This window comes from Anolis carolinensis, chromosome 5, assembly GCF_035594765.1.
Source record: "Anolis carolinensis isolate JA03-04 chromosome 5, rAnoCar3.1.pri, whole genome shotgun sequence".
Classification (NCBI taxonomy): domain Eukaryota; kingdom Metazoa; phylum Chordata; class Lepidosauria; order Squamata; family Dactyloidae; genus Anolis; species Anolis carolinensis.
In genome coordinates, this window is record NC_085845.1 from 70,506,509 (window position 1) to 70,629,398 (window position 122,890).

The 122,890-nt window shown below is 39.8% G+C and overlaps 2 protein-coding genes across 11 annotated transcripts; one reads left to right on the forward strand and one right to left on the reverse strand.

Annotated features, from left to right (window-relative positions):
* The first annotated feature begins 3,993 nt into the window (after positions 1 to 3,993).
* Positions 3,994 to 46,987, forward strand: asah1 (N-acylsphingosine amidohydrolase 1). The gene is made up of 14 exons (XM_003221639.4): positions 3,994 to 4,296; positions 22,174 to 22,220; positions 22,777 to 22,867; positions 24,053 to 24,139; positions 26,804 to 26,882; positions 27,895 to 27,969; positions 28,071 to 28,116; positions 36,725 to 36,869; positions 38,362 to 38,416; positions 38,778 to 38,859; positions 40,074 to 40,205; positions 40,581 to 40,704; positions 44,469 to 44,525; positions 45,559 to 46,987. The coding sequence occupies exons 1-14, from the start codon at positions 4,219 to 4,221 to the stop codon at positions 45,646 to 45,648; spliced, it is 1,188 nt and encodes a 395-aa protein (XP_003221687.1). The 5' UTR covers positions 3,994 to 4,218; the 3' UTR covers positions 45,649 to 46,987.
* A 1,888-nt stretch (positions 46,988 to 48,875) lies between these two features.
* On the reverse strand, positions 48,876 to 109,810 carry pcm1 (pericentriolar material 1). 10 transcript variants are annotated; one of them, XM_062981501.1, is made up of 42 exons: positions 109,657 to 109,810; positions 103,053 to 103,178; positions 102,387 to 102,632; positions 100,371 to 100,643; positions 98,757 to 98,927; positions 98,488 to 98,604; positions 95,241 to 95,423; positions 93,840 to 94,017; positions 93,102 to 93,173; positions 92,045 to 92,154; positions 90,742 to 90,958; positions 88,948 to 89,149; positions 87,010 to 87,186; positions 84,996 to 85,150; positions 84,376 to 84,599; positions 82,853 to 83,001; positions 82,212 to 82,341; positions 81,682 to 81,798; positions 81,244 to 81,434; positions 80,541 to 80,738; positions 79,838 to 80,060; positions 78,593 to 78,738; positions 78,000 to 78,190; positions 77,557 to 77,728; positions 74,659 to 75,014; positions 73,605 to 73,772; positions 71,712 to 71,768; positions 69,326 to 69,498; positions 69,095 to 69,223; positions 68,097 to 68,217; positions 67,606 to 67,743; positions 67,039 to 67,166; positions 59,794 to 59,928; positions 59,073 to 59,270; positions 56,959 to 57,018; positions 56,405 to 56,540; positions 53,739 to 53,896; positions 53,189 to 53,261; positions 52,238 to 52,491; positions 50,370 to 50,462; positions 50,147 to 50,267; positions 48,876 to 49,181 (listed from the first exon to the last, which is right to left on the reverse strand). In XM_062981501.1, exons 2-42 carry the CDS (start codon positions 103,146 to 103,148, stop codon positions 49,156 to 49,158), a joined length of 6,462 nt encoding a protein of 2,153 aa, XP_062837571.1. In that variant the 5' UTR covers positions 103,149 to 103,178; positions 109,657 to 109,810; the 3' UTR covers positions 48,876 to 49,155. The 10 variants fall into 10 exon arrangements, with proteins under 10 accessions (XP_062837571.1, XP_062837568.1, XP_062837570.1 ...); XM_062981498.1 differs by having other exon boundaries at positions 93,102 to 93,176; XM_062981500.1 differs by lacking the exon at positions 109,657 to 109,810 and adding an exon at positions 109,208 to 109,340 and having other exon boundaries at positions 93,102 to 93,176.
* Positions 109,811 to 122,890: the final 13,080 nt, after the last annotated feature.

Sequence of the window (122,890 nt, forward strand, 5' to 3'; positions counted from 1 at the left end):
AATGGGAATTGGATTGTAATCAATAATCTTATAATCAGCAGCCACACCCAGTGTCTAATATATTATTTTATTATGACACAGCAAACAAGATAGATATGCCGGATTTCATATCACAAAATCACAAGCCGAACACTTCCCAAGTGTCTAGGACTGTGTGATGTATTTTCGGATGATGCGCGCAGATCCCAGCAGGGTGGCCTTTTGCAGTTGGCAGATTGTAATTTTGTCAATGTCTATTGTTTCCAAATGCCGGCTGAGATCTTTTGGCATGGCACCCAGTATGTCGATCACCAGGACCACCTGCACTGGTTTCTGCCAGAGTCTTTGAAGTTCTATCTTGAGGTCCTGATAGCGGCTGAGTTTTCCCTGTTGTTTTTCGTAAATGTGACTGTCACCCGGGATGGCAACATCAATGATCCAAACCTTTTTCTTTTCCACAACAGTGATGTCTGTTGTGTTGTGTTCCAGAACTTTGTCAGTCTGGATTCGGAAGTCCCACAGTATCTTTGCATGTTCATTTTCCAATACTTTTGCAGGTTTGTGATCCCACCAGTTCTTTGCTGCTGGGAAGTGGTACTTGAGGCATAAGTTCCAATGAATCATTTGGGCCACATAGTTGTGTCTCTGTTTGTAGTCTGTCTGTGCGATTTTCTTACAGCAGCTGAGGAGATGATCAATGGTTTCGTCGGTTTCCTTGCACAGTCTGCATTTTGGGTCATCAGCTGATTTTTCGATCTTGGCCTTAATTGCATTTGTCCTGATGGCTTGCTCCTGGGCTGCAAGGATCAGGCCTTCTGTCTCCTTCTTCAGTGACCCATTTGTGAGCCATAGCCAGGTCTTCTCCTTATCAGCTTTTCCTTCAATTTTGTCAAGGAACTTTCCATGCAATGTTTTATTATTTATTGTGTCATAAGCAAACTGAAGGTACAGTTGTAATGTATTTTAAAACACAAAGTTAAACACTTGGCATTATATTAGATGTCGTTTGACCAGTAGCTGGCTCTGGTGTTGCTATTGTGCCATCGTGCATATGGCAGGGCTCAGACTGCATTGTAATAGGTGGTCTGTGGTTTGCTCTTCTCCACACTGGCATGTCGTGGACTTCACTTTGTGGCCTCATTTCTTAAAGTTGGCTCTACATCTCGTGGTGCCAGAGCGCAGTCTGTTCAGCGCCTTCCAAGTCACCCAGTCTTCCATGGGGGACATGAGAGAAGCCTCCCCGCAGGATCGTAACACATCCAGGAGTCCCCTGGGCGATGTCTTTGTAGATGCCTGATTATCTCACAACCAGAAGCAACATGTATCCAGTGTCTAATGCCAGAACAAAATAACAGATTGCTTATCGGTAATTGTGGTTTTTCAAGTCAGTGACTTAACAGTGTGATGGAACTGTTAAGAAAATCAGTTCAATCATAGGTTGCAACAAAAGGAGTATTGTATCGAATGTGACTTGGATGATGGAATAGAGGGTGTGTTTATCAAATTAGCAGATGACAACAAATTAGGAGGAGTGGCTAATACCACGGGAAAAAAGTTCAGAATTCAAAATAGCCTTGATAGATTGGAAAGATGGGCGAAATCTAACAAAATGAATTTCAGCAGTAAGAAATGTATGGTACTATATTCAGGCAGAAAAAATGAAATCACAGATATAGGATGGTGACACCTGACTTGGAAACAGTCTATGTGAAATGGGTCTATTAGTCTTACTAGAACACAAACTGAACATAAGTCAACAGTGTGGTGAAGCAGATAAAAAACCAATGTGAATGTAGACTGCATCAATAAAAGTACAATATCTAGGCTCAGGGAAGTAACCATTTTATTCTTCTTCTTTGGTCAGACTTCACCTGGAATACTGTGTCTGTCTATTTCTGGAAACCACAATTTAGGGAGACATAGACAAGCTGGACAACTGTCCAGTGGAATGCAACCGCAATGGTAAAAGTTCTTTGAAGATTTGTTTAGAGAACTTAATATGTATAACCTGCAGAAAAAATGGTCAAGAGGTGACATAATAAGATATTCTTTGTTATGGTGGGTCTTAAGAAAGGGATTCACCTCATATCTGCAGAGGTTGTCAACATGGCTTGTTGCAACTGTACATTTTGTCAGTGAACTAGCACACTGCTCAATGTCTGGAATCATCCCAGCTGCCTTTCTGCATGGTCTGCCATTACATCATGTCTGAAGGATAGCATCCAGATATATTAGGTACTTCAAGGATCCTGAAGCCAGGTGTAATGCTTCCAGCAAATTTTCAAAGCCACTTCACAGCTGTATTGCTTGAATTCTGTGTGTGAGTCACAGAGACCACAGAGTAGAAAAACAGGTTGCTCACCTGTAACTGTGATTCTTTGAATGGTCACCTGTGAACTCATACAGTCTTCCCTATGTATGGGTTTTGTCATTTCCCTTTCAAGCGTACTGGTCCTTTCACTGCACTAGATTCATAACTAAGGGAATTGGTATACACATTCACAATGGAGATAGTCAGGGCTCAAATTATCAAATGTCAGTCTTCAGCAAAGATAATTTCACCAGCTCTTGCCGTCAGAAAGTTTTTACTAATGTTTAGGTGGAATTGTCTCCATTTTCTGGTAGTAGAAACCAAGCTTCAATATGTCATTCTTTCATATGTGTAAACATGATTACGACTTAGGGGAAATATCTGAATCCTTTGTATATTACAAATATAACATCAATTTATGATCAATCAACGTGTTAATTTAAACCCAGTTCAGACCTGAAATGGTTTAAAACAACAATTACTTACCTATACAGTTTTAAACATATAAATTGATGTTACATTCGTAATATACAAAGGATTATATTACAATAGAAGTGTATTACGTGAACACAACTTACCTTGGACTATATTTTATACCATACTTTTCCTTTCTGCTGTTATTATAGACATCTGTACATATAGTTAGAGATACAGTAGAGTCTCACTTATCCAACGTTCTGGATTATCCAATGCATTTTTGTAGTCAATGTTTTCAATACATTGTGATATTTTGGTGCTAAATTCGTAAATACAGTAATTACTACATAGCATTACTACGTATTGAACTACTTTTTCTGTCAAATTTGTTGTATAACATGATGTTTTGGTGCTTAATTTGTAAAATCATAATCTAATTTGATGTTTAATAGGGTTTTCCTTAATCCCTCCTTATTATCCAACATATTCACTTATCCAACATTCTGCCGGCCCATTTATGTTGGATAAGTGAGATTCTACTGTATCTGAATCCCCTAAGGCAAGCAGGATGGGAAGTGTGTCAACTTGACCCAGTAGCACTAATAGGATCAGTCTATCTGTGCGAATTGTGGTCTAAAATGTGATCTTGTAGTCGTGGTTACATGTTAGTCACTGAACATGATGTTGCCCTTCAATCCCAATATCTTCATAATCAGTAACAACCTGTAGGGAATATGCCAGAGTCCTTCGTAGCTCTCTCCCACTTTCTTATTTTGATTGAGGATGCATCTACACAATAGAATGAATCCATGGCCATGTTCCAGAAGCATTATCTCCTGACTTTTCACCCACATCTATGGCAGGCATCCTTAGAGGTTGTGAGGTCCGTTGGAAACTAGGCAAGGGAGGTTTATATATCTGTGGAAGGTCCAGGGTGGGACCTCTGAGGATGCCTGCCATAAATGCCAGAGAAGCGTCAGGAGAAAATGCTACTTTGAGCATGGCCATACAGCCTGAAAAACTCACAGCAACCCAGTGATTCCAGCCATGGAAGCCTTCGACAACACATTTTTTGCACTGTTAACAAACAACATTGCATGTTGTGCAAAATCTAAAACAGCCACTAGGTGGTGATTTAGAAACCTTTAACTGTTTCTCATTTTGTTCCGGACCTCAGCACTGAGGCAAGGGGACGTCATTTAGGGGTGTTTAAAAACAAGGCTCAGTCTATATACTATAGCAGGGAGGCGGCGACAACAACAACACCACATTCCTCTCTCAGCTAATCCAAGCGGAAGAAGAGTGAAAGAAACCATACAGCAGCCTCAGACCTAGCCACCTCCCCCCCCCGCCAAACCGGGAATGGTATCTCCCAGCCTGGGCTTTAGTTCCATGGGAAGGGCCTGGGAGCGGGTCAGGTGACAGAGTCCCGTGCTTCCCTTCGCCTCCTTATCTGCCGGCCTTGGCGGGGGATTGTGTTCAGGGAGAGAGCGCGAAGACGAGGAGGAAGGATGCGCGCGCAGGGGCTTGTCGCCGCAGCCACAGTGTTAGTGGTCGCTGTCGTGGGCGCAGTTTCGGCCAAGGACCCGGTGAGTCCCGCGGATGGTGGAGGGCAGGGAGAAAGCTGTGGGAATAGTCCCGACTTCCGCGAAAGGAGGCTCCGCCGTCTCCGCTGCCACTCCCTTCGCCTCAGTGTGAAAGTTTGTGAATACGAGAGGAAAGTGAAGAAAGTTCCTGTTCCCCTGAAGGGGTTCTTCCTTAAACCAAGCAAATGTTTTGATTCAATATGACTTTTTAAAAAATGTTGGAAAGACACTTTTTTTAGCGTCTGGGAGTCGTTTCCCACCTGAGGTGAACCTGTCACGGGTTTTTTCTGGCCAAGATTTCTTCAGAGGGAGGGTTTTGCCTTCGCTTTCTTGAGGCAGAGGCTGGGTTTACACAGTCATCCAATGGCAGTGTAGGCCCAGCCTGAGGTCCTTTCCACACAGCTGTATAAAATCCACATCGAACTGAATTCTGTAGCTGTGTGGACTCAGATAATCCAGGCCAAAGCACATATTGTGGATCATCTGCCTTGATATTCTGAGTTATATGGCTGTGTGGAAGGGCTCTGAGGCCCCTTCCACACAGCTGAATAATATCCCAGATTATCTGCTTTGAACTGGAATATATGGCAGTGTGGACTCAGATAACCCAGTTCAAAGCACATATTGTGGATCATCTGCCTTGATATTCTGGGTTATATGGCTGTGTGAAAGGGCTCTGAGGCCCCTTCCACACAACTGAATAAAATCCCACATTCTCTGCTTTGAACTGGAATATATGGCAGTGTGGACTCAGATAACCCAGTTCAAAGCACATATTGTGGAGCATCTGCCTTGATATTCTGGGTTATATGGCTGTGTGGAAGGGCTCTGAGGCCCCTTCCACACAACTGAATAAAATCCCACATTCTCTGCTTTGAACTGGAATATATGGCAGTGTGGACTCAGATAACCCAGTTCAAAGCACATATTGTGGATCATCTGCCTTGATATTCTGGGTGATAGGGCTGTGTGCAAGGCCTTCGAGAGAGAGTGACTTGCCAAAGGGTGCATCCATACTGTAGAATGGTGGTTGCCAACCTTCTTTGATCAGGGACCATTTTGACCAGGGATCCCTCTCCAACTTTAGTACAAGAAGGGTTACAAATCAGTTTTTGGACAACTTTATATTCAGTTTGGTTATTTCGTACTGATTCAAAAAAAAATGCATTGGTTAGACCACTGGCTCTTCCACACAGCCATATAATCCAGAATATCAAGGCAAAAAATCCCTCAATATCTACTTTGAACTGGGTTATCTGAGTCCACACTGCCAGATATTCCAGTTCAAAGCAGAAAATGTGGGATTTTATTCAGCTGTGTGGAAGGGGCCCACATCAGTTCTAGTTTCTGATACAGAACATATGCCATCCAGTAGTCGCCATCTGCCCAACTGATGTGTGGCAGTGGGAGCTAACAATAATAATAACAACTAGTACTTTGGGAGACTACGGTTTGGGAACTACTGCTATAGAATTAAGGCAGTTTAGACACCTCTTGAGCTGCATTAGGCCAGTGCTGTGGGATCATGAGAGTTGTAGTTTGGTGAGGCACCCAGCACTCTTTGGCAGAGAAGTCTAAAGGTTTTGTAAAGCTACCTAGGGGCCTTCCATACAGCCCTATATCCCAGGATATCAAGGCAGAAAATCCCACATTATCTGAGTGTGGACTCAAATAACCCAATTCAAAGCAGATATTGTGGTATTTTTTGATTTGATATTCTGGGATATAGGGCTGTGTGGAGGGGCACCCAGAGTTACATAACCCTGAGCCGTGGCAGTCAAAGTGGTGTCAGACTACATTAATTCTACGGTGTAGATGTACCCGAGTGGGGATTTGTAGCCTGGGCCCCTTCCAAACAGCTGAGTAATCTCACAATATCTGCTTTGAACTGGGTTATCTGAGAACCCCTCCACACAGCCCTATATTTCAGAATATCAAGGCAAAAAATCCTACAACATCTGCTTTGAACTGGGTTATCTGAGGGCCCTTCCACACTGACATAGTCCAGTTCAAAGCAGATAATATGGGATTTTCTGCCTTGATATTCTGGGATATAGGGCTGTGTGGAAGGGTCCTGGTCTTCAAAGTCATTTGGCAACCTTAAGGTGAACCTATCACAAGTGTTTCTTGTCAAGATCTGTTTAAAGTTTGCCTTTGCTAAGGCTCAGAGAGTGTGACTTGTCCAGTAGTTTTCCATTTGAACCCGGGTCTTTGATATCACGATCCAACACTAAACCACTACACTATGCTCCTCTTTTCATATTAGGGCCGTTCTACACTGCCATATGATCCAGTTCAAAGTTACAATAAAAACATTAATAAAAAAATCCAGTTCAAAGCAGATAATCTGGATTTTATTCATCTGTGCAGATGGGGCCTTTGGCTCTTTCTAAACTGCCATATAATCCAGATTATCAATACAGATAACCTACATTCTCTGTTTTGAACTGGATTATACGAGTCTATACTGTCATATAATCCAATTCAAAGCAGATAATCTGGATTTTATATGGCAGTGTAAAAAGGGCCTTAGTGCTGTTTTTTTGTTTTTGTTTTTTTTTTTTTTGCAATATCACTGATTGTGTTCCTGATCTAGTGCAGAGCATATTTCCCTCATTGCTGACAGTTCATTTCTACCTGTGCTGGAAAAGGGATCTGAGGGCCCTTCCAGACAGTCCCAATATCCCAGGATCCGATCCCAGGTTTGAGGTCCAGATGCTGATAACACACAGCACTGATGGTGCATTAAGGGCTTTCTTTATTTTGCTTGCTTTTGTGGGAGTTTGTTGCCTAGCTGCAGAAGTTTGACACTGGCTAACTTCAAACTTCATTAAGTGGTCAGTGAAAATGGGGCCTTAAAGGAGTAGATCAAACAATTATTCTCATGTCCCATTGTAACTTTCTCTTGAAATGAAGCTTCATTTGATAAAGCAAATGTATTCTGCATATACAGTCAGCCTTCCAGATCCATGGATTCTGTGTCCACAAGTTCAATCATCCAGGGCATTCCAAAATTAAACCCTGATTTTGTCATTCTGTATAAAGGACAGCATTTTACTGTGCCATTGTACATAATGTGATTTGCACATCAATAGATCCACGAAGGGTCCTGGAATGAAATATCATATATTGTACCCAGAACCCACTGTATTTCATTGCATGCTTCAGTGTGGTAATGAAGATACAGAGAAGACTAGATCTTGCAAAGGCTGAGGTTTAGGGCTGGCATATGACTTATTGCATACACTCCCCCTCCCCCCCATTTTTCTTCTTCTTAGAACCTTGTTGACTGATGATTGCCAAGCAGATGACTGGGAAAGAGGAATTGCTGTGTTGTTCCGGGGTTCATGTGGAGATTGGGTGGGTCAGTAGCAAACAATCTTGAATTCATCTTGGACACATGACTGAGAACATGAATAGTTGCAAGAAGGCAAGCATGTGTATTTTTCCCTCGTTCAGGGCACATCTTAACTCCAGAATTAATGCAGTTTGATCCCACTTTAGCTTCATGGCTTCGTGCTATGGAATCCTAATATTTGTAGTTTGGTGAAGCATAAGCATTCTTTGGCAGAGGAGGCTAAAGACTTTGAAAAACTAGTCCCCATGATTCTATAGCATTCAGCCATGGTAGTTAGTGGTGCCAAACTGCCTTAATTCCACACTGTAAAGGCGCCCTAAGTTGACTTTCTCTTACTTAAACTGGAGACTCTCTCAGCTACACTGCCAGCCCTGCCTCAAGTATCCTACACGATTTCCTTGGAAAGTTCTATCAAAACTATACAACATGCCAAATAGGATGAGATGGAAATTTTCCTTATACCAGTTCGGCTCATTGGGTTGTTCAGCTTACTCTTGTCTACCCAGACTGATAGTGGGTTTCATGGCATATTTATATTTTTATTCAGCTACTATTTTTTTCCAGAACAGAATTGGATATGCTTCTAAGTGCAGAATCACTTAGAATTAGTGGACAAAGCTTAACTTGAGATACATATTGCATCCAAAATTAAACATATACATTGCTTCTTCCTTATAAGAGCCACACCTGTTAGATATGAGAATACTGAATATGTAGACAGTCAATTAACTTTGAGAGATTTCAGTGAGGAGTTTCCACATGCTATTTCAAAGCATTTGTATGTCTGCTTTGACAACTTGACCAAAAGCTCTACATTGATGCAAATGTATGCCTGATTTTTAATATTTCATTTACATTTACTACTTTTTTTTACACAACATAACAAAGAGGCAGGTCTTCTTAACATCATGTGTGAAAACATATTTGGTCTGATTTTTGTTATATCCTTTTTCCTGAGCACCAGATCCCCTAATAACTCTTTCCTTATTTTCTTCACCTACTTGGATTATCTTGGCTTCTGGGTGTATCTTTGTGAGCAGTGATTGCTTAGATGACTAAATGCTATTAAAGCATCTAATTTTAGCTTTCACATTGTAAACATTTGTTTAGCTTATAGTGGAGATCTTTTGTTCTTTTTGGGAAAAATATGAAAACTGAAATTATTAGGAATTAGCCTTTGGTTGGGAGCTCCCGGTGGCGCAGCAGATTAAACCACTGAGCTGTTGAACTTGCTGACCAAAACATCAGCAGTTCGAATTTGGAAAGCAGGGTGAGCTCCCACTGTTAGCCCCAGCTTCCTACCTAGCAGTTCGAAAACATGCAAATGTAAGTCAATAGGTACCATTCTGGTGGGAAGATAATGGCGCTCCATGCAGTCATGCTGCCCACATGAACTAGGAGGCATCTATTGACAATGCTGGCTCTTCGGTTTAGAAATGGAGATGAGCACCAACCCCCAGAGTTGGACACAACTAGTCTTAACGTCAGGGGAAACGTTTACCTAGCCTTTGGTTAACAAAGTAGCAAACCAAGCCCGCCTCAAAGCCCGCCTCGTATGTGTGTTGCTTTCTTGAGTTCCCTTGCTGACTCCAAAAACCAATAAGGTAAGTAGTTGTAGGCTGCTAACTTAAAAATTTACTAATGGCTTTGCATTTACATACGCATGAGGAAGCTACTTCCTAACCAACTAATGAAAAGATTAGGTAAAGTCTTCATTCTTAAGTCATCAACTTTCTATGGAGGGAAGAGACATGTCTGGAGATTAGAGGAGGAGCACAGGGTGAAATCAGAAAAAGTCTGAGAAGAGAAAGGAGTTAATATAACCAAAGGTGCCAAGGAAGAGGTCAGGGTCACATTGACTATTTGCAAAATATTTATAACCATGCACTTTAAAGGATAATAAAAGTAAATGTGTGGTTTTAGATGAGAGTAATAAACAGTAGGATTTGATTTACAAGAAATCCTATTCTATCTATAACCCCTGTTACCTATCTCTGAATATAGCATCCTTTTTTCCCTATGACTAATCACCCTCTTCTTAGAGTTTGCCGTTTCTCAAGGCCAGCTTGGGAGGAACTTAGCACTGTTTTTGCTCCATCATGTGACTTTGCGGAATAGGTAACTTCTTGTCTTTATTAAACAAAAAATGTGCTGATACTGAGCATTGCAGTCCTGTTTACCACCCTATCTCAAAATGTTCCTCTACTCAAATGCAGAATGGTTGACCTTGAGATTTTAAAAAAATGCTGTTTCAAGAAATCATCCTTCTATTTTTCTTCTCTCCCTTAGTTATTTCCCCTGTAAGGGATGTTTTTATAGGTTCACTAAGATGCTAACCCCATATTTGTCAAGCATTTTAGTAATTTATTACAGTTTTTCCATTTTTTCATAGTGAGAAATGTAAATTTGCATCAGTTTTCTAATTTACAGCAGTCCTGCTGGTTCTACACACTAGACTGGTTCAGAAGATAATATCTTGTCTTCGTAAGCAAAGGTAGAAATACATCTTGTGGGTGTGCAGACCGCCCTTTTGTTCCTCCCTCTCCTTAAGATGACAAACTAAATCCAGGAGGTCTTTGGTTCACTGTAATGAACTTCGAACCTTTGCTTAATATTCTGGCTTTTTATAAATCCATCAGCCATAGTTTCCTATTTTGGATGTGCTAGAAAACTGGGTTGGGAACTGTGTTTTGGCTGTCTTGTTCTCACATGCAAAAAATGGAACGAGAGCCCCACATATATTGAATGGGGTTCTTATTTAATTAGATTTTAAATCTGAAATGCAGCTGTCCAGACGCAAGTGCTGGATGATTGTGTTGTTCAAACATTGAAATGGGCATGTGTCATAAGTGAGCAAATTAAAGGTCCAAAATCTGTAGCTATTTGCAGAAAAATGAATTAAGAGAAAGATTAAGAAGGATCACACATTTTTGCTTGGGCTATCCAGATTTTTTTTTCCTAAGGATTCCAAAACCTTTACAGCCCTAATCACATGATGGACCATTACATTTTTCTGTTTTGCTCCATTCTCTTGACATAGGATGTGGTGCCCCTAATACAGGAGTGTGCAGTGTGTGGCCTTCCTAATGTGAGATTATAACCTCCATCATCCCTCACCTTTGGCAATGCTAGCTAGGGATGATGATAACTGCAGCCCAGCAATATCTAGAGTGCTGTCAGCTGCCAACCTCTGCTTTGCTTAAATATTTTGATATAATCTTGTTTAATTTGCATTTCCCATAGATGTGCATCAGTTGACTTTTGGCATCATTAAAATGTTCTTTCTTCCTATCACTTCCTAGTTTTTCTTCCTGATTTTATAATCACTTGATGATTCATTCCCATCATGCTAAATAACTTCTTTACATAACCATCATCCTGAAAAAAGTCTACACTGGGGACACGGAAGATTCAAATCAGTTAAGTCTGCCATCCAAAGAGCTTACTTTTTCCCCAAGCCAACATTTATAGGATTGCACTTTCAGAGAATGCATGTACAGTAGAGTCTCACTTATCCAAGCTAAACGGGCCGGTAGAAGCTTGGATAAGTGATTATCTTGGATAATAAGGAGGGATTTAGGAAAAGCCTTTTAAACATCAAATTAGGTTACGATTTTACAAATTAAGCGCCAAAACATCATGTTATACAACAAATTTGACAGAAAAAGTAGTTCAATACTCAGGAATGTTATGTTGTTATTACTGTATTTACGAATTTAGCACCAAAATATCATGATATAGTGAAAACATTGACTACAAAAATGGCTTGGATTATCCAGAAGCTTGGATAAGCGAGGCTTGGATAAGTGAGACTCTACTGTATGTGGAGAATTCTATACTACAGTAACAGTATTCACTAAAATAATTTTAAAGCTGTCTTTGTTAAAGATCACTATATTTTGGAATTGCAGATTCAAGGAATAACTTTGAAATCCTTTGGCAATAAGCTGTGTTTATGGATTTTATTTCTACAGAGGTGGGGTAGGAAATTACATAGCTGATTGCAAATGGGAATTGTAGTTCCACAGTTGAATTGTTTTATATGGAACAAGAATTATTACAGTAATAATCATTTTAAGTCATATTCTATGGTTTAAAGAGAGAGAAACTCTCTGCTCAAAAATGTTTCAACAGAAACTAAAAACATTTATTCCATTATTACCATTATTTTATTAGTCCATTTGCTGTTCTTGTTATAATTATTTTGTACTCAGATTAAAAGACAGGACAGGCATGATAATAGAGTGAAGCGAAAAAGCTCTGTATTGCTCATAAAATAAAAAGGAAAGAAACCGAGTGGTTCATCAAGAGGATAAGTGTCGCTTGCTATTCACCTATTTATAGCAAAAATAGAGACTACAGATATTATAATTCTGCAATAAAAAGAATAGTCTCCACATGCTTGTAGACATTAAAATAATAAAATTAAATACATACCATATTTAACTGCGTAGTTTGTACTGCCTTGCACTACAGTGGTTTCCTCCCTGCCTTCCCCCAATATTTGCCACCTTAATGACACTGTTGTATCCTGTAGCTAGTTTATCAGTCCAATTAATGGAGAGAGTATATATGCAATTTCTGCTGGTGATCTAGTTAATACTGTGTATTTAATTTTAATACATTCATATTTATGGTTAAATAGTTTTATTTATATGTTTTACCTTGATATAGCCCCTGAAGAAGGCCAGCTGATTTGTGTTCAGGCCAGTATGTGTTATACTTTTAAAAGATTAAACTCAATCTATCTACAAGCATGTAGGGTGCATCTACACTGTAGAAAGAATGCAATTTGACACCACTTTAACTGCACAGTGTTATGTAATCTGGAAATTTGTAGTTTGGGAAAGCATCCGCACTGGCAAAGAAACTAAAGACCTTGTAAAACTACAACTCCCTGAATTCTATAGCATTGAGCCCTGGCAGTTAAAGTGGTGTCAAGCTGCATTTATCCTACAGTGCAGATGCATCTCATTGAGCCCATTGCCCCCCCCCCCTTTTTTTTTTTTTTGCATTTTCACATACTCAGTCAGAGTGGGTGGCCCATTTACCAAAATGGCAAATTCCAAGACTGCTATTTATTTATTTGCGTGTTTGTGTCATGAACTGTTAGCTCAGCGTACAACTGAAATCATTCTAATCAAGTTGAAACAATTCTCATTTTAAAATATTAAAAATAAGTGAAGACTAAAACATTTCTAACAACTTAAAATAGTTTGAAAGGTTTTTTTTTCTTTAAAAAAACTGATTACATGTACAGTGTGGGAAAAGCAGTTACAACTGAAGGATTTAGTAATGGGGTGTGGTAATTAAGTTCCAGAATGAAGCCAACATCAGCACTAAATATACCTTTAATGGATTAAAATCTGCTAATGTAGTCCTACAGCAACAAAGGCTTTTGGGTTTATTTTTTGGGTTTATTTGGGCCATATAATTCAGACTGACATTCTCAAGCAATGATATTGAAATCCTGTGATTTCATCCTTCCAGCTGCATTAGAGGCATACATGTTGCTCAACTGTAGAATAGTTTTGTAAATGCTTTCATCTTATTTACACACTCACTGTGTTTTAAGAAGCACTATGGCAACTTTTAGTTTATTACTCATAAAGATCATGAGGCCTCCCAGATTTCATAAGGTCAGGATTGAGGAACCTGCAATCTTACAAGATGCCTCCTATTTTCCATCAGCATGAACAGTAGTAAGGCATGACTGTAGCATTTTTTATTATATGGAAGGACACTACTTTCCCTTCTCTGTTGTAAGTTTTACTTCCACAATTTCATCTTGTTTTCACTCGGGTAAAAAAAAGTCTTGGTTAGACAGAGTCAAGTTAAAATTAACTTCCTGACCAATTACATTGATCTGTGGATAGGTTGATCCAGTTTTGGTGGGTCAATTTTTTGACTAATTTTTTAAGATTTATACATGAAAGAAAATACACAGTCCCCAGAAACAAACAATAGAAGGCAAGAACCTGTTCTGGTTATTCTGAAGGTTTGGGTCAATACATACAACTTTTTAAACTACTGCTTCTTAAATTGTGGGTACTGACCCCAAATGGGGTACTACTTACCTCAGGGGTGGGGAACGTCCAGCCTGTGAGCCATATAAGACCTGTAGAATCATCTGGTCTTGATTGATGGAGTCCCCCTCCCCTCCTCTCAACTGCTAATTTTTAAGTTGAATATTTTGTATGGCCCACAAATGTTACAAATATCCAAATGACCCTTATCAGAAAAAAAGGTTCCCCACCCCTGCTTTAGCTCAATGTAGAGGTCTGGAAACATTTGACAATAGAAGTTTTCCAAATGTCACCTAGTGGCTATTTTAGACATTTACACAAATCTATTATGCAGTGTTTACAGTGGACTCTGCAGAAGATTGCTTCATAAAAAGGAAAATCAGCCTGTTTAGCAAGCCTTGTAAATGTGGATTTATTATCAGTGAATGTATTTGTTTTAATACATAATTTATGTACCTGATATCATGCAAAACTTTATCAGGCCAAAAGGGATCCCAGGTGGAAAAGTTTAAGAAGCCTTGTTCTAAGTCATGGCCAGGGGAGTTTTGCCATTACTTAGTATGCTGTTCAAACCCTATATATTCAGAGGTGGTTGTACCTTGAGGCTGCCTGCTAAGAACACAAGAGCCAAAGAGAAGGAGTTCTGAATTGACATGTCTATTGCATGCTATGGAAACTTAGGCCATGGCTTGGTGTGGTTGTTAATTGATTTTCACATGCATGAGATGGTTGTGAAACTAATCAGTCAGCCTTAATCAAGACTGTTTCTTCATTGAGAGAAGGCTTCTGAAGAACTACAAGGATGCCAGAATTCCTCTTGGCGAAAATGATTTCCCAGTGAGACTGAGAAGTGTCTGCTAACTGGTTTGATGAACTCCAAGGCTCTTTGGTCTGTGTAGTGATGCATTCAGAGACAAAAAAGATACAAAAGGGCATATCTAGTTTAATGCAGTATGAATACCTTCATATGCACACATTCATATCTATTTTAAGATTTGCCTAGGTTTTCCATTTACCATGAAAACGAATTATACTGTGTTTTCACAGAATAATTTGAAAAAAGTGCAATTTATGTATAAAGATGTTAAACCCTTCTTTGGAATTCAAAGAGGTTTTTCAAAATTTCTTTGAAAAAGATGTTAACACTTTCTTGAATTCAAGTGTGTGACACAAACGTAATTGTGTTCTTGTGAAAACTGAGTCCCTAGATCAGATTCTGAAAATACTTTTTATTAAGTTTATGGTGAGCCTCGTGGCGCAGTAGGTTAAACCGCTGAGCTGTTGAACTTGCTGACCGAAAGGTCGGTGATTCAAATCCAGGGAGCTGGGTGAGCTCCCACTGTTAGCCCCAGCTTCTGCCAACCTAGCAGTTCGAAAACATGCAAATGTGAGTAGATCAATAGGTACTGATCCAACAGGAAGGTAATGGTGCTCTATGCAGTCATGCTGGCCACATTATCTTGGAGGTGTCTACAGATAGTGCCAGCTCTTCAGCTTAGAAATGGAGATGAGCACCACACCCTAGAGTCGGACACAACTAGACTTAACATCAAGGGGAAACCATTACCTTTATGATGAGCCTCTGGCCTCTTCAGTTATCTTTGTGAGGAATAGAAGAGAAAGACTAAGATACCTGCTTCTAACTAGAAAGAAGTTAGGTCTGGAGTGAGGGAACTCTGGCTAGTAAAAGCCAGGAGTGAGCAGATGTCTCCAAACTACAATAATTATGCTTTCATCAATAGAGTTCCCTGCTTTTGCTCCTTGCACTGCCATTCACTGAATCATAAAGTTGGAAGAGATCACAAGAGTCATCCATGCCAACCCCAACCCCCTACCATGCAGGAACATACGTACAATCAAAGAACCTCCAGCGCAATATGTAATGTTTCTTCAAGCTCCTTAGTTCGTTGCTACTTGTTTTGACCTCCTCAGGATATAATTTATTAGAGAAAACTTAGACTGACTCACTAAGTGAAAAACTATAAGAAATCTATAGTGCCTTGCCTTCCCCTTGTTTCTGGCTATTGAGAAATTACTATTGGGTAGTTTCCCTCTAGATAAAGTGACAGGTTTGCAAAATTAAGAGTTGAAGAGTTCCAGTAATTAATGGCTGAGTGTGTGAATTATTTATCTTCTGAACCTTTGACTCTAAAAAGAACCTTTTAAACTGGAGTTGAATTATCCTAAACTTATAACTGTAGCCAGAGTAGATGAAAACTGCTCAATCAGATGTAATGCAATATTATTTTCTCATAATGATCATATACAGCCGGCACTCCACATTTGCTATTTTCACTTTTGTGGTTTTGATTATTCATGGATTTGATTAATATGCTCTCTCAAGGTCCTCCTGTTTGACTCTGGTCAGCTTCCATGATAGAGTTGTCCTGGAGGATCTGAAGATTCCTAGAGATAATAATCCTCAAGAAACCTTGATTCTTCCATGTAATTCTGTATTCAACTTCTGTCAGCAGTTGACCATACATTGGAGGATCTTGAGATTTCCTGAGTGGTGTTCTCTCAGGTAAAAAAAAAGTGTTTATATGTGGATTTTCCACTTTTGTGGGGTCCTGTGCCCCTAACCCCAGTAAATATTGAGGGCTGATTGTGTACTCATGTATAAGTCAAGGGCAGGTTTTAGGGACCCAAAATTTTGGTATGACTAATGGATAGGTCACCAGTCATTCCATGGAGAGGGGGAAGCACCAATACCACTTCAGGGGGCTAGCCACCCCTGGCTCCTGGCACTGTTTAGTCACCCAAGCATTCAGAAAGAGCAAAAACAGCACCAGGGCATAGAGAGTAGTGAGTAGTGTTTTTTTTAGGTTCTCTACTCATGTACTCTGCACTTTTCTTTTGCCACTCTACTCAGAGAAGGAAATTGTTCCTTTTTGGAGAAGAGTCAATGTATAATACTCACATTGACCTATGGACAAGTTAACTTGGGCTTTGACTTGAATTTTTGAACTAAATCTTCTAATATAATTAAGGATTTTGATTCAGTTGAGACTTTCCTCTCTGTGTATAATGGTTTATTAACTATGATGATAGAATTTGTGACAAATATGGAGTCTATGCATGAAATTAAAAAGCTAACCCAAATCACATTTCTAGTATAAGAAAAAGAAACACCTAATGACAGACAGGAGCTCCATCAAAAGAAAACTAATAGATCAAAGAAAAGTTAAAAAAAATTAGGAGATCAGGGAAAGGGTAAAATTAACACTGAATATTCAGAAATGTTTAAATTGATGAGAAAGGAACCAAAAACAAACAAAAAAAATGCCGAATGTGAATAAAGAAAGAATACATTCTGAACTACAGAAGCTGTCAGTTGATAATTCTAAAAAAAAAAAGCCCAATGGCAATGCATTGCCAGTATAAAAGAAATGACTAGAACTTGGCCTTTAAAGACACTACAAAGCTTTGATTGTCTAGAAGAAGAAAGAGGCCATGCATAGTGTGCTGTCCTACTTGGCTTTCCCTCTCTTGCTTATTTCCTGGTTGCTGTTCTTGGGAGGACTGTTCCATTGGCTCCCATTTTGGGGGTGGAGCTTGGGACTCCCCTGTAGGTTTGGATGGGATGGTTCAGCCTGGGAGCTAATCTCTAGAGGCCTTTTTTTCCCTCCATTTGGCATTCCTGAGAAAAACCTCTTAGAGATAATTTATTATTTATTTATTTACAGTATTTATATTCCGCCCTTCTCACCCCGAAGGGGACTCAGGGCGGATCACATTATAACACACATAGGGCAAACATTCAATGCCCATAAACACATCAAACAGAGACAGAGAGAGACACGCAGAGGCAAGTTAACCTTCTTCTGAGGGGATGTTCGATTCTGGCCACAGGGGGGAGCAGCTGCTTCATCATCCACACTGACGGCACTTCCTCATTCCAGGTCGTAAATTAGTTAATCTTGCCTCCCCACTTTTTATAAGTGGTACCTTATCTCCTACTTGATAGATGCAACTATCTTTCGGGTTGCTAGGTTAGCAACGAGCAGGGGCTATTTTTTATTTTTAATTGACGGGTGCTCACCCCGCCACGGGCTGGCCTCGAACTCATGACCTCATGGTCAGAGTGATTTAAGGCAGCTGCTCAACAGCTGCGCCACAGCTTAGAATTTGGTCTAGGTTCTTTGACCTGGCAAATTCAAACAGGCAACATAAATCACATACTTACCTCATAGCCTAGTACTTACCTTATGTACTTACCATATAGTTATTATACCTCATAGCTTATGTACGTACCTTATAGTTCACCTCATAGTCATTATAGATAGTTCACCATAGCTGGTACTTACCACATAGGTCATAGTTTAGGTCAGGGGTCCTCAAACCTTTTAAGTGGAGAGCCGGTTCATGGTCCTCAGACTGTTGAGGGGCCAAATTATTATTTGAAAAAAATGCGAACAAATTCCTATGCACACTACACATATCTTATTTGTAGCACAAAAACAACAACAAAAGAACAATACAATTTTTTAAAAAATTAACCAACATAAACCTATCAGGATTTCAATGGGAAGTATGGGCCTGCTTCTGGCCAAGTCAAGTTAATTAGGATTGTTGTTGTTGTGTGCTTTCAAGTCATTTCAGACTTTGGGTAAGCCCAAATCTAAAACTGAGGGCGGGGGCCAGGTCAATGACCTTGGAGGGCCGCATCCGACCCCCAGGCCTTAGTTTGGGGACCCCTGGTTTAGGTACTTACCTCAAAGATAGCAAAGCTGATAGTTTACCTCATAGCTTATGTACTTACCATTATAGATAGTGCTTATAGTTGCTTCATAGTTAGAACTTATAGTCTCCTCATAGCTTTAGGTACTTAACACCATAGCTGGTACTTACCTCACTTCACAGCCTAGTACCTACCTTTCCTCATAGCTTGTGTGCTTATCTTTTATAGTCTTTATAACCTTAATTCTCTATCAATATAGTTTTATTTCTGTATAATTTCAGCGATTTTACCTCATATTATTTCTAATACAGTAAAAGGACTATTTCCTGTGTTCAATAAACATATTTTTAGGTATCCTTAACAATCTTCAAGAGTGTTTACTTTGGGGTTTGAGGTATAATTAAAGGGTAAACCGAACGCCGCTTGGGTAGCCAGACCTAGAGATAGCCATTTCCCCCAGCATGCCTTCACACATAGACAAGGGAGTATTTTGGCAAATTTTTCCTTGCAAAAAAAATGCTAAGCAGTTTTGGTCAACAGTTATAGCTGTGTTAAGACAACCTTGTAGATTCAATTTAATATAATAGTATACTTGCCCATCTTTAGGAGAAGTCCCAGAAGATTGGAGGAGGGCAAATGTGGTCCCTATCTTCAAGAAGGGGAAAAAGAACGACCCAAACAATTACCGTTCAGTCAGCCTCACGTCGATACCAGGCAAGATTCTGGAAAAGATCATTAAGGAAGTGGTCTGCAAACACTTAGAAACAAATGCAGTAATTGCTAATAGTCAACACGGATTTACCAAAAACAAGTCATGCCAGACTAATCTGATCTCTCTTTTTTGATAGAGTTACGAGTTGGGTCGATACAGGGAATGCCGTGGATGTAGCGTACCTAGATTTCAGTCAGGCTTTCGATAAAGTCCCTCACGACCTTCTGGCAAACAAACTAGTAAAAGGTGGGCTAGACAAAACTACGGTTAGGTGGATCTGTAATTGGCTAAGCGAACGAACCCAAAAGGTGCTCACCAATGCGTCGTCTTCATCTTGGAAAGAAGTCACGAGTGGAGTGCCGCAGGGTTCCGTCCTGGGCCCAGTTCTATTTAACATCTTTATTAATGACTTAGACGAAGGGTTAGAAGGCACAATCATCAAGTTTGCAGATGACACCAAACTGGGAGGGATAGCCAACACTCCAGAAGACAGGAGCAGAATTCAAAACGATCTTGACAGACTAGAGAGATGGGCCGAAACTAACAAAATGAAGTTCAACAGGGATAAATGCAAGATACTTCATTTTGGCAGAAAAAATGAAATGCAAAGATACAGAATGGGGGACGCCTGGCTAGACAGCAGTACATGTGAAAAAGATCTTGGAGTCCTTGTGGACAACAAGTTAAAAATGAGCCAGCAATGTGATGTGGCTGCTAAGAAAACCAATGGGATTCTGGCCTGCATCAATAGGGGTATAGCGTCTAGATCCAGTGAAGTCATGCTCCCCCTCTATTCTGCCTTGGTCAGACCACACCTGGAATACTGCGTCCAATTCTGGGCACCGCAGTTGAAGGGAGATGTTGACAAGCTGGAATGTGTCCAGAGGAGGGCAACTAAAATGATCAAAGGTCTGGAGAACAAGCCCTATGAGGAGAGGCTTAAAGAACTGGGCATGTTTAGCCTGCAGAAGAGAAGGCTAAGAGGAGATATGATAGCCATGTACAAATATGTGAGAGGAAGTCATAGGGAGGAGGGAGCAAGCTTGTCTGCAGACTAGGACGCAGAACAATGGCTTCAAACTACAGGAAAGGAGATTCCACCTGAACATCAGGAAGAACTTCCTCACTGTGAGGGCTGTTCAGCAGTGGAACTCTCTCCCCCGGACTCTGGTGGAGGCTCCTTCTTTGGAGGCTTTTAAGCAGAGGCTGGATGGCCATCTGTCGGGGGTGCTTTGAATGTGATTTCCTGCTTCTTGGCAGGGGGTTGGACTGGATGGCCCATGAGGTCTCTTCCAACTCTACTATTCTATGATTCTATGTTCTCTATTTAGGGACTGTAAAGCAGGCATGTGCAAACTTCAGCCCTCCAGGTGTTTTGGACTTCAACTCCCACAATTCCTGACAGCTGGCTGGGATTTCTGAGAGTTGAAATTCAAAACACCTGGAGGGCCAAAGTTTGCCCATGCTTTCTGTAAAGAGTAGGTTTCTATGTGGGGAATTGTTTTCCCGTGAATCTCTGAAACTCTCCCCATTGGTCTCCTGTGACTCAAGATTAAATAAAGAGATTAATTTTTCAAACTACATCTGCAAAGTCTCCAGGTCCAGATTCAATTATGCCTGGAGTCTTGAAAACTAACATCACATGGTGGACGCCTTAACTAGCAGCCCTGTTCACCCTGATTAACAGGACTGCTCAATTACTTAACAGCTGGTCCCAGGTTATCATAATCCCTACCTATAAAAAGGAGATAGAAACAATCCTTCTAATTACCAGTCCATTAATCTGCTTTCATTATTGGGTAACCTCTATACCCAGCACCTTAACATCAGACTCATTAGCTGGATTGAGGATATAGACATCCTAGGAGATGAGCAGGTTGACTTCAGAAAGACCAAGTCAACTTTTGACCTTTGCTTAGTTCTAACTTCTAAGCCAACTATCTGGCAAATGTACAAGATCACTCAGTAACCGTCTATATATTGCCTTCATAGATTTGAAACCAAATTTTGATTCAATACCCAGAACTAGATTGTCAGCCTAAGACAAAATGATAAGTACATGTATGGATTATTGTAAAGAAAACTCACAAACATTTAATTTCGGGAAAACCAGTATTGTGGTTTTTACCAAGAGCATCTTCCTGACTAAATGGGCTACTGTAGCTGGACAAAACATAGAACAAATTAGATGATTTAAGTATTTGGTGTTATTTTCCAATCTTCTGGCATATGAGTATCTTATCAGACTTCTGTTGTCCTTTATACTTTCATTCCTTGGCTTTCCATGTCAAAATTTGCCATAGTTGCTGTTTGGTCTTCTGATCAGGATTCGGGGCATCCATCCAGCACTGAAATAAATACTTTCAGTCTTTTGCAGCAATATCTTTGTGTACCAAATTTTGTGCCATCAGCAATTTTACTAAAGATGGGTATTTATCGTGGGATGTACTGCTTAGTGTTCGGTAGGTACTTTTTAAAGGAAGACTTGGATCAGGTTATAGACATTTTCTTCAGGAAGACAACTACATTACTCAGTGGTCTAAAGTTATCAGAGACAACGTACAAAGAACAGGTTTTCTCTGACAACATCATTTTTAACTGAGTCTTTTCTAAGACAAAATTGATTCTTGCTCACAGAGTTAAAGATACAAATATGCAATATTCTATGTCTGCTGCTTTAATACTAATCACTCAGGATAATTTTGTTCCAGATTCATATATTCTCAATGCTATGGTCCTGATGTCCATCATAAATCAGTAGTCTGGTTGATTCCAAAGGAATGCAGCGTCAATTTATTTTTTTAAGAGCTTCCGATTTGATTATAATTCTTAAGACATTTAGTATGTTTAACAACCACATGCCCTATATTTGAACCCTGTTCTTAATCATTCCTGCAAATTGTGGTCCATACATGCTGTAAAGTCCTACAACCAAATTGACTGTAATATCGACTGACTGCTGTAATGGTTGGTCCCAGGTAAAGACTGGTTGTAACTTCCATCCTGCTATTTTTTCTATTTAAGCAACAAAAGGCCTGACAATTTTATTGCATGCAGTTAGTACAAAATATATGTTATTAAAAGTTTATGTCTTACTTTGCAGTTTTCCGAAGAGTGCAAAATACATGAATATCCTCCATCAGGACCAACGTAAGTAATTTGAGAAATGACATATCAGTAGATGATACTTTCAGATTTAAGAAAAATGTGTTCTCTGTCTCCACAGCAACCTTTTACTGTCTCTGAAGATTTTCCAAACTTTTCTAGTTACCTTAAATTAGGCAGCACTCTATTTCCAAGGCCCAATATGTTTAAAGAAAACAAGGTTAATCAATTCATAAACAATATTCTACCAGAAATGTAATTAGTGCTAGTGAAATGTATGGTTACAGATGAGATGTTCCTGATATTTGAATAGTGGGCAGTTTATTAGTAACCATATCCAGACTCTTATGTAATTAGTTTAGAATTGATATTTATGTAGACTTGTTAGAAAGCAGAACTCTATAATCATCAGTAGAGAAACCTGTATTAAATGTAAATACAATGGGTGCACTTGTGTATGCATGGAAGCTGAATGTAACTACTGACAATTGAAGCAATATGACAGATTGGCTAAAAAAAATCTTAAATTGACTAAGTAAAATAGTAGCTTATGTTTATCCAGTAACTTTTGTGAATATCATGAGAATGATCCCTTTTTCAGGTACAAAGGAAATGTTCCAAAATACATCATAAACCTTGACTTGCCACCTAGTGAGAGATGGGTTAAATTAGTAACTGACAAAAAGGCAGAGGTAAGAAACTTAACCAAAATGGGAATCTTGAGCTCTTCTTCTAGACATAACTTGCCTAATTTATCCATTATGTATTAGGATGGAGCATAATAGTCTCCAAGGCCATGTGTTACAGAATGCACACTAGACCTGCCATATAAAGATTGCATGGTATTGCCACCTGCACAAGTGTAACAGTGTATTTTAGTATGGAGCATAAGATGTCCAGACCTGATAAACAGCTGTCTCAAACCTCTGGATCTGTTGACCAATACTTTGGAATGTGAACATCTTGTGTTTTCAGTTGTATTGTATTTCTTGGAATCTTTCCTTCATTGTCTACCTGATCTTCTTTTGTATTGGTTTGCATAGTATTTTTTTTTCTGAACAGAAATTCAGAAAAATGTAAACACTTTTCTTAATTGGTATGTTTATTCCACCATTGAGTAAAACATATTTTGGCATATTTTTGAGTTATAAATATATCAGCTGTTAACATTTTAAAATACACTCATTGGTTTGTATGCACTTTATTCTTTCAACATATTCTGTAAGGCTCACAAATGTAGAAATGCTCAAGAACTGTGCATTTTTGCATGGCAAGTTTTTGGAGCCATGGCCAAAAGGTTACTTTATTAATGCTGAATAGAACACATTTTATTTTCAACCCTACCAACAGTCCCTATTCTCCTTAGTTTATAGGTTGGTGGGAAGTGTGATCCAACTTATTTGGGACCAGTCTGGTTGTGCAATATTGAATTAGAAAAAACATGTCTCTTTTACACATCAGATTTTCTGTGTCTATTTTAACCAAATGTAGATTCAAGTAAGTGTCAGCTATTAGGACTGCCAGCAAGCATTTGTGTGCATGTGTGTATATGTATACACACACGCACGTGCCATGTATATACATGTATTAATCTGATGTGTGCAAAATTTCCCCCATTGAGTAAGATGTGTTTTTGCATAGAATGGGGCAGAATGGGGCTACTCCCAACAAAAGTATGTTGAAATATATGAATGGATATTGCTTCGGTGGTGTGTTTTCCACTTTTGTAAAAAAAAAAAAAACTTCTTGTTTTGTACATCCTCACAAGTAAACATTTTCGGACAACGGTGAAGAATTTGTGTTTTTTTCTAAGTGGTTCTTTGACTATGTTGTGTGACAAGTATATTAATCTAAGCTTTTTTATTACACATATTTAGCTGAAGATTATGATTTTTAGTCTGAAGGGTATGTTAAAAGCATTGATCCACAATAAAAAATACATGGCTGCACTAGAAAATAAATTGGTGAGTATCTTTACTGTTTCAAAAATTCTAAGTCTAATTGAGCCTGCTGAATCTTTTGTCTGAGTATAGCAGCAATGCACTAACAAATAACTATCTTAATGTAAGTAAACAAAAGTCAGGGACATAGACACAGTTATTAGGCATGTTATTGCTGATTAGAATATAAATTGATGAAGTCATGGACACCTTTATAGCTGTCTTTAAAAAGACCCCACTTTGGTGTATTTCCAAAACATGTCTAGATTTTATACAAGATAGGTTGAAATTTTATAAATATCTAGACAGAGTGGGGAATCTCACATGAAATACATGGGTCCCCACTCCTCCAGTTTGTCAGAAAATTGCTTGACGTGAATAAGAACCCTACAACTGAAATCCACTATTGGATCATCTAGCAACTAGATAGAATATTATTATCTGTACACACCTCAACAATCTGTTGGTTGTGGTAAGCCAACGGATATCAGTCCCAGCCTTCATTTAAAATGTCTAGACCTGATTGAGAAATGGTTGATCTACAATGTTTGGTAGATATCTCTCTAGGATTTTAGCCAGGCGTATTTTGAAGACTTGTGTGGTGATAGCAGACATCTGTACATAGCCACATTCAGATCATTTGCAGTGTCTGTTTACTATTTATTTCAGGCATCCAGCCTGAAAAGGATTCGGCTGGATGCATCAACAATGGTCATGGGCATATTCTATGATAAGCTGTTGATTGGCAACTCCTGAATATAGTTGCCAGAGTAAAAACACAAGACAACTCCTATATTTTGATGTTTGTGTAGTACAGGAAGTTTCAGCAGGTTTTGCATGTTATCTGGTTGTGTGACGTGCAGTCGTTGAAAATCTCTCTTCAGCAAAACTATTCAAAGTAAAGGAGCTGCCTCAGTTTTTTTTCTGTTCTAGGGCCAGCTCTCTTCAACATCTTTATTAATGACTTAGATGAAGGTTTAGAGACCATGCATATCAAGTTTGTAGAAAATGCCATATTGGGAGGGATAACTAATACTCCAAAAGACAAGATCAGAATTGACCTCAATAGATTAGAGCAGGGGTCCCCAAACTAAGGCCCGGGGGCCGGATGCGGCCCATCGAAGCTATTTATCCGGCCCCCACGGCACAAGGGCTGAAGGGGGTTGGGCTAAATGACCTAAGGGGTCTCTTCTTCTCTTACAACCCTTATTATTATTATTATTATTATTATTATTATTATTATTATTATTATTATTATTAACATTAAGGCTGTGTGGCCATCTGTCAGAGGTGCTTTGCTTGTGCTTTTGGTGCACAAAGGCAGAAGGGGATTGGACCCAATGGCCCAAAGGGTCTCTTCCAACCCTCTTTATTATTATTATTATTATTATTATTATTATTATTATTATTATTATTATTATTATTAACATTAAGGCTGGGTGGCCATCTGTCAGGGGTGCTTTGCTTGTGTTTTCGGTGCACAAAGGCAGAAGGGGATTGGACTCAATGGCCCAAAGGGTCTCTTCCAACCCTCTTTTTTATTATTATTGCTGCTATTATTATTATTATTATTATTATTATTATTATTATTATTATTTATTGCTCGGTGGCCAACGATAGTCCGGCCCTCTAACGGTCCGAAGGATCGTGAACTGGCCCCCTGTTTAAAAAGTTTGGGGACCCCTGGATTAGAGAGTGGGGCCAGATTTCAACAAGGGGAAATGTAGGATACTTCACTTAGGCAAAAAAAAAAACCCAAAACATACAGATATAAGATGGATAATGCCTGGCTCAACAAATGTCTTATGTGAAAAAGATTGTGGAGTCTTTGTGGACAACAAGTTGAACATGAACCAACAGTGTGATGCAGCATCTAAAAAAGCCAGTGGAATTTTGGGCTGCATCAAAAGGAGTATAGTGTCTAGATCAGGCATGGGCAAACTTTGGCCCTCCATGTGTTTTGGACTTCAACTACTAGCTATTAGGAATTGTGGGAGCTAAAGTCCAAAACACTTAGAAGGCCAAAGTTTGCCCATGCCTGGTCTAGATCAAGCAGAGCAATGGTGCCTTTCTATTCCGCTTTGGTCATACCTCACCTCGAATAATGTGTCCAATTCTGGGCACCACAATTTAAGAGAGATATTGACAAGATGGAAAGTGTCCAGAGAAGGGTGACTAAAAAGAGACTATGCCCTATCAAGAACGTCTTAAAGAGCTGGGTATATTTAGCCTTCAGAAGAGAAGTTTGAGAGGAGACCTGATAGCCATGTATAAATATGTGAAAGAATGTCACAAGGAAGAGGGAGCAGGCCTGTTTTCTGCTGTCCTGGAGATGGACTCAGAGCAGTGAGTTCAAATTACAGGAAAGGAAATTCCACCTGGACATTAGGAGAACTTCCTGACCATAAACTGCCTTGGAGTGTGGTGGAGGCTTTTAAACAGAGGCCGAATGGCCATCTATCTGTGATACTTTGTGCTTTTCCTGTATGGCAGGGGATTGGGCTAGATGGTCCATGTGGTCTCTCCCAATTCTGTGATTCCATAAATAGCATGATTTGTCTTTACGTAATATTTGAAATGATCTTAAATGTCTGAAAATTAGCACAGACTGTAATTATCTATATTCCAGGGAAACATTCAGAATACATTGTTACAACATTTTCGTATTACAATTGTGTTTCCTCCTAGGCTTGGCTAGGGACTACCCTCCCTTATCCTTTCGATGAAGAGATCAAAGGCATTGCCTCTGCTGCTGACATACCTTTAGGTAATTCTGGTTTAATTATTACAGCATCTTGTTTTCCCAGTACTGCAAGATGAATATGAAGGCATCATTCGCTGCAACTGCTTAATTTAACTACTCTAAAATACCTTTTGAGATTCCATTACATATTTATAACTAGAGTGCATAAGACTCTTCACAACACTTGGTTGAAATTGTACAGACATAAGATCTGATTAGTTATTAATTTCATACAGTTATGTTCAGAGTAGCAAAAGTGAGATCAAGTTTTGCCTTCACAGTGATCTTCTCTCTTGTTCTGGAGGGCAGACAGGATCACCTCGGTGTACGAATAGGATCTTCTGATCCTACTATCTTATTCATGGATTTAAAATGTTCAAGTCCATGTCCTGCATTGCAGACTTTTTCCAGATGTGTTGGACTTCTAATTCCTATCACAGGAACCCGGTGATGGAGTTGTAGTCTGACACATTTAGACAGCCTGGCTGTTGTTTTGCAGAAATCCAGAAGACATTCATATAATCAGAAGCTGAAGTGTAGCATGCTGGGTAACTGAAGTGAAATTGTAGCTTCAGTGTTTCCCCAAAGGAAAGGAAAGTTGATGAACCAGGTAGCTTTTGCATCTTTTCAGCATCTGGGTGGCATCAGAAAGTACAATTCAGCACCTCTTATCCTGGGACCTGCCATCTCAGTCTGACTACAGTTGGCTGTCTGTATCCATAGATTCAGCCATCCATGACTTGAAAATATTCCCTATCTATTTATCTCACCAAAAAGAAAATCTTGATTTTGGCATTTTATATAAGATACACCATTTTACTACATCATTGTCTATAATGGGATTTTGGTATCCAAAGTGGGTCCTGGAACCGAACCCCAGCGGATGGACACCAAGGGCTCACTGTATGTCAAACATTGTGACTGAAATGTGATCTTCTAAAGAAATGTAGCATCCTGCAGTCTTCCATTCCAATTCTTTTTCTGCTTATTTTACTTTCAGTTTCTCATTTTCTCATTTCTCTTTCTTTCTCAACAGGTGATATTGTTGTATTCAATATTTTCTATGAAATCTTCACAGTGTGTACCTCAATAGTAGCAGAGGACACAACAGGTAAATAGCACTGTGTCTTTTGGTGATGATGATAATACTCAGGTTATTCTGCTCATGGATAAACTTCATTCCTTTTATTATTATTTTTCTTTTCAAACCAGGAAAGCTATACCATGCCAGAAATCTTGATTTTGGGTTGTTTCTTGGGTATGTATGGATTTTTCTCTCTTTTTACTTGAATGATTAAGCAGCAGCTTGAGCCTCTGATATAAGAGATAAAAGTCAATCGTCTTACTTTATTTAAAACATTGTTGGATGAAAAATGCAAGTCCTGTCATACTATTGTGTTTATTTATGTCCCAACCTTTTCCAAGTCTGGGACTTTTTCTAAGGCAGTATAAGAATGCTCAAATAGATACAGTTAAATTTTGCATTGTAGACAAGTTAAAATATAATTCCACTTTCAGTTAAATTAAAAGCTGTTTAGACCATTAAAAAGAACAGCGACAAATGAAATCAATGCACACTTGAAGACCCTTTCCTCATAAGCAGTCAGTCCTCAGAAGTCTGCCAAAATTAAAATGTCTTTACCTGCCTATGAAAGCATAGTAGAAGTGCAGTGCATCAGAATGTGGGAGTAGCCACCGAGTAGGCCTCCTCTTGTTTCCAAAAGATGTTTATGTGAGAATGGTGGGGCAGATATGTGCAGGCTCCTATAGGGGGATAAGGGCCATCTGATAACCTGGACCGAAGTTGTGTAAAATTCTGCCCAGAAACAGACCAGTGGCCAATAGAGCTTCTGCAACAAGGGGCCTATGTGTTCTTGTATTCAGCTGTTTGCACCACCAGAAGTTTCCAAACATTCTTCAAGGGCAGCTCCACATGGAGCGTCTTGAATTTCAAACTGGATATAACTAAGACATGTTTCCACATTGCCAGATGTGTCATCTCAAGGAATAGGTGCAGCTGATGTACAAGCCTTAATGGCCCTCATTGACACTGGCCTTCTAGGATCAATATTGAATCCAAGAGTACACCCAAGCTGCAAGCCTGCATTTTCAGGGGGAGTATAACTCCATTCAGCACAGGCTGAATCACATTCCCTGATCTTTCTTTCGACTAAACCAGGAGCATCTTTATCTTATCAGGATTAAAGTTCAACTTGTTTGCCCTCATCCTGTCCTTTACTGATGACAGGCACCGGTTTAGAATCAAGACGGCTTCCTTGGATTGAGATAGAAGGGAGTAGCAAAGCTGTGTGTCTTCAACATGCTGACCAGAACCCAAAACTCCAGACAACCTCTCCCGATAGTGTCATTTATACGAATAGCATAGGAGCCAAAGACAGCCAGTATGATGTAGTGGTTTGAGCATTGAATTACAGCTTTGGAAGCTCAGCCATGCAAACTCACTGGATGTGATGAACCATGGGCCTTGTAGTCCTGCTCAGGACATTGTAATCCCTGATGAAGATGAAAACTTGGGTTTTTTACCTTCCCAGTCTGAACTGGATTCCTCTCAGCCAGATCCTTCCCAGGCAGATCTGGAAACCTTGCACCTGCAAGAAAGTTGTGCCCCAGAAGTATGTCAAACAACCCCAGAGCCTACTTCTCCCGTGTTCTTGCGCCGGGAGTTTTGTAAACAACAGAGAAGTTTGGATTCAGCTTCGCGCAGGAGTGCGAGGATAGCAGCTAAGAATGTTGCCAATTAACATTGGTTCTCGTGAGAATCTTTAAGGAGTTTAACATCTGGTCTCAGAGTTTAGCTTTCGTTTCTGATTCCCAGAGAACCGCTTTGGTGAGAAAGTTGGACTCTATATAGGTGTTTTGCCCGCGTAGCAACTTCGCGGAGTCAATTCGTCAGCCTACGGAGCGAGTTGTGTCTGGACAGCGCGCTCCGATTCAAGCCTCGCTTCAGCTCAAGCCTTGCCTTGCTATCCAGCCTTCGCCTTGCTTCCCAGCCTTTGTTTACCTACGGACTTTGCCTTGTTTCCCAGGACTAATCCTTGCCTTGTTTCACGGATTTTACCAAGTTATTCCACGGACCTTGTTCTTGTTCTTAGTTACCTTGTTCCACGTTCAAGCCTTGTTTCAAGTATCAAGTTATTTCCTAGCCACGCTCAAGTTTTATGGACTAAGGACCTTGTCATCTCCCCTCACTTTGCTTGGCAAAGTGAGTGTTTCGGTTATTGGATTACAACTTTGGACCTTAATATTTCTTATTGGACATTGCTTTTTTGGACTAATTCTGACCTTTCCTGAAGGGTCTAATTCTGGACTATTTTCTATACTTGTTTTTATTAACTTTATATATTCCTTCAATAAAGATATTAGTTAGATTCTGGCCTCTGTGTATGGTTATTGGTGCCTCTGCCGCCTGGGTCGTGACAGTTTGACTCCGCCACCCATAAGCACCAACTAACCGAGGCCAGGATGTCTACCGGAGCCGCGCCGGCTGGACAGCCGCTCAGCTACACCATCAGCAAGGACGAAGTGGACCGCATCCGTGACAGACTCAACGCGCAGGATGGAGAAATAAAAGGGTTGAGGGAGCGCGGAGTTCGCCTCCCGGCCATGGCGTTGCCTACCAAGTTTTCTGGAGAAGCTGCTAAGGTTCATGTTTTCCGCCGCCAATGTCAAGCTTATCTAGAGGCCCGTGATGCCGAGTTTCCCCAAGAAGACATCAAGGTGGCGTGGGTCTACAGTCTTCTAGACGGACCAGCGGCTAGCTGGGCGACGGCCCTGTTTGATCAAGCCTCCCCCCACCTAAGTTCAGCACAACGCTTCTTGGATCACCTTAAGGAGACCTGGGGAATCGAGGACAATTTGGAGGCAGCCGGTCACAAACTCCGGCGCCTCCTTCAAGGAGACAGACCCATGTCTCAGTACATAGCCGAGTTCCGCGTGCTGGCCCACAACACCGGCTGGAACGATGTAGCCCTCAGAGGACAATTTCGGGAGGGTCTCAACATTGAAATGCTGGAAGAAATCTCCAAGGTGGATCCTCCCCAGACCCTCGAGGCACTCATTGATCAATGTTTACGGGCTGAAGTCATGATTGCCAACAGGAAACAATGGGTTCGAGGCCAGGGCGGTAGAGCCGGGGCAAAACCCCCCGCTCCCGCCAGTGTTCAGCCACGTCCGGTGTGGAGACCCCCGCCGCCAACCCCATACCCCAGAGGAGGCGAGGAGGTGCCGATGCAGTTGGGCAATGTGCGTCCCAGACTAGATGCCGCCGAGAAGGCCCGTCGTCAACGCTTGAACCTCTGCTGGTACTGCGGGAACGGGGGCCACTTCGCCAGAGAGTGCCCAGCCAAAGGGAAGCCTGCCGCCCGTCTTGCGGCGGCGTCCTCCACGGAGTCGAAGGCGTCTGAGCCGACTGGCACACAGCCGGCGGGGGAAGCCAACGACCGGGTGTAGAGAGGCTCGCCAACCCGGTCAAAAAATCCATCCAAGAGCCGCCAACCGGGGTCCTGTTCCTTCTCGTGGTCACATTATGGTCAGCAAAAAGGGGACCCGTCATGATCCACGCCATGATAGACTCTGGAGCTACCAACAATTTCATCGATAGAGAGTATGCCGACTCTCTGGGATTACAATATCATGATTTCAAGAATGCCCGTGTGGTGCAAGCCATAGACGGCCGTCCCCTCAAGACGGGCCCCGTAAGCCAGTGGTCGGAACCCACCAGGATGTGGATAAGGGAACATATGGAAGAGATTTCCTTCTTTGTTACCGAGGTTCCCCATTTCCCTGTGATTTTGGGAATTCCATGGCTGACACTCCACGACCCTAACATCTCCTGGTCCAACAGAGAACTGCAGTTTGCTTCACCGTACTGCCAAAACCATTGCCTCGTAGCCAAGGTATGCCATGCCACAGACTCCGAGCCCATCATCACCTTGCCAAAGAAGTACTCCGAGTATTGGGATGTATTCAATGAGAAAGAAGCCGAAAAATTACCCCCACATAGACCTTATGACTGTGCCATTGACTTGGTGGAGGGGGCCCCGATCCCGCGAGGGCATCTCTACTCCCTGACTGAACCAGAGCAAGAAGCTCTCAGGGAATTCTTAGAGACAAACCTTCGCAAGGGGTTCATCAGACCCTCTCAATCCCCAGCCGCCTCCCCAGTGATGTTTGTGAAGAAGAAGTCAGGGGAATTACGCTTGGTGGTGGACTACAGAGCATTGAACAATATCACCAAGCGGAACAGCTATCCCCTGCCCTTAATCTCGGATCTACTGGACCGACTTCGAGGAGCCAAGGTCTACACCAAGCTGGATCTTCGGGGGGCTTATAATCTAGTTCGCATCAGAGAAGGGGACGAGTGGAAGACCGCCTTCCAGACTAAATTCGGATTATTCGAGTCCCGAGTTATGAATTTCGGTTTATGCGGAGCTCCCGCAACGTTCCAGCATTTTGTCAACGATATTTTTCAGGACTATCTAGACAGATTCTTGATAATCTACCTGGACGATTTTTTGGTGTTTTCCAGATCACAATCAGAACATGAGAACCACGTCAAAATGGTGTTGCAACGACTGCGGGATCATGGACTTTATGCCAAGCTAGAAAAATGCGCTTTTGATCTACAAGAAGTAGATTTCCTTGGCTACCGCATCTCGCCTCTAGGGCTTTCCATGGATCCAGCCAAAGTTTCAGCAGTATTGGAATGGCGGGCGCCAACTAACAAGAAAGAGGTGCAGCGTTTCTTGGGGTTCGCGAACTACTACCGCAAGTTCATTCCAGATTTTGCCCGCTGGTCCGACCCCATCACTAGCTGCATCCGTGGAAAGCAGCCTTTCCGCTGGACTGATCAAGCAGAGAAAGGGTTCCAGCAACTGAAGAAACTATTCACCTCCCAGCCAATTCTACAGCACCCAAATCCTGGAACCCCTTTTGTGGTGCAAGCGGACGCCTCTGATGTGGCAATTGGGGCTGTACTCTTACAACCGGTGGGAGATCACCTCCACCCCTGTGCCTTTTATTCTCGTCAACTAACCACACCAGAGAGGAATTACACCATTTGGGAAAAAGAACTACTGGCCATAAAGGCAGCCTTTGAAACTTGGAGACATTGGCTAGAAGGGGCCAAATTCCCCATTGAAGTCCACACTGATCATCGTAATCTAGAACATCTAAGAACTGCCCGCAAACTAAATCAGAGGCAGCAACGTTGGGCTTTATTCTTTGAACGTTTCAACTTCCAGATCCATTATGTGACCCCAGCTCAAACCAAGCAAGCAGACGCCCTGTCACGTAAACCGGAATACGCTGCAGGACGCAAGGAGACCTTTGAATCCCAACTGCTACAACCTGAGAACTTTGCCACGCTCACAGTGGGGAACACCAAATCCAGTCCCATTGGTTCAACTTCCCCTACTCCAGGACCCATCTGTGCTCAAGAAATCAGGGCTAGTCAGCAAGCAGATGCCTGGGCGCAGGACCAACTTCGCCAAGGTCTGCATTTTCCCTTTTCGCTTAAAGATGGGCTGCTCTGCTATAGAAATCATGTTTATATCCCACCCGGACCGGGCAGGGAAAAAGCGCTTCGTCTGTGTCATGACTGCAAACCAGCAGGACACTTCGGACTATTTAAAACCATGCATTTGATCCTAAGAGATTTTTGGTGGCCCAAGATCCGCAAGGATGTGGAAAAATATGTCAACACCTGCCCAGTATGCCAGCGCTCCAAGATACGAAGGGAGAAGCCCTCAGGGCTTTTGCACCCCCTTCCTACCCCATCTCGCCCATGGGAAATAATTTCCGCGGATTTCATCACTGACCTACCACCTTCCTGTGGATTCACCACGATCTTAGTGGTGGTGGACCTATTCACCAAGTTAGCCCATTTCATTCCCTGCGAAGGCCTCCCCACGGCCAAAGAAACTGCGGATCTATTTCTTCAGCATGTTTTCAGACTACATGGATTGCCCAAGAGTTTAGTCACAGACCGTGGATCTCAATTCACCTCTCGTTTTTGGAAGGCACTACAAAAACTACTGGGCATAGACTCTCGCTTATCTTCAGCTCATCATCCCCAAACAGATGGGCAAACGGAGCGCACCAATGCCACTTTGGAGCAGTATCTTCGCTGTTATGTAAACTACCAACAGGACAATTGGGCTTCTCTGTTACCACTGTCTGAGTTTGCCTACAATAATGGAGTTCAAGCTTCTACAAAAGAAACGCCGTTCTTTGCAAACTACGGTTTCCATCCACGTTTCTTTCCCCCTGTCATTGAAACTTCAGAAGTTCCCGCAGCAGAGGATTGGCTGCAGGAACTCACAGCGGTGCAACAACTTTTGCTCCAGCAACTGGACCAAGCCAAGGAGGACTATAAACGCCACGCTGACAAACACCGCCAGCCGGGCCCCGAAATCAAGGTAGGAGATCGGGTTTTTCTGTCCACTCGCTTCCTGCCCTCCCGCCGCCCATGCCGGAAGTTAGATGCCCGCTTCATTGGCCCCTATCCAGTGGTGGCGCAATTAAACCCCGTGACTTTCAAACTCCAACTTCCGCGTTCAATGCGCATTCACCCAGTGTTTCACCGTTCCCTGCTCCTTCCGGCGGATGGTGTGCGTCCTGATACAGACCAACCGGCCCCCCCTCCTGTTTTGATGAATGGGGAGGAGGAGTTCGAGGTTGAGGACATTTTGGATTCTCGCTTTCATCGCCGCCGCCTACAATATCTCATTGACTGGGTGGGTTTTGGGCCTGAGGAACGCTCTTGGGAAGACGCCTCCACAGTCCATGCTCCTGACCTAACCCGTCGCTTCCATCTGACCTATCCCACCAAACCGCGACCTCGCGCCTCGGGGAGAGGACCCCAGTTTGGGAGGGGCCTTGAGGAGGGGGATAGTGTGATGAACCATGGGCCTTGTAGTCCTGCTCAGGACATTGTAATCCCTGATGAAGATGAAAACTTGGGTTTTTTACCTTCCCAGTCTGAACTGGATTCCTCTCAGCCAGATCCTTCCCAGGCAGATCTGGAAACCTTGCACCTGCAAGAAAGTTGTGCCCCAGAAGTATGTCAAACAACCCCAGAGCCTACTTCTCCCGTGTTCTTGCGCCGGGAGTTTTGTAAACAACAGAGAAGTTTGGATTCAGCTTCGCGCAGGAGTGCGAGGATAGCAGCTAAGAATGTTGCCAATTAACATTGGTTCTCGTGAGAATCTTTAAGGAGTTTAACATCTGGTCTCAGAGTTTAGCTTTCGTTTCTGATTCCCAGAGAACCGCTTTGGTGAGAAAGTTGGACTCTATATAGGTGTTTTGCCCGCGTAGCAACTTCGCGGAGTCAATTCGTCAGCCTACGGAGCGAGTTGTGTCTGGACAGCGCGCTCCGATTCAAGCCTCGCTTCAGCTCAAGCCTTGCCTTGCTATCCAGCCTTCGCCTTGCTTCCCAGCCTTTGTTTACCTACGGACTTTGCCTTGTTTCCCAGGACTAATCCTTGCCTTGTTTCACGGATTTTACCAAGTTATTCCACGGACCTTGTTCTTGTTCTTAGTTACCTTGTTCCACGTTCAAGCCTTGTTTCAAGTATCAAGTTATTTCCTAGCCACGCTCAAGTTTTATGGACTAAGGACCTTGTCATCTCCCCTCACTTTGCTTGGCAAAGTGAGTGTTTCGGTTATTGGATTACAACTTTGGACCTTAATATTTCTTATTGGACATTGCTTTTTTGGACTAATTCTGACCTTTCCTGAAGGGTCTAATTCTGGACTATTTTCTATACTTGTTTTTATTAACTTTATATATTCCTTCAATAAAGATATTAGTTAGATTCTGGCCTCTGTGTATGGTTATTGGTGCCTCTGCCGCCTGGGTCGTGACACTGGATGATGTTAGGCAAGTCACACATTATCAGCCCAAGAAAACACATGATAGATTTGTCTTTGGTTCACTGTACATCAGAAATGACTTGAAGCAACTAATAGAGACAAATTGAAACTTGAACTGACAAAACTGAAAACTTGTTTAGATAGGAGTCCCCAAACATCGCCTTCTGTGTTTGTCCCTCCGGCAAGGAAGGACCCACTGCCCAACAGTTCCTCCAAGTCCCAGCCAACCAGAAACCCAGAAGAATAGCATGGTTGAAGGTTTTGAAAGCCACAAAAGAGTCCAGAAGGAAACCTGTCCCCTGGCTTGTTTCTAGCATAGGTCATCCACTAAGGTGATCATAGCTGCCTCTGTCCTGAAACCTGAAATTGATCCAGGAAGGAGCTAAGCGGTGACTACATGCTGCAGTACCATACAAAAGATTGACAACTAGTTGGTAATTTCCCAATATAGTGATATTTAGGGGGAGCTTTTTCAGCAGTGATCATAACAACTTCCTTTAGGCACGATGGACCTTTGCCTTCTTTTATCATGACAATTACCACTTCTCCCTACCAAGTCAGACTGTTCTCTACAACTCCTTACTTAACTCCATTTCTCTGTCCACCTATTTCAGGTAACAACGTTTGTAATGTGTGCAGGTCACAGAGTTTGGCTCTTAGTGCAGAATTTGCATTCAAATGTTGCAGGGGGGCTTGTATGCTCTCTTTAAGGATACAGTACACTAAGTCTGTTAGCATTTTGTGTATTAAACTGAAATGCTCAAACATTAAGAGAAGATACTATTCTGTATAGTTCTAGAGTAATGCTTACAGTTAGCATTCAGTAGACAGCTATACATAGGCAAAGTTACTTTTTGTATTGCAACTCGCAATAATCTGTTGGTGTGATTGGAGTGTCTGGGATCAGTAGCCCAAAAATAACTTTTCAAGTGATACAATTTTTTAAAGGTGCTTGCTTTTTTTCCTTGCAGGTGGGATATTAAAAACAGTTCTTGGACTGTAACAAAGGAACTAAAGCCATTAATGGTCTCAGTGGACTTTCAAAGGAACAATAAAACTGTATTTAAATCTTCAAATCTTGCAGGCTATGTGGGAATGATATCTGGAGTCAAGCCTGTAAGTATTTTTCATTTGCACCACATTAGGTGTATTATAACGTCACTTCCTCCTATAAATATCAGCTGACCTTCCTTTGATCAGGAAGACAAAATTAGAATCTTTCACTTCTAGTTAGCAGCAACTCAGAATTTTCCATTCCATCCAAATATAATACAGTATGATTTCTTAATCCAGATAAACGGTTCCGGCCCAGCTTATCTGTCCAAATGTGTCTCCCGCTACGACCCATCTCGAAGCTTAAGATCATCAGATGAGGCCCTGCTCACAGTCCCGTCAGCCTCACAGGTGCAGCTGGCGGGGACGAGAGATAGGGCTTTTTCAGTAGTGGCTCCCCGCCTATGGAACGCCCTCCCCAGTGAAGTCAGGCAGGCTCCCTCCCTCCTATCCTTCCATAGGAAGGTTAAAACTTGGTTGTGGGGCCAGGCTTTCGAATAAGAATCAGAATAAGTATTATTATGTACACCAGAACACAATTGACAGACCCAGTCTTTTGAACTTGAACATGTCCATTTATATTTTAGAATGTTTTTATGAATGTTGATGTAAGTTAATAATTTTTAATCTGATTTATAGTGTATTGTATAATTTTTTTTATGTGTGTTTATTGTAAGCCGCCCTGAGTCCCCTCTCGGGTGAGAAGGGTAGAATATAAATGTTGTAATAACTAACTAAATAAATAATCAATAATTTGCCTGCTTGCCAGGTTATCTTGCATATTTATAAACAAGGCCTGATTCCACTGAGCAGTCATCCCTAACTATTTATGCCATAATGTATATTATGGCATAAATTGCTGCAGGATATTCTTTTTGCTGCAATGGACTGCAACAGACCCTCTGGAAATAAAATTGAAAGGTTGTTTTTCATTGTAATAATAATAATAATAATAATAATAATAATAATAATAATAATTAATAATAACAACAACTTTATTTTTATACCCCGCCCCATCTCCCCGAAGGGACTCGGGGTGGCTTACATGGGGCCTTCTCAAAAAATTGAAAGACTAGTAGCGTTAATGAGTGTGAAATTATTGTGAGAAACAGGATCAAACGTGTGACCAAAGTTTCAGCTTCTTCCACTTAGCCAGAAGTACTTAATCTTTTCTTGAGAGGTGCTCTCAGGTGGTTATTTTGTGGCATAAAATATACAAGTAAGTCTCCCACAGTCAGATTTTCTACCAGTGTGAATTGATCTCTGTGCATCCAAATCTCAAGTTCCTAATGTTCCCTTATTCGTGGGATTGGGTCGTGACACCCAAGCAACTTTCTCACTCTCCTTATACAATTTACTGTAAATTCAAATGTGGTATAAACAGTGTGACCCCCAAAACTATAAAATACAGTTAAGCAGTAGTTTAAATAGAACTCATATTCTGCTGCTGAATGTAAGAAACTCCTTACGATATTAACAGAATCAGTTGAATGATTCCTGATATCTACTGGAAACAAGGATGTTAACTCAAGTGTTGACTGATTTCATGTTTTAGGGTGCCTTTTCTCTCACCTTGAATGAACGCTTCAGTGTAGATGGAGGTTACATTGGTGAGTATCCTAATTATCTGTTTTAGGAAAATAACTTAAAAAGCAATTTTATCAGATCATAAAAAATAACTGGTCCTTTTTCTGATTTGCTAATAAGATTAGTCTTTACAATTTTTTTCTCTCTACAACGTATGGCCATAAAGTGAAGAACGCAGTGTTTTAAATGTTGTATGTAACTTTAAGAAACAGAATTGTATTCTTTAATAGGATTTAATGCTCACATGGAGCTGCAAGTAAGCTCCCTTGAAACTGCAGTATGGCTGGAATATGAAAGCCTTACACAAAAATCCTGTGCATGTTTAGTTGGTCTGTAATATTTTGGCCTAGTACATTAATTTCCTGCAATTTGTGATTCTTGCAGGACTCTTTGAGTGGATAGTTGGTCAGAGAGATGGCTGGTGGATGAGCTTCCTCACTAGAAATGTGCTGGAAAATTGTACAAGGTAATGATTATTTTAAAAGTGTTTATCAACAAATATATTGAATTAAAAATTCAAAATATTTTGCCACAGCATCTCTTTAGGTTTTAACTTTAGTGTATGCACTTTGTGTTTGATCTGCTGTATTTCTTTCAATAAATAGGGAGAATACTGAAGATCACAGTTGTGTGACTAGGAAAATATAACATGCAGGACAACATGGTCCTTCCTTATCTTATCCAATCCATAGTGGTTTCTGTCTTTCACAAAGGGACCTTATGATCACATTGGTCACTCTGTATGCAGAATATCTTTTTCATAACTTGCTGTCGACTCAGATCTTCAGTCTTTGCAGTTGCAGTGAGCTTCATTGGAGATTTAATTAAGTTCAGTGACAGTTTTTGGTCTTGAATGTAAGTTTTTATAGTTAGATGTTAAGAGCCAGAACACAAAGCAGTGCTAGGTTAATTGTGACTCAGCCCCAGACATTTTTGGACTGCAACTCTCATCAACCATAACCAGCACAATCAGTGGTGAGGCTGATGGTAACGGTAGAAAAACAGTATCTGGAGGGCCACAAGTTGATAACCCTGTACTAAATGAATGGGAACTTGGTTAGGTAGCCAGAGAAACTGACATTTGCATCTCTTGTGCTTCCCCTTCCTTATTAGGAAATCTCATATTACACTAAGAAACAAACTTTGAATTTTTTTTCTGTTCCTAGTATGAAAGTGTTATTTCTTGTTTAATTGTGCGGTAATTATTTTGACAGTAATGGTTATACTTCAGAAATATTGTTTTTGTGGCTGCCACAAACCACGTTGAATTGGTTGAGACTCAGGGAGATACTACTGAAAAATTATAGCAAAATGTGCTGCAGGATATCCTGCAAAAACAAAGTTTTGGCAGTTTAATAAACTTTTACAATGTTTTATGATAGAATCAATTAGAAAATTACATTTATAATCCAGGAATTAAAAAAGTGTTACATAGCGTTATTGACCTCCTGCTTTGAAACACTAGCTGTGACCTTTGGCTTCCCCCTTTCTGCCTTGATCTTTATGAGACTTCGCTATGTTCTTTCTAGTCTCTTATATGGAGTGATTCTTCTACTTTTGTTCTCTGGTACACTTCCAAACTAGCCAGAATATGCTGTAGTTCAGCAGTGTTGGAAGGTTGAGGCTACAGTGAATATGTTACACTTGTTGTATCTCACTCATTGTTTCTGTTAAATATAGTTATGAAGATGCAAAGGACAGACTGGTTAACTCAAAACTGCTGGCACCAGCCTATTTCATATTGGGAGGCATGAAATCAGGAGAGGGTTGTATTATTACACGTTCTCGAAGCGCTACCTTAGACATATGGCCGTAAGTATGCTTGTTAATTGAAGCTCTGTAAGCAGATGGATCTGTTGCCAATAATGTGGCTTGATAAAGCGGTTGAAAAGCTGATGCTTTCAAACATGGGTTTCTTTACTATTTTTGTAGAACATTCTTCTTGCTTTAACAATGTTTATTTGTTTTCATATTAAGGAAAGAAAAAAAAGAAAAACTCCTTAATATGCCTTTTGGCTTAATTTAGCCAAGAATACATTAGTAATATTCAATCTATGTAGGAAAACCACTTTAAGCAACTTGAGTTCTGTGGATAACATGCTAAAAATATTAAGTGTTGTAATGCATCTGTGGTTAAAAGGGTGTGTGTAGGTGTGAAAGGTGTTCCTATTTTATTTTTCTTTCAAGCTTGGACACAAAAAAGGGTATCTGGTATTTGGTGGAGACCAATTATGATCGCTGGAAGGATCCATTTGTTCTGGATAACAGGAGAGATCCCGCCATGAAATGCTTGAACCAAACAATGCAAGAGGTAAAGTGGTAGAACTCAAATGTCCTGGTATAGATGACTAAGTCTCTTAATGTGATTGACACCTAATGAAGTGTGACACGTAGTGAAACTCCCAGGATGTCAGCCTCAATCCTTCCTTCCTTACTTACTTACTTACTTAGGCGATCCCTCGTAGTTCGAGGATGATTGTCTTCCATCTCTGGTGTCTTGGGGGTGGGTTCTTAGGTGGCTGAAGAGACCTATTCTTGATCTGCATGTTCTCCCGCAGTGAGGACATCGGTTTCCAGGTGGAAGGCAGTCTCGATCAGGGTTAGCTTGATGCTCCTTCCTCTTGGCACGTTTCTCCCTTAAGCCCTCCATTCGTGCCTCTTCGAATGCCGCAGCACTGCTGGTCACAGCTGACCTCCAATTAGAGCGCTCAAGGGCCAGGGTTTCCCAGTTCTCAGTGTCTATGCCACAGTTTTTAAGGTTGGCTTTAAGCCCATCTTTAAATCTCTTTTCCCGCCCACCAACATTCCGTTTCCCATTCTTGAGTTTGGAGTAGAGTAGCTGCTTTGGGAGACGTTGATCGGGCATTCGGACAACGTGGCCAGTCCAGCAAAGTTGATGGCATAGGAGCATCGCTTCAATGCTGGTGGTCTTTGCTTCTTCCAGCATGCTGACATTTGTCCGCCTGTCTCCCCAAGAGATTTGCAGGATTTTTCTGAGGCAACGCTGATGGAAACGCTCCAGGAGTTTGGTGTGATGTCTGTAGACCGTCCACGTTTCGCAGGCGTAGAGTAGGGTTGGGGGGACAATGGCTTCATAAACAAGCACCTTGGTATCTCTACGGATGTCCCGGTCATCAAACACTCTCTGCTTCATACAGAAAAATGCTGCACTCGCAGACCTCAGGTGGTGTTGTATTTCAGTGTCGATGTTGACTTTTGTGGAGAGGTGGCTGCCAAGGTAGCGGAAATGGTCAACATTTTCTAATGTTACACCATTAAGCTGTATTCCTGGCATTGCAGAGGGATTAGCTGGTGCCTGTTGGAAGAGCACTTTGGTTTTCTCAATGTTCAGTGAGAGGCCGAGCTTCTCGTATGCTTCTGCAAAGGTGTTTAGAGAGGCTTGTAGGTCTTCTTCTGAATGCGCACAGACTACGTTGTCATCAGCATATTGGAGTTCTGTAACAGATGTTGTGGTGACCTTGGTTTTGGCTTTCAGTCTGCTGAGGTTAAATAGCTTGCCATCTGTCCGATAGATGATTTCCACTCCGGTGGGAAGCTTCCCATCAACAAGGTGAAGTATCATAGCGATGAAGATGGAAAATAAGGTAGGGGCAATAACACATCCTGCTTGATGCCTGATTCCACCTTAAATGGGTCACTTTGGGAGCCGTTGCTGTCCAAGACTGTTGCCATCATGTCATCATGGAGGAGCCGCAGGATGTTCACAAATTAGTCAGGGCACCCAATTTTTTGGAGAATGGTCCAGAGAGCGCTGCGGTTCACTGTGTCGAATGCCTTTGCAAGGTCAATGAATGCCATGTACAGAGGTTGGTTTTGTTCCCTGCATTTTTCTTGGAGCTGTCGAGCAGTGAAGATCATGTCCACTGTTCCTCTAGAGCAGGGGTCCCCAAACTAAGGCCCGGGGGCCGGATGCGGCCCTCCAAGGTCATTTACCTGGCCCCTGTCCTAAACTTCAGATTCAGGGTTGACCTAAGTCTGCCTGGTCTTTGGAGGTCTCTTTGCTTACTTATGGCCTCATGAGATCGTCTAGATGGTCTTTGAAGGTCGCTTTCCTTATCTATGGTCCTATGAGACCATCTAGATGGCTTTTGAGGGTCCCTTTCCTTATCTATGGTTTTATGAAATTGTCTAGATGGTCTTTCAGGGTCCCTTTCTTTATCTATGGTCTTCTGATGGCTTTATGAGATCATCTAGATGGCCTTTGAAGGTCCCTTTCCTTACCAATGCTCTTTGCTTACCTGTGGTCTTATGAGATCATCTAGATCAGGGGTCCCCAAACTAAGGCCCATGGGCCAGATGTGGCCCTCCAAGGTCACTTACCTGGCCTCTGTCCTAAACTTTAGACTTAGGGTTGACCTAAGTCTGAAATGACTTGAAGGCACACAAAAGCAATCCTAATTTTGGACTATTTCATCATAGTCCGGCCCTCCAGTCGTCTGAGGGGCTGTGAATCGGCCCTCCACTTAAAAAGTTTGAGGACCCCTGCTCTAGAGGGACGGAAGCCATTCTGGGATTCTGGGAGGGTGTCTTCTGAAACAGGGAGAAGGCGGTTTGCAAGGATTTCACCTAATGAAGTGTGACACGTAGTGAAGCTCCCAGGATGTCAGCCTCGATCCATCATAACAGGATCAGTCAAGGCCTTGTAGTAGTAATGTAGCACCAACCCTTAAAGACATTATGCAGCACGTATCACATTGGGTTGAGTATCCTGGGAGCTGTGGACCAGAAAGAAATTTTTGGGTTCTGCTGAAGCTTGTATGTTATGCCTCCTCTCTTCTCTCATAGAAAAACTTCCATTTTCAATTAACCACAGCCCAGCATTCAGTCCAAGTGCTAAGTCAGTGGTTCTCAATCTGTGGGTCCCCAGATGTTTTGGCTTTCAACTCCCAGAAATCCTAACAGCTGGTAAACTGGCTGGGATTTCTGGGAATTGTAGGCCAAAACACCTGGGGACCCACAGGTTGAGAACCACTGTGCTAGGTTGTGGTGAATTTGGACTATGGTTTATTAAAAGTAGTCGTTTTTTTAAATCACCAAAGGAACCATTCAGTGCTGCAGAGCTTGTTGGATTGCAACTCCCCATCTGCCCTAACTAGCACAGCCAGTAATGAAGTACGATGGGAACTACAATTTTGTAACATCTGGAGTGATAGATTTGGTGCAGGTGCTTAATTGGTTTGGGTTCATATTCAGACCCTTGGGTTTTTGACAAAGGGGTTTATATTACCTTAGTAATTGCAGATCTATTATAAATGTGGTGGGATAGAACTGTGACTGAGATGGTGGGCAGCATAATACTGTCTATGCAGGAAGCTGCTTTTTACTGAAACTCCTAGCCAATCGGAACTCTCAGTTCTGACCTGCATTGATTTCCAGACTTTCATGCTAGTTACTTTCCTACCTGGAGATCTCTAGTGATCCCAGATTACTTGGATTTCCCATCCAACTACAAACAGGACTGGCTATGCTTGACTTCCAAATCAGACCAGATTAGCCACAGTCACTGTGATGTGATATTCATATGAAATACATTAAATGATTTGAATGAAGATACAATTCTCACATCTTGTTCTACTGCTTTTTTATGCTAGTCGTCAGCATATAACTAGAAAAATAAAGTCATTATGGCTCATTTTTGACACAATGAAACCTGGAATCAAAGGCTTAAGTTATTTTGTTTTCATTATTGCTTCACAGATTATAACATTATCTCAAAAGTTGATGTCATCTTTAAATGCAACGTAGAAGTAATTGAGTGATGCTGCATAGTTCACTGGGTTGCTTCAGAATAGTCAATCACATTCTTATCCTTTGTGGGAAAAATCAGTTACGTCTGGCACTTCCTTTGGTCCCACTACTGGGACGCCCTTTCAGAAATCTTTCCAAATTGGCATTTGGCTCTTGAGATTAAAAGGTTTCTTCATCCCTGGATTATTTATTCCTGTTCTCTGCTTCGTTGCTGCGACAAAGCTGGCACAACTGTTCCTTATGTAGATGCTTCTTTATGAGTCTTGATTCAGGCATCAGAATAACTTCAGTCTTTTTCCCTCCCAGAATATCTCATTACCAACTATTTACAACGTTCTTTCCACAAAGCCTGTCCTTAACAAGGTAAGCTCTTTTTGTGCCTTCCCTTGTGTGTCCTAACTGAATCATATATGTAGCCTCATAACTTGAAAAGCTGGCCTGGTTAATTTTAGTCTATATGTTGTTTATAATTACACAGCCTACCCCCCACCCCCAATTTTCTTGGTGTCTAGGTTTTTAGGCCTGTTCCTAGGCTTATTTGGGGTGCCTATTCAGAAAATTACATCAAATGGACCACATCTGCTCTAGTTACTTAGATATGATTATCATTATCTTCTATAGGTGAGCAGATGGCCGCTGGTATTTATGTTCTGTAGCTCAAAAACTAGAAATAATAGGGGAAAATGGGTGCCATTTTTGGAATCAACAGGTCAGATATACCCAAAAACAGGACTAAGATTTGAGGCACCAAAATGTATATTGGCCAATGTTATATATACTCAGTATGCTATATAAACCTATAACATATTGATAGCTTGGAATTTGGAACAGTATACATTAGTATGAAATTAGATCTTGGTTTCCAAAACCAGATGATTTGTCTCCCGTGTTAAAAGTATATGAATAGCCTTAATAGATCACTACTTTGTCAGCTGTAGAAGTAATGCCATGCATGAAACTAGCTGGGACCAGTTTATGCAATCAATTCATGCATGGCATTACTTCAGGTGTGACAACTAGATATTCTTTATGTTCTTTGTACTTCACACAGATGGGTTTTCACATTACTCATCACTGTATTTAAGCAGAATTTGTGCAAGCTTCTGGAATCAAAGCCTTCATCTTTTAAAAGTTTGTATGCAGTTTCGAGAATTGCGTTGCCGTCTATTTTATTTGTACTGCAACTCCTAGTGGCCCAGGATACAAAGGCTGTGGTGGAAAATCTTGAAAATGGCTGTCAAAAATATCCAGGTTACAATATTCCTATGATAACCAAAAGTGACCCTAGTTATCAAGGGGTTCTGACATTTTCACTTTTTAAGTGATTTATTTTACTGTATATATTTTCCTGTTTATCCAAACTAAATGTATCATTTTTTTCTTTGTGTTTATTTAGCTGACTGTGTCAACAACACTGTTGGAAGTTTCTGATGGACACATAGAGACTTACCTGAGGGATTGTCCTGATCCCTGTAGTCCTTGGTGAGGGCTGCACTTGCCTATAGAATCGTATCAATGTGGGATGCATTTTCTCCAGGGGAAATTAGGGGAGGGAGTGGGGAGAGAATCTTAGCCTGCTGTTGGTTGGGAGATGAGCTTCTAGGCCTGGTTGTACTTCACACCAAAAATTGACCTTTAATTGGCAGCCTACTTTGAACTGTCTGCTTGTTTCTGTGTATGAAACTAAAACCAAATGACTTTCAGTCCCTGCTGCTTCTGCTAGTCATTGCTTAGAAGATTAATCTTGCAGCACCATCCTATGCCACTTTGTTTAATAGGGCATATGTGATGGAATTACAGCCCTGGGGAAAGGGACAGTTTGGAAAGTAGTGTTGTGCAGACTTGAAAGAACCCAGTGCCCCATCATGGTGCTTCACCTGCTCTAGTCTACCAGCTACCTCAGCATTTCACTGTTTTCTCAGCTTGAATGAATGCTTGCATTCAGTTTCCATATATTTAAAATTAGAAGAGAGTAGAGTGAGAGATGTATCCAACATAAGGGGAATATAACAGTGTTCTGCATCTGGAGAAATATCTAGAGTTTTAGTCTTCCACATTCACAGAAGTTAGAGGCATATGGCCCCATGAAAAACCCTGAATAAAAAATGCCAACTTTTTTACCTGAGAAAACACCTCTCTAGAAATATCTAGGTCCTCCAATATGATCATAGAATCATAGAATAGTAGAGTTGGAAGAGACCTCATGGGCCATCCAGTCCAACCCCCATGATTGGAGAAAATTGGCCATAGGGGGTCATACTTTGGAAGATCTAGCGATTCCTAAAGAAAACATTTTAAATAAAATCTATGAACAATAAAACCCATACAAATTAAAACAGCAAATGGTAAGGGGTTGGGATGCATTCTTATAGTAATGGTGCAGTGTTCCCCACCACCACCACTTCAAGGCGTAAATGTCGGATAGGGCTGCATCTCCTGCAATGGTTAACTGGCCTCAAGCATGGATAGTGTAACATAGCTTTGATATTCCTGGCTATGCCATCCCTAGAACAATATTCTCTGCCTCGCTGTTTCTGAACCTTGTGCCATTGCTTGTTCTCCAGCTGGAAAGACTAGAGGGAAAACAATGCTAAGGGAATGGCTGCCTGTGTACTGTGGAATGCATTACAGTGTCCCTATCTCATCCTTCAAACTTTTCTTTTGTGGTGCACTTACTAAAATACGGGACATGATTGCTTCAGAATAGATGTTCTTTTTCCTAGTAATTAATGGAGATGATTAATGTTTCAGTACTGCTAGTCAGTATTAAGAATGTATCTTTTAACAAGTTCTTGATCATTTTGCAATAAAAAAATGATACATTATCTGTCTTGTTCTAACTTCTTGGGAAATGTGACGCAATATAATAGTTGTAATAATGGCTATTACACCTTCAGTATAGCCATTCCTTTTCTCCTAAATGTTTACTTTATACTCTACACAGATTATTAATTTTATTCCTCAACTGTATCTGCCTATGAATGCTTGTCCACAATTATTGTCACCTTCAGTTTGTATCTCAAGCAAGACCAACTTCAAAGTGATCTTTGAGGTCACAGGAAGCATTTAATGGGGGGGGGGGGCAGCCAAAAAAGATGGTAAATTTACCAAGATCACTTAGAATTTGAAATTTTGTTAGTTTTGGCCCAACTCTCTAATCTGTTACAATCATTTTGAATTCTGATCCCATCCTCTGGAGTATTAGCTGTCTCTCCTACAAACTACTGACTGACTGACTGATGATGTTGTTTATGTTGTTATAATGCTGTTAATTTTACTGATTCATGTTTTTAATCTATGTTTGATTGAGTTCGTCCCCATGTAAACCGCCCCAAGTCCCTTCGGGGAGATAGAGGCGGGATACAAAAATAAAGTTATTATTATAAACTTGATAAGCATACCCTTTAAGCCTTCATCGAAGTCATTAATAAATATGATGAACAGCACTGGGCCCAGAACCAAACCCTATGGGCATTCCACTAGTTCTTTCCAGGTTGAAGAGGAACCATTGGTGAACATTCTTTTGTTTCAGATGCTTAACAAATTACAAAGTATTTAACAGTAGTACTGTCTATCCCACATTTTACTAGCTTGTTCGAAAGGAGGTCATGGGGGACCTTGTCAAAGGCCTTACTGATATATCCATAGCATTCCTACAGCTACCAAGCCTGTAACTCTTACTGGAAAAAGCGATTAGCCTGGCATTACTTGTTTTTGAGAAATCCATGTTGACTTTTAATGATCACAGCATTCTTTTCTAAGTGGTGACAGACTGCCTTCTTAATGACCTGCTCCAGAATCATTCTGGTATTGATGTCAGGCTGACTGGACAGTAATTGTTTTAAGTCCTCTTTTTTCCCTTCTTGAAGACAGGGACAACATTTGCCCTTCTCCAGTCAGCTTAGACTTCTCCCATTCTCAAAGATTCAGCTCCTACATGCCTGAAATCCTTCTAATTCTCACATAGTGACAGTTACAATTACAGGGCCATGAATTTTATTTGAGGCAGCTTCATACAGTCCTGCTCCCGTCAAATGCAAGCAAAGGAATTAGAGCATCCCCAACAATTTGACCTGCTTGAAGCTTTACAATGAGGTAGGGTCCATCACTCCCCTATTCTTGTGGTAATTGCTATAACTATTCTTACTAGTAAGACATTTCTTCTAATGTTCTATAGAAGCCAAAATCTTCTATAATTAAACAGATGTAACCACAAGCAACATGCTGTTGTAGTCATGCCTTGTGATAGATCTATTGGGGGGGGGGGGGGTTATGGGCAAAACTGGCAAATTCCTGACTCAAAGGTACCAAAGCTTGTCAAAGTAGCAAGAGACAAAGTAGAAACCATTTACATGAAGTTCAAGGAAACATCCCTACATGGCGTGCCTTAGAAAAGTATGAAAATACAATTCTCATGGTTCCACCAAAATGACATCAGTTCCTTTAGTCATCTTCGAAAATGCATTTTGTTTCAATTATTTTAAATGGTGCTTTAGCATGAGGTATAAATAGCAATTCCCAGGATTGGAAGATACGATCAGCATAAAAGAGAACACCTTTGCATCCAACATATTCTTTGTTCCTTAGGAAGCAACAGTGTTCCCGTGAAAACAAACACTTCATCTAAATACATTTTTTTTAAAAAAATCATTGAATTCATAAAATTTGACTCTTCATAGAGTTTTGTATAGCATAGTTCAAAACACACCTACATACAAGGCAACTTTTATTTAAAACTACATTTTTAAAATTGCTAAAATCACAATCAAATAATAAAAAAGACAAGACAGCAAATAACTGTGCAGCCAGACTGAAAGCTCAGTTGTAGCCGTTTTAGTTTTATGGGCCAAAGTTAGTGCGCCTACTCTAAAAGACGGTGTATGAAAAACTAATTTACATTTTTATACAGATTACAATGCATGAAATTTAGTAGCCATTTTCTATATGCATCTGTAGATGAAGTAGGCCAAGGAGTTACCCTTGAAATGATTTTTCACGCACTTTGGGCTCCAAGAGTTTCTGGAAAAAGGAGAGAACACATTCATGATTACAGCAATGATAAGAAATATCCTTGTCTATGATGATGATTATAATTTATACCCTGCTTTTTCTCTCTCTAAAGAAAACTCAAAGCGGTCTAACAAAATAATCTGGCCAAAGATTGCCTCTTAAGTTTTGCAGACTCTAGTAAGAACCAACATGACCAGTTCAGGGATGGGCATTTAGACTAATATATATACATGGAGATTTTGGCCACTCTTCCAATAATTTCACTGCAGGCAGAAGACACATATTCTTCACGACCAACTTAAAATACTGGCAGGGTTTTGGGAGGGATTGACCTGGGATGTTGGGGCTTGTACTCCACCCAAATCCAGAGAGCAATGTGAATTCTCACCAATGATGAATCTGGACCAACCTTGGTACACACATACCTCTCATGAGCAGCTTTAAAAACGGGGATGGGCGCTGACCCAGGATGATGAGAACTGTAGTCCACCAACATTCAGAGAGCACTGTGAACCCCCCTGACAATGGATCCTTACCAAACTTGGCACACATACCAAACATGACCAATTTTAAGTACTGAAGGGGTTAGAGGGGGTGGCCCCAGAATGATGGGAGTTGCAGTTTACTCACATCCAGACAGCACAAAGAATTAAAAACCTCAACTTCTTCCACTGAACTAAATAGGAAAGCACCAATGAGTACACTGATGATCCTGTATCTATCAGATGATGTTAAAGAATGAAATGGGAGTACTGGTGCACCAAACCGCTTCATCCACATGGCTAAATTAGTTAACTGGATCACAAACACATCAAACTAAAATGAGTAATAATAGCTCTGTCAACAATCAGCTTGCTCCAGTTAACATGCAAAAAGTTAATTGTTCACAGTTTCCATGTTCACTACAGCATATAAACTGCATTAGGTAAAATTGTTAAATTAAGGAGGACAGTAAGGACATTAAAGAACCTCACCAGGTTCTTTCAGGATTTGAGGATCTCCCACTAAATCTTCATGGTTTTCTGTACTGGCCAGTATTTCTGAAGTGATACTGTTAGTCTGAGCTTCCTCCACTATTGTTTTCATCAGCTCTTCCTGGAAATTGATAAAATTAGATCTTATTAATTTAACATTCTTACCTGCCTTTTCTGTATGATACTTTCAAAACGAGCAAAAAAAGATTTTCAAGAAAGGTACCTCAGAATAGACTGCAAGTTTAAGGGATACATCTTCAACTTTCACAAAGTCATCCTCATCAGATTTCTGACTGTTATTTCCAGAACCAGTTTCCTGTTGACAGAACATAGTTATTATTAACTTATAGTCAGTAATCCAAAAAGCTATACCATTATATAAAGGTTGCTATTTAACTACATCATCTATATTTATTTATATTTATGTCCATAATAAAAGTGAAAATCCGTATGTGTGTATGTGGCACAGGTGTCCGTTCACACAGACAGCCTCCAGCCTCCACAAACAGGCTACAGTTCCCAGTGCTGAGGAGCCACCAAGTCACTCCCGTCCACTGACATTGCAGTTACAGCGAGCTCCATGAACATGTAGCCCAAACCCTGCCAATGTCCTTCCCAAACACTATGGCCCACCAACCAAGGAATGCTTTTGTTTGGGGACCATTTCATCCTAGACTTTGCATTGTCCTCCACCATAGGCAGGCATCCCAGGGTTCTCCATTGCTGTGGAATTTGCATGACCCCGCCTACTGCCCTTCCTTTTCAAATCTGTCTGCAGAACAAACACAGCACAACTACATTTCCTGGAGGGGTTTGGGGGATTGACTCCACATGGTGGAGGTTGTAGTTCACCCTGCATCAAGTCAGAGCACTGTGACTCCTACTGGGGAATGTGGAGGAGTTGTAGTTCACCCACACCCAGAATGCTATGAACCCAAACGATGGCTGTGGGCCAAACCTGCCATGCACACCTGATATGCCCAGATTTGAATACTGGTGGGTTTTGAGGGGAATTGGCTTGGTCATTTGGGAGTTGTAGGTACTGGGATTTATAGTTCACCTGCAATGTATGAACACTCCGAACCCCTCCGATGATGGACCAGGACCAAACTTGGCACACAGGGCCCCCATAACCAAAAGAGCATATTAGACAAGTTTGGGGGAAAGGGAGTTATAGTTCACCTGCATCCAGAGAAACAGTGACCCCACCGACAATGGACCGGGACCAAACTTTGCACAGAGAAGCCTCATGACCAACTGAACATACTGCAGGGGTTTGTGGGAATGGCCCTTGATTTTGGGAGTTGTAGTTCACCTGCATCCAAAAAGCACTGAACCCAGCCAACGACGGGTCAAACTTGGCACACAGACTCAACATAGCCTGCTGTGGGTACTGACAGATGTTTTGGGACAATTGCCCCTGGAATCTAGGAGTTGTAGCAGTTCACCCCCATCCAGAGAGTAGTGCAGCCAGGCGATGACCAGCCAACGACAGATCTGGACTACACTTGGTACACAGACCCAAAATGGCCATCTTTGAATACTGGCAGGAGGATTGACCCATGATTCTGGGCATTGTAGTTCACCCACTCCAAACTGATAATACCTAACAAACAAAGACAAATAATGCCTTTATCAAATAACCCGGGCATCACCGGGTTCCCAAGCTAGTTCTTTATAATGAGACTTGAGCATTCATGGATTTTGTTATCCATGTGGGGTCTAGTACCAAACCCCATTGGATGCCAAGAGCCCTCTGCAGGGCAAGGTTGAGCAATTGCAATGTGAGCTGGGATATACCTTTAGACCATTAAATCTATGAGATCCATCAATTGATGCAATTTAGATCATGGATTATTCATTTTAAAACTGTAACATTCCAAGTGGAAAATCTGTTTTCTTAGGGAAAATATACTGGTATTGGGTACAGCTGCTGTGGAAGTATCCCATTTGAACAAAAATGGGGGGAAATGATTTAGTCCCTCCATTACATATTGATGAACAAAACTTAGGAATTCAAATCACTTTTCGTCCCCAATTTAATATTTAAAGGAAGATGCACAGCTGTGCCTCATCTCTTCCAATACGTACATATTCATTCACCAACACAGGAGACTCTGTATCGGGACTGTCAACAACAGAGCTTTCAGGCGTTCCTGATGAGGATTTGGGTTCTTCATGTACAGTGACTAATGCATGACTTTCATTTTCTGCTAACGACACGTCTTGTTCTTCTGTTACTACAGTACTTGGATTAAGATCCTCAGCAGCATTAACAGGTATGGCCTGTGTATCTTCTATAATGTTAAGATACTGAGGCACAACAACAGTCGAATCCAGGTCACCTTTTAAAAAAAGACAACAGCAGTTTGCTACAAAGTCTGGAAAGATACTTGAGGCATTTGGGATTGCTTGGAAGAAGTATAGAAAGGATCGAGTAATATCAACATAGTTCAGAAGTGGTAAAGACACTTCAAAAGGCCTAATGAAAGGGAGACTAAGAGACCCGATCCTTAGCAACAGGGACATCCTGTAAAAATTGATGTCAAGAAAACTATAATTTTGAAAGACTTTGGATAGAGCATAAGAGTCTGTGAAATGGTCAAAACTGACTAATACCACATAAAAAATTCAAGAAGAGTGGGATTTCCAGACTATACACTTTGTAATGCACTTTGTAACTTTGTAATGGGACATGAGCAAAACTTCCCACAAGAATGGTAAAAACATCAAAACATCCGGGAGTCCCCTGGGCAACGTCCTTGCAGATGGCCAATTCTCTCACACCAGAAGCGACTTGCAGTTTCTCAAGTTGCTACTGACATGAAAAAAAAACCTTTGTAATGCAATTTTTATACCAAGTCAAATAATAAATAACTTGCTAATGAGAACTGGCTACATAAAAGTTTTAAAATAACACGATTCTGTATTTAGTGTACAAGACATCCTAATTATAATAGCTCTGAAGTTTAGAATATGTATAAATATTAAAAATAAATGAGCTAATGAAAATCAGTCCTTTTGAAAAACCAATCACTCTACCTTTAGCCACAGATTCTTGTTCAGATAGTACTGTGATGCAATCATCTGAATTTTCAGATTTGGGTTGTGAAATCTGTAAAGAAAATATTTAAATTGATCAAAATAGTAAATGCCTACAAATTTCAACTAAATTTTAACTTAAATATGCATAGAATAGTGATCTGATGCTCTCTGCATGCAGACTAGTCATATGTCCAGTCGACAGGAGTGACATTTGCAATTCAAAAAAGCAGAAATAGAAAAACCCTTAACTTAAGTTCCCCACAATGTCTAGTTTAGAAACAAATGTATGCAGTTACATTTCTTTTTGTTTCTGATGTATTATTTTAACATTGATTAATAAAGTTATTTCCTTCCCCAGCCTTCCTAGTTTTAAAAACTAATCTTAAAGCTTGTTTATCAAATTAAGATTTCAAGAGCATTTTCATCACCTTTGTACACATCTACAAGTGTTACACAAACCAATTCATTTAAGGTTAACAAATTTTCCCAAGGAACAGCGAACCACAAAGACCCAATATTATCCAAAGTTGTCTCATTCTGTCAATACCTGCTCCTGCTCATTTTCAGCAGTAGTTTCATTGTTTGCTTGGAGGGAAGTTTGAACATCTACAGGCCCTTCTTCAAATTCATCTATTTCTTCATCTTCATTTTCATCTTCTCCACTTCCATAATTAGTTAGAGCCTGGGTTTCTGCTTTAGACAAGCCTGAAATAAAATTTAAGAGTAAATTAAGCAATACATATGTATTATCAAGTATTACAAAATCAGCTACCACCCTAGGGTGCAAACTTCATATTGAAATCTATATATATAAAAGAATTTAAAAAATTCGGCCTAGGACAAAACAAAAAAAACTACACATCCCAGAAACACTAAACTTGGCAACACAACCCCTCATCCATGCCTCTACGTTCATACAACAAAAAGAAAAGAAAAATAACATCCTAATTAGAGGGAAAGGAATAATTGGTTTTTATCCAATTGCTGCCAGTTAGAATTCTGCCCACTTGGTCTCCTAGCAACCCACTCAGCCCAGGGGACAGACAGTTAGGCCACAGGCCTCTTCCCCACTGCCTATAAAATACAGTGTATAAAAGACAGATAATATCAAATATTATCTGATTTTCACTGGATGATATGGCAATGTAGATTCAAGGCCCTTCCACACAGCTATATTACCCATTTATAATCTTATATTATCTGCTTTGAACTGGATTATCTTGAGTCCACACTGCCAGATAATTCACTTCAGTGTGCATTTTATACAGCTGTGTAGAAGGGGCCTCATATAATCCAGTTCTAAGCAGATAATATAAGATTATAAATATATAGTACAGTCTCACTTATCCAACATAAACAGGCCGGCAGAACGTTGGATAAGTGAATATGTTGGATAATAAGATGGGATTCAGGAAAAGATGATTAAACATCAAATTAGGTAATGATTATACAAATTAAGCACCAAAGCATCATGTTATACAACAAATTTGACAGAAAAAGTAGTTCAATGCTCAGTAATGCTATGTTGTAATTACTGTATTTACAAATTTAGCTCCAAAATATCACAATGAATTTAAAACATTGACTACAAAAGCATTGACTACTAAAAGGCAGACTGTGTTGGATAATCCAGAACACTGGATAAGCGAATGTTGGATAAGTGAGATTCTACTGTAATATGAAATAATTACTGTGGTAATCCAGTCCAACCCAATTCTGCCATGGAGGACACAATCCAAGCACGCCCAAAAGATGGCCACTCAGCCTCTCAATAATAATACAGTAGAGTCTCACTTATCCAACGTTCTGGATTATCCAACACATTTTTTTAGTCAGTTTTTCAATATATCATGATATTTTGGTGCTAAATTCGTAAATACAGTAATTACTACATAGCATTAATGTGTAATGAACTACTTTTTCTGTCAAATTTGTTGTATAACATGATGTTTTGGTGCTTAATTTGTAAAATCATAACCTATTTTGATGTTTAATAGGCTTTTTCTTAATCTCTCCTTATTATCCAACATATTCACTTATCCAACATTCTGCCAGCCCGTTTATGTTGGATAAGTGAGACTCTACTGTAATAATAATAATAATAATAATAATAATAATAATAATAATAATAATATCAATAATAATAAGAATATCATACAAGCACTCCCAACAGATGGCCACCCAGCCTCAATACTACTACTGCTACTACTACTACTACTACTACTACTACTACTAATAATAATAATAATAACAACATCATCATACAATCCTAAGGTTAGCAGATACCCCTAAGGATCATCCAGTTCAACTTCCTTATATCATGCAGGAGGACACAATCCAACCACTCCTGACAGATGGCCATCCAGCCTCTACATAATAATGATGATGATGATGATGATGATGATAATAGAAGCATAGAATCCAAGAGTTTGGAGAGACCCCTAAGGGCCATCCAGCCCAACCCTTTCTACTATGCAGCAGGACACAATCCAAGCATTCACAACACATGGACAATATATAAATACTATACAATACTACACAGAGACATAGAACCCCCTCTACCGTCACCACTTTCACAGTACACAAACAACCAAATGCATACTAAACATAAAGACAACCATACAACAGACATTCAATACCACCACTACCTCAACAAGTTCTCACCAACACCACCAGACAATGCCACAGCAACGCGTGGTCGGGCACAGCTAGTGTATTAATAAATGCGTAACAAGTCGAATGTCCCTTACCCAAAAATATGTGGATTGGGGGGGGGGGGGGGATTTTGGAATACTTTTATTTGTGTATATGTACATAATGGGCTATTTTGGAGAACAGACAGAATTCTAAACACAAAATTAATATATATATTTCATATATACCTTATACACCTAGCTTGAAAATAATGTTATACATGATATTTTTATTAATTTTGTACATAAAATCAAAGAAGCAAAAGTCATCTAGAAAATTTTGGTGTACTTTGGATAAGACATGCTCAATGTGTAACATGCATTACATATGTGTTGTCAAAGGCTTTCATGGCCGGAATCACTGGATTGCTGTGAGTTTTCCAGGCTGTATGGCCGTGTTCCAGAAGCATATTAATACATTAAGTAGTATGTATTACCTATTCCCTTATCTGTAAATTATTCATTTTTAATCTCGTTCTTATGAGACATATAAGTTATGACAGAAGCTGTGAAAACTTACTTATGGACACTGGGCAACTCTCATTCTCCTCTTCTTCCTGATCCGAGGCATCTGATCTTATGGTTCTAGGCACTTCTCTATTATTGAATATTGCCGATTCATGAACTTGCTTAAGAGTTTCAGTTTCATCTTTGTCCTACATATAAACAAAAAGTCACATTTCATACACACTTACAGCTTTTAGATTCACACATTTTGTCTAATATGAATGTCAGTTCTACAGTGCCCTTGTAAAGTAACTATTTTGTTAAAAGTGCATTGGTCTGCACACATTACATACAGTATCACTGAGGCTGAAGAGAAAAAAGTAACAAACAAATGAGTTATGAATGGAAACACCAAAGCTGTTTCAAGGCAATGCAATATTTTTTTTTTACATATTCTGTTGAATTATTTTTCAAAGCTTACTTTCTTGCCTTGAAGAAAAATGTTTACTAGGTTTGAAATGATTACTTGTCAGCAAATATTTATCCAATGTGTTTAAAATTATATTGAATTTGCAAATTTATTAAATGATAAGGTCTCTTTTTTCATAGTTCTGAAAGGAAACTTACTTTATCTTCATCAATATCTTCAGTAGATGAACAAGCTCCTCCTTCAAGTGTTCTTTTTGCCTTAAAAAGAGATGTTTCAGTTCAAAACCATGCAAACGATCAGGTGCTAAATAAATCAAATATTAAAATCACTATATTAAAGAAATCAACTTGATTTCTAATCATAATAAGCAGCTACAGTAGAGTCTCACTTATCCAACATTCTGGATTATCCAACGCATTTTTGTAGTCAATGTTTTCAATATATCGTGATATTTTGGTGTTAAATTCATAAATATAGTAATTACTACATAGCATTACTGCGTATTGAACTACTTTTCTGTCAAATTTGTTGTATAACATGATATTTTGGTGCTTAATTCGTAGAATCATAACCTAATTTGATGTTTAATAGGCTTTTCCTTAATCCCTCCTTATTATCCAACATATCCGCTTATCCAACCTTCTGCCGGTCCATTTATGTTGGATAAGTGAGACTCTACTGTACTTACATTTTAATTGTATTGTTTTAAATAAGTGGTTAGCAATGAGTCCCGTTATTTGGGAGAAAGGTGGATTATGTATGTATGAATGAATTAATGAGAACGTATTTCTGCTCATTTATTGTGCTGTAATAAATTTAAAGTTTTGTCAAAGATTCTTCAAATTTCTCAGTGCGAATCAAATACGTTAAAATGGAAATAATTTGCACGATTATGAGTGGGTTGAGTTTATATTGTAAGCACACTCATTCTGCTTATTTCCATATTGCTCCTATCCACAAGTACCGAAGATGTTCAAAGTTGTTATATACAACTCCAGTAGGAACAAACCATATTAACAACAAACAAAACCATTACTAAAGATAAAGCCCATGAACAAAGATATAGTTTTCCCTCACTTATCACAGGGGTTCCGTTCCAGGACCTACCGCAATAAGTGGAAATCCGTGAAGTAGGGACACTATTTTAATTTTAATATTTATACATTTTAATTATGTGGCCTTTCTCCTCCTTGCAAGCCCCGGGGAGCTAGTGACCCCTTCCCTACCAGTGCTGGCTGGGCCCTTCTTCTGGGCCCGTCTGTTGCTCTGGCTGCTTCCCTGCAGCCAGGGGAGCAGGAACGCTGCTCCAGCCGGATGTGTGAGAGAGGGAGGGTGAGTGGGTGAGAGAGTGAAGGGCGGCAGTGGCAGCAAAAGCCTGGAAGAGGCAGCCAGGCCTGGCTTCTGCCTCCACTCCAGCCAGGCCATGCCGGGAAACGTGGAGGACTCGGAACAGGGGGCGGAGTGGAAGCAGAAGCCGGACCTGGCTGCCTCTTCCAGGCTTTTGCTGCCGCCGGCCTTCACTCTCTCACCCATCCTCCCTCGCTCACTCATCCGGCTGGAGCAGCGTCTTTTCTTCCCTGGCTGCAGGGAAGCAGCCAGAGCAACATGACGGGCCTGGAGCAAGGGCCCAGGAGGCGCTGGTAGGAAAGAGTTGCAAGGGGGAGAAAGGCCACGTAACAATTAAAATAATGTTTAAATATACCCCCGTTTCCCCACAAAACAGCAAGTCTGTGAAAAGCGAACTGCGAAGTAGCGGGGGAACACTGTATAACTTGTCCCAAAATAGAAGAACAAGAAGTTTCTGAAAAGCACTTATAGATATGCTTTTAAAACACCACTAGAAAACTTCCCTCCGTGAGGAGAATGTAAGGAACCTTGTAGCTCTGCTTTTAAAGTATTCAACATGATTTAATACTTTATTCTCCACAGTATTCTCCAACTTAGGGCTCTTCCAGTGTTTTGGACTACAATTCCCATCAGCCACATCATAGGAAGTAGTTAAGAGTTATGCAAACTGAAGTCCAAAATCTGAACAAAAGGCTGAGCTAGAAACTGACTTCAAAGGAGAATGCAGGCCAAATTTCCCTCATGACGAATACCACCGAAGAAATAGTATCCATTGTTTGATTTAAATTTACACAAGTCAAAGTAGGCAAGTTACAAATTCTACTGAGAAAATAGCAAAGTGATCAAATGCAAAACTATCTTTGAAAAAAAAATTGAAAAGTTACAAAATGCACATTTGTCCATTCTTTCAGAAGTTTAAATATATTAAAAGTGTATATATAAAAGTTTGAAGTGTGATATTAACCTCTTTGGCATAAGACTGCATTGTTCCATCTGCTTCCACTTTTCTTTTACATCTTTGCTTTACAGTCAGACTATTGTTGTCCAAGTCTTGCATAAGTTTGAAGAAGGCTAGTTCATTAAATAATACTTCAGAAATTTCCACTAGAAGGTCTTCCCCACAATCCTTTAGTTTCTTGCCAGCAAATTTTGCCAGTGAATCCTGTGGAAAAGGAGGTCAAATATGGCACTGAACTTGAATCTTCTTCAATTCAAGCCCAAGACAGTTCACCAATATCCCATGTACTCTCATACACACAAAGATGGATTATAATGAAATATGTTAGCAAGCCAACTTTTGAGAAATCTAAAGCAAAAATACAGGTGACATTCTAAGCATGAAACTCTCCTGTACAAGTCTTATTGACATTTCCAATTCTAAAATAAAACTATTAACACTCAGACAGTTTTTTAAAGACAATGAGAAGCTGATACTAAATGTGAATGCTCATTCTAGGGAGGGTGAACCAGCAGGAATTGAAGCAGGAGGAGGACTGGCAGATGTTAATTGTAGGTAAGGAAATGGCTTTTTTTAGCCTGGGAGGTGACATGAATGAACCCATTAATGAATGGTTCCTTCTCCGGTGGGTTTCCATGGCCGAGGGGTGATTCAAACCTTTGTCTCCTACAAGCCTAGTCCCAAACTACATCACCTTGGTTTTAGGCAAAATAATGTATGTACTGACCTGCAATATGCTACCAAGTTGCTTATGAAATATCTTCACAAATTCTTTGCTTTCATCATTTTGCTGAGTAAGGGTTAAGACCATGCGTCTTACTGAAGTCAAAAGCTGAGTAGAACATACCTCATCCATGTGCTCCTAGGGTAATATTAAAAGTACATTACTCTGCAAAAGAACTCTTTTTCAGAAAAAATATTAACATATTATTTTATTTATTCGTTCATATGCAACTGTTACTTCCAACTAAAGTATACCCAGTGAATCATTGGGATCCGCACAGCTGCTTACTTAACATTCATCTATTTATTCAAGGGACTACTTTAAAGCCAGCAATTGTATTTAGGCTACTGAATAAAAGATGAATTATTTCAGATTATACAGTGATACCTTGAGTTAAGAGTTTAATTTTTCTGTGACTGGGTTTTTAACTCAAAATGCTCTTATCTCAAAGCAGATTTTCCCATTGAAATGCTATTAATCCATTCAAGCCCCCCCACCCGAGCCCTCCCCTCATTTTTGTTACATGTTTTTAAATAAAAAATGTACTCTATAAATAACAAATAATGTATAAATGCACATTCACATGGAACAATAAAGAAAGATCAACTTTAAAATGGTAGAAGCACAACATTGTGGCAAGGAAGTACAAAGCACATGAAGCCAAATATACCAGGAATAAAAACCACACAAAATCAACTAACCCAAAGTTTTTCAAAGCTGATAAGAGAAAAACAGGCATCAATCTCCCAAAGCAGATAAGGACAGGTTGCTTACCTGTAACCATGTTTCTTCGAGTGTACTCTGTGAATTCACACTAATGGAGAGGCTGCGCCTGCGCAGGTCCCAACGGAAACTCTTCCCAAGCTGAAGTTTAAATTTTGGCGGTAGCCACGCCCCTCCGTCCCCGGAGGGCATATAAGGCAGCCCTCGGCGTGTCCTCCTCAGTTCCTACGCCGCTAAGGCAACGAGAAAGGAAGAGGGTTTGCCAGAGGGGAAGGAAGGGCGGGCTTGTGTGAATTCACAGAGTACACTCGAAGAAACATGGTTACAGGTAAGCAACCTGTCCTTTTTCTTCGTGTACTCTGTGAATGCACACTAATGGAGACTAGCAAGCTTAAGTCTCGGAGGCGGGCTAAGCAAACCCTGACAACGAGAAGCTGTCCAAACATATGTTTATTAGACATGAAAAACATGAAAAAACATGAAAAAACCATGGTCCGAGGACCCAATAAGGTATTGCATCAATACACACCAAATACCGAGAACAGACCGGTAAGGCATGATATAACCCTTGTAAGAGCACATGTGTAGGCAGGAACATCATTCTCCAAGGGAGAAGGTAGTAACAATAAGGCACAAATTGTCAGAGAACAGTGCAAACATGTACTGAACAGGAGAAAAAACAATGAAGAGAGGCACCTGAGAAGAAGGGGTAGCCATAGAGAAGTCGTAAGAGCAGAAGGTTTAGGACAAGCATGAGGATAAAACTGCTCTAGCAAAGGCTGAGTCCTTTAAAGTCCTTTGGTCTACCCTATAGTGAGACACAAATGTAAGGGGGTTGGACCAGATTGCTGCTCTGCAAATAGAGTCTAGTGGAATGCCCCTTAGAAAGGCAGTCGACGTGGAGAGACCTCTTGTCGAACGCGGGCGAACCGACGGGGGGGGAGGCCGTTTGGCTAGTTCATAGGCCAGTTCAATGGCCTGAGCAATCCAGTGTGAGAGTCTTTGAGAAGAAATAGGATTGCCCAGTTTATCTGGGGCATGGGCCACAAAAAGTTTTGGGGTCTTTCGAATGTCCTTAGTACGGTCCCGGTAGAAAAGAAGTGCTCTACGCACATCAAGGAGGTGCAGTCTCCGCTCGAGGGAAGACGAGGGGTCCGGGAAGAAGGCGGGAAGGACAATGTCCTGGTTAAGGTGAAAGGCCGAGACCACCTTGGGGAGGAAGGTGATGTCCGGACGGAGAACGGCGCGGTCGTGATGAAAACGGAGGTAGGGTTCATCAACCCGAAGGGCCGCCAGCTCCGAGGGTCTGCGCGCTGAGGTTATGGCCACCAAGAAGGCAACTTTCCAGGAAAGGAGACGTAGGTCGGTCGAGGCCAAGGGTTCGAAAGGAGAAGCAGTGAGCTGGGAAAGGACAAGCTCGAGGCTCCATCCTGGGGTAGGAGGTTGGGCCGGTGGGCAGATGTTGTTGTATCCTTTCAAGAAGGTCTTGACGAGGTGGTCGGAGAACAATGATGGTCTACCATGTTGTTGAAAGCACCAGGATAGAGCAGCCAGGTAAGATTTTATAGAGGCAAGAGAAAGTTTTTGCTCTGCTAGAGACATAAGGAAGTCCAGCACAATCGGTACCGAGGTTGGGAAAGCAGTGATTCCTCGGGAGCGAAGAAAGGAACGAAAGCGAGAGACTTTATAAGTGTAGGCCCTGGTTGTAGCCGGCTTGTGAGCTGCGCGGAGGACCTCTTGTAAGTTCTGCGGGAGGGAGGTCAGGCGAGAATCCTCCAAGCAGTGAGATGTAGAGAGGGGAGATCCGGGTGTAGAATCTGGCCGTTCTCTCTGGATAAGAGGTGTGGTAGAAGAGGCAGAGTGAAGAAGGTCGCCTTGGAAAGACGAAGAAGAGCCGGGAACCACGGTTGACGAGGCCAGGCTGGCGCTATCAGGATCGCCGACATCGGTACCGACCGGAGCTTCTGGAGGACCTTCGGTATCAGAGGAAAGGGCGGAAAGAGATAGATCGGTTCCGCCGACCAGTCCAGAAGGAAGGCGTCTCCCAGGCAGCCTGGAGAGGAGGACGGGAGAAGTCTTGCCCCGTACCGAGGCAGCTGAGCGTTCTGGGGAGAAGCGAAGAGGTCTAGGGTGGGGAAACCCCATTTGAGAAAGAGAGAAAGAAGAGTCTCGGGGTCGAGCATCCACTCGTGGGAGGACGTCGTCATTCTGCTGAGGGCGTCTGCTAAGTTGTTTTGGATCCCGGGAAGGTGAATCGCCGAGATTTGGATGTTGCGGGCTATGCACCAATGCCACAGCTGGGAGGAGAGAAGCATCAGCTTCCTTGAGCCCGTGCCGCCCTGCTTGTTGATGTAGAATACTGCTACTGTGTTGTCTGACTGTACGAGGACAGATCTTTGGGAGATCAGGCGGGAGAAGGCTTTCAGAGCCTTGAAGATAGCAAGGAGTTCGAGAAAGTTTATGTGATTGGCCTTTTCGGAAGGAGACCAGAGGCCTCGAACAGTGAGGCCCTTCATGTGGGCTCCCCAGCCGAAATTGGATGAGTCTGTGGTTATGGTGATCGAGGGAGGAACCGAGTGGAACGGAAGACCCCTGCAGACGTTGGAGAGGGACTTCCACCAAAGGAGCGACCGACGAACATGAGGCGGGACCGAGAGAAACCTCGAGTTGGGGTGGCGAAATGGCTTGAAAACATCTATGAACCACCTCTGCAGGGGCCGGAGACGGAGCCTGGCGAACGGGGTCGTGAGGACTGTGGAGGCCATGTGGCCCAGCAGTATTTGGATGGATCGGGCCCGAACCCTTCGGTGGGTCTCGCAGAAGATGATTTGTTGACGGAGAGCTAGAAACCTGTCGAGCGGGAGCGAGACAGACTGAGCGATTGAGTCGAACAGGGCGCCGATGAAGCGGATTTTGTTCGACGGGTTGAGGTGAGATTTGTCGTGGTTTAACTGGAGACCGAGAGAGTCTAGAAGAGAGAGGGTGTAGTCGACGTGACGACGGAGTAGGACAGGGTCGGATTCGACCAGAAGCCAGTCGTCTAGATAGGGAAAAACTGCGATCCCCTGGAGCCGGAGGTGGGCAGCCACGACAGCGACGACTTTGGTAAAGACCCTTGGGGCGGGTAACGAGGCCAAAGGGTAAAACGGTGAACTGGTAGGTTTGGTCGAGGATCTTGAAAGAGAGGAAGCGCCTGTGGTTTTCTCGAATCGCCACGTGGAAATAGGCGTCTTGGAGGTCTATAGACACGAAGTAGTCTCCGCGGTGAAGCATCGGGAGGATGGAGGCGATGGAGACCATCCTGAACTTGGTTGGGCATATGAAGACATTGAGCATGCGTAAGTCCAGAATTGGGCGGAGGCCCCCACCCCTCTTCGGGACCGTAAAGTACCTGGAGAAGAAGCTTTGAGGGTCCTGTGCCGATGGAGAAGGCCGAATAGCCCCTTTGGCGAGGAGGGTGTCGACCTCTGCGAGAATTTCTTGAGAGGGGTTGGAGAGAAGGACCTGACCGGTGGGAGGGAGTTCCTCGAATTCTAAGGCATAGCCTTCTTGGACAATTTTTAGAACCCAGGCATCTGAAGTAATAGATTTCCATCGGTGAAAGAAAGGAGCCAGGCGGTCTATAAAGAGACCATGAGGTTGATTTGGTGGGGGAGAGGGGTGCGGAGGAGTGAGAACGACATCGGTACCGGAGAAAGAGTCTCTGGAAGGAGAGATGGCGTCAGGAACGCCGGATAGGTTGACCAGCGGTGGGGGTGACCCGGCCGCGTTGTCTTTGAGGTTGTGCAGCCCGACGGGGCTGTTGGCGATTTTGGTTGTTCGATACCGAGGGACGTCTGAAAGATTGCTGGCGGTAAGAAGGAGGCGGGAAGCGTCGAAAGCGTTGAGGAAACCACTTGGTGCGGTGAGCCTGGGGTTGATCGCCGCATTTAGTGGCCAGAACTTTAAAGTCATGGTTGGTTTTAAGTTTGTCATCGGTGCCAGCATTAAAGAGGCCCATGGCGTCGAAGGGGAGGTCCTCGATGACCTGCCTCGAAGAAGAAGATAAACCGGAAGATCTCAGCCAGGCGTGGCGGCGAATGGCAATGGCGTGGGCGATCATCTTGCCGGCCGTGTCGCCAGTATGCTTAGCCATCTGGATTTGATGATGCGCTAAGGAATCGGCCTCCTGCTGGAGGGTGGACATGACCGACCGGTCTTCGTCAGACAACTTCGCGAAGAAGGGCTGAGCTTTTTCCCAGAGGATCTGCTGGTATGCCCCCATACAGGCCCCATAGTTCGCCATTCTACAAAGTAGAAGGGCTCCGGAGTAGAGTTTTCTGCCAACCGCGTCGAACCTTTTACCCTCTCTGTCTGCAGGGGTAGTGGATTCACGACCGGAGGACTGAGAGGCCTTCACGACCATGGAGTTCGGGTCGGGGTGGTGTTTAAGCCATTCTAAGGTGTCGTCATCCGTACGATACCAGGACTCGATTCTCTTCGAGGTAGGAGGGATCGAGGAGGGGGTTTTCCACGAAGATTGGATAACATCGAGGAGATAGGGTAAGAACGGCAACAGCGTGGCTGGAGGGGCCTGGGCTTGGACCCGTTTGAAAACCGGGTCAGTTACTGCTTTGGAAGTCTGTTTAATTTCTAAACCCAGGGCATCAGCCATTCTAATCATTTGCTCGGAGAAAGCCCGAATGTTGTCGGTAGGCGAAGGAGGATCCACCTCATAGGCATCATGGGGAGGAGAGAGATCGAGGCCTAAGGATACCACCGAGGCCGAGAGAGCAGAATCCGGGCGATCAATATCTATCTCATCGTCCCCAGCCCCTTGAGGGGACTGGGGAGGAGATGACAACACAGTCTCTGGTGGCGGCACCGCCTCAAGAGCAGGAGCTATCTGCGGCCGAGTTTGTTTGGAGGCCGAAGCCTGGACCGCTCGAGCCAGGCGAGTGGTTTGTCTACCCCGTTCCGGTGTCGAGGTCGGGGGAAAGAGCTGCTGACGAGATGAACGATGAGAAGCAGCAGGTCGAGGAGATGGGACCCTGACCACTGTCTGAGTGGAGTGGTGGGGTGAGTCCTGCAACTCGCCGTCCGAGAGTTGGTGAGGAGAAGGCTGGCGAGGTCGCTGAGCGGGAGCGATCGGAGAAGACCTTCTAGAAGAAGTTGCCGAAGAAGGGGCATCCATCTTGGAGGAGGCAGAAGAGGAAGAGCGCTGGGTTGCCCTCTTCTTAGCGAGCGGTTGTTTTGTTGGAACCCTCAGGGATTTACCCGGTGTGGGAGGGATCATTGCTGAGTCGGACTGGGTCCGACGAGCTTCCTCATGAGCCCTTTTAAAGGCGATCTTCATCGCGGAGGTCGATGGAGGAGCCCCGAGCTGGGATCGAGCCGAGGAAACGGAAGCTACCGAGCTCGACGTCGAGGAAGGGCCGACCCGACCAGAACGTGTCGACACCGTGGTCGTGGTGAGAGTGCACGGTGGTTTAGCGACCTTGGACGACCTGGAGGCTCTGGACGCCTTAGACGAGACCGAAGGGGCTTTAGCCGCTGAAGACGACATCGGTTCCGGGTTACGCGGCGACTTCGTGCCCGAAGTCGACGGAGCGGGTTCAGGAGCGAGCGATTTTTCGTAGAGCGCCGCTCTAAGCCTCGCGGCTCTATTTTTGCGAGCCTGGGCCGTTAGGGCCAGGCAGAAACGGCAGGTACCGACGACATGTGCTTCTCCAAGGCAGTAGAGGCACTTGGCGTGGCCGTCGGAGTCAGGAATTTTAGCGGCACACTGAGTGCAGCGCTTGAAGCGAGTCGTAGACATGAGAATCCGAAGTGAACCTTGCGGCGGAAAAAAAGGAACTGAGGAGGACACGCCGAGGGCTGCCTTATATGCCCTCCGGGGACGGAGGGGCGTGGCTACCGCCAAAATTTAAACTTCAGCTTGGGAAGAGTTTCCGTTGGGACCTGCGCAGGCGCAGCCTCTCCATTAGTGTGCATTCACAGAGTACACGAAGAAAAAGCATAAAGTAGAGGCTTCTCCCTTGAAGCCCTGTACTCTTGTGCCAGCGCTCTCTCTGGCACTGGCTCTTAACTCAAACCGCTCCACATATATCAAAAGCAAAATCTCAGCTGAGCAATGGCTCTTAACTCAAAATGCTCTTAAGTTGGGATGCTCTTTAGTAGAAGTTTTACTGTACTATTATTCTAGGTTTTATATACATATACTGAATCTGGCAGTTTCACCAAGGATGTTTCAGGTACCAGTACTATGTTCTCACACAAAGTAGTGCTTTGCTTAACCACTGCTTCTGCATCTCCCACCCAAACACAAATCTGGTTGTAGATAAGTATAAAGTCTGTTTTCATTATGTACCACTACTGTTGTTCTGATCTTGTACATGTCCAGGGAATAAACATTTATTGCTTCAGGAGGCGACAACGTACAGATTATCTCATTTGTAGATCAAGAGAGTTGTTTCTAAGCCGGCAGCTTTCTGCAGAAAACATATTTTTTTTATTTCTGTTTACTTAAAAGAGAATTTTGATTACCTTCAGGAAGGGGATGACCTCTTTCATAATAGCTTTAATTTGCCGATCAAGCTGCTGAGTATCTATTCGAGGGCATGGAACAGCTGGCACTTCAGTAGGCTGTGCTGCACTATGACTCTCAACTACATCTGAGGAAAGTACAATCAAGTCAGTGTCCACAGTGCTGTTTAAAATAGGTAACTTTGTCTGGTTAACTGATTTATACAGTGTATACAGTTTACGATAGCCATAATACCTATTTAAAGATACAAAGCAACATTCATCAAATATAAAAATATCAACTGCTTGGAAACAACATCAAATATATATGCCCAGAGCACAATATTAAGGCACAATAGGTCCAGACAGTATCTGTCTCACAAATATTTACATCAGGCCTGCACAACATATGGCCTGCGGACTAGATGTGGCCCGCAAAGGGCTTCCATACGGCCCATGGAAGCAGCTGGGCTTCCCGTTTGGCAGGATGGCCCGCCAAAGGGTTTTTGGCCAAATTTTGCAGTCCTGATCTATACGTTTCTTTGAAACAATGTGAGATACAATAGTGACAAATCAACAAAAGTATACCTTCCGGCTTTGAAGAAGAAACACTCCGGACATTACTGCAACCATCTTCTGAGTCAAGGTTACTTTCAGCAGCCATTTTCATCCGTTCATACTCTCTCATTCGAGCCAGGGCCTGATCTAGGTGAATCACAGTGTTGCCTATGTTAAGGCAACAAAAACTTTTATTATGTTTGAAAAAAACAAACAGACTGAACTTAATCTAGTAAAGAAAAAGCATGTCTATTGTTGGAATAATAAGTACACCAGTGAAATCTGCTGAGCAAGATCTCTGTGCCTGCAGTTTCCAAATCTATGCTTTAAAAATGTTTTATTGTTTTATTATTTATTTTTCATACAGTTAGCAATACCGGATCGTAAAAACATTGACATACTATAACTCACTGCAGATGACTATTTACGGTTTTTGTAACTAACTTTCAAATTTCATTTGTACTTCCCTTTTCAGTATAGATCATTCATTTCCCCTTCATCCCCCTACCCCCGATGCTTACCAAGATCATCAGTAGCAAAGGGTTCAAAATTTGAAGATATAGACATAGTGCTGCCATTGTCTGCATCATTTTTCTCACATTCTCTACAGGCTCCTTGGTCGAAATTCTTCTCAAATGTCTCCTTAAAAATAAACTAATTTGGCAAATGTGCTTCCACAAACAACGAGCCACTTTCAAAACTATTTTCATAAACTATTATATAGACTATAAAAGTTTCAGATAAATTTAAAGTATACATGCATCAAACCAATTCTTCAGTCGTATGCATCAAACAAAAATGTTTCAAAGCTCTGCTAGCAAAGAATGTTAAATTGGATTACAGTACTATGAATTCTTCTCCAGGGAGAATCTACCAAAAAGTTTCACAGCTTTGCTAGCAAAGAATGCTAAATTGGATTAATACGAATTCTTCTCCAGGAAGGATCTAGCTCGCAAGGGATAGGAGATATTTAGAAATGAGATCTTATGTTAAAATTATTTCTAACAGGTGAGCAGGTAAACACAAAAAGAAAATATATGCAATTTTGAACCCAAAAGTTACCCTGAATGGATCAGCTCACTATTCTTACACTAAAATTCTTAATAATACTGCTGTCAAGGCAGTTTGATTTATGGTGACCAGGAATAAGAATACTGAGGTATCCTTGTCATTCAATACAAAATCAAACACACCTGGTTGTTTAAAAGCAACCACCCATTACTGGATGGGAGACAGAACAGGAGATTTTAGCCCATTCTATAATGCCATGTAATCTAGTTCAAAGCAAATAATCTGATTTTTTATGGCAGTGTAGATGGGGTCTTACATTTTTCTATGAATCCTTGAAGCCAGGTGAGGGGTGATCACAGACACATAATGGTTGGGATGGGGGTGTACATTACATTAAAGTGCCTGCAGCACACCATGTATCTTTACTTGGAGGCAATTCTCTCTGTTCAATGTGACACAAAGAATAATTGTGAGTCAATGCAATAAACACTTTTTAAAAAAAGCTTACATCATCTGTAGTTGCAAGGCTTTCACTGGGAGTAAGCTCTGAATTTGATCCTGCCCATGCTGCTGAGCTCAGTGGTTTTGGACATTCTCCTTTTTCATTATCATCTGAAGCATGTCTGGTCACTATATCCTATATAAGGCAAAATCTCTGTTAAAATTATATTGAGGAAACTTTCATTTAGCAGTAGTAGTAATAGTACTAGTAATAATAGAATCATGACATTTCAAATACCTGTAAAGCATACAATGCTCTTTGCCTCAAATAATCTGTATTTAGCATCTGTAACTCATGAAAAAGCTCAATCAGAAAATGAGGGCGAGATTCATTTTGTGATATCAAAGTAGCAACCTCAGAATAAATGGTGTCTCGCAAAGCTTCAAACATAGAAAGGTCACTGCCTGTTTCTGTGAATAAAAAAACAACAAAGTATTAAGTACCATGTTGTGTTCCACTAAAACTTCTCTTCTATTATAATGTACACTACTGCCTCTATGTGGGAAACACATATTCCAAAGGGAACACTGTACAAAGTAGCTGTGCTTTTTTTTACAGAGCTAATAATACAGCTATGAACTGATTTCTGAAACCCTTATTTTATAGATTACATAAATATTTATATTATTTTCACAAAAGGTCCTACTTAAGAACACTAGAAATAAGTTGGAACAGAACAGGCAACAATGTGTTTTACCCTTAGTAATAAAGAACACAGCTAACCTAACAAAGTAGCCCTGAATATTTGCAACTATGTAAGAATCACATATCACAATACACTAGAACGTTATTTGGTGACAATATGCTCATAGAAGTCCAGCACTTTCCATCCCTAACCTGTTGTATCCATCTTATTTTCAAATATTAATTTGCTAAAGTAACATACTGTACTATCATGTGCCATGCTTATATCTTTTACTCTTTACCCTTGAATCCCACTTTGAGGAAAAAACAAGATATAAATAAAGCGACTGTGTTTAAGTAAAAATTGGTATTTTCAGAACATTAGTCATACTATGAAGTTTTAACACAAAAGCTCTATGTAACTGTTGAGGAGGGGACCACCCCTCTCCTCATATGGAGAGGAAGACATATGGACAAGAGAACTCCTTTTTTGCTATGTATGTGGAATGTACACATATAGGGGAAGCTCTACTATTTAAACTCATCACTCTTCACATGAGAAGGGGGGAAATAACATGAAAGGGAAATTACTAGTCTGCTTTCCTTCATGTGTTGAAAGAACATGGGACAAGGGTCGGTCATCCATCATTTAAAAATCATAGCTGAGATCCAAAGCAACTTTGTGATCACAGCTGGTATTTGTGAAAGTCAGAAATGTGAATATCTTGAAAGTGCAGATAATGAAACAAAAATACGTAGACATAAGCAGGATTTTCCTATTTCTCTGTGTTGCCTACCACATTTTTTTCCTGAAAAATTGAGGGGGGGAGAACTCATATATGTTACAATGAATAAGATGTTTAAGACAAGACAAGGTATTTATCTACCTCTACCCATTCTTTACTTCCCCAAAATAATTTCTCAAAACCTAAGTACAAGGAAAATGTAAGTATCACAACAGAACAGTTTCTGTACTTTGGGGTGAGCCAGGTGTGATTCATGAGACACATACATGACACCGCCTGGGACCTCAAATTTGATTCTCTATCCCCAATTTAAACATAATAGCTGACAAAAGTGTCTAGACACCCGCAACAATCATGAGGGATAGCATTTTCACAAGAGGAGGAGAAATGTTTCAGTTCCTCTTCTGATTTGGAATTTCCTGTTAACATTTAATATAGAGATGGAATCATTTCTCCCCAGATCAACTTCTTACAGAGTTTAACAAAATGGGAAGTTTTAAGCTTTGTATTATAGTTTGCAAGTATACAGTAGAGTCTCACTTATCCAAGCTCTGCTTATCCAAGGTTCTGTATTATCCAACGCAGTTTGCCTTTTAGTAGTCAATGTTTTTGTAGTCAATTTTTCAATAAATTGTGAAATCTTGGTGCTAAATTCATAAATACAGTAATTATTTCATAACGTTACCGTGTACTGAATAGCCTTTCTATCCATTTGTTGTAAAGCATGATGTTTTGGTGCTTAATTTGTAAAATCATAACATAATTTGATGTTTAATAGGGTTCTCCTTAGCCCCTCCTTATTATCCAACATTTTCTATTATCCAATGTCCTGCTGGCCCGTTTATGTTGGATATGTGACACTCTAGTGTATTATTTTAAAATGAGATATATATATATATATATATTCCTGATACAACCTTGTGGTGCTACATGCTCATGCTTGGTATGCCAATGGCAGCAAACAGCAGAATGCACAAAACATTTCATCGTATTACATTTTGCTTGTCTTGAGACAAGAATCAAGCACCAGATTTACCAAAATCAAATCTTCTCATATTCTAGATCTCGTTATTACTACAATGATAATAATAATAACAGAATGCAAACTGATAAAAGCCAGTTACATTAATTTGCAGAATCAATTTGCATTAGTACAATTTTTGCTACTTCAACAAGCAAAACTATGAAAGTTAGAAAAAGAGATCAGAGAATAAAGATAGATAAGCGTAGAAGCTAAGCAGCTACTGCATTACCTGGTGGTTCTAGGCATGCATTTCTGTTAGACTGCTGCAGTAGTCTCCTAGCATGTGCTGTAGGAAAGGTGTGGGTGGGAAGGACAGACAGTGATAAACACAAAAATGTGCATCAGAAATAAAAGCAAGGCCAAATGAAATAATGGGAGAAAGGTCATTTACTTACTTTTTTATTTTTATCCTGTATTTGTCCCAATATGGGGACTCGAGGCAGCTTTATATTTAAGGGAAAATTTATTTAACATTTCAAATCAGAGCCCTTATATTTCAGGCTTTTTTGTTTGTTTGTTTGTTTTGCAGGGGTGGGACAAAAAAATTACAAGAGAAAAAAATGAACTTTAAAAAAAAAAAAAAAGATTCCAAAAAGGATTATTTGAGTATATGTCGCAATTTTCTGTGCCAAAAGCTGCATATCAATTCTGCTGAAGCCAGCAATTTATGTATAGATGAGAGTGCATTAGAGATATAACACTTCAATTTTTAAAAATATTTCACAATTCAAAAATAATATAATCTCCCACAATTTCAAAGAACCACACAAAAAGGGGTGGGTGGGAGAACACACACAAATACACTGCCCCACCCATCACCACTAAACATTGGTACAAATTGATGTCAGATGTGTGTGGATGATGAGACTGACCCTTCCCTTCCTCTGGACTCAGACACTCCTTCCTTCTTCTGCCAAACAGATATGAAAAGACTAGACGCTTGCATTTGAGCTTAACTGCAATTGATCACTTGAACTCTTGATAGCAGTTAAGATTAACTGTGATCAGTGAAAGCAAGCCAACTTCATAAACCAAGGTTAACCATAGTAAATATGAATCACTATTTCAGACAATGTAGTGAAATGCAATTAATCAAAAATAGAAGCAACCTCCTCTGAAGCCTGTGGTAGTAGGTGAGCTTTGTTTACTCTCCCAGTACTAAATTATAACTTAATGCTGTATCCAAATCAGCCACTGCTAACTTATTATATATCTTCACAAAATACGATCAAAATCTGAAGCGAATAGTTGTCTAATTCAGGCATACTGCAAACCACATGCAAGTTTTGCAGATCAATGCAACCTGTGGGACTATCCTGATCTTCCTTAAACTTTCCCCAATTGTTTTTAATGGCCAAAAAAATGTTACTCAAAAGCACACTAATCCAGGACAGATTTTACTAAATAAGACTGTAGGAGACATCAAAAACAAAAAAACTAAATCCAAAACTGACTCAAAGTGTCAATCACTTCTCCTTGCTCCCAAATGGTGGTCTTCCATTTCTTCCAAAGTAACTAAAATGAGTGACTTTCTAAAACAATAACTGAATGGAGTAGCATGTGCCAGTGCCTGAATTATGGAGCGTTTCTCCTTCACGGTTCCGTGAAGCCACGTTCCCTTAAATATAAAGATAATGAAAAGCAAAAGAAAGTAAGTTATCATAACTTGTAATTTAACTCCATTGTGTCACCATTAGTGAAATAAAGATTTAATCACAATTAATTCTTCATTTCCAAGCTCTGAAAGAGGTTAGAGAATGTAGCTTTGCTCAAATTGCTTCTCATTAAAAAAAAATTTTTTTTTTCAGTAAAACACTATCAAATTTTATTTACAAGTACAACATAATATTATTTAGGTTTTTAAAAAAAAGAAAATTAGTAACCCTGGATTCTATGGTTATCTGCAACCATTTAGAAAGACCTTAATTGAATGCAAATGCATTTAGGACTAGGGCCTAAAGTTCCATATGTACTTCTACATTTATCTATATTTAGTGGCAATTTCGTAACAACAGTAATTCTTATATTAATATGATACATCAGCGCCAGCAAATTGTGATCCTATTTTATCTTAAGTAACAATTCATTTTGAATGCAAACTTAAAACTTGTTTCTGAAGTACCTGAAGACATTTCTGATGATCTACTGTATTTAATTATTTTTTCCAGCTGTTCCCGATTTTTTTTACTGAACACTTTCGCTTGCGTAGCTTCTTCTTTTCGAGTGGAGTGCCTACTCCTATTTCGTTTATAAGGCTCACATGTACTAGATGCACTGGCACTTTCAAACCCTTAAAATGAAAAGATATGTTTTTAAAACTTGCACTTTACTGAAGATTTTGAACACTGAGTCAAATATCATAATCCCAGATTCAAGAACCTTGTATATTAAAAATCTCAATTAGGAGATTCCGGGGAAATCAATATACAAATCAGAGTGACCAAACCTGACAAAAAAGGATTAGACAATGTTATTTTATCTACATTACTATTAATGTGTTTGAAATGTACTTTCTCATTATAGATTGCCACCATAATCTGATTCCATAAAATCCCAATAAAAGTAATCAGTCTTGCTTCCAAACATGTGCACTTAGGAAAGACCTATCAATTTAACTTTCATTTTATTTTTAATATACCCCTTTGTAGTACAGAACTCAAGCATGTTTAAAGATAACAAATCTATGTGAAGTATTCTCCAGTAGGAGTCCATTATTAGGGAACTGACACTAATGTAGGTTAATTTTAAGTAAATATTTCTCTTCAACGATATTTATTTTAAATACATATTGCAAACCCTTATGCCTAAGATGTTACTATAGAGGGCAAGCATATCTATCTGTATGAGAGGAAAATAAGGCTAGCCAGAGGGAGAACAGTCGGGGTGTCAAGATGGATACTCCTTGTTCATTGCCTCTAACAGAAGTTTCTATGTTCATCCTTCACCTTAGTGGTATAAGTACTAAGTTTAAAGTATTTTTACCACTAAGGTGAGGGGTGAAGATGGAAAACTTCTATTAGAGTCAATGAACATGGAATTTCCATCTTGACAGTGGAGCCTGATGTTGCGTAAGGGGCAACACTGGATGAAGTCTTGACACACTACTCCCCAGGAATTCCATATACAAGAAAAGAAAGCAAACACTCTCAAATTATGTTTGATTAAAATGAGCATACCATTAGTTCTAGGCCTATTTTTAAACTGAGAAGTGCTCCTCTTGCTCTTGGACTTTGGTGTCTTGTCTTTTGAAGCCAGGCTGGCCTGTGCAGATGCTTTTCTAGGTTTAAATGTTTTCGTCACAGTGGTTGGATCCACTGGATCTGGCATGCTGCTATAGCTCTCTAAAGATTCTTCATCAAATTCCCTTCTTCTGCCAGTGTCAGGCTGGCCTTTCTGGCTACCACACGCTGTATTTTGTACTGGTACTGCAAATCCAGTCTTGAGGAACAGCGGTTTCTCTTTCCCTCCTCCTTGATGTTCATTTAACCAAGCCGATCTACTCTCCAGCTCTTCTTCAGACTGCCTCTGGCCTCTTAACAGAAACAAAGAGAGTTGTAATACCTTGGTAATGCCGAATAGACTTCAAAATGTACTCACAAACATTAATTCACTAATAAAGTTAGTCACAAATTTGATTATGGCCACCCCTCCATATCTACCAATTCAGAATTCATAGATTAAACCATCCATAACTTGAAAATGTTTAAAAAAAAAAAGGAAATCTTAATTTTGCTACTTTATATAAGGGAAACCAGTTTACTATGCCATTATATATAATGGGACTTGAGCATCCAAGGATTTTGGTAGCCACAGGGAGTTCTGGAACCAAAGCCCATGGATATCAAGGGCTTGCTTTGCTTCAAATACTCAAGATCTGACTCTATTGCCATTATTTCACTTGAAACTGAAAATGCACTTGACAAAATTAACTGGTGAGTTTTCTTTCAAAATGTTTTAAATGAATTCAGATTTTCTTAACCATTCAGAGGGATTACAAAGTGGTTACATTACATTTTTCATTCAAAGAAGGTACATAATAGGAATTTTCTCCCTCTCCTCTAATATTTGAGGAGAGTTGGGCCAAATCTAGCAAGGGTGACACATTTAAAAGATTTAGGCACATTTTTGTATACTAATGACCCTTTGCTCTTTTTCTGTATCAAAGCTGGCAGAACAAATTAATAGCATCACTTTCTGTATATTCTGTTAATTGGCTTAAATCTGAGGCTGTGCCTGCTGGGGCTAATTCTCCATTTTGATGGTTAGCCAGTTGTATTTTTGCTAGTGTTCAGAAGTTGTCAGGTATTTGAGTGTCATTGATTCATCAGGATATATCTCAAATATCTAAACTGGTTAAATTATCTCTCTTAACCTGAATAAATGAGAATCACTCAAATTAAGTACTAAAATAAGGTTAACATACTAAAGATGCATAGTGAAAGCAATGGTATTCCCCATAGTAACCTATGGTTGCGAGAGCTGGACCATAAGGAAGGCTGAGCAAAGGAAGATAGACACTTTTGAACTCTGGTGTTGGAGGAAAATCCTGAGAGTGCCTTGGACTGCAAGAAGATCCAACCAGTCCATCCTCCAGGAAATAATGCCCAGCTGCTCACTGGAGGGAAGGATACTAGAAGCAAAGATGAAGTATTTTGGCCACATCATGAGAAGACAGGAAAGCTTGGAAAAGATCATGATGCTGGGGAAAATGGAAGGAAAAAGAGAGGCCGACCAAGGGCAAAATGGATGGATGGTATCCTTGAAGTGACTGGCTTGACCTTGAAGGAACTGGGGACGGCAATGGCTGACAGGGAGCTCTGGCGTGGACTGGTCCATGAGGTCTCAAAGAGTCTGAAACGACTATGTGATTGAGCAGCAGCACTAAAGATGTACCGTGAAAGTTGTATGTTCTCCGAAGTTGTATACCCCTGGTTCATTTTTACAAAATCAATATTATTTTAAGAGATATATATGGAGCCTTTACCATCTTGTCTTTTTACTTAGCAAGATGCAATTATTCAGAAAGTAGAGTTAAATTTCCAGATTTTAGTGTGTATCATAACACACGTCTTCTGGATTCTATAAACACAGGTAAACATGATCTAAATTAGGGAAATCTCCATGGCGAAACTTGCAAACACCTTATTTAGAATGGTTTTTTTCTGGATGGAATGCCAACATGCTCTATTCATTTGAGACAGAAAGGCATGCAATTTCTACTGTCAGAATAATTTGGTGTACAATGTCTTTTCAATTACAGTATGAATGCTTTCATCATGCTAAGGTAACTACAGGATAATTTAAGGTGAAGATTGTGAAACCACTTTTTATGGAAGAAATTGACTTGACAGTGAGATTCATATATTAGATCAAATAATTGGCCCAGATCAAGAATTTTTTGAGTTTTCAGTATTACAGTCTACTTATCAGTTACCCAAAGGTGTGCTGTGACAATATGTACAAATTTGGCCCCTCAGTTTTGAGTATCCCATCCACTCCTGCTGTGCTTGAAACATGAATAATATCCCAAGAGAAACAAAACGAACGAATATGATTTACAAATGTTTGCTGGAAAACTCTAAATATGATACCAGTGGAAGCAGAGTTTAGTGACATGAAAAATTACACTGCCCTGAGCAAATCAACCAATGGAAAACTGCCCAAAGAAGTTGGAAAACTGCCCAAAGATGTTGGAAACATAAGCTGCCCAAGTTTCAAAAAATACATCAGCATATATGCAAAGCACTTTATATCCTATGTAGCTCCCTTTCCTTTTCCCCCGTTCACTTTTTTCAGTTTCTTTCCTTTATAATCTTACTTTTCTTTGTAATAACATACTTTTGGGGGCTCATGGGCAACAAAGGGGGGCTGAAAGTCCTAGGTGGATAACATCTATATGCAGTCCACACACTTGCATCACTCTTGATTTGAACTAGGTTATTAATGTCCAACTACAAAATTGATATTCATAGCATTGTTTCACAAATAATGAAATGAGAAGAAGAAACACACTTTCAGAAAACTTAATAACAAGCAATATAGCTCACAAATAATTCTAGTGATACTTAAAATACCTTGGCTTCTCTGCTCCAGGAGTGGAACTACTTTCAAATGGTTTTGGAAATGCCATATAGTCAGTCTTCCCAGTAGTATTATGTTCTAATGGCTGCTGCTCATTGTTTTGAGCAGTACAGTTTTGTGAGAAATCCCCTAAACCAGGTGGAAACATTGGGCTGAAGTTGATACCTATAAAAGAAAAACAAATAAGGAACTGATAACTTGACTCACTGCTCAGTGCATACGTTTATATCATAAAATGCAAAAATAGTAAATGTCAGATAACTATGAAAAGTTTATTAAATTTATATTCCATCTTTCTCCAAAGAGTTCAAAATGGATTATGCAATGTGTCCTTATGACTGCTGTATCCAGCATTCATCTAGAAATAAAAGGTAAAGCCCATGGAACTTCCCTGCTAGACATTTAATGATCTCTCATGAAGTTCTGAAATGCCCACCTGGTGGAAACGAAGAGAAATTTGTGAACCCAGGCATGTTGAATAGGTTCATTGTCTGGGAAGGAAAACTGAAGGGACAAAACACTGTTGGTGATGGAGGTGGTGGAGCACTGCTGGATTTTTTCTTTTTGGCTGTTTTTGCTTGCTGCTGCTCTTGATGGTGCATTAAATCATTTAACATTTGCTTCAATCTAGGAAATTAAAAAGTGAGTTATAAAACAGATTTTAAGTAGAATATTATTCAAAGTATTAAGAACAACAGTCAGAAGCATGCCAGGTTGTTCAGCAAGCAGTACTACATAAGAACGCATACAGTGCTGAATTTTTGCTGTTCCTAGTTTCCAAATTTCAGTTGAAGCAGAGCCAAATAAAATAAATATCATCAAAGAATGTCAGAGCATTATAATGTTTCATTTCTATCACATTCATATGAATAGTACCAAAATGTGAATAGTTTTATATTATGTGACACAACTCACTACAGTATCTTTTTGGATTTACTGCACTTCCAAAATACTTGGCTCTTTTTCTCTACTAGCAAAATACTTTCTACCATTTGATTTATCTGCAGACAAAAATTTTGAAATCAATACCTTTGTACATTATTTTGTTGCCAGGTCAGTTGAGAATAGCACTGATTTAACTGGTGCATTATAAGATGTACTTGTGGTGAAGCAACATTACTGGGCATCACACTGTAAGGACCAGTAAGCAAGGTTTGTAATAGGCAGGAAAGGTTCTGCAAAGAAAAAAACGTATGTTGATTCCAACCGAATTCTTATTAAAGTGTGTTGCTTAAAATATTTTATTTCTCTATGCCACAAACACAATGCACAATAGAGCAAAACAAAAACAAGTAAAAATATTTAAAAGAATAATTAATAGAAAAAGTACAATATCAGCTATTAAAACCTAACAATAGGATCATATGGACTGCCTTTCAAATTCTCAAAGGTAAAGCCACAAGCAAGAAGGCCACTGAAGTGACTTTTGTCATAGCTGAATGTAATGGCCAAGGAATATGTAATGTGTCATAACCATCTTGATGTATACATTAAACAAAGAATCTGATAATTAGTCCTGATTCACTAAAACTAGCCCATAAACTAAAGAGAATATGCTTAAGAAATGATGGTGTCTCTGAAGTTAGTAACATGCTTAACTGCCTTCACAAGAAATCGGAGGTGGGATAACAATTTATATTAACAAATATTGCCAGTACATTTCAAGACAGATTTAATAACGCATAAAAATTATAGCCACTTCCTCTCCTGTTCATACAATGCCTCAATTTGGTTGAGCAATTTTTTCCAATTCAAAATGGGAAAGGCAACATCCTAGAGTAGGAATCAGTAAGAGTCAAAGGAAAAAAAGGGAAGAAAGATGAAGGGTCTCTTGTTTTTATCCAAGAAAACATGGAAGACAGAGATTGGCACAGTAAGGAAAAGACCTTTAAAATTCAGAAACAGTAAGGAATCAAAGAATTCCAGGAATAGTAAATAGGTAAAAATTAATGAAACGGAAGGAACCCAGCGGGTCGATACAACAATAGTACATAATTCTAGCTGAAGTGAATCTTGTAAAGAGTTAATCCATTCACAAATGTCCCATTCAATGCTTACAGAGAGTAGGAAGGGGAGGATCCTAGAAAACAAGTGTTGAGCTACACAGCAAGAAAAAGCCTGCAGTGCTCCCCTTAATTTGAAAGTTGAAATAATCCACCAAGTGCACCAGCTTTAGCCCTGACTCTGTTTCAATGATGATGTTATGTCTCAAAGAAGTCAGGCAAAGGATAAGGAGAAAAGAATATAGGAAAGAAAACGCAAAAAGCCTTTTACCTGTTGATCCTGCATTAAGGTCTGGCAAATACTGACACTAAATTCAAGCTGTTTTTTCAACTGGTTTATTTGTTCTTGCCATTGTTCTTTCTCCTCCACATAAGAAAGCTCAGACATCCAACGATGGTTTTCTTGACGGCGCATGCTGATGTTTTGTTGTTGCTTTGCTTTCGCTAGAAGACGGTAGTTTCCATCTGCTGAAAGCGGACGAGGATTTTTCCAGCTAGAATGATGAGCATTATGACAAGGAGTTACATATTTCAGAATTCTGCTTTTGGGGCAAAACATTACAAGCCTATATTCAGTGTAAAAAATCACAGGCCTAGCTTGCCATAGACACACTTCTTCTCTGCCGTCTACAGGTAAGACCACAGATGATTAAATCATCTAATGTATATATACATTCTTCCTTCCTGTCTTTTTGAGGGAAAAGAGTTGCTTGTATCTATTAGCCAGATGGAGCACACGTGTTTCTGTTCCTTTACTCTACATACTCTTACCATCTCAATAAATATTTCACTTGAATCTCCAAAATTAATTAAATGCAACTCTGTATAGTTGACTGGTAAACTCACACATGAAGTAACCAAAAGAACACAAAGCACTTGCATCATAATGAACTATTTAAATAGTGTAAAGAAGTAATTGCCTTATTGGAGCAATTTACCACAACTTTACTATTGGTAAAGAACACACAACTAACCTCTGTATATCTTCCTTTGCACAATATGAGCTTTGATCTACATTATTGGAACATATGGACAATTCATTGGAACTAGAATCTTGCTCTTCCTCTTCCTCCTCTTCCGCTTGAGCAAGTCCATCAGAAAGATAAGCATCTTCATCGCCCTCGTCTTCATCAAGTGCACACTGAGTAGACCCTCCCCATGTGGCCATTGTTCTAGTATAAAGTATTTTTAAAAAGAAAACAGTCATGGTGTGCTAGGGCCTAAGAAGTAAAGTTAGCTCACATAGAACCAACACATGTGCATCATGTGGTTTTTTATGATAATTTTAAGTACAGAGAGGCACAGAAATGACCATAACTATGATAAATTATAATTCTTAAAATGGTTGGGGGGAAGCAGTAGTTTTTCAAATTATGGTTATTTTAAAAAATATTCCTTGTCCAATTATAATTGTGAAGAAATAGCTGTTATAATAAATCAACAGGATATAGAACATGCTCCTAGAAGCTAAACTGGGAAAACAGACTTTTTCCTCTCTCATGCAGGCCTTCCCACTGCATTCTAAAGTACTGTAATACTCCAGAAGCATTCAAAAGTCCCTAGCAAAATTCTACACCTACAGAGGGTTGTAAGGCAAAGGTGTCCTGATGCAACCTCAAACATAGCATTAACTTATGTTTTCATTCCTACATAAAACTGAATGAAGATTTTCCTTACTTTTCTGTTCTGCTTTGTTGAGGAGTACACTGAGTTTCTGATCCATCACTTTTCACAGAAGCAGCACCAGCAGATGTAGTATCTGCTAAATCTCTTCTTCTCTGGTGCTCAGCCATTAAAGCTTCGAGCTGTTTTCTCCTCTGTCGCAATTCTTCCCTTAGAAGCTCATGTCTACGCATCTCTGACCAAAGCTGTTTGAAAAATAAAGTACTAATTGAAAATATTAATATGAACTATAAACCAATATTACATTCTTAGCACCATCAATCTTGTCTGGATGATTTTATCTTTATACTATCTGGAAGATTTTTTTTGTTCAAAGGAATCACTGTATACTTCAATTAAAGTGATAAAATGGGTGTTTAACAGTCCAATGCAACAGTGCATTAACAATCAAAGATTGACTGGATTACATTAATAAAGACTCTGAGATATTACCTCACTATCCACCATGGCCTTTTCTTCAGGCTGATCCACAGCCTTGTTTCCTGCATTGATTTCATTAGCAGTTGGTGCTGAAGTATTCCCTGGACAATTATCCAAGCTAGATGACAACTAAGAGTGAACAGAATATTAAAATAACAATTAAATCAATGTTCTAAGCTCCCTTATCAGAATTCTGTAGCATTCTTTGATTAACAGGCAAAAGAGGAAATTTGTATAATAGATAACATTGGACTGAAATATGCTTCTTAGTAATTGTATGAGACCTTCTGTCAATTTTTTATACTTTTAAACTCAGGACCACTTTTCCAAAATACATTTTTTGTGTTCTTTGACCTTTCAATACTATACCTTTGCATCCACAAAACACATGGCTAATAGGCAATGTTTGTGCCCCAGCTTGTTTCCAGCCTTGAACTGCCTGGTTAAAAGCAAACTATGAAGCACTGTTAATATTTGGCCATTATGCTAATAAAAAGATCTCTTTGGGGGCAGGGCCATCCTCATCCAAGCATTCTACCTACTTGAAGGTCTGGACAAGCCTTCTGCAACACCTGGATTTTTTCTTGAATCTTTATTAATTTCTTTCTTTCTTCTTGGAGATGCTTGAGTTCTCTCTGCTGCTGTTGAAGTTTCGCTTCATAAAATTTCTCCCTAAAATAAGAAAATCCCTATTTTATTATCTTCTGGAACCAGAATGCACAAAGCTAAATAGATTAAAGTAGTGGCGGGATATGAGAATTGTGATCACCTACCCAAACAAAAGTTTGGGTCTGACCAAGAGGGTTAGGCACCTATTATGTTAAAGATGATAGAAAAGTGAAGCCTTAGATACTGCCATTCATGGCCAAACAGGCAACAGGATAGCACAATGTGTACTAAATAAAATAATCTGGGTGTGACAGGAGCAGGAAGGTTATCTAGGGCAGTGTTTTCCAAACTCTGCTCCTCCAGATCTTTTGGACTTCATTTCCCACAACTCTTTAGATAGGCTCAGATTTCTGGGAGCTGAATTCCTGGAGGAAGAGAGTGTGAGAAACACTGATCTAAGCCATTGTGAGTAGTCCTGTCTGATTTAACATCTCAACCTAAAAATAGAACCTGAAATTTTGGATCCAGTTCACATGGTTACTCCATTACTAACTTCAAGTGAAAGTAGCCATACCTTGCTTTTTCATTCAGAACCACAGCTTTTTCTGACTTGTTTGCACTTGTTAGGACATTATTTGGCTGCTGTTGTTCTTTTTCTTCTTCAGCCAAATAGTACTGATCTACATTATCCCGTCCTGCAGACTCTGGCGCACCTTCATCATCCTAAAAAGAGCAGTAGTATTTTCAGGTGTGATCTCTCTGAATACATTTTCAAAATATGACACCATACAAACAAGTTCTCACTGAAATTGAGACATTATGCTGAACACTTGGTGCAGACATTGCTACACATTTTTAAACAATGGAATTTAATCCTGTTTGGGGACAGAGGTGCTTCCCAAAGTCCAACCTGGAGTCCTCAGATGTTTTTGGCCTTCAACTCACATAAATCCTAGCAGATGATAAACTGGTTGGGATTTCTGGGAGTTGTAGCCAAAAACATCTGGGGACCCCAGGTTGAGAACCACTGCTGTAGGAGAAAACTACACAAGCAATGTGAAGTCTTCCAAGCGCACTAAATTATCACAGTTTCGGTGAAATAATTATATTCAGATCCAATTCTACATAGTTTATATACACAAACATTTGAGGTTTGACTTTGGCGGATTTGATTAATATGTTATCCCTATAAATTTCTAATTCCTACAGGTCCACCAGAGGTTTATCAAAGGGTTGTGCTGGAGGATCTAGAGCAAAGGTATTATCTCAGGTAAAAAGACAGGTTTTTATTTGTGTTTTTTTCACTTTCATGGAAAAAACTGCATCTCTAACATAAAATGGGAAAGGCTACTGTATCTGTGTGTGTGTGTGTGAGAGAGAGTGAATGTACACAATACAATCTCAGTTAACCAGTACTCATGGGGACTGGTAGATGCCAAATAAATGCAGTTTCTTGTTGTTTGAGAGTTACTAGTAAGAACTGGCCTAACTAACACCATACCCCATAGTATACCACATAATAAACTCTGTATTCACTTAATATTAATATTTAAATACGATAATTAAAACCAAATTAAAACAAATAAAGGCAAACTTAACTTACAGTAACACAGTTTTATTGTATTATAAAAACAACTTCATTAATGTAGTACTATTTTTTGGGTTTTTTTATCAGTTGCTTGAATGTTTTGTTATTCCGGTTAACTGTGAGTCTACTGTATATGGGTGGATACACACATACACACATCTATGGGGGGAGAGGGGACTGTTTGAATGCCATCCAACCAAATGAAGTTCCACTGATTTTGATAAAAGAATTACATTTGTTCAACTTTTCTTCACAGGAATAGCATAATTTAATTTGTTGGGATCACATATTTAAATCTCATAATTTTATGACTTTTTAAAAATCAGTTTCTTTCATAAAATATAATTTTTATTTCATTTTAAAATCGGAGGAAAGAAAACATATTCTCAATATTTTCAAAACATGCAAGATAAAGCTAACCTTAAACAAGCCAGAATTATACCACACTGATTTTCAAAATGAAAATCCAAAAATGATCTGTTTAAGTCAATGAATTCAATTGAACATACCTGCACCATAGCAACCAGATTTTGCAGCTGCCTTAGTTTCTGCTTGGCTGCTATAAGTCTGTTAATCTTTTGCTCAAACTCTGCATCAACAGGTGCCTCATCGACAATGCTGCTTCTGCGACTGGATAAGGAAGCTTCGCTAGCTCTATCAGCTTCAGGACCAATGTCGTCATCCTCACCTTGAGGTATTTCTATACTATCATCTTCTCTATTATAATGACAATCTCAAAGTAGAAAAATGAAATTACTAATTATAGGCCAGGCTGAAATATTTAAATCGCTTAATCCACATTAGACAATTAAACATTTTCAGGCATCTTAAATTAGCTCAACAGATATTTTTAAAACCTCTTTTTAGTAAGTGCTTATCACAAAGTCCTGCACCTGCTTCAAAGAGGCATTCTCCCTTCTCTCATATGAAGGAAATTACATCTGATCACAATGAATACATTGTTACTGGGCCTATAAGAAGACTTTTTAAAACAACAAAACATCCCATGTTCAAGATTCAAAAAGGGTTTTTAAAACACACCAAAAAGAAAGATTTGAGTTACCAAATGATTAATGTAACTTTTTACTGCTATTAGAAAATCAGCTCTAAGATTATTCCCAAAACATACCTACGGTTGAAGGCATATTCAACATCCTTATGTTAGCAGATCGGTTGTTTATTTCACAGGCTGTATTAAGGTGACTTCCACTTCTGTTATTAGTTCCACACTGCAAATTACTGTTACAATTTATTTCACTCCAGTTACTAATACCCTGTGGATTTCTAGGTAGGAAAAAATATCAACATTAAATATTATTTACTAATATCCTCCCAATCTCTATACCAAAACAAAAACAAAAACAAAATTATGTAGCAAGTATGTGATAGACATACTGGCTGCTCCCAACAGCCACAGATTCCACCATCACAGATTGAAAATACACCCTGCCTCTCACCTCCTGGCAAAAAGTAAATAAAATAAAATTGCCATTTAGTATGAGGGACACCATTTTACTACACCATTGTTTACGACGAGAGGACTTGAAACCAAATTCCAGCAGATACCAAAGGCAAACAGTATTATGAAATGTATGTGGTTCTTCCAATGTAGTTTTCTCTTATTTCCAAAATAGCAACGATATACAATATACTAAAGCACAGAAGACTCAAATTTATTGAGACTTCTATATTCTGGGAAGCAGTGTGTGTGTGTGTGTGTGTGTGTGTACATTACCAAAGCATATAAGCAGAATTTATTCATACCTCACTGTACCAATAGCAATTCAGTATTATATTGGAGAAAACCCACCATACTAATCCAAAAGCCAGATCTCTTAACATTGTGGCTAGAATCCAAATGACTTCTTCTTAGATTCACAAGGGGCATTGCAAGTGCAAAGAGAGGGGAAAGAAGATCTGGGCCTCATATCACATCCTGATTCTGAAACTGTTCTGTTTCAAAAGCAGTTTGCCACTTCTAATATGTAAAATCTGGGAAGCATTTACCCGGGAAGTGTTAGAACACCAAAGCTCCCAACAATGGAAAGGAAAACCTTGGGGTGCATCTATGCTGTAGATCCACTTTGGTTCAATGCTATGGAATCATAGGGGCTGTAGTTTGATAAGGCCTTCTCTGCCAAAGGATGCTGATGACTCACCAAACCAAAAAAACCCAGGATGGCTCAGCATGGAGCCATGGCCATTAAATTAGAGATGGCATCCTTCAAACAGAACCTTCAAGTGCAGCTCTTGAAGCAGGTTCTTCCCCTTTTGCTTCGGCTCAGTACTAAGATACGAATCTAATGCACACCCGCATTTTAGCAAGGTATTTCCGCCAAAAAAGATGAGCATTAGATTCTAGTAAATAAGCTATCTTCTAGTACAATCAATTTCACGCCTGATGTTTCACTTCTCTGAAACTGCATTGATCTGCATGAGACAAGGAAAAAACAACAAATAGAAGACATAACTCCTGCTTCTTTTCTGGGTGGTGACAATTTGTGTCAGCTGCTCCTTTGTACCACTCAGAAATTCCAGTCTTTAAATTGCAGGACAAACACGGTCTGCAGTGAAGAAAGTGCCCAGCCTGCTTATTTTTTGAATGAAACATGGGCGACTAATTTTCAATGTGCTTCAGTAGTAAAGAGAATGTATTTTACTTCCATTTTAGTTAGCTCCTCCCACTCACCAAGAATAGCATATTCTTCCCTGCTGCTGGAAAACAGAGAAGCAGTTAGTTACTATGAGACTTCTTTTTTCAGCTATAGAGAATATCCTACTCTTGGTGAATGAGGAGTTAAGCACCTCCTGCTCAAGATATAACCTGGAAGAGGCAGTGACACATATTTTGATGTGATAAGGAATATACCAGTTATTTAGGGGACAAAGCTCGAGAAAAATGTCACTTCCAGACACAAATTAAATTAAATGCAAACTGGGATTAAAAAATGAAGGAATCGGTAATAAGAAGCAGCAAGACACACATGTTTCCTTTTCCTCACTTCCTCTAAGAATATGCTAATTTCTCAGGTATTCCAGATAAAACCAATCATTATAGCATGATTAGATTCTGATAATATAAAATCTATGTCTTATCATTTTGTCACTATCATTTTAACAGAAGAATGCCAATAATGACCAACCTAATATTGGTAACAGGCTGTGGATTCTCAAGGTCAGAATCACACTCTGAATCCTCTGTCTCTTCTTCCCCTTTAGTATTCTCATTAACAGCATCTGTCATCATATCTGAGGTCTGTTCATAGTAGTGCACTAATTCACGCAATTCATTAAGTCTCTTCCGAACTTCATTCAATTTCCTATAATGAAAAGTGTTTAAAGTGACAGAATGTTCAGTAGAGTTTGAATTATGTAAGAGTCTTTTTAAATTTTTATGTAAAGGAAAATAGAATGATGGGGTTTCCCTCAAGAAAACTAGTTTTTTCCACAATGTTGATAACTATCAGGATTTTCTGGATGCATACCAGAAAAACTGAGTAGAAGAGGAAGAGAATGAAAACAATCACAACAACAAGGAAATACAAAGGCATCTGATTACTCTAGCTTCACATAAGCTAAGCAGGCAAGCAAGATTGGAGTTTATGTCAAAGCAGTTGCTAAACAGTTGTTTCAAACACCTGAGTAGTTCCTTTTTGGTAAGAAATTTGGCTACTACTGCTTAGCATATACATACCATATATACTCCTGTATAAGCCAACCTTATGGTGGGTTTGGGGGCCAAAATTGTGGATTTTGATGTGACTCATAGGGTCATTCCACATAATGGAGCAAAGGGCCAGTACTGCTCAAGGCATTCCAAAAGGCCAGAAGCAACACTATAGTGGAGAAAGTAGAGGGGGGCAATTCTTCTTCTTAGTTCTCCCAGGACAGGCTAAGTTCTTACCCTCTGCCATACTCAGAGTAGGGAAGGGTTTATTTTTTGGGGCGGTCAATAATTTCATAAAATTTTTGGAGTAGTATGTTACAATGTTCAGATTTCTTCAAAAATGGTATGTCTTCCATCCTAAGATGCCCTTTTTCCTATATAAACAGTGGAGGTGGTACTGATATTAGGCTACATCTTACAATCGATGGCATCTTACAATTGAAGAAATATGATAAACTATTCTGTTGTAACCTCTTACTACAATGATACATCATTGCAGGTCTTATACCTACACAGTAGGTTGGTCTTATACCTATACTTCAGATATGCTTGCTAAAGTAGAGGAACAGTGACACATCTAAAGCCACTAGTGAGAAGAGTTGATCTGAACCCAAGATTTCACAATTCATGCTTCTACCTCCTAACAATTACACCACCTCCCAGAATAGTTCTACAGCTATGCACTCTACTCATTAGAGTCCAAGACCACATACAGGTTAAGCATTCTTTATCCGAAATACTTGAGACCAAAAATATTTTGAATATTGGGGATTTTTTTTTGCATTTTGCAATACTTGTATTTGCATACACATACATAAAGAAACATCTTGGATATGGGTCCAAATCTAAAGACAAAATCCATTTATGTTTCATATGTACCTTATACACATTAGCCAGAAGATAATTTTTGACACTGAACCATCAGAAAGCAAAAATGTCACTATCTGATCTATTAAGAAAATTTTGGATTTTGGAGCATTTCAAACATCAGCATTTTGGATAAGGAATGCTTAACCTATACTAAGATTAGTCTCTAGTGGACAGCACAGATTAAAAAAAGCATTACCAGGCGCTGTCAGAAAAGTATTTATAAGGAATCACAGGCTTTTAATTATACTTTCTTGAAAGAACCAGAAACTATGCATACATTGACCATTCAGTATGAAACTAGCAGTGAACAAATTAGCAGTGAACACACAACCTTGCCTTTTTCTCAGCAAACAATTTGAACTCACAATAGAACTGTAATCCACTGCAGTGCAGTACCTATTGATAAAATCATGTAAAAATAGAAGATATCCATGACTAAAATTGCAACTAATATGTAGCATGTTCTCAAATAAATGTTATTGCCAACTGTTTATTACAGACAATTGGTTCAACTATGTATCCAAAATTAACAAGGGTATATTACTGAAGCTTTTCTGTAGCATTTAGGTTGTCATCCTCTTCACTTTCATTCTGTGAGGTTACAGAATCTGGATGATAGACAACAGATGATGCTAAGCTGTTTGGTTCTTCATTGACACCTGCTGTTATCCCTACAGGTGCAGAAGCTACTGAAGTTGCACTTCTTTGATCAACACTCCTTTGAGGAGATCCTGAACCAGGTAACACTGTAAATAAGAAAATAAACAGATTTTATCTTCTGTGCAAAAAGAATAGAGGATTGAATTTCTAATTAGATGCTATAGCTGGAACATTTCATCAATTAATGCAGCTCTCTCAACTCAGTACTCTCCAGAGGAGCACAATTACCATCATGTAGAACTTGATAGAAACCAAATTCGAAAACATCAGAAAAGCGCTAGATATAGGCCCATATAGTGACTTTTCTCTTTTTAAATACATAGAAAGAAGATGTCACATTCTTTCTTGGCAATTAGTTTATCATTTCTGATTAATCCTTCATGCGTGATATTTCTATTTTTGCTCAGTTTTATCTAAATGCAAAGGAACTTTATATATTATGTGCAAAGAGAAAAGAAAATTTGTATCTTAACTGTTGCATTGGATGAAGTCAATATAATACTAACTTCAGCTGCCATTTCGTTACAATCCTAATTTGTATTTCACCTCTCTCTTTAAGTTATAGAAGATAAAGGAGAAAATAGATTAATATGATATGCAGCAACAATCAGGCAGGCATGCCTCCCTTTTGTTTACATTCAGAAGGCAGAATTATCTGAACCCAATTATAAAGAAAATGCCTTAACATCAAATGAATTGCTAGAACAGGAATTTCTGCTACAGTAGAGCCCCGCTTAACCGAGCTCCACTAATCCGACGCTCTGTATTATCCAAGGCGCCACCAGGGGCTTGGCGGAGCTCTCCCCACACCTCACTTGCTCACCTTTGAGGAAGATGATGCGAAGGAGGCGGTGGCAGCAGAGAGGGAAGCAGAGGCAGCGGCAGAGGCAGGCATGGAAGAGGAAACTCTGGTAGGCCTTTTGAGAAGCACGGAGCACACTGCTAAGCAGCAACGCGCCCCGCACTTCCCTAAGCCTCTGCGATTACTTCTGACCAGTTGTACCTGTTGGTTAACTCCTCGACATAGCCACAGAGTTCACCCCAGTTTAAGGTTCTCCCCATGATCTTATAGCACCTTAACTTCCTTCATGTTTACAAGTTTTACTCAGTGCACTTTGCCCAGTCCATTGTATGATTTTATTGCTATGTTTTATCATGTGTTTTATAATGATTGTGATTTTATTTTATGCCTTTTAATTTTATTTGTGTGTGTTTTTGTATTTGATACCACTGTATGCTTGTTTTATATCTGTGAGCCGCCCCGAGTCCCTCTGGGGAGATGGTGGCGGGGTATAAAAATAAAATTATTATTATTATTATTATTATTATTATTTACTTTTTGTTAAAAGAAATAAAGAAAATAGAAGAAATTTGAATAGACAGCTCTATCAAGTCTGAATGGTCAGAGACAACTATGGTAATTTCTGTGTAGATATTAAAACATGTACATATTAAAAGATGCATTATTCCTTCCTTACTTTCTTCTGAAAATAGTTTTCCCAACTTTATGTAGGAAAATTAGCCTAAGCAGGGATTCAAATCTCATTATTATACATTCAAACATTTAAAAAATCAACTAACAATTTCACAGAAAGTTTGCACCATTAGACCATATCATCACCTTAAAGGAACACAAGCACAAAATGGAATTCATAACACTAGATTGCAGTCTACTTACGAGATGAGTTGTTAAGATGGTGGTCACGAAGTGTATGCAATTCTCCTAGCAGTTTGTCCATTTTTTGCTTTTTACCCTGCAGTGCTATCATCTTACTAAAGAGTTGTGCTTTCTCTTCAGACAAATGCTCAGACATGGAGGAATTTCTGCTTTGAGAAACTTCCCTGGTAAGAGAGAGACTCTCTGCTTGCCTTCTATTATCTGGCACAGCTTGAACCTAAAAGCAAATATATCATCTTTATCATATTTATTTCTACCCTGCCTTTCTCCTCATGGAGGGATCAAGGTAACTTACAACAACAATTACAATTTATGATCATATGGCTTCTTTCTTCATGGCTGGCAGGAGGCAGAAGTCACATGATTGTCAGGCATTTAATTATCGGCTTCTCTCTCTTCTTCAGTTTTGCTATAAAGTCTTGCCAAAAGAAAAGCACTCACTCCATTCTCAAATAACTTCCTGTTTAAAAAAGCCTCTCCTAAAAAGGGCCCAAAAAGCAAAATAAACCTGCACATCCTCTTGAGTGTGTTTGCAGGCATTTAAGGATAAAAAATTGAATGAGTTTTGGGGAAATATCTTTGGGGGTTCAATGCAGCCACTAGCATCCAATGGTTTTTCACTGTTTTAAAGGATCAAATAATTGCTCTGTTAATACATTTTAAACCTACTTCAAGTTCCAGATCAAGAATCTGTCCTTGTTGATGGACACTTCTCAGCTAGTTCTCTGAGAAACCTTTTTTATATGTCTCTTTTAATACTCTCTGCTAATAAAGCTCTTTTTTAAACAAAGGCTTTAGAGATCCCATACACAAGGCGTGAAGCCTCTTACACCTTCAGTCCCATTTCTTTCTGTCCTCTTTGCATCTGGACATTTCTCAGTATCAGCATCAAGGCACTGGAGGCGGTAAAGGAAGAATGGGAAAATACAACCTTGAAATGTCCGGATATATGGTGTAGCAAACAATGCAAAGAGAAAAATAAGTAAATCTTATGCTGGAACAAACAAACTTCTACCGTCATCAATTCTGCCGTGGCCATTGAAACTTTTAAAAGTTTTTCTTTACTTATGCAAGGCTTGTCTGATCTAGTTGTTTCATTCTGAGCATGCATATTTTTTGTTTTGAATAAAATGCTGAAGCTTATTGAACACCTCTTCTTTTTGTGATATATGAACCAATCTCTATTCTTTCCATGATATTTCTGTCCTGGCACCAAATTTTCTGTTAAAATACTAATATTTATGAACACATCTATTTGGTTAAGTGAGGAAAACCTGTATATTTCATACATAAAAGGGGTTACCTGAGAATCATGAAGCTGATTGTGAAAGCGCTGAATTAAATCATTCAATTCTTCATTCAGCTCAGAAGTTAGGCTCACTCCTGAAATGCTACCTGTGGTTTCTGTTACTACTACAGATAGGACAAGGAAACAAAAAGTATTAAAAGAGATAAACTTTTCGTTCAAAGCAGTCCAAGGTGCCAAGGTACAGAAAATGCAATCATATCATGAACTATGGTACATAGAAACGTTTTAAATACCTGAAGAATGTTTTTCTTCTCTAAGAAGACTGAGTGGCTCACAAAGCAAAACATCATACAAAAAAGGTCTTTATATCTTGGGAGATTACTAATCACACTAGAGAATGTACACTGAAGATTTCTTCTGGTCTGGTTTAAAGAAGACATCTAAAAGGATAGAGTAAGTTTTTCTATCCAGAAAAGCAGGGATCACATGATCACAATTTTTGGTCTAGCCTTTGGGCCACTTGGCTCCTTCTCAAGCTCTACAATGTCAAAATATATAGCAGATAACTCAAAGAGTCCCTTAAGAGAAGCATGGATTAGTTTTGAAGGAAGATATATGCTTCTGAAACTATATGGCAATGGGAGGTGCAGGAACATTTGAAAAATTCACAACAATTGAAGTCTCCTGTCTAAACTAAGTTGCCCCAGTGTGCCATTCAGATGTTTCCTTCCCGTCAGATTAAATCAATCTTCGTGATAAATATATGTGTCTAGGGGAAAGTACATCCCAAAGTATAGGATGTATTTGCTTTGGCCCTAATACAGTGCACAATTATCTTCTTTGACTCCAGAAAACACTGCACTTCATGAGCTATGAAAATGAATGCCTTTAGTCACTTGGCCGGGGTGGCTTTATAGCGGAGTGGAGTAACATCAAGATCATAGATCATCTGAAGCCAGTATGAGTAAACTATCACCCCCAAGATGTTGCTGAAGTACAATTCCCAGCGTGACTTGAGCTAAGTTTCTACTATTCTCTCTATGCCATCAATAGAAGTAGCCAAGACAGCCACTACACATTCCCCTATAAGACCAAGCCCAGTCTACATTACCTTGAACCCCTCTAGCAGTTTTATCTCCATCTTTAGGGACCACTACTGGAGCATCAATAAAGGCAGAAGCAGCTGCTGGGAAATTAAAAAAAAATACAGCTCAGAAAAAGCTCTATTCTGGCTAAAGACAGTATCAACTAAAGGAGCAACCTCTGATCACTAACATGAGACCAAAATGATGGACATATCATCCATGACCTCTTGGACAGTAAAAGAATATAAAACCATCCTTCTGTATAGCTTCTTCCAACTAGACATGGAATACATTATTCCCCACCCCATGTCTCAAATATTTCTTGGTTATTATATCCATAATAGGACATTACTTTGGCTTCTGGCTAAGTTAGTTGGGATGCATTTTAAAGAAAAAATTCTCATATTTAAGTAACAGCACCTCTAAAATAATGTACGCAATTTCACTGCTGATAGTCCTTACATTTAACCTGCTGATTCCAAACATGGCACCAGTTTTCCCCTATCAGATCTAGCTTTTGAGATACAGAATACATGCCAACTACCAGTCGCAAACTGCTCGCCCATAAAAAACCATAACCATATCTAAGAAACTACAGTTGATGCTGTCCATCCAATGCAATTTTCTAAATCAAAACCCCAAATAACCCCAGGAACAGGCCTAAAAACCAAAACACTAAGAAAGAAATGGAGGGTGGGGTGGGGTGGAGGGTAGCCTGTGTTACTGAAGGAGAACTTCTGTTCAGGTATATAACAAGAGCATACCAGAATCATCCATGACAGCAATAGCCTGTTCTGCTTTATGCTGTAGAGCAAGAAGGGCAGCTTGCCTCCCTTGAAGAGCTTTCAATTGTTCCTGCTGTTGTAACATCCTCTTTAGTAAATCATGTTGCTTCTTTAAATTTACAAGTTCTTCTGTAGCTTCTTGCTGAGGATCTCTAGCCTGGAAAATAAATGTTTAAAAAACAGACAGTAATGCAAAAAAGATAAAGGCAATTAGTACGAATGTATCATGCACAGTAAGGTTAATTTATACACTGCTCATCAATTATACTTGTCACCCTTTCCCCCCAATATTGCATTAGCCAAGGTTACTTATATTCGGGGGTTTTTAAATTCCACTATGTTTTGTATGTTATTTCAATGAAATCACCAATACTGAGCAGTGTTCCATACATTGTAACCCACTCTGTTTAGTTGCGGCTTTCTCCAAAATAAGTGCTTACAGCACTGCTATATTAACACATGAAAAGGCCCTGACTTTTCAGGGTCTGCTTTAAGAATTACTGAATGGCAAAGTTTAACAACCACTGCTTTTGTTTCATACAACTACAAAGGAGAATAATCCAGCCAGCGCACATTCAAGTCCTACTGTCTTGTATCTATCTCCCAGCAGTGCAATGACGCAACATTCACAATACTATGATCACTGAGGAAAAAAGAAAGCCTTCCAAAGAAGAGCAGATCAAATCACAATTTTAATGCAAAATCAAATCAACAGGGAGAACAAGAAGGAAAATCTTCCAAATGAGAGCAATTAGACTGAAGGACCTTCCATAACACCAAGTTTGGTGGTTATGAATAGAAAGAAGGATGAAACTGGGGGGAAATCAGTTTTCTCCCCAATCCCCATAGGAGCATCCAGATCACAAAGCAAGAACATTCACTACATTTTCCATTTGCAGAAAAGCAAGTCTGTATATAATCCATAGTACTGAAAAGTGATATTTAGAACTGAACAACTATTTTCACCAACAAAATGAATAAACTTGATTGCAAAAAGGTTAATATCAGAGAAATGTCATTATTCACACACACACACATGTAGAGCAAAATGTAAACAGCATGTTAGACTTATGAACCAAGTTTGGCATGATGGCAAATGTGAATTGTGCTGTGACAGAATAATTGAGAAAGAATATTAAAAAATTAAAATTGTAGTTTGTGATTACTAATTCTAAGCAATTATTCCTTTAAAATAATTCTATATACATTAAAACAGACTGCCTAGTAATTATCAATAAGTACTAAGAACATATTTGTAAGAACTAAAACAATTGATTAATGCATCCCTATATTTGAAATAAAACAATTATCTGGGAGGAAAGAATCCACAGATTAACACCTATATTGAAAGATTTCCAAGGCAAAATCTGATAAGTGTACCTTTGAGGGCAATCCAGGTTCTTGGTTATTAATCCTACTAGGCCAGCTGCCATTCAGGGCAGCTCTGTCACATCTCACTTTTGGACTTCCTGTATCATCCATGTCTGAAACCTGTCCTTGAGAAGTTGAATTCCCTAGTTTGTCCTCAATGCCGGGTCGAGGTCCCAGGCTAAAAGAAGCTTCCTTTATCAAATAGTTTAGTAAGTTAGACTGTAAATACATACTTCTGCTAATCATAGCTAATAAGCTAATACAACTACTCATCTATTCAGCTACAGTATTTTATTTGTTAATCTAACAACCTATTTAAGCTATGTCTATATACAATACAGTTTGAAACTTTTTTTTTTTTGCAAAATGGACAGATCAACAGTTATGCAGGAGCTACATATGCACAAGAGTGTCTTTTGATTTCTATGTATGCAGCTCCTTCTAGAAAACCCCTCAACTGTTCCAAGATCCCAAAAATTGAAAAGGCAGCTTGTAGGCTTGGCAAACAGAAAATGCAAAAAGTGACTAGATTAAGTAGAGGCATGGGAGACAACTCAAACATCAGATCCCACAAATCTGAAAGAATCAGACTGGAAATTTAACAAAGCCGGATTCTTACTTTAAATATACCTTCTGTGGACATAACTGACACCTTAACATTTCTCCTATGTTATTAGTAATATATTATTTGAATTTCTACTACAGTAGAGTCTCACTTATCCAATGTTCTGGATTATCCAACGCATTTTTGTAGTCAATGTTTTCAATACATCGTGATATTTTGGTGCTAAATTCGTAAATACAGTAATTACTACATAGCATTACTACGTATCGAACTACGTTTTCTGTCAAATTTGTTGTATAACATGTTTTGGTGCTTAATTTGTAAAATCATAACCTATTTTGATGTTTAATAGGCTTTTCCTTAATCCCTCCTTATTATCCAACATATTTGCTTATCCAATGTTCTGCCGGCCCGTTTATGTTAGATAAGTGAGACTCTACTGTAGTAAAAAAAATCTGTCCAAGCAAACCCCAGACTGTTAAAGAAATAAAACATAAAAACCTGAAGACCTAATTTACACATTACCAGCAACAATGCCAGAACAGTACAGAAATGGCTATCGCACTTTGTTCCCAATAATGTTTTAAACTAATGGGTCATTTACAAACGAGTAGCAATGTGGCTACTTACTTTTTAAAACCTAATCACTATTAGGCACAACTTGTTTCCTCCAATATATTACTGCCACATGTTTATACAGAAAAATTCATTCATACAAAGCATAACACTTCATAAAAGAGAGAAGGAAACCATAGCGACCAATTCAATGCCAATAAATTCCCAACTCAACATGGTTCATTTTTTCAACTAGCATTCAAGAGTATAGAACAATCAACTATTTTAACACTAGAGACAAGCTTTCAAAGAAAACGAAATCCATCATTTGAATTTCCTTTGAGAGGCAATGTTCTAATTTAACACCCATGGCCCAACTTGACACTTCTAAGAACCAGAAATGCTTCTTCTTGCCTGAATCATTATTTTCTACCAACTACAAAAGGACATAGGCCAGCATCCTGTCAAGGCAAAACAGCAACATAATTTCAGCACTGGAAGTGGTGGAGAGACCAAGAAAAAGGCCATAGGTATAGCCACGATGGAAAGATAGACTATTCAAAAAGAGTGATTTCCTTCTATATGACACAGCTGCTGTATGCTGTTTAATGTAGTGCACCAACAAGATTTTGGCCATACTCATTTGCTCTCACCTCATCAATAATCACACACTCTGAACAGTTAATTTTAAGTGGGAACAGAATAAATACAGGAAGGACACAACCTATTAGGGCATAGTGAGAAAAATATTAGTGATAAAGATATGATTAAAATAATTCATCTACTCTTCCATCTCCAAAAAAAAATTCTGTAGAAGCAGAGTGAATAAAGTACTTTACAATGTAGAATTAATGTGTCACTGCTGTGTTAACTGCTATAGCTCAATGCGATGGAATCATGAGAGTTGAAGTCTTTAGCCTTGTAAAACTCCAATAAGAGAGTGCTGGTGTCCCACCAAACTACAAATCCCAGGATTCTATAGCATTGAGCCATGGCAGTTAAAGTGACGTCAAACTGCATTAATTCTTTAGTGTAGATGAACTCTTAGTTACTTGAATATTTCTTATATTTGATAGGCAGGAGAAAAGTAGGAAACAGTAATCAAGATCAAGTAACTGCCTTTTGGAGAAGGGGAATATTATTCCAAATAATGGTATAATCCCTCTTCTGTGTCACAATGATTTAGAAAAAGAAATTCTGAAGTTTAAGGTTTCTCTACTCTCATTTTCCAGGCTTGTGCCAAAATATGGAAAGAGGCACCTAGCTTCACCTTAACCACCCTAAGTCCCTTGAGGAGATAGGGCAGGTATATAAATAAAGTTTTATTATTATTATTATTATTATTATTATTATTATTATTATTATTATTATTATTATTATTATTATTGAGTCCCATGGAGATCAGTGGTGCTTACCTCTACATAAATATGCGTAGGATTGTAACTGAAGTGAAAAACACATTCTCAGATATCTGAATTATTTTAGCAGACAACATAGATCACAATCGGCAAGAAATGAAATAACTTCAAATAAATAGCCTTGAAGATCACAATTTTTGGATGTGATAAACAATTAAGAATGTGTGGTCAGAGGGCTGCAATTTCACATCTATCAAAAATTCAATGGGATCCCACAACCCGAAAAACGTGTAGACTGCATGTTCTGGAAGAGGGTGAGGTCTCTTCAGGCCTGGAACCTTTCACATTAGGCAACTTCTATTAAGTTGTGAGTATCCATTAACCATTCCTAGCATAAGATAAGTAAAAACTGTTCAATTTTTTAAACGTGCAACTTAACAAAATTGATTTTCTGTTTAAGCATCTGAGGATTCTTATACTGAGCAATTCCCCTTTTCTGCTACAACTCCCTGCACCGGATGCCACTCCAGGAGGTTCCCAACCTTTAGAGATTTGTTCCCAAACAGGCCAAAGTGGGAATGGGAAAGTGAAACAATGCTCTCAGTTTTGTGGTAATTTGGTTCAAACCACATCAGATTTAAAATAATTAAATTCTCCATGACATTGTCAGGACTTTTAGCTTGCTATTTTTTTTCTTGAACTAAGAGTCAGATTCAAAACATTTATCTGGAGAAGAAAGCATATTCGCTACTACCTTAATTACTAAAAAGCAGCTTACCGTTGTATCTGAAACTTCAGACTGCACATCTATGTTTAGCGATGTGCTCTCAGCTACAGAACCAGATCCCACAGCTGAATCTACAGTTCGACCATCCTCCTCCTCATTCTTTCTAGCCTGGAATATTTTAGTGGCATAAACAAAAAACTATATAAATGGAGTAATAAAGGGAAAGTTAAAGGGAAACTGCTACATAATAAACTCATTCTCCATGCTATTTCCAAGAATGTTTTTACAGAGATGAAATGTATTTAAATTCTCAAACTTACTAGTATCTTCTGTAAAAATTTCAGGTAAGATTTCTCCTGATCTTTCAGATGATTTATGAGATGTGATAAGCGCTCAACATTAGCAGATCTCTCATTTTTCTCAACAAGATCATCTCGCATGGAACTGGCTTTTGCAATATAGTCACGAATTTGAACTAGTCTGCTCACAATCTGAAAACGTCACAAGAGAATAACAGATATATAAATAAGTAAAGATTTCAGGGTCAAATGTAATGATCTGTTGGTGGTTGCCCTGTGCACTGTCCAAATTTGCTTCAGAGGTTTTCCAGTCCTGATTCTGGGATTGCATGGAAGACTGAGGTTTTTTGTTTGTTTGTTTTTTTTTGTTTTTTTTTGGGGGGGGGGGCTCACCCCCCATCCAGTTCTTCTGAAAACACCGGTTCTACTATTAGAAATCCAATATGAGTTAAGTTCATGTAGGACAACAAGAGTACCACAATAAAACACAAAGTTATAACAACTTTGCAAGCTAAACTCAAATCTAAGCTAGTAAATTAAAGATATGCAAGAAAATTGGCCATCTGCAAGGATGTAACCCAGGACAGCATGATGTTTGATGTTTTACCATCCTGTGGGAAGCTTCTCTCATGTCCCCACATGGAAAGCTAGAGCTGACAAATGGGAGCTCACTCAGTTCCCTGGATTCGAACCACCGACCTTTTGGTCAGAAGTCCTGCCGGCATAAGGGTTTAGCCCATTGCGCCACCAGGGGCTCCTGTCAGGATGGGTAAAGTGCACCCAGCCACACTTTTCCATGCCGTCCTTGACTCATCCAGATAACTTGTTTTCTTAAATCAAAAAGCAGGGAGGAAAGGGAAAGATAAACAAAGTCAGTTGCTTCTTTTGAAAGTCCCTTGGGTAGCAATTCTCCTTTTAAATAGGATCCAGCATTCGCCCTGCACCATTTAATATTAAAAATAGCTGCTTTATAAGCCCAGAAGTGGAATTCCACATTTACCATTCCAGTTTAGATATATGCGTGGATAATTATATAAATAATGTATAACATCAATAAGCACGCCTCTGTGTGACTGTTAACAGATCAATCTAATATATTATCATCATCATCTTCACTAGGTTCAGGTTACTCCCAGTTAAGCATACATAGCCTAAGAATATATGAAAAAATAAAAATGTTAAAAGGAGGAATTAATTCAGCCCAAGTCCTACATTTCCATTTTTACTCATAGAACTTGTTTGGTTAGTGGTCCTGAAGTCTCTAAAGCAGGCTTTCCCAACCTGGTGCCATGCAGAAGATGGGGACCTATAATTGTCACAACTTGACCATTAGTCATGTTGGCTGGGGGTTTTGACTGCTGAAGTCCAAAGCATAAAGAGGGTGTCTGGTTGTGGAACACTATAAGCAAAATTATGATTCAATAAAAATGTATGCTTGCATAAAAAACATATGGAATATAGTTTGACTAATATTCTACTACTTGCCAAGTTTTATAGCTTATGATCTCTTAAATGTTGCCTCCCTTTCATAATAAAAAGTTTTGGAAAAAGTTTGTATTAGGAGAAACACAACAATTACCCATTCTATTCAAATTTTTGTTTCTACATCAATCAAACATGAAGCAAAAACAGCACCTGACTACTGTCCACTGCAGGTTCGCCTCTTCCATCCTCTTCAATTGAGACGGGACAATTCTGCAGCAAATCCTTACTCAAGGCAGCTGTAATTAAGTCTTTATATTGTGATGAACCAGAAGTTTCATGTGTTTGAGAACTTGTAGCACCATCCTTGCCTTTGTTAGTATTAATTTGTAGTGACAGGAAGTTGAACGGCTTTTTGTTTTCATTTAGTTGACGTTTGTTGTTAGCAGCTGTTGCTCTGCCCTGAGAATCACTTCCAATACTTCTCTACAAGAATAAAATACCAACAAATTACTTAAATAGTCTTTCAAATATAATATATGGTTCTTCAAACCCAGTGATGCACTACTGGATAAAAATATGAACAAATAAGTGATAGGTATGGAATCATGTATCATCATAAAATGCATATAGGAAAGAAGTCTAAAGCTGCCCATCCCCTACTTCAACAGCTTGAATTTATCCCCTGCCCGCCCTTGTTTACCATTGCTGCATGTAAGAATAGTGGCAGAAGACTGAACTGAGAAGTTGCCAAATGCAACGTAATCCATGGCTTCCTTTCATTATCTCAGTTCCTTATCTGACTTGACCACGGTGGTCCATGCCTTAGTTACCTCTAGACTGGACTACTGTAATGCTCTCTACGTGGGGCTTCCCTTGAAGACGGCCCAGAAATTACAATTGGTCCAACGCTCGGCTGCCAGATTAATAACAGGGGCAAATTACAGGGAGAGATCCACTCCCTTGTTTAAGGAGCTCCACTGGCTGCCGTTCATCTTCCGGTCCCAATTCAAGGTGCAGACCATCATCTATAAAGCCCTAAATGGTTTGGGACCCACCTACCTCCGTGACCGTTTCTCCTTCCATAAACCTGCCCGTTCTTTGCGATCATCCGGGGAGGCCCTGTTATCACCATTGCCTATATCCCAGGCCCGCCTTGTAAGCACAAGGGAGAGGGCCTTTTCTGCTGTGGCCCCCCGACTGTGGAACTCACTACCTACTGAAATTAGGCAAGCTCCCACTCTGTTAGCTTTTAGGAAAGAATTGAAAACATGGCTCTTCCGCTGTGCTTTCGGCGAGTAATTTCTGTTATATATCTCCGTATTACTCCCCTCCGAACATCTATCCTCTAGATTACCCCTTCCAAATGTCCCTGCCCTTAGTGGAGTACTCCTCTGTCCCTCTCACTCCGGGTTTTATCTCTGTGTTCACGTGGCCTGCCCTTGCTTTATTGTTTTTTGATTTCTTGATGTTCTGTTTATTATTATTTATTGTATTTTGAATGGTGCTATGATATGTTGTTTTTATATTTTATTATGTTGTATTGCTCTGGGCATGGCCCCATGTTAGCCGCCCCGAGTCCCCATTGGGGAGATGGTGGCGGGGTATAAATAAAGTTTTATTATTATATTATTATTATCAGACTGAGTTATGAAATGATGGCAGAATACACATCAGGACCCTTCGGCAGTTGCCAGTTTCATTCACAAACACACCCTGACTCTTTTATCCAAAAGGACACAGAAGGTGAAACAACTGACAAGACACACATCTGGCCATGTTTTCTAGCTTGGAAAACTAAGGCAGCATTCAAGGAATGGCTATCTTCTACTTTTACCTGCCTTCATTCCCTATTAAAGGAACAAGTAAAAAACAAGGCATTCTTGAGCTAGACACATTGACACTTCCTTCCATGGTTAAGAGTTACAGCTGTGTAACTAAATTTGCTATAAAACCCTCTGTTGAGTCTCTAAGAATGTAACTGGGGGAAATGCATTTTTAAAGTGTGAATCAAAAAGTATTATGATCAAGTGAAACAGGTGGTGCAAACAAATGCATTAAACCCCATACACATAGGTCATCTCTGGTCCAGAATCTAGTTGCAACCAATTAAATCTGTGCACATAAATTTAATATATGCTCTTTAGTTATATTCATCTTGTTTATTAAAATAACAACAATATTAATAGGCTTTCATGAGCACATTTTTCTTTGAGTGCAAACACAAACCTGATCCAAATCACTGAAGTTTATTCTTTGCTTAAGTTTTTCTAGTTCTGCCTGCTCTGGGACAGACATCTGAGTCATGTATCTTGTATGAGGAAAGCTATGGGGAGTCTTCGATTTCCTTCGTCCAACTCCTGGGGTGGATTCTGGAGAGATGTCATTAGTAAGTCTTGTTTCACTTTCACTAGAAACCTTTTTCTTGTTTTTTTCTGAAGATTTGTTTGGTCTCTTTGGTTGACCACCCCAGCTCTGAACACACACAAAAACAAATAACACATGAATATAACAAAAATAAATTTTATTGCCAAAACTGGATAAAAATTTATTACCAGAAGCTACTGATTCTTAGCCAAAAAAACACAAAACATAACAAGAGGAATTTAAATTAAATTGTATTATATTTTCCATTTAAAGCAATACATCAGGACACTATCATTTACAAAAACTTTGAACAGCACACTAAAATAGATTGAAAACCTATCTTTATATAACCTAATGGAAAGAACCACAATGTCTTAATTATAAACACTATCAATGTTTAAAGTTGAAAATAACTATAATCTATATTTCACTAATATTCAAACGGGTTTAATATGACATATAATATACATAACAGTTTAATATTATAATATTATATTTTAATACAAACATCAAGAATTTTAGTTTTACCGTATTGTTCAATCGATCATCAAGACTCTCGTTGCTCCAATTGGGTAAGTCATGATCATCCATTCCTTCTTCAAAAGGACCACCTCCAGCTGCCATGTTGTATAATCAACGGCTAACAATAAATACCTTCAAGAGAAAAAACACAGTTTAGTGAATCACTCTTCTAGTTTATACTTAAGCTTAGTTACTAAGCCAGTTCACATGTAACAAGAAACCTTGTTTTCCTGCAACATAATCAGGTTTCCACAGTCTTGTGGTTATACAGGTGCTTTCAACTGTATAGCAAAACAAACACGTTTTCCATTATATCTCAGCTGACCCACTTTACTATTATACAATGTTCTGCCAATTGAATAGCAGATCATAATGCACACAAGCTTATTTAATGGAGGGAAAATCAAGACAGTATTTAGGCCGCTTTTATAAATGACTTCCTATTTATTATTTATTTACCATATTTATATCCCACTTTTCTCAACCCCTGGGGGGACTCAAGATGGCTTACAAACGGCACAACATAGTGCCTACAGCATAAAATAAATTCCTAAAATAAATATAGTTCAAGAATATTCTGCTCAAAGACAGCAACAACATACATACAAATTGATAGCCTCAACCAAAATAAAAAGAGCTACTTCACATATTTCAACTTAATCAGAACTATTCAAATCAGTGAACTCTTTAGCAATTGTTATAATTGTATTATTTTACTTTGTTTAATAATGTGTATTATGTTGTTATGTAATGTTTGTGTTGCTTTTATGACTGTAAACCGCCCTGAGTCCCATCCGGGAGATAGGGTGGTATATAAATAAACTTTTATTATTATTATTATTATTATTATTATTATTTAACTAAAATTCTATACATCTGCCTATACTTGGGCAGTAAGTCCCAATGAGCTCAGCAGAACTGATTTTCAGGTAGACATGAGATTACACTGAAATAAAATAAAAAATAATTTGATTTTATATGCACTACTCCTCACAAAGTTCACAATATTTCACTGTTACTAAGAAATATCTGTACTAGTAAATAGGATGAGACTGTTTGTGTGATTGTCCAAAGTCATATGCCATTCATATTTCTTAATCAACTTCTAAAGCAAACATTTTTTTTCTAATAATAATAATATAATAACTTAATTTTTATACCCCGCCCCATCTCCCCGAAGGGACTTGGGGAGGCTTACATGGGGCCTTGCCCGATAAAACAATCAAATATCAAAACACAGCAATAAAACAATTATCCAATAAAAACATCAATTACAGTAAAAACAATCGTTAAAATCGACATAAAACATACAATATTAACACAGGAGACTAATTCATAGAACCCAGGCAAAGTGCAGAATGTGCCGAAATGGGGAAGGTTATTTCACAGTTGAAATGGACAAAAGTGCAATATAACATTGGCAACACCTCGAGAATGGGGCTATTATAAAATGGGCAGATAGATCAGTCCAACAACAAATTAAGTGTCAAAGGCCTTTTGAAATAGCCAGGTTTTTAAGCTTTCAGCTCAAAATGTTGGCACAATCCATCTACAGGGACAATTTCAAACAGCAAAAGTCAAATGCAGAACAACACAGGTTTCTCTATATTAACTCAACATTTTACAGTCTTCAGTAGAATGAAGGTATAGCTATGTAAGTTAGGATAGAAGTCCTATGAAGTTCAATGAAATGTATTGTCAGGTAAACAATGGGAGTACAAAAAAGCCTTGTCCAAGAGCAATACAAACATTCTCTTCTTAATGAATTTCATCACTTTCCCCAAGGAGTAGCAATAATCACTTGTACAAGAGTTAGCAAGGGTTGTCATGGGCCCTTTGTCACCTCCTGAGGCTGTCTTTGCAGCTCCTGACTCCTTTCAAATTTTCCAGACTATTCCTAAGGTGAACTCCTGGAAGTTTCTAAGAACAGAAATCCATCTTTTAAATTAATTGCATCCATGCACACATATGTGCATATAATTTAACATCAATTTTTCGAAACTGGAAATGAACTTATGACACTTCCATTTTTTTAGTTGGTGACTGCATTCTGGGCAGGTTGTGAGCCTAAACAGTTGTCTATCATTGTTGTATACACTATAGCTTGAATTAGAAAGATTACATGTGTATGTCGTTAAGAATATTTATACGTCCATTATTTAATTTTCCAACTAGCTGCTTCTTTCTCATCTTCCTAGAAGCTATTTTCAGAAAAATCCTCTTATAAAAGCTTTGCTGCCCTGCCATGCTCTTTAATTTCCATGAGAAGTTACAAGATGCCACACAGGTTGGCACTAATCTCCTGCATATACATATGTGGATCCTAATCAACTAGTAGCAAGTAAAACCTGTACTGAATGGAAGTGCATACTATAATGAAAGGTCTCCAAATTTTCCCCTTTACTCTTGCAGAAATATACTGTCAAAATATCAGAATCCTGTTTCTGATGCATTTTTAGTGCAATCTGTTTATTTGGAAGACAATTCCGCAGTTCAATGGGACACACTACTGGATATGTGGGCACAGACTTAAATCTTAAGATCTCATTAAAATGAGAGCTGTGTGTGTTAAAGTTTTCAGAATCCTATACAGAAATCATGAAAGTGCTGGCATTACAAGACATTCTTTCTAAAATATGCTTATAATACAAAATAATCCAAAACGCCCTTTCAAAATTAAGATATCACAGAACCATTAACAAGCACATGGAATTTTCCTATGAGCTACACCAACTTACCTGAAATTGAAAGCCACAGAGACAACTCAATTAAATCCTTTAAATAAATTGCTATCCTCAAATACGGGCAGTAATGTAATATCAAATTGTGAAAAGCAAGTTTCCAATATGGTGTTGTCAGTATCTAAGGTCAGCCATGAGAATTCTTTTATCACCTTATGAAATACCACAGATAAAAGGGCATAGCCAATGTTTAAAGAAAAAATATGATACCCTCTGGTTGCAATCCAATGGATACTGTTTCAGGAGGTTGGACAAAAGAGGGTGAATCAATTCAGGAATGCTGCTAAAAGGTAACTTCTTTGTTAGAAAAATTACAGGTAAATGTTACTAAAATATAGTTGTTACTTGTAGTAATTAGCTATTATGATATAGCACAAATTCTTCAAGGTCAAACGGCAACATTTCCTAGGAACTGAAGCCTGCTATATGATTGGGATCAGGCTCCTAAAATCCTAGCTCTATCTCTAATGGTTGTTCCAATAACCTGACACTAGGAATTCTCTTCTACATATGGTTTGTCCCATGCTGAACAATAATGGAGGCACAGTTGCTCCTTCCAAGTCAATGCAACCAGACTCAGTCATTATGCCTATTTCACATGTCATGTAAAAAACAGCACAATCCCACTTGTGATTCAAAAGTACAGTAGCAATGTTTTTTTTTTATCTATTCGTTTAACTTGGCACATATTTTTATTAGCCAAATTTAAAACCATGCCTCAGAGTTAACAACATCCCTTAAACACAATCAGCTAAAAGTCAAAATGATGGAAGGGTACTAGCACTTTTCATTGAGATATATTTTTGACTCTAACACATTTTATCAGATGCATGAAGTTTTAATTCCACGGTGATCACTACACATAGAGATTGGTATTGTCCACAGTGGTGGTGTAGATCTAAGTAACATATTCAGCTTTACATTAGTTAATATATACAAAAATTTGCCAAGTGCATAATGTAAACAGTTTTGAAAAATCCCACAGCTAAATTTCAATGCTAATGATATGGATCTCTGTGATAAATAGCTCAGATAATAAAAGGAACACAGCCTTAAATGGGAGGCATTGGCCAGAATACTGATAATGAAAAGAAGTTGATATCTCACCCATAGAAACTGCTGGTTATCACTGCCAAACATTCAACTTGCCTATGCATAATGGTAAGTTTACATTATACACACACACACAAACACGTTCAATCTAGAGTTACCTCTATGAAATTAGAAACTGAAATAGTGGAGCTTCTGAACTAATTTCACAATTCTAACGATCCATTATGTGTCAATTTTCAAGCTCCATGGTTTAACAGTTCAGATGGTTGGAAGCACAAGCAGACTGGATTTTAAAAATCAGAACCCCTAAATTCTGAGATGTCAACCACAACAGTTTCCACAGCAGTTCTATCTACGATCCCTACCTATTTACCAAAGGTAAATGTGACACAGGGGTTTCCCACTGAGACATGAAACCCACTGGATGGAGTCAGACACTCTCTCAGCCTCACCCACCTAACAAATTTGTCGCAAAGTTCAAACTAAGAAGTTGGAAGACATGTAGGTTGCACTGAGTGCCCTGAAGGGCTGGGCCAATATCAAAATCGCCAATAAAAATTAATCAAACCTGTTTGGGGAAGTTTATTTTAACTCAAACAGTGTGGTGTAGCAGTAGGACTCTTAAGAAGAGGGTAGAAATCACTGTTCTGCCATGGAAATGCACTGAGGTGATCTTGGACAAGTCAATCTCTCTCAACCTTAGAGGAAAGCAAAGGCCATTATTGCCAAGAAAGCTTCTTGATAGGTTCTCCTTATCACTGGGATATGGCACTCACTGTGACCTGCTAGGTCTTTGCAGGGAGGGCTTTGGTGGCTCCCCAGCACTGTGGGTTAAAGCTGTTTATGGAGACCGGATGCTGTCTGTGTAAGCAGACAGCAACTACCACATTCAAACATACACATTTTTACTTTTATTATGTGCATAGATGAAGAGCAGTAGCATGAAGAGTAGAAGGTTTGCTTAATAAATAGTCTCTTTTTGTCACATAGAGAAATCAACTTAAGGGTCTGGGAAATACCAGACCAGAAAGGATGGGGCGCACGTATGTGTAAGGGGGAGGCCAGGCAATAAATGCCAGTTTGAGGCAATAGCCTCAGATGTACGGAGAAAAAAAAGTTCAAACAAAACACAACAAATGGAAGCATGAGACATTAAAGAGAAGAAAGTTCAAGCAGTGTTTGATGGATTGAATTTCCTGAAATCCAGAAATTGTTGGGAAATTGCTTACTGGAATTATTTTGGTAAACAACTGATGAAAGTTTTTTGGTCAAGAAAAAAGGAAAAGAGGGACGAGAGAGGAAAATTCGTGAAAGCGTGAAACATACTTGGAAATCCTATAAAAACCTCATTCAAACTAGGTCCCAGTGGAGTACCTTCTTCCTTTGCCCACCTGACAGGCCTCATTTGCAAATAAATGTTGTATTTTCATCTCCTCGCCTCTCAAGGCCATATACTAAGGCAGAAAATCCCACAAGATCTGCTTTGAACTGAGTTATCTGAGTCCACACTACCATACAACCCAGCTCAAAGCAGATAATATGGGATTTTATTCAGCTGTGTGGAAGGGGCCATAGTGTCAGATTAGGAACAGACAAAGAGGTTTCAGGGTTTGCCTTTTAAAGGGGCAATGCAAGTAAGCTCCAAGTGAACATGCCAAGAAAAAACCCATAGACTACACAGATAAGCCATTGAAATCCACATGCATATGAACAATTTCATTAGAAAGAAGGAAATCATGAAAATGAACAAAATTTGGCTACCAGTATTTAAAAAACTCTAAAATCACAACAGTAAATAAAGAACACCACTCAGAAAACAGGAATTTCAGACATGAAACAATCAGGGCAGGGTAACACCTCGCAACAAAGCATTCCCCCAGGCAGGAATCAGCCAGGCCTTGAAGCTGCAAGGCCATTCAATGTTAATCAAGCTGGCAAACTGCACCATTCACACCAGACAAGAGTTTTTTCTCCCACCCTGGACCTTTCACAGATATATAAACACCGCTTGCCTAGTTTTTAACAGACCTCACAACCTTTGAGGATGCCTGCCATAGGTGTGGGTGAAACGTCAGGAGGGAATGCTTCTGGCACATGGCCAGACAGCCCGGAAAACTCATAGCAACCCAGACTCAGAGGCTTCAGGATTTGCCTTTAAAAGGGGCAACGCAACTAAGATCCCACAAAACCCCATGTGAACTGGCCAAGAAAAACCACATAAACCAAAAAAGACCTGAAGGCACAACAACACACAAACAAAACCTTAACTGGGGCCCACCTAAGGCCGAGCTGCCCCAATTGGAATACAGAAGTCCTTGGGCGCTTCCCCCCCCCCCTTTTATTTACCAAGGCCAAGATTTTACCTGCCTCCGAACTAGCAGTGAGTCAGAAATGGAGGGTCGCAGGAAAGACAGTTAAAGGGCGGAGCTGGTGAGCCCGCGCCTGCCCTCAAACGGGCGGCAAAGTCCAGGGCAAGGGGAGAGGGCGGGGACGAACAAGACAGGCAGCTTGGCGGTGGGCCAATCAGGAAAGGCGATGGCACCGTCGCCCTTAGCAACAAAAGCAGCCCTCGACCCTTCCTCGGCAAAAGGGGCGGAGCCTACGAAAGGCGCTCGCGGAGGCGGGCAGGGGGTGAAAGAAAAACCAAGGAGCGCGTGGCCCGCCACGAGGCCACGCCCCCTTCATGCAAATAAGGCCTCGCAAGCGCCGCGGCCCATAGAGAAACAACGCCCCCATTATTCCCTCAGAGATGTTGCGAAGGGCCTCTCTCTTTCTCTCAGGAAGGATGGCGAGGAATGCCCCATTCTCTGCTTTACCTGGGAATGGCGCTCTTTCCCCTGCTGTAGAAAGCGCTGCTTGAGGGAAAGCCTCCCCAATCTTCACACAGAAACCCTAACGGCCGCCACCGCCGCCATCTTGGTCTTCTTTCTGTTGAAAAAAAAGAAGGGGAAGAGAAAGGGGGCGGGCGGATACACACACCGTTACTTAGTAACCTCTGCCAGGGCAACGCCAACGAGGCTCTGGCGCGCGGGCATCCCCGCCTCCTCCAAGGTCACGTGGCCGGCGGGGCAGGTGCAGTGCGGCCTCTCCTGTGCCCAACAACCTCGGAGGCAGGGCGTAGGACTACGCTGACCAGAATGCAGTGCACGAGGGTCCGCCTCAAACCCTCGACATGCCTCAACAGAAGGCCTGCTGGGAACTGTAGTTCTACAACCTACGAAGGGGAATCGCTCACAGGTCCCTTCCACACAGCCATATAACCAACAATATCAAAGCAGAAAATCCTACAATGTCAGCTTTGAACTGGGTTATCTGAGTCCACACTGCCATATATTCCAGTTCAAAGCAGAAAATGTGGGATTTTATTCAGCTGTGTGGAAGGGGCCACAGTGGAGCGCGGGCCTTTCAGAGCCTTCATTCTGTACAGGGCCTCAGGGCCCTTCCACACAGCCATATAACCCAAAATGTCAAGACAGATAATCCACAATACAGTAGAGTCTCGCTTATCCAACATAAACGGGCCGGCAGAACGTTGGATAAGCGAAAATGTTAGATAATAAGGAAGGTTTAAGGAAAAGCCTATTAAACGTTTAATTACATTATGATTTTACAAATTAAGCACCAAAGCATCATGTTTTACAACAAATCGACAAAGCAGTTTAATACACGGTAATGTTATGTAGTAATTACTGTATTTATGAATTTATCACCAAAACATCGCAATGTCTTGAAAACATTGACTACAAAAACATTAACTACTAAAAGGCAGACTGTGTTGGATAATGTAGAACGTTGGATAAGTGAAGGTTGGATAAGCGAGACTCTACTGTATCTGCTCTGAACTGGGTTATCTGAGGCCCCTTCCACACAGATGAATAAAATCCCACATTATCTGCTTTGAACGGGAATATGTGGCAGTGTGAACTCAGGTCCCTTCCACACAGCCATATAACCCAGAATATCAAGGCAGAAAATCCCACAATGTCTGCTTTTAACTGGGTTATCCGAGTCCACACTACCATATATTCCACTTCAAAGCACATAATGTGGGGTTTTATTCAGCTGTGTGGAAGGGGCCTAGTTCAAAGCAGATATTGTGTATTATCTGCCTTGATATTCTGGATTATATGGCTGTGTGGAAGGGCCCTAAATCAACACTTCCAGATAATCCCATTCAAAGATGATTATCTGAATTTTATACATCTGTGTAGAAGGGGGGGGGGTAGTCTTCAAAACAGAAAAGGCTGACTCACTACATTATGATATTTGTCTGGTCTTAATAACATCCTGTTTATAATTTTTGGTTTTATGCACACTATTTTTATTAGTCTTTTGTCAAGATATGGCCACTTCCACACAGCTATATAAAATCTGACATTATCTGCTTTGAAATGGATTATATGGCAGTGTGGACTAAGATAATCCAGTTCAAAGCAGATATTGTGAATTATCTGCCTTGATATTCTAGTTTATATGGCTATGTGGAAGGGTCCTATATTAAATAATCTTAAATAGGTTTCAAAAAGAGTATTTCTCATGCTGGTATACAAAATATATTTTATCCAGTAGGTGGCAGAAGAATGTAAGGAAACACACATTTTCTGTATATTGTTCTGCAAGCTGTATAGAAGGGCCGTAAGAGCTTCCAAAAATGCCTGGCAAGTGAGGACTGCCCTGGAAGATTTTATATTGTTGGTTAAGAAAAAGAAGAGGAGATGTAAAGCATAATATTCATTCTTCAAATTTAAACATTTTGTTTTATCTTGTGATTATTTTTAAAAATTACTTTTATTTTTTTCCCTTCAACTGGAGTAGATACTGAGATCCAGCTATAAAATTGTCCTTCATAAAATATTCTATACAGAAGCTATTTAGCTTGAAAGCCTCTTGTTCTGAAAAAGGTCTATCTGAAGAAATCAGGGAGAACTCGGTCATGGATATGCAGGGATGCAAACAATTGTTGATGAGGAAAAAAATGAATCATGTATAGCTATATAGATAAAGATTTCAACAGTAGTCCTTTTTTCCTTTTGTCATGGGGGAGCAGGGGAGGGGAATCAACACTACCCTGACAAATGCAAACAGGGCTCATCCTGAGTTTCTGTGAGTTTTCCAGGTTGTATGGTCATCACTCAGGCAGGAAGCAGCCAGGCTTTGAAGCTGCAAGGCTATTCCATGCTAATCAAGGTGGCCAATTGCAACATTCACACTTGCCTCCAATAGACAAGAATTCTTTCTCCCACCCTGAACATTCCACAGATATATAAACTCCACTTGCCTGGTTTCCAACAGACCTCACAACCTCTGAGGATGCCTGCCATAGATGTGAGTGAAACGTCAGGAGAGAATGCTTCTGGAACGTGACCATACAGCCCGGAAAACCCACAGCAACCCAGTGATTCCGGCCTTGAAAGCCTTCGACAACACAGGACTCAAGTTTCTCAGACCTATTTTTGCAGGTAGGATAAGTCATAGCCTACACACACATTTCTTAAACAGTTCTTCTTTGCAAAAGTATGGATTTTTATGAACACTGAACCACCCACGATAATACAGGGCACCCCCCAATTATTTGAGAGGGTTGAGAATGAAAATGGTTGAAAACCATCTTTTTACTTGCAAATGCAGCACTGAATACTAGAGGGTGTTGAGTTGAGAGAAAGGAGGAAAAAGATGTTGAGTAGACTTAGACAAAACATTGTGAATAATAGACTGAGAGATAGCGATAGCAGATCATGGTTGAAAATGCAGACCAAGGATCAAAAGTACTGTCCATGGCTACAATTTAGATCTTTCAAAAGAGCAAGGCATTGAAAAAATGGGGAATCAAAAGGCAGGTAGAGCCTATACAGATATCCCTCACTAAGGTCCTTCCACGGAGCTGAATAAAATCCCACATTTGAACTGAAATATATGGCAGTGTGGACTCAGATAACCCAGGGCCCTTCCACACAGCCATATAACCCAGAATATCAAAGCAGAAAACCCCACAATCTCTGATTTGAACTGGGTTATTTGAGTCCACACTGCCATATATTGCAGTTCAAAGCAGATAATGTGGGATTTTATTCAGCTGTGTGGAAGGGGCCCCAGTTCAAAGCAGATATTATGGATTTTCTGCCTTGATATTATGTGTTAAATGACTGCGTGGAAAGGCCCTATTCAACAGGTTAGGGACCAGGGCACTGACAAAACCTGAAAATGGTTGAAAAGCAGATTTTCTTTGCTTGAAATGCAAGACCAAACTCTAGATGGCACCAAGTTTACTGAGAAAGAAAGAAACGCAGCAAGCTTAGTCTACAGTTGACTAAGCTAACTGTAAGTGGGGGGAAAAGTCGATCTATCATATCTCCTGCCCAAAAATATTGTTTGTTTTTGCACCCATATGCCACCAAACACTTCCAGGTAACATTGAGGCATTTTCACAATATTTTTCACCTCTGTAGACAAAAAGCCTCCCTTTGGTCTAAAACAATCAGGCCGGAGGGGAGGGGGACAGACAGAAATTGCCCCCATTGTCCTCTGGGAGCTTTATGATAATTTCATGGCAAAAATGTTTTGGTTCTAAGGAGTCGCAAAATCAGGTGCACTTCTTCCACTTCTAACCTAGAAGAAATGAATGGGATTTGCCCATTCCAAATAACTTTCGTCCTCTTGATTTCAGTCTTATCTAAGTAGAAAAAATGTTGCATTTAGCTCAATGTAGTCATAAAGGTAAAGGTTTCCCCTGACGTTAAGTCCAGTCATGTCTGACTCTGGGGGTTGGTGCTCATCTCCATTTCTAAGCCGAAGAGCCGGCGTTGTCCATAGACACTTCCACGGTGTCTAAACCACCACTCCTCTTGATGTTCCTCCAGCAGCAGCAAGGGTGTCCCTCTGGGCAGCTAAACCTGGCAATTCTAACTGGATGGCCCCCCATGAGGGTCTTCCTCCAGGGGCAAACCAGGAATGGGCAACTTGGAAGTCCCTAAACAGACTCAGAAGTGGAGTGGGCAGATCAAAAGACAACTTGGCAAGGTGGCAGTACCTGGAGGAATCCTCCACCTTGTGTGACTGTGGAGCAGAACAAACAACTCAGCATATGTATGTTTGCCCACAATGCCCTGCCTCATGTACGGAGGAGGAGTTGTTTAAAGCTACAGACAATGCGGTTGCTGTTGCCCGCTTTTGGTCCAAAACTATTTAGTTGCTTGTGATTTCTTTCTTTTTTTTCCATCATTTTGAAATGTATTTGTTGTACAATGCTTTTGCCAAGAAATAAATAAATAACCTCCAAGATCATGTGGCCGGCATGACTGCATGGAGCGCCGTTACCTTTCCACCAGAGCGGTACCTATTGATGTACTCACATTGGCATGTTTTCGAACTGCTAGGTTGGCAGAAGCTGGAGCTAACAGCGGCCACTCATGCCACTCCCGGGGTTTGAACCTGGGACCTTTCGGTCTGCAAGTTCAGCAGCTCAGTACTTTAACACACTTTGCCACCGGGGTTCCTTCTTGCATTAATATTTAAGTGTAAAAATTCTCAACATGAGAGGTCAGATATCTTGCAGAAGTCATAATCTGGTGTTTGGAAAAACTAAAAAGGCAGATGAATATGATGCATCTTAGTCCTCTGCATATAACTTGGGAGAAAATCTACATAATTTTCTTAGACTAGATTAAGGTTGGATCTACAATACCCTATCTCCCAGGATCATATCCCCAGGCGCTTCCAGACAGCGCAAAATCCATATTTTTAATCTGAGGGAGTGTTTAAAAAATCTTGTGACTCGTGCACTGGAGCAGTCTACTCGGGGGTGGGGGGGAGGTAAGTACGTACATGTTTTTTGTGAGTGCAGGGATATACAGTGATGCGAATATGCACATTTTCCGTCTGGAATCGGGATATAAGCGGACCTTGTTAATACATGTTTTTATCCGTTGCTGCAGATCCATGCGGATTTACTGCTACTGTTACCCCCGTCCCCCCTGATTATCTGTTTATCCAGGTTGTCTGGCAGTGTGGACTCATATAATCCAGTTCAAAGCAAATAATCTGGGATCCAATTGTGGAATGCAGGGCAGTTTAGATTCGGTCTAAGAAAAGACATTCCACCTAAACATTAGGAAGTACTTCCTGATAGTAAGAGCTGTTTGACAGTGGTACCTTGGGGTATGATGGAGACCCCTTCTACACTGCCATATAAAATCCAGATTATCATCTTTGAACTGGATTATATGGCAGTGTAGACTGATACAATCCAGTTGAAAGCAGAAAATGTGGATTATCTGCTTTGATAATATGGATTACATTACAGGGTAGAAGGGGCTGGAGTCTCCTTCTCTGGAGGTCTTAAACAGAAGCTGGATGGCCATCTGTTGGGTGGTTTTTGATTCTGTGTTTCTGCATGGCAGGGGGTCTGACAGGATGGTCCTTGTGGTCTCTTCCAATTCTATTATTCTATGAATATAAGATTTTAATTTTACACAGCCTGTTTGCATCAATTTACATTCTGTTATTTTTTCAATAATAAAGTCCAGTTTTGTTTGTCCTTGACGTTGTTCAGTTAGGAAATGGGAAAGGAATGTAAACAAATTAATTCTTAACAGATGGCATGAAAATCGATTTGAGCTAGGACTGAGCAATCGTCTTTGCAAACTTTAACCTCTCTGTATTTTTTTCACAACAGCTGAAGATGATTTCTGTAAAAAGACAAAGCTTCCATGTGGTGCGTCGTCCATGCAGGACATGGTGCTAGTCCCTGATGCTCTGAATGACAGATGTGTAACATTTTCGTGCAAAACAGATTTTTACCAGACCCTGAAGTTTTGCCAGGCAGGAAGAGCACAGCTTTAAAAACTAATGACATAAGAAATAATTGTAATTGAAAAATTTTAAAACCAGAAATAGCAATGCAAAAAAGGAAAATGTTTATTTATCTGATTATATGTGAATTGTCATGTGTTAAGGAAGCAATAAAAACGGAACCATTAACAGTTTGTGTAGATATCTTCCTGAAGAAAAAGCTGAACTTAAGGACAGCAATGGCTCTTGATGTACATAATAATGATAATTATTATTATTATTATTATTATTATTATTATTATTATTATTATTATTTTATTTTTATACCCCGCCCCATCTCCCTGAAGGGACTCGGGGCGGCTTACATGGGGCCTTGCCCGATAAAACAATCAAATATCAAAACACAGCAATAAAACAGTTATCCAATAAAAACATCAATTACAGTAAAAACAATCGTTAAAATCAGCATAAAACCTACAATATTAACACTGGAGATGAATTCATAGAACCCAGGCAAAGTGCAACATGTGCCGAAATGGGCTGAAATGGGGAAGGTAATTTCACAGTTGAAATGGACAAAGTGCAATATAGCATTGGCAACCTCGAGAATGGGGCTATTATAAAATGGGCAGATAGATCAGTCTGACACCAAATTAAGTATCCAAGGCCTTTTGAAAGAGCCAGGTTTTTAAGCTCCTACGGAAGGAGAGGAGGGTAGGGGCCTGTCTGATCTCTCTAGGGAGCGAGTTCCAAAGCCGGGGGGCCACGACGGAGAAGACCCTCTCTCTCGTCCCCACCAACCGCGACTGCGAGGGTGGTGGGAGCGAGAGAAGGGCCTCCCCCTACGAGCGAAGAGAATGTGCGGGTTCGTAGGGGGAGATGCGGTCTCTAAGGTAGGTGGGTCCCAAACCGTTTAGGGCTTTGTAGGTGATAACCTGCACCTTGAATTGGGTCCGGAAAGTAAATGGCAGCCAGTGAAGCTCCTTAAATATTACATACAATAATATTTAATGTGTTTTATTTATTTTTGCTAAAGGCATGATTTGTAGATTTTTATAATACAATCCTATATATGTTTACTCAAAAGTAAATCCCATTTTGTTGCTGCCACATGATCTCATTCATGTATACGCGTAACTGGTATGTGAGTAACATAGTAACATAGACCTCTTCTGCACTGCCATATAAAATCCAGATTATTTTATTTGAACTGGATTATATGACAATGTAGATTTATATAATCCAAAGCAGAAACTGTGGATTATCAATTTTGATAACCTGGATTATATGGCAGTGTAGAAGGGGCCGTCGTCAGTATACGGGTCTTTAACCACCAATGAGGCACACAGTGGGTATGCACTCACTCAGCAGTAAAATAGCTTGTCTGATTATACTTACTTTAAAGTCCAGAACTGCAGGGTTCATTTTTACAAAATATATGTAGAAGAGAAGAAAAAGGTATTTTAGGCCCCTTCTACACTGTCATATAATCCAGATTATCAAAGCAGATAATCCACATGTTCTGCTTTGAAATGGATTATATGAGTCTACGCTGCCATATAAACCAATTCAAAGCAGATAATCTGGATTTTATATGGCAATGTAGAAGGAGCCTTAGTCAGTATGCCTATTGCTTAGGAGGTTGGCTAGGGTATTAGACTAATAAAAATAAACTATCAGTTTAAAAAGTGATGATTGGATAAATCAGTCTTTCCATTTCTACATGCATTGTCATCATGCTTCCCAACTAAACAATTTTTTCAGCCACCACAGTAGCAGCATTATTAAGAACCTAACTTCTCAATTTCAATGCCATTTTCTCCCCCACGCTCTGTGCTTTGGCTTTGATATTTGGCTTGCCACCTTCTTCTCATGTTTAACTTCGAACTGACCAAGAGCAGTGATAATTGCTTTTGCCAGAGAGTCCATCTGTTTAAAAGTCTACAAGTTCCTGAGAAAAGTGCCGGACTTAAAATATAATGGAAATACAGTATCAGTCTTTCAGGACTTGGCAAAATCAACTAGAGATGAAAGAGCCTCTCTCAAGGCCATTACAGATAGACTCAGAACAGAGAAGATTAACTACACCTGGGCCTTTCCAGCTACTATTGTTGTCTACAAAGGAGGGGAAAAAATCACAGTGAGGACCCCACAAGAGGGAAATAAGATGCTAAAGGAGCTGAAATTAACTTGTCCTTCACCCAAGAGTCTCTCAGCTGATACAGATCCAGATGAAGGGACTGGCACAACAACTGAGGAGGAAGAAGAAGGAGCCGAAGCTCACCCGAGGCCAGATCATTTAAAAAAAAAAGAAGGATCTTAGGAAAAAAAGAACTGGGAAACAACAAGCATCCCAATACAGGCCCCAAACGAGAAGAAACTATAAATAGTGGGACTGGAGTTATCTGAGGTGTGGTATATGCACTCTGAACAAAAAAAGTGCTTATAAAATATGTGTTAAACCGACAGTGATAATTGTTAAAACACCTAATACATTGTAAGAGATTTAAGACTGACTATTCTCAAGAAGAAAGTACTTTCTCTACTAAAAGTTGAAGAAGGGAATTTAACTTATGGTGTTTACAAAACAATGTTTATTAAGGGAATCTAGAAATTGGATCATTAATTTTGTTTTGCTAATTAGTTGATTAAGCAGGAAGAGAAGTCTGTATCTGCCTACATGGGAAGTAATAAGAGGGTGTTTTATGGGTAAAGGGGTTATACACGGTAGGGGGAAGCTGCAGCAGGGGACTCTGCCTTCAAAATTCTCTGGATGGGTGCAAGGAGGTCTTTCCAAGCAGCCCCATCCTCAAGGAGGGGGGCTAGGGATCCAGAGGGGGGGAAGCAAGGGGCTTCAGGACAGGGATTAGGAACAGCTTTAAATCAAATTAAAATAGTGGAAGAGACCTGGGGAAAGGGTGGGAAAAGTTTGAACCGGATTAATGGGGGATGAAATAATTGTTATATCAATAAATGTAAATGGACTGTCGTCTCCAGTTAAAAGGCAAAAAATTGCCAAGTTGTTATTGGAGGAGCACACAGATGTATGCTTACTCCAGGAAACTCACAAGGGAAAGGACACATCAAAATTGATGAACCTAAATGGATGGGAACTACAATATGAATCCCGGGGGTCAAATAAGGCAAGAGGAGTGGCAATATTAATAAAGGATATACATAAATTTGAGTTAGAGAAACAAATAGTAGATAGGGAAGGACGTTTTGTGATGATTAGGGGAAAATTAAATAATAAAGAAATTACTATAGTAAGTATCTATGCCCCCAATAAAAATCAGCTAGGATTTATACAAAAGTATTGTGCTAAAATTGTAAAACAAGCAATAGGAGATATAATAATAGGGGGAGATCTTAATATGGAACTCTATAAACAAACCAAAAAAACGGGGCAGAATCCAGGCAGACTTGAATGCAAAATAAACTTTAAAAAATGGAACCTCATAGAGGCTCAAAATAGATTAGGAGAGGACGGAACTACCCCAACCTTTTATTCCCACAGGCACACAAAATTCTCTGCAATAGACTATTTCATAGTTGGAATTAACAATATACAACCAATAAGGGAGGTTAAAGTGGGAAATCACTGGCCAGGTGATCATGCTCCCCTCCTGTTAAAATTAGGAATCCCAATAAGAAAGTCCCCAAGGAAATGGATTTTCAACCCAAAGGTAACCTTTAACGAAAAGGATAAACAGGTCATCAAACAGCAGATTCAAGAATTCTTTCATTTTAACAGACAACCACAAATAAAAGAAGAGATCTTATGGGATGCTTTTAAAGCAACCATAAGGGGTACTTGTATTTCAATGGAAGTAGGAATCAATAGAAAAGAAAAGATTACAATTCAGAATTTAAGATCAGAGGTTGAAGATGCATTCCTTCGTTTTCAAAAAATCCCATCAAACGAGAATAAAACAAAATGGAAAGAGAAAAAACAGCAATTAGACAACTTAGATAAAATAGAGACCACAAAAATACCTATGGATTAAAAATGATTATCAAATAAACTCAATTAATAATTCGAAGAGGCTGGCCAGAGTCCTAAAATCAAAACAAGCTAGAAACAGAATACTCAAGCTGAAAGATGATAGAGGACATCTGAGAGCTTCAGATAAGGAAATTAGGGAGATTATGGCTAGTTATTATGAAAAACTTTACGAAGGTAAAGACTTAACCAAACGAATTGGCCTCTTGGGAAAACCTATAAATAAACAGTCAGAATCTATTCTAAATAGTACAATAACTAAATCAGAAATTGAAAAAACAATAGAAAACCTAAAAACAAATACATCACCTGGGCCAGATGGATTTACATCAAATTTTTATAAAATATTCAAAGATGAAATTACTCCCAACCTATTTATACTCTTTAATGAAATATTGGGGAATCAATTTGTACCAAATTCTTGGAAACTCTCTGAAATTCTCACAATCCTAAAGCCAAATAAGGATGAAACGGATCCTAACTCGTACAGACCAATATCACTTTGCAATGTGGACTACAAAATATTCACTAAAATATTAGCTAATAGACTGAAGGATATAATCCCAGATATAATTCACGAAGATCAATACGGATTCATAAAAAACAGGAAATTAGCAGACCCTATAAGGAACATTCTGAACATTCTGAATCATGCCACAGGAAAAAAATCTAAAGTACTTATACTAAAATTGGACTTTTGCAAAGCATTCAATTCATTAGACCATAAATATTTGAACAGACTCTGTGAGGAAAGCAATATTGGGGGGAAAGTATGTAAGGTAATAAAAGAACTTTATACTGAAAACAAAGCTACTATCTTAGTTAACGGGGAACAAACTAGACAAATAAACATTAACAGGGGAACTAAACAGGGATGTCCCCTTTCCCCAGCCCTATTCTCATTGGCCATTGAACCCTTAGCAAATTCAGTAAGGAACAACCCAGCTATTAAAGGTTATAAGGTGGGCAAGGAAGTCATCAAGATTAATCTATACGCTGACGATGTTATGATAATTTTAGGGGAGGTGGAGGAGTCACTACAATCAATAGTCAGAACAGTTAAGGATTTTGGTAAAACTTCAGGCCTCACAATTAATTTAGGGAAATCAGAGATTCTACATAAAAATCTAACATGGGAAGAACTTAAGAAGGTTCAAAACATCATGGGAATAAAACTGGGGAATAAGAAGATGAAATACCTGGGAGTAGATGTACCAAAAAATATTAATAATATTATACCAATGAACTACAATCATTTATGGAAAAATATGAGCAAACAAATCATTTCATGGGGAAAAAAATTTCGAGATATCTCCTCAAGGCTAAAAATTTACAAGATGAAGATCTTGCCCAAGTTTTTATTCATGTTCCAAACCCTCCCGGTGAATATCCCTATCAATTTGTTGAAGAAATGGGATAACTCTTTCAAAAAATGGGTAGTGGGAGGAAACAAAAACAGAATTGCTAACTTCTTATATTATAGTAAACAAGAATTGGGTGGATGGGGGGCTCCCTCATTGGGATTATACTGTGAGGCAAGTCAACTAGTGAGATTACTAGAATTCGAATTGGAAGGGTCAAAAAAATGGGTGCAAATAGAAAAGGAAGCAAATAATTGGCTAAAGGGAACGTCAATGGGAGAGAGAATAGATATAAAAGACCTAAAGAACATAAAAGCAGGCCCTTGCTTAACAATGTTGTCAATCTGGAAAAAATGGCAAACTAAATTACAAATAAATAAAATTGACCCTTTCTCATTAGAAACATTGGAAAATAAGGACAAGACATTTAGGAATATAATTAAGGCACTGAAGGAAAATGGTATTAAAAGGATTGGGGACCTTATGGACCCCAAAGGAGAAATATTAAAGTGGGATAAAATAAAAGATAAATGTGGCCAAGGGAACTGGATAGCATGGTTAGGTTTGTCCAGTAAAGCCCAGGCCATGAAAAGAAGAGAAGCAGGTGAAACCCCCTGGATAGAATAATTAGAAGGAAATTAGAAACAGATAAAGGAATGATTGGGCTATGGTATGATGTACTAATTACCTTAACTTATAATACGAAAGAAACGCTTACAGAGATCTGGAAACAGGAAAAAAAACTTTACTGAGAAACTAATTGGGTCATGGATCAATAATATTCATAAAATTAATCATATAAGGATCAAAGAAACACAAAGGAAAATAATCACAAAATGGTATAGAACCCCCCTACAATTGGCTCATATAACGGGAAGTGCCTCTAACAAATGTTGGCATAAATGTGGGGGAATAGGTTCATTCTCCCACATGTGGTGGGACTGTAGAAAAATTCAAATCTTTTATAGCAAAATAAGAAAAGAAATGGAAGAAATTATAGGGAAAGAATTAATATGGGACAAAGCCAGATTTATGTCCCTCACAATAAAGGTAAGGGAAGATAGCAATAATTGGACCGAGATTCTAAAATATATGACAGCCGCAATACAAGCCACAATAGCCCGAGGATGGAGGGATGAGACAAAATGGAATGTAGAAATTTGGTGGTCTTATATATCAGAATATATAATCAATGATTTTATTAATCAAAGGAAAAGAAAATATACAAATTGTCTAAAAGAACCTGACTGGTTCAGGAAATGGTCAGTCCTAATTAACAAAATAGATGGAGATGAAAGATACACCACCTTGAACCAGGCATTCCACACAGTTAAAATGATACAATGATAATATATTGAATTGCTGTTCCAGGGGGGAGGGGGAACAGGGGAGGGGAGGGGAGGGGGTGGGTGTTACATTCCAAAGGATCGTTTAAAATGTCATTTAAGCATTACTTACTTTTGGTATTATGTATATTGAAATAAGACATGCACCGCAAATTTTTTGTTAATTGTTGGAATGTAATAAAAAAAACAACAACTTCGAACTGACTCTTCTTGAATTATGTTTTGGCTTTGATGTTTCAGTTCAGATGTTGTTGGCCACATCCCTCCCTCAGAACTCCAGATTCTTTAAGAAGTGTGCTTCTTGTGACAGAAAGAAACTGCAGAAGGATGGACAGTGTCTCTTGTACATAGACCATTGGTTCTCAACCTGTGAGTCCCCAGGTGTTTTGGCCTACAACTCGCAGAAATCCCAGCTAGTTTACCAGCTGTTAGGATTTCTGGGAGTTGACAACCACTGGCTTAAGCAATGTGAGGGTTTCTATGCACTGCCAAGCTGAAGGCTCTCCTCCTTTGAGAAAATGTCTTAAAAGTGGCTGACAAAGAAAAGAGAACA

Coding starts and splice junctions, on each gene's coding strand:
- asah1 (XM_003221639.4), top strand. CDS start 4,219: ATGCGCGCGCAGGGGCTTGTCGCCGCAGCCACAGTGTTAGTGGTCGCT. Junction 22,868..24,052: donor TAACTGACAAAAAGGCAGAG/GTAAGAAACTTA, acceptor ACACATATTTAG/CTGAAGATTATGATTTTTAG. Junction 38,417..38,777: donor TGTAGATGGAGGTTACATTG/GTGAGTATCCTA, acceptor TGATTCTTGCAG/GACTCTTTGAGTGGATAGTT.
- pcm1 (XM_062981498.1), bottom strand. CDS start 103,148: ATGGCAGCTGGAGGTGGTCCTTTTGAAGAAGGAATGGATGATCATGAC. Junction 93,177..93,839: donor TGCTGTCATGGATGATTCTG/GTATGCTCTTGT, acceptor TTAATTTCCCAG/CAGCTGCTTCTGCCTTTATT. Junction 75,015..77,556: donor CCTGGAGCAGAGAAGCCAAG/GTATTTTAAGTA, acceptor GTTTCTGTTAAG/AGGCCAGAGGCAGTCTGAAG.